The 108,946-nt window shown below is 44.0% G+C and overlaps 5 protein-coding genes, 1 long non-coding RNA gene and 1 pseudogene across 16 annotated transcripts; 3 read left to right on the plus strand and 4 right to left on the minus strand.

The window, feature by feature from the left end:
- Positions 1–17,779: 17,779 nt before the first annotated feature.
- On the minus strand, positions 17,780–42,463 carry Fbxw27 (F-box and WD-40 domain protein 27). 4 transcript variants are annotated; one of them, XM_003084806.4, is made up of 10 exons: positions 42,333–42,463; positions 41,482–41,519; positions 41,128–41,291; positions 39,824–39,942; positions 31,367–31,576; positions 24,927–25,085; positions 23,863–24,073; positions 22,276–22,454; positions 21,856–21,980; positions 17,780–17,846 (listed from the first exon to the last, which is right to left on the minus strand). In XM_003084806.4, exons 1-10 carry the CDS (start codon positions 42,420–42,422, stop codon positions 17,780–17,782), a joined length of 1,362 nt encoding a protein of 453 aa, XP_003084854.1. In that variant the 5' UTR covers positions 42,423–42,463. The 4 variants fall into 4 exon arrangements, with proteins under 4 accessions (XP_003084854.1, NP_001289932.1, XP_001481072.1 ...); NM_001303003.1 differs by lacking the exon at positions 17,780–17,846 and adding an exon at positions 17,848–18,013 and having other exon boundaries at positions 42,333–42,453; XM_001481022.5 differs by lacking the exons at positions 17,780–17,846; positions 22,276–22,454; positions 23,863–24,073; positions 24,927–25,085 and adding an exon at positions 17,848–18,013 and having other exon boundaries at positions 42,333–42,461.
- On the plus strand, positions 24,816–28,214 carry Gm40579. Of its 2 annotated transcripts, XR_003948250.1 has the most exons (4): positions 24,816–25,276; positions 26,443–26,547; positions 26,776–27,100; positions 27,562–28,214. It is a non-coding gene; the product is annotated as a predicted gene, 40579 (long non-coding RNA). The 2 variants fall into 2 exon arrangements; XR_003948249.1 differs by lacking the exon at positions 24,816–25,276 and having other exon boundaries at positions 26,403–26,547.
- Positions 42,464–63,605: 21,142 nt separating the features above from the next.
- Gm51691 (predicted gene, 51691) lies at positions 63,606–71,628 on the minus strand. The gene has a single exon (XM_030244768.1). It carries the CDS (start codon positions 66,975–66,977, stop codon positions 66,039–66,041), a length of 939 nt encoding a protein of 312 aa, XP_030100628.1. The 5' UTR covers positions 66,978–71,628; the 3' UTR covers positions 63,606–66,038.
- Spink8 (serine peptidase inhibitor, Kazal type 8) lies at positions 64,006–78,431 on the plus strand. Of its 2 annotated transcripts, XM_006512398.4 has the most exons (6): positions 64,006–64,135; positions 68,555–68,631; positions 71,017–71,072; positions 72,378–72,499; positions 76,312–76,354; positions 78,175–78,415. In XM_006512398.4, the coding sequence occupies exons 2-6, from the start codon at positions 68,565–68,567 to the stop codon at positions 78,202–78,204; spliced, it is 318 nt and encodes a 105-aa protein (XP_006512461.1). In that variant the 5' UTR covers positions 64,006–64,135; positions 68,555–68,564; the 3' UTR covers positions 78,205–78,415. The 2 variants fall into 2 exon arrangements, with proteins under 2 accessions (XP_006512461.1, NP_898959.2); NM_183136.2 differs by lacking the exon at positions 64,006–64,135 and having other exon boundaries at positions 68,430–68,631; positions 78,175–78,431.
- A 3,524-nt stretch (positions 78,432–81,955) lies between these two features.
- 3000002C10Rik (RIKEN cDNA 3000002C10 gene) lies at positions 81,956–83,234 on the minus strand (annotated as a pseudogene). The gene has a single exon (NR_033215.1). The product of NR_033215.1 is annotated as an RIKEN cDNA 3000002C10 gene (transcript).
- A 1,290-nt stretch (positions 83,235–84,524) lies between these two features.
- Nme6 (NME/NM23 nucleoside diphosphate kinase 6) lies at positions 84,525–94,777 on the plus strand. Of its 5 annotated transcripts, none has more exons than XM_006512198.4 (7): positions 84,525–84,610; positions 84,999–85,098; positions 87,063–87,217; positions 91,411–91,513; positions 93,279–93,318; positions 93,730–93,890; positions 94,255–94,777. In XM_006512198.4, the coding sequence occupies exons 3-7, from the start codon at positions 87,128–87,130 to the stop codon at positions 94,428–94,430; spliced, it is 570 nt and encodes a 189-aa protein (XP_006512261.1). In that variant the 5' UTR covers positions 84,525–84,610; positions 84,999–85,098; positions 87,063–87,127; the 3' UTR covers positions 94,431–94,777. The 5 variants fall into 5 exon arrangements, with proteins under 5 accessions (XP_006512261.1, XP_006512263.1, XP_006512260.1 ...); XM_006512197.1 differs by having other exon boundaries at positions 84,570–84,691; positions 87,121–87,217; NM_018757.1 differs by having other exon boundaries at positions 84,597–84,610; positions 87,121–87,217; positions 94,255–94,764.
- A 4,402-nt stretch (positions 94,778–99,179) lies between these two features.
- On the minus strand, positions 99,180–101,259 carry Camp (cathelicidin antimicrobial peptide). The gene is made up of 4 exons (NM_009921.2): positions 101,046–101,259; positions 100,404–100,511; positions 100,195–100,266; positions 99,180–99,384 (listed from the first exon to the last, which is right to left on the minus strand). The coding sequence occupies exons 1-4, from the start codon at positions 101,235–101,237 to the stop codon at positions 99,238–99,240; spliced, it is 519 nt and encodes a 172-aa protein (NP_034051.2). The 5' UTR covers positions 101,238–101,259; the 3' UTR covers positions 99,180–99,237.
- Positions 101,260–108,946: the final 7,687 nt, after the last annotated feature.

Genomic DNA, 108,946 nt, shown 5'->3' on the forward strand with positions numbered 1-108,946 from the left:
AGTGTTCCTCTTTTTCCACATCCTCACCAGCATCTGCTGTCACCTGAATTTTTGATCTTAGCCATTCTGACTGGTGTGAGGTGGAATCTCAGGGTTGTTTTGAGTTGCATTTCCCTGATGATTAAGGATGTTGAACATTTTTTCAGATGCTTCTCTGCCATTCGGTATTCCTCAGGTGAGAATTCTTTGTTCAGTTCTGAGTCCCATTTTTTAATGGGGTTATTTGATTTTCTGGAGTCCCCCTTCTTGAGTTCTATATATACATTGGATATTAGTCCCCTATCTGATTTAGGATAGGTAAAGATCCTTTCCCAATCTGTTGGTGGTCTTTTTGTCTTATTGATGGTGTCTTTTGCCTTGCAGAAGCTTTGCAACTTTATGAGGTCCCATTTATCGATTCTCGATCTTACAGCACAAGCCATTGCTGTTCTATTCAGGAATTTTTCCCCCTAGATTCTTAAGTGACCAGCAAAACCAAAAGCAGCCTGCAGAGGGGACTCAGGCCACAGTACAGGTCCTGAGAGGAGCCAGAGACCTTGCTGTGCTTCACTTTCTCAGTTTTCTTCATCTCTTTTCCATGTCCTCTTCTTTATTTAGTTTTGAGACAGGGTCTCCCTCTCTAGACCTGACTGACTAGCCTGGATCTTGATATATAGTCTAGGTCTCAAACTTAGAGATCTGTCTGCCTCTGCCTCCCAAGTTCTGGGATGAAAGATGGGTGCCACAAAGCCTGGCTTTGACTTTTCTGTTTGCTGAGCCAGATGATGGCCCTGGCTTCTTTCTCTGAGTGACTGATTTAGATGTTCAAATGCAGAGCTGTTGTAACTCCATAGAACAGACATGAGGCTTTGCTACCCCAGACACCTAAACAACGGATATTTTCCATTCATGATGAAGATCTGATTATTTTTACAATGGGTAATGATACAGGCTGGCCTAGAATTCACTGAGGATTTTATGCAATCACAACCCCATCACAATCTTCAACTTCCAGTAAGACATTTGGCTACTGTGAGGTTCCATGAAGAGACAGCAAAGGCTCAAGTCACCCTTACAGAGATGGAGGAAGAAGGATGAAGGAGAAGCTCAGATCCTGCAGCCCAGGGAGTGGACAGAATACAGAAGGCTCTGAAGATGACTGAGTCCAGGAACACCATCTGACTGCAACCACATTAGACCTTGTCCTGCCTAGATTTATGTCAACTTGACACAAGCTAGAGTCATCTGAGAGAAGGGAATCTGGATGGAGAAAATGTCTCCAAGTGATTAGACTGTAAGCAATCCTGTAGGGCATTTCCTTAATTAGTGATTGATGTGTGAGGGCCCAGCCCACTGTGGGTCATGACATAAGGCAAATGGAAATAATAGCACACATGATTTCATTAAACCTAAGTATTTATACAGTTAAAAATAGGCAGGGAGCCAGGCAAACACCATTAAATTTCAACACTCAGGATGCAGAGGCAGGTGCATCTCTGACTTTGAGGCCAGCCTGGACTACAGCCAGTGCTCTTGACAGCCGAGTCATCTCTCCAGCCCTGGCCAGACTTTCAATTTTTCTGTAAGCTCCAGTGTAGGAAAGTCTTCCTGGCATTTCGGTCAGCTCTGCAATACTGAGCAGGCTGGAAAGCACCAGGAAGGGCAAATGGTACAACAACCTGAGCACCTACTATGCTCCCTCTCACACCAACCCATAGATGTCTAGCAAGATTTCTGTACAAGGCCATGCTTTCTGCCATAGCAAGAATTGGCTGCAGGCTTCCTGGCTCTCGGGACCCAGGATGACCTGCTGGCTCTCCATGCCCAGAGGCCAGTCCTGCTGGGTGATCCACTCCACATAGGGTTCTTGGAAGATGAGGAGAAGGGGAAGGGAAGAGAGCAGAAGCTATAAGTTCCACACTGGCCCCTCGTGATGTGGAAGGTGGTGATGGAAGAGCAGAAATTGGGAGGCAGAGGACCTGAGTCCTAGCTGGGACCCAGTTTCCCCATAACAAGCTACATAGGGAATCCATCTGCCATTAGGGCCTCTCTATTGTAAGCTGATTTTCTTTTTTTTTTTTTTTCTTTTTTTAATGTGTTGCAAATCTTTGTAAAGACAATTCATGCCATTTGATCAAGAAAAAGATAGTCATTCAGGACTTATATTTTAACCAATAAATCTTGGAGTGCATAAGTTCCAGTCTTCACAATATCACATGATGTATTCATGATAAAAAACATTGAGAGTCTTGCTACATATCTAAGTCTTCAATTTGACAATTTTCTTTCTTTTTTTTAGATTTATTTTTGTCACATATTTTCTTCATTTGCATTTCAAATGCTATCTCCTTTCCTAGTTTCCTGTCTGAATATCTCCTATACCCTACACCCCACTGCCAAACCAACCCACTCCCACTTCCTGGCCCTGGCATCACCCTGTACTGGGACATATTATCTTCACAATACCAAGGGCCTCTCGTTCCACTGAAGGCTGACTAGGCCATCCTCTACTACATGTGCAATTAGAGACACAAGCTGTGGGGCTATTGGTTAGTTCATATTGTTGCTTCTCCTATAGGGCTGCAGACGCCTTCAGCTCCATAGGTACTTCTCTAGCTCCTTCATTATGGACCCTGTGTTCCATCCAATAAATGACTGTGAGTATCCACTTCTGGATTTGTCAGGCATTGGCATAGACTCACAGGAGACAGCTATATCAGGGTCCTGTCAGTAAAATCTTGTTGGTCTATTCAATAGTGTCTGGGTTTGATGGTTGTTTATGGGATGGATCCCCAGGTGGGGCAGTCTCTGGATGGTCCTTCTTTCAGTCTCAGCTCCAAACTTTGTGTCTGTAACTCCTTCCATGGGTATTTTGTTCCCCCTTCTAAGAAGGAACAAAGTATCCACACTTTGGTCTTCCTTCTTCATGATATTCATGAGTTTTGCATATTGTATCTTGGGTATTCTAAGTTTCTGGGCTAATATCCACTTATCAGTGAGTGCATATCATGTGTGTTCCTTTGTAATTGGGTTACCTCACTCAGAATGAAATACTCAAGATCCATCAATTGGCCTAAGAAGTTCATAAATTCGTTGCATTTAATAGCTGAGTAGTACTCTATTGTATAAATGTACCACATTTTCTGTATCTATTCCTCTGTTGAGGGACATCTGGGTTCTTTTCAGCTTCTGGCTATTATAAATACGGGTGCTATGAATATAGTGGAGCATGTATGCTTATTAAAAGTTGGAACATCTTCTGGGTATTTGCCCAGGAGTGGTATTGCTGGATATTCTGGTAGTACTATGTCCAGTTTTCCAAACTGAACCCAAACTAATTTCCAGAGTGGTTGTACGAGCGTAAAATCCCACCAGCAATGGAGAAGTGTTCCTCTTTCTCCACATCCTCACCAGCATCTGCTGTCACCTGAGGTTTTGATCTTAGCCATTCTGACCGGTGTGAGGTGAGATCTCAGGGTTGTTTTGATTTGCATTTCCCTGATGATTAAGTATATTGAACATTTTTTCAGGTGCTTTTCAGCCGTTCAGTATTCCTCAGTTGATAATTCTGTTTAACTCTAAAACCCATTTTTTAATACAGTTATTAGGTTTTCTAGAATCCAATTTCTTGAGTTCTTTATATTTATTGGATATTAGTCTCCTATCAGATTTAGGATTGGTAAAGATCTTTTCCCAATCTGTTGGTGGCCTTTTTGTCTTATTGACAGTATCCTTTGCCTTACAAAAGCTTTGCAATTTTATGAGGTCTCATTTGTTGATTCTTGATCTTACAGCACAAGCCTTTGCTGTTCTGTTCAGGAATTTTTTTCCCCTGTGCCCATATGTTCGAGGATTTTCCCTACTTTCTCCTCTATTAATTTCAGTGTCTCTGGTTTTATGTGGAGTTCCTTGATCCACTTAGACTTAAGCTTTGATAAGGAGATAAGAATAGATAAATTTGAATTCTCCTACATGACAGCCACCAGTTGAGCCAGCACCATTTGTTGAAAATGTCTTTTTTTTCCACTGATGGCTTTAGCTCCTTTGTCAAAGATCAAGTGAGCATAGGTGGGTGGGTTCATTTCTGGATCTTCAATTCTATTCCATTGATCTACCTGTCTGTCACTATACCAGTACCATGCAGTTTTTATCACAATTGCTCTGGAGTACAACTTGAGGTCAGGGATAGTGATTCCACCAGAGGTTCTTTTATTATTGAGAATAGTTTTGATATCATAGGTTTTTTGTTATTCCAGAAGAATTTTCAAATTGCCCTTTCTAACTCTGTAAAAAATTGAGTTGAAATTTTGATGTGGATTGCATTGAATCTGTAGATATTTCAGCAAGATAGCCATTTTTACTATATTAATTCTGCCAATCCATGAGCATCAGAGTTCTTTCCATCTTCTGAGATCTTCTTCCATTTCTTTAGAGACTTGAAGTTCTTATCATACAGCTCTTTCACTTCCTTAGTTAGAGTCACACCAAGGTATTTTATATTATTTGTGACTATTGTGAAGGGTGTTGTTTCCCTAATTTCTTTCTCAGCCTGTTTATCCTTTGTGTAGAGAAAGACCACTGATTGTTTGAGTTAATTTTATATCCAGCTACTTCACTGAAGCTGTTTTTCAGGTTTAGGAGTTCTCTGGTGAAACTTTTAGGGTCACTTATATATTCTATCATACATCTGCAAATAGAGATATTTTGACTTTTTCCTTTCCAATTTCTATCCCCTTGATCTCCTTTTGTTGTCTAATTGCTCTGGTTAGGACTTCAAGTACCATATTGAGTAGGTAGGGAGAAAGTGGGCAGCCTTCTCTAGTTCCTGAGTTTAATGGTATTGCTTCAAGTTTCTCTCCATTTAGTTTGATGTTGGCTACTGGTTTGCTGTATATTGCTTTTATTATGGTTAGGTATGGGCCGTGAATTCCTGATTTTTCCAAGACTTTTATAATGAATGGGTGTTGGATTTTTTCAAATGCTTTCTCAGCATCTAACGAGATGATCATGTGGTTTTTGTCTTCGAGTTTGTTTATATAGTGGATTATGTTGATGGATTTCCATATATTAAACCATCCCTGCATCACTGTGATGAAGCCTACTTGATCATGATGGATGGTCGTTTTGATGTGTTCTTGGATTCAATTAGCGAGAATTTTCTTGAGTATTTTTGCATCGATATTGATAAGGGAAATTGGTCTGAAGTTCTCTAAAATTGTTGGGTCTTTATGTGGTTTAGGTATCAGCGTAATTGTGTCTTCATAGAATGAAATTGGTAGAGTACCTTCTGGTTCTATTTTGTGGAATAGTTTCAGGAGCATTGGAATTAGGTCTTTGAAGGTCTGATAGAACTCTGCACTAAACCCATCTGGTCCTGGGCTTCTTTTGGTTGGGAGACTATTAATGACTGCTTCTATTTCTTTAGGGGATGTAGGACTGATTAGATCATTAATCTGATCCTGATTTAACTTTGGTACCTGGTATCTGTCTAGATAATTGTCCATTTCATCCAGGTTCTCCAGGTTTGTTGTGTAGATGCTTTTGTAGTAGGGTCTGATGATGTATTCGATTTCCTCAGATTCTGTTGTTATGTCTCTCTTTTCATTTCTGATTTTGTAGTTTTGGATATTGTCCCTGTGCCTACTAGTTAGTTTGGCTAATGGCTCAGTTATCTTCTTGATTTTCTCAAAGATCCAGCTCCTGGTTTGGTTGATTCTTTGTATAGGTCTTTTTGTTTCCACTTGGCTGATTTCAGCCCTGAGTTTGATTATTTCCTGCTGTCTACTCCTCTTGGGTAAATTTGCTTCCTTCTGTTCTAGAGCTTTCAGGTGTGCTCTCAAACTGCTTGTATATGCTCTCTCAGTTTTCTTTTTGGAAGCACTCAGAACAATGAGTTTTCCTCTTAGGACTGATTTCATTGTGTCCCATAGGTTTCGGGTATGTTGTGTCTTCATTTTCATTAAACTCTAAAAAGTCTTTAATTTCTTTTTTTTATTTCTTCCTTGAACCAAGTTATCATTGAGTAGAGTGTTGTTCAGCTTCTATGTGTATGTGGGCTTTCTATTATTTATGTTGTTATTGAAGATCAGCCTTAGTCCATGGTGATTTGATAGGATGCACGGGATTATTTCAATATTTTTTTATCTGTTGAGGCCTGTTTTGTGACCAATTATATGGCCAGTTTTGGAGAAGGTACCAGGAGGTGCTTGAGAAGAAGTTATATCCTTTTATTTTAGGATAAAATGTTCTATTGATATCTGTTAAAACCATTTCTTTCATAACTTCTGTCAGTTTCACTGTGTCCCAGTTTAGTTTCTGTTGCCAGGATCTGTTCTAGAGGAGAGTGTGGTGTTGAAGTCTCCCACTATTATTTTGTGTGGTGCAATGTGTGCTTTGAGCTATACTATAGTTTCTTTAATGAATGGGGATACCTTTGCATTTGGAGCATAGATGTTCAGAATTCAGAGTTCATCTTGATAGATTTTACCTTTGATGAGTATCAAGTGCCCCTCTTTGTCTTTTTTGATTATTTTGGGTTGGAAGTTGGTTTTACTCGATATTAGAATGTTTACTCCAGATTGTTTCTTGGGACCATTGGCTTGGAAGATTGTTTTCCAGCCTTTTACTCTGAGGTAGTGTTTGTGTTTGTCCCTGGAGTGGGTTTGCTGTATACAGCAAAAAGTTGGGTCCTGTTTATGTAGCCAGTATGTTAATCTATGTATTTTTACTGGGGAATAGAGTCCATTGATATTAAGAAATATTAAGGAAAAGTAATTGTTGCTTCCTGTTATTTTTTGTTGTCAGAGTTGGGATTTTGTTCTTACGGCTGTCTTTTTTTAGGTTTTTTGAAGGATTACTTTCTTGCTTTTTCTAGGGTGTAGTTTCCATCCTTGTGTTGGAGTTTTCCCTTTATTATCCTTGAAGGGCTGGGTTTGTAGAAAGATATTGTGTGAATTTGGTTTTGTCATGGAATACTTTGGTTTCTCCATCTATGCTAATTGAGAGTTTTGCTGAGTATAGTAGCCTGGGCTGGCATTTGTGTTCTCTAAGGGTCTGTATAACATCTGTCCAGGATCTTCTGGCTTTCATAGTCTCTGCTGAGAAGTCTGGTGTAATTCTATTAGGTCTGCCTCTTTCAGCAGTCCTGGGAATCCCTCTCTCTCCTGAGTCTCAGTGGTCAGAGCACTCCCTGCAGCTCCCCTCCTACAGGGAAGGTGCACAGAGGTCTGGCACTCAGATCTGCCTCCTGGCTGAAGATGAAGGCCCGAAATGGGGCCTGTCCCAGAAGCTGTGTTGCTTCTGCAGTCTGCGCGCTCACCTGTGCAGACTGGTCTCTGAGGGACCTGGGACACAGGATGACTCACTCAACTGCTCCAGTGGTCAGAGCCCTCCAAGGCAGCCACCTCTCCTCTGGTGGGGAAGGTGTGTGGATCAGAAAAGCCATCTTTAATCACCACCCATGGACTTGTGTCAAAAACACTTTGGGACAAATCTAGATCTGCAAGATATCTTCTGACTTCAGTATGTGTATTGTAACTCTTCCTTGACCCCAAAATAACTGTAATAATTTATTTTTAAAATGTAGAGTAAAAGAGGGGAAAACGAACATGGATCTTGGGCCTCTATGTGTACATTCACATGTGAGTGTACTCAGATCGATAACTTTAAATCACTTACTATGTTTTAAAAATTAAGTTCATAAAAATAAATGAAAGTAAAAATTAATTTTATGTGTATGAGGTTTTGAAATTTTTTAAATCAAAATGTGTGTTCTGTCTAGATGTATGTATCTGCACCATGTACAAGCCTTGTACCAGAGGGACCAGAGAGTGTGTTGGATCTCTTAGAAGTAGAGTTACAGATGATTGTGAATTGCCTTGTGGGTACTAGGAAGTAAAGTTGTGTCCTCTGTTGATCTTCAAATGCTCTTAGCCACTGAGCCATCTCCCCAGTGCCTCCCTATGGTGCTTTAAATGTCATCAATGCAATGGTATCTGGAAAAAGAGTCCTAATAATGGGAATGATCTTGATTAGTTCTCTATGATCAACAGTTTGCTCTATGAGTAACACTTTGAAGGCCCAGAATATTCTGGAGGAACTGAAGAAATAGGAGGGCTCCTCATCCCTCCTGAGATTAGTGAGCTACAACTGCCTGATACCCATTCGTGTTGTTCCTTTGAGGTTTTCTACCCAAGCAGGGAAGGGTAAGGTTTGATTAATTGCCACTGAAATGGACCTACTGACAGGGCTTCTGTGACAGGAAAAATGTGACTCAGGACTTGGCTAGTGAGGACAGATCAGAATTAGACTGAATTGCCATGTTAGTATACATAGATGTGAAGATCACCATATGCTCGAGCATGTGGGTGCACACATGTGTGCTCATGCAGTGAGAGTGTGCAAGTGCTCACACTCATGCCATAACATGCAGGTCGAGTTAGGAGACCAACTTTGAGAATTAGATTTCTTTCTGCTGTGTAGGTTCCACAGACTGAACATGAGGGCTATCAGGCTTGCCCAAAAGTTCCCTCAGCCACTGAGCCATCTGATGGGCACAGCTTTTGCTTTTAACACCTTGCTTCAAAACTATCTTGTTCATAAAACCTTCCCCAAATTAACCGGTGAAACCTTATATCATGCTAGGACCTCAGGTGAGAGGAAGCCCAGGGCCAAGAGTGGGCAGTACTACCATTTGGACCTTCTGGAAGGTTATTTCTGGTTTTGTTCTGTCTCAGAGCCCACCATCACCCTGATCCTTCCCCAGTGGATACAATCCCTTCTGTTTATCTCCAAGACCATTACTTTTCTGAGGGTCAGGGTGCTGATTTCTAGTAAGTTCTCAAGTTTTATAGAAACAATGTAGCCATCCAGTGGCCATTGGAAAACTGGGATTACTAGAAGGGGGCCTGAAAATGAAAACGGATGGGGTTCAAGAGAAGGATGAAGCCAAGACAAGGTTCTGATCAACGCTCAAAGTTTAACTCTGCAGCTCCAGCTTATAAAGGGAAGACCACAAAACACATCCTTTGTTTCATCTGGATAATGTTGCAAATCAAGCTCAGAAGGCAGTTTATTCCTCTAAGTTCCTGTAGGAAATTGCAGGTGTAATGAGGCAGAGGATTCCAACTCGGTTGTAAAACCCACTGTGGCAAGCACTCAAGGTCTGTTTGCCTGCTCAAGACTTGGGGAAGGGCACAATTTCACCACCACCAGCAGCCTTTTTTTTTTTTTTTTTTTTTTTTTAAGATGAGCTGGACTGGGGCACAAGATTTACTTTTTTTCCCATAATTTCCTCTAGGGTAGAGAGTAGCCAGGTGCCTGTCTTAGGCTGGTGTCTATATTGATCCCTCTTACCCATCATGGAGGACAAACAGGTTCTTAATTTATGTCTCTGTCTTAGATCGATAGGAGCTCAAGAACACTCTCTTCTCTGTCTCTGACTATTGGTCTTCTCTAGCACATTCCTTCCCATTCAGACCAAAGCCATGAAAGACATATGAATATGCATTAAATATGCATTTCGTCAGAGCGGTGAATAACTGCCATGGTGAATAGCTGAGCTTGCTGAAAGCAATCCTCTGTGAAGGCAACCTATCTGTTTAAGATACAAGGTCCAAAAGTTAAAGGCAACAAGATTATAATTAAGCATCCAAGCAGTGTAAAAATTAAAGTTTTAAGCTATGGAGAAGTGGAGAATCAGGATTCAAACCATCCCTGATTCGGTCCTTTTTCTCTTTTACTTTGGCTAGACTTCTAGAACTTTGACCATAGAATCCTTTACTATTCCTGAATGATCGGTGTAAAAGTAACATTCTTTATGGAGAGCTGTACATAGTCCTCCCTGTTGAAGGAATGAAAGATCAAGCCCTCTCCTGATTTGAAGCACTAACTCAGACAAGGAGGTTAGAGATTCTTGCATATGGGATATAGAGGTTTCTATTCTTTCTATATCTCTATCTATTCCCATTCTGAGGAGCTCATTTTTTTTCCTTGCAAAACCAGGGCAGAAGCACCAGGTACTGCTCCTCCCAAACTCAGAGAGTACCTTGGCATACACATTTTAAATTTTTAAAATAAAAGCATGATTTAAATAATTTTGTGGTATACAGGAATACAATTCCCCCATCTTTTTGTTTTTTTTTTTTAATGAAGATATTGTTTTAAAGATCACTGGACCCGTTCCACAATACCTTGTCCTTTAGGATAACAAGGATATATGAGTAACATCCATTTGCCATAATTGATTAGGTACAAGTCATTGAGAATTAACAACAATATATGTTACATGAAGAAACTGAGGACAATGAGAACAAGTCTTTACAATTTGGTGTGCATATTTTCTAGACATAGCAAAATATTCTCTCAAGGCATTACTATTTGGTAATGTAAAGAATGAGTTTTATGGCCAGTTGTTCCTGTGCAAGTCCTATAATTTGCCTGATATACAAATCTCTGTGACATTGCCCTAAGGAGTCTGCCCAAGAAATCCAGTATGTTATGCTCTTAAATGTCCTATAAAGTTAAGTAACAGTATGTTCTCTTAAATTGACTTGTATTTACAAAAATAATTGCAAAAATTGAGAATTAGCAATATCTAAAAAAGGAAATTTTTCAAGCAATTGTAAACCATGGGCTATATATTGGCTATCAGTATAATAATTGAAAGCTTGATTTTTTTCAACATTTCCTAAGCAGTGGCTACAACACATAATTCAAATATTTGTGAAGCAGTGGGGAAACCAAAGAGAATAAACATGTGATCCAATTACATATGCTGCTTTCCAATTAGATGAGCCATCTATAAATACTGTAAGCAATTTCTTTATTGGCTATATATGCAAGCTTGTAGGAAATACAAAAGCATGCATGCAGGCAAATTGTAATAACTTGTCAATTTTGCCTGAAAAAATTGCACATGGAATAGGCCAAATATCAGTATTCACTAATAACCAATTTAATTGCTGTTTGCAATAAGGCATAAACACTTCAATAGGTTCATAAGACATTCTTTCAAAAATACTTTCATGATTCTATCCTACAATTCTGTATTAACACAGCAACAGCTTCATATAGAGTATCCAAATTTTACTTGGAGATAAAGAAAGATGAATCTACATTAATTATCCCCTTACCAAAGAAATGCTGTGAGAACATGAGTAGTAATAACTCAAACAGCCAACAATTGATCATAGTCTGTATAATGTATCCATTGTTGGCTAATACGATAGTCCACTTTCTGAAAAGCAACTTGTCCATCATCAGTTAATTGTCCAGGGGAATTAGAATTTGCATACCCATTGAGAATATCACACGGAGGTTTAATTTTTCCTGGGGTAAGTTTGAGATGAAGTCTTAACTACTTAACATCTCCTAGAAGCTTTTTAAAGTAAGTAAACTATCTTTTCTTATTTGAATTTTCTGTGCCACAATTTGTTTAGGAAAGAACTGATGTCCCAAATATTGAAAAAGATATTGTCTTTGAATCTTTTTGGGAGCAACAACTACTCCCCAAAACTTTAATGATCATTGTATAAGAAAAAGTCTTGTAGTAAAAAGCCTTCAGCAACATCAGCTAATAAAAACACTGTCCAGATAATGAATAATATACCTGGAAAGATTCAAACCACTAAGTTCTTGTATTGAAGCAGAAACAAGATTTTTTACATAATATAGGGCTATTAGCCATTCCCTGAGGCAAAACTTTCCAAATATATATATTTTTCCCCCATTGGTTCTTTAAAATTACAAGCTCTCTAAAAGCAAGCTCTTTACAACCATCAGGATGCAAAGGAATGGCATAAAAACATTCTTTTGAATTTATAATAATCTTATCTGTATATTTTAGAAAGGCAGCTGGAGTAGGTAAGCCAGGTTGTAATGCCTTCATAAGTCCACAGCTTCATTAACCTTTCCTAAATCTTAACTATGATTTGTATTATTAGAATAACCAATCCCTTGGCAGTGAGTGAGCACATTAGCTCCAGTGTCTATTAATCCTTCAAAGCTCTTTTCTTCAATTATTAATTTAAGGTTAGATCTCTTACTAGTAATAGATTGAACCCAGTACACCTCAGAGGAAACAAAGCCACCTTGTCCTCTCTTACTCTTAACGAATTTGGAAGGGAGGGTTTCTTAGTTAAGGTTTTACTGCTGTAAACAGACACCATGACCAAGGCAAGTCTTATAAAAAACAACATTTAATTGGGGCTGGCTTACAGGTCCAGAAGTTCAGTCCATTATCATCAAGGTAGGAGCATGGCAGTATCCAGGCAGGCATGGCGCAGGCAGAGCTGAGAGGTCTACATCTTCATCCAAAGGCTGCTAGTAGAAGACTGACTTCCAGGCAACTAGGGTGAGGATCTTAAGCCCACACCCACAGTGACATACCTACTCCAACCAGGTCACACCTATTCCAACCAGGTCACACCTCCAAATGGTGCCACTCCCTGACCCAAAAATATACAAACCATCACAGAAGGGGTACAAGGGAAGTCAAGCAAGTTAAGTAATTCCTCTGTCAGCAGGTCTGGTAAACACCTTTCTAGGGGCTAGTCAGGATGACAAAGACAAAAGGAATGCCACATAAGCCTCCATTGAGCCCACCATGAGCTTTGTCTTAACTCAAATGTAAATGTTTCTTAATCTGAGCCTATTTCCTGAGGACTGGGCCAATGATTATCCTTCCTGCACTGAGGGCAGATTCCAGAGGAGTGATTCTGCTGCCTGTCTATGACTCTAGTTGTTGGACAGTCTTTTCTAAAATGACCTATTCCCCCATACTTAAAACATTCCTTATTCCCTCAGCACTGTGAAAGCAATGTATGTACTGTAGTCCTCTGCAAGGCAGCAGCCATAGCCAGACACTGATTGTATGAGGATCCAATTTCTATACAAAGATGAACGTATGCAGATAAGTTTGTCTCTTCTTTGTATGGCCAGATGGCCATGTGGCAGACTGCATTGGCATTCTCATAAGCCAATTATGTAACAAAAGGAACTCCTGCCTGAAGGTCTCCAAAAATTCTGCCAGCTGCTTTTAGCAGTCTCTCCACAAATTCCTGAACTGGTTCTTGGGGAACTTATGTGATCCCAGATAAACTCCCACTGAGATCTCCTACTTATCATGAGGAGTTAAATGTATTCCTTCTGCCACTGTATCCAATAAAGCTTGTGTAAAGGGTCAGCAGGACGGTGCTGTGCTACAGCTCTTTTTAACTCTTTATTACTCTTGAAGGCATCTCCACTTGCTTGATTTTTTTTCTTCATTACAAACATGGGTAAGTTAAAAATCCTGAGCCTATGATCAAACTGCAAACTGCAGCCAATGGAACACTGGCAGTTTAAATGGAATCATTAAGATTCATTTGCAATATTAGAGCATAACTATAATTTTGGAAAACAAAACCAAATTTTTGACAGTGTAAACAATCCATTCTCTTTAAAATACATACCAAGAGCATTACTTTCACATTGCAAAGTTTGACAATTCTTATATATGACTACATAACAGAGCAGCTTTTAATACCTCATTAAAGAGACATTATATTAAATGCTATCCTTTATAAGTCTAGTTTCTAAAATAGGAATTACATAAAATATTATCCCAATTTAGAAGTATCTTTAGAGAGACTGGAGCGATGGCTCAGTGGTTAAGAGCACTGACTGCTCTTCCAGGGGTCCTGAGTTCAATTTCCTGCAACAACATGGTGGCTCACAACCATCTGTAATGGGATCCAGTGCCCTCTCCTGGTGTGTCTGAAAAGAGCAATTGTGTACTCATATACATAAAATAAAGAAGTATCTTTAGAAACCTGTTTGCCTGGGTTGGCTCATGCCACGTGTTGTTGCTTAGAATGACTCCAACACTGAGTTATCAGGTTTAAGATAACTTACTGTTACCAATGTTACAAATTTCTAATCATACCCAAAAACCTATAAGCCAATACTCTATAATCAAGACATGCAGAACATATTTATACCTTTAAAACCACTCAGAAACAAAAATGAAGTGGTTACACACACATCTTATATATTTAGACCAAACAAAATTTTCTTCTCCTTTCTAGCTGTAATTTCAAGGGGAAAAGCACCTTGTCTACAGCTGTCCTTGATGCCCAGCTACAGTGCAGGGTAATTATCAGTTTCTGCTGTGCAAATTGAGACTGTGTTCTAAACAAGTTAAACTAAATCAAGGGGTATATGGCTAGCAGATAAAGTTTTAACCATTTTTTATTTTCAACGTGAAACACAGAACAACAATCATTCAAACAATTAACAAAAACAGACATAAATTGAAACACATAGACAAATTGGTGCACCAAGAACAGACAATAGACAGAGATGGAAGAGAACTTTTTGTCCCAAAGGGACCTAAATTTAACCAGAACTAAGGATAGCTCTAGTAGGAGCCAGAGAGGAAGCAAGACATCTCCCAATTTCCAACTGTCCCTAAGAGAGCTCTGAAATAGCTTATGTTCATTTTTTGGCTAACACATCCTAGACAGGGGACAACTGCTTTTCTGAAACCTATTCTCTGTCTCTGTCTCTGTCTCTCCCTCTCTCTCTCTCTCTCTCCCTCTCTCTCTCTCTCTTTCTCTTTCTCTCTCTCTCCCTCCCTACTTCTGGGAACCATGCACAGCATAAATCTTCTTGAGCTAAGAATTGTTCTATGATCTGTTTTTTAAACCCTGCTCCTCTCACCCAATGGAGCTCTTGACTGCAGATATATCCCTATATAGAATTCCCCTGTTGCAATGCGCTGTCACCCCTAGGTGAAATCAGCATCTAGTCAACATCACTTCAGCCTAGCTGTATCCTGCTTAAATTCACCTCCTGCAACAACAGCCTCCAAAATAATGAACTTTATACTGAGCGTTAGCATTAATGCTGTTCATTGTTTACCATGCAGGATACTGTTACTTTTCCTCTGATTTCTATAGAACGCCACCCAAGACAGTGTTTCTCATTGGTTCCCCCCCCCCATCCCAGTTTTCAGACCCTTTGTTTGGGTGCTACCTATAGCTGTTCAGAAGCCATGGAAATCTGGGTTTACATGAAAGGGGGGCTGGAAATGAAAAAGAATGTGGTGGGAGAGAAGCATAAAGCCAAGACAAAGTTCTGATCAAGCCTCAAAGTTTAATTCTGCAGCTCTACCTTATAAAGACCACAAAACCCATCCTTTGTTTCAGCTGGATTATGTTGCAAAGCAAATTCAGCATGCAATCTATTCCAAGTTCCTGTAGGAAACTGCAGGTGCAGCAAGAAAGACAACTCCACCTAGTTCATAAAACCCAATTTGGCAAGTCCTCACAATCTGTTTAACCTGTGCAAGGATGGGGGAAAGGCAAAAAAAACACTGAATTTCATTATGAAATTCCTTAAAATTCTATGAAGAAATTGTCTCTGTTTTGCCTGCTTTTTTCAGTTGGTAGTATTTTCATTCTCCAACTCAGAAAATTCTCTTCTGTTTAGCCATATAGCCTCATTTACTTACTTGAAAAAGGGTTTTGTCACACAGTCTAAGCTACCTTGAGCTCCCTGTGGTCAGGCTCAGCCTCCTGAGTGCTGGGACTCCAGGCATACACATCCCTTACCTAGACAGTCAGGGAGCTTGTTTTACGTGTGTGTGTGTGTTGGTTTGTTTTGCCTGAATGTGTACCAGAAGCATGAGGCCAGAAGAGGGTGTTGGATCGCTGGAACTGTATTGTCAGTTGTGAACTGCCCTGTGGGTGCTGGGAATTGAACCTGGGTCCTCTGAAAGAGAAGCTCTAGTCTTCACTGGCAAGCCTTGTCCTTAGGTTTTATTTCTTCTGAGAGGTGGTGTCATGTAACCCAGGTTAGCCTTGAACTCACCATATGGTTGAGGATTCCTTTGCTTTTGCCTCTCAAGTGGCTGAGCTATGGGGTTTGTTTGCATGATTCTGTGTGATTTGCATGCGTACACATGTGTGGTAAGCTGAATGAGTATGGCTCCCATGAACTTGGCCACTAGTTAGTGGAACTATGTTGGAAGGATTAGGAGGTGTGGCTCTTCTGGAGTGGTTGTGTCACTGTGGACAATATTTGAGGTTTAAAAAGACTTGTCATTCTCATGGTGTCTCTTTGGTTCCTATGTGCAGATCAAGATGTGCACTCTTCACTGTTCCTGCCTCCATGTCTTTGCTCCACCCTATTGACTCTAATCCTTTTAGGCTATAAGCTCAATTAACTTTAATTTTCTATGTTACAGTTTTTCAAGACAGGGTTTCTGTGCGTACATATATGACCATTAAACACATGTGCTGTGCCTGTCACTGGAACTATCATAATAAAATGGCTATAACCTACTGACTGCCTGCTACAACAGACTCTGTAGTTTATGGACAACAAAAATACATTTCTCACAGTCTAGAGGCTAGGAAGTAAAAAATTTGGGTGTACATAGCCCTGACTGTCCTGGAACTCCCTCTGAAAACCAGGCTGGCATGTATCCAGTTCTAGCTGACTCTGTCTCCCAAGAGGTGGGATTAAAGGTGTACTCTGCCACCACGTCTATTAACAATTATTTTTCTCTTTGCTTTTCTTTTTTTAAAAAAGATTTTTATGTGTGTTCCTGTTTTGCCTATATGTATATCTGTGTGAAAGGTAACATATCCTCTGGAATGGATTACAAACAATTATTAGCTGCTGTCAGTGTGCCAGCAATTGAATCCAGGCCCTCTGGAGGAGCAGCCAGTTGTCTTCACTACTAAGCCATCTCCCCAGCCCATATGCCCTTGACATAAAAAGTGCTTTGAGAGAAAAAAAGAAGTCAAAAATTCAAAAGAGAACAGTGAGAAGTGTATGTGAAGGTTTAAAAGATGAAGGGGGAAGGGGAAAGTTTTTTTTATATTTTCTTTATTTACATTTCAAATGTTAACCCCTTTCCTAGTTTTCCTCTCTAAAATCCCTTATACCCTCCCCCATCCCCCTGATCCCCAACCCACCCATTTCCACTTCCTGGTCCTGGCATTTCCCCTATACTGGGGCATAGAACCTTCACAGGACCAAGGGCCTCTCCTTCCATTGATGACCAACTAGGCCATCCTCAGCTACATATGCAGCTAGAGACATGAGTCCCACAGTGTGTTTTCTTTGGTTGCTGGTTTAGTCCCAGGGAGCTCTGGGGATATTGGTTAGTTCATATTGTTGTTCTTCCTATGGGGCTGCAAACCCCTTCAGCTCCTTGGATCCTTTCTCTAAGTCCTTCATTGGGGATCCTGTGCTCTGTCCAATGCATGACTATGTGCATCCATTTCTGTATTTGTCAGGCACTGGCAGAGCCTCTTAGCAGACAGCTTTATCAGGCTCCTGTCAGCAAGCACTTGTTGGCATCCACAAGAGTGTCTGGGTTTGGTTGTTGTATGGATCTCCAGGTGGGACAGCCTCTGGATGGTCATTCCATCAGTCTCTGTTCCATACTTTGTAACTTCTTCCATGGGTATTTTGTTCCCCCTTCTAAGAATGATCAAAGTATCTACACTTTAGTCTTCCTCCTTTTTGAGTTTCATGTGTTTTGCAAATTGTATCTTGAATATTGAAAAGGAGAAATTTATATTCTCAAAAAAAGCCTATTTTTTAATTTGACACATAAATTCTGCAGTGATAAGCTGCCCACATGGCCTGCTCATCTGGTTCAACTCTATAGCAATGAAATGACAGATGTCACACCCAATTTCAGAAATAGGTTTTCATGATGTAGCCCTGGATGGCCTGGAACTAGCTCTGTAGACCAGGCTGCCATCAGAACTCAGATCTCCCACCTGCCTGTGCCTCCCCAGTGTCAGGATGAAAGGTGTGCACCATCACATTTGGCCTCTTCACTGCTTAGCAACACTGAAATCACCAGCCTGGGCTTGCAAATAGACCTTTATTATCATTGAGGAAGAGGACACACAAACTGCTAAGTTTTCAAGAGCAGATATTCAAGGCATATGCCATCAGAAACCAGGTGTCATGACCATCTATCATCAACTGAATTATGCTCACATCATCACATAGCGTTTTGTTAATGAAGCTGCCAACGATAAAAAAAAAAAACAACAACAAAACGTCAGTACTCAAACGGGTGTGCTTCTTATCAACTATAGTTAAAAAATGGTCTTTTCATCACAGTCCTGAGTCTGTTTAAAACTTTTAAATACTTATTTGTCACTAGCTAGAGAGATGGCTGATTGCACTTTCAGAGGTCCTGAGTTCAATTCCCAGCAACCACACATTGGCTCACAACCATCTGTAATGCCATCTGATGCCCACTGCAATGTACTCATATACATAAAATAAACAAATAAAAATATACTTAGTTGTCATGTATGTAAGTGTATGTGTGCACTCGTGTGTGTGTGTGTGTGTGTGTGTGTGTGTGTGTGTACTCAAGAATGTGTGTGCCTGTATGTGTAGGTATGTGCCTGTTTGTACCTGAGTGGGTACTTGCCTATGTACACTTGCCAGTGTGTGTACATATATGAAAATATACATATGTATGTGCCTGTTCACCTGACTACGTGGGTTTGTTTGCCTATGTGTGCCTGCACGTATGTTCCGTAGTACATGCATATGCTCCGATGCATGGAGTTCATAGACAATAACTTGTGGAAATCAGTTCTCTCCTTTCACCAAGCATATTCCAGAAACTGAAATTATCTGGCTTGGTGGCATTGCCTAAACTGCAGAGCCATCTCAGGTTAATTTTGAGTAACTGTGCACATTGGCAAAGGACAACTATCATCCATAGCATGAGTTCCAATCCCAGCCCCCTGCAATGGACCTCTGCCCCATTTCTCAATTCTCAGTTGTTCAGTACATTTCCTAGCTTAAGAACAGAGAGAGCAGCATGGTGTGATGCCAGGGACCTATAAATCACGTCAACTTGGGAGCTGAGGCCAGGGAATTGGCAGAGTATGAGGGAGTTTGAGGTTAGTCTAGGTTACATAGTGAGACCTTGTCTCAGAAAAAAATCCAAAGATTTTCTTTAAAATTTTTATTTTAAAATTGAAGTTTGTTTGCTTAGCCAAACTTGGTCCACTCAGAGTGAATATAGCAATGCATATTCACTAGGGAGTGTGGAGATGGTGGGGCACATGTCAGTCATTTCATTATTTACTACTGAGGGAAACATCTACTGGATCACTCAGGAGCTCATAACTGTCAGGCTGCCCTGGGCAATGACACATCCTCCTAACTGTGACCTAGCAAAAACCTGTCGTCCACGCCCTTATTCTGCTTTACACTGAGGTGGTAAAAATGGCATCTCCCTATCTCCCTCCACCTGGCATGCAGTGGACACAGCAAAACTCCCTGAATTTTTGGGGTAAAGTTCATTATCAGAGTTCATCCTTTACATGTGGAAGACCCTAGATTCACTCCCTGAGGACTAGAAAGACAAAATATCTCCCCAAATTGGTAATTGTACAATGAGTCAAAAGCAGTTCAAGCCCAAACACATTAAGCTCCAACCATTTACACTAGTTTCACCAAAAACAAGTTTCTAATAATTAAACAAGAAATGTGAAAGCAGATGGAAATTCCACCTGATCATCTATAGAATGATCAGGTGGCTACCCTATACAGTTTTGGCTACCCTTAACTGTATAGCAAGTTTCAGTCCAGTCTGGGGGTATACAAGATGTCTCAAAACAACAACATATATGCACATGCTCAAACACACACACACACACACACACACACACACACACACACATTTTATATAGCCATAACTTTTTGAGCAAAACAACAAAACTGAAGCTATCTCAGTATCAGAATTTAAAATATATCACAACAAGCTGATGTGATCAAAACCGAATGAATGATCATGTCATCAAACATATATATCAGATCCTAGGAGAAGAACTGCACTTTTATCATTTGTTCATTTTTTTTTAAGGACAAGTAATAGGCTCTCCAATAAATGTTGTCAGGAAGATTCAAAGACCACCACATTCTTATACCTCCCACTACTCAATAATTCAATAATCAACTCATAACACATTGAAGGAAAGACTAGATCTGAGACTAGAAAATCACTAAGAGAATCTGTAGAAAAAGCTCCATGACTTTGGTCTAGGCAGGAGTTCTTGGCCAGGAACTCCCAAGTACCAGCAACCAAAGCAAGAATTGATAAATGAGACTGAATCAAACTACAAAGTCTCCACAGCACAGTGGAGGAAACAAACAAACAAACACACCAAAATGTACCAAACAACCACCACCAATCAAGAAAACTAAGAGAATCCTCACAGAGTGTGAAAAAAATTGAAGTAAGTTTTCAATTGTGTAGCCCAGATTAGCATTAAATTTGAATGTAGCATGGGCTAGCCCCAAACTTGAGGTAATTCTTCTGCCTTAGTTTCCAGCAGGCTGGAATTATAGCTCTGTGCCACAATGTTCAGAGGAAGAAATATCTTTAAGTCATGCATGTAACTTAAATTATATTGCTAACTTTTCATGTGCTATTGACCCTTGTTAAAAAGGGATCCTGGGCAAACAACTTTAATCCCAGCACTCTGAGGGGAGAGACAGATGGATCTCAAAGGTAGAGTTCATAGCCAGCCTGATTCCAAGACTTCATATGCTACACAGAGCAATCCTGCAAGAGCGGAGACTCATATTTTTTCTCTTCTTTTGTGTTTTGTTTTGTTTGGTTTTGGTTTTGGTTTTGGTTTTGGTTTTGGTTTTGGTGTTTTGGTTTTGGTGTTTTGGTTTTGGTGTTTTGGTTTTGGTGTTTTGGTTTTGGTTTTTGTTTTGGTTTTGGTGTTTTGGTTTTGGGTTTGGGTTTGGGTTTGGGTTTGGGTTTGGGTTTGGTTTTGGGTTTGGTTTTGGGTTTGGTTTTGGGTTTGGTTTTGGGTTTTGTTTTGTTTTGTTTTGTTTTGTTTGGAGATGGGGTCAGGGTGTCTTGCTAACAGGCAATCAGCATTTGCTTCAGCATCCTGGATGCAGGGTTTGGGGCCTGTACCACCACACCATGATCACTGAAAATAACTCAGATGAAGGCAAGTAAACATCAAAGGAAAATTAGCCAAATGGAGATGATGACCGCTCACTGATGAAGGAACCCAAGAGGGGGCTGCTCTCAGGAGAACCCATCCTGCCATTAAAGACAAGATATGAGGAAGCAGTCCCCCACTTCTTCTGTGGGCCTGAGACTGTTGACATAACTGTTTGTGCCGAGATCCCAAGAACTAGCAATTCTTTCTTTTCCCTCCCTCCCTTCTTTCCTAATACATAATCTCTCTCTATAGCCCTGGCTGTCCTGGGACTCACTATGTAGACCAGGCTGGCCTCGAACTGACAAGATAGCCACATGACTCTGCTTCCTGGGTGCTGGGATGACAGGCCTGTGTTATGCTTAGCCATTTACTATTTTTGTTTGTTTATGATGGTTTTGCAATGAACCCAACCTGGCCAACAAACTTCCTAAATAGCAGAAGGTGACCTTGAACTCCTGGATCCTCCTGACTCTACTCCTTAAATATTAGACATTTACAGCACAATGTCTGTTCTGTGTGATGCTGGAGATCATAAATTTAGTCATATATTTTATAGAAAGTTCATTTCTTTTTTAAAAATTCAGTTTTACACAGAAGTATTTAACATGTTTAACTCTACTTTCTTTTTAAAATTTCAATTAGATATTTTCTTTATTTACATTTCAAACTTTACTTTCACTGCATTGGTGTGAAGGTGTCAGTCAGATCCCCTGGAACTGGAGTTACAAACAGGTGTGAGCTGCCATGTGGATGCTGGGGATGGAACCCAAGTCCACTGGAAGAGCAGCCAGTTCTCTTAACTGCTGAGCCATCTCTCCAGCCCCAAAAATATTTTACAATTAATGTCCAGTTTAAGTCAAGAAGCAGAGCTTACCCTCTCGGTGACAGATGTCTCCTGTTTTTCAGTCGATAACACTTCCTGAGCAGCAGGCTTCTCTCCTCCCATGCATATACATCCAAAGAGCCATCATTACAGGTGACGATGACATGAACGGGGTCCTTCAAAGAACACCCAAATGTAAGTAGACTGGAGTCAATGTCACATCAAAAGACAGGGAGAGGGCCTAGGAGGTGGCTCATCAGGTAAAGGCACTTGCTGAGCAAGTCTGTTGCTCTGAGCCCATGTAAAGAGAAAAAGAAAGAGACTGACACCAGGAAGTCGGCCTGTGAACTCTGCAAGTGCTCACACACAGACAAATGCATAAGTGCACATCCCAACAGTATGAAGTTTAAAAAATGTAAATCTATTTAAAAAAAAAAAAAACCCACTGGAGAGGAAAAATTCCAAACATACCACAGAGAGTCTCACGATCGTTTCTGAGAAGTACTGAAAGGTCTGCAGACGGTGACCATTATTGGTAAAGAGCAAGAGAGAGAATTCAGTTGAACAAACAATCGTGTCCTTATCACTGACTCCAAACCAGTTCAGGCTTTCCGTGTAATATGGCAACAAAAAGCCTGCTATCGAATTTCCTGCTCCAAACAAGCACAAAATACAAAAGCAATTTTTACACTCATTTAAGTAGGAGAAAAATCATTAATGCTTGCTGAAAAGCATATCCCTCATTCCTTGGCATGCTAGTCTAAAAGAGACAATGAAAACAGTCCACTGGCCTGACAATTCCATGTCCTGACAAGTCCATGACCATGGCCACAGAAAGGCAGGCTATGACACAGAGATAATGTGGACAGTCAGTAGCTCAAACATTGGAAAGACAACTGTACTGGGAAAGGAGAGTAGAACCCAGGCACTAGCCCATGACAGAAATGGAAACATGTCTGCCTGAGAAATCTGTAGTTTGCTAGAATGGTGACCATCAAACAGACACAAGTTCACATCTGGGCAAGCTTCCTGCTCCCTTTACAAAAACATCATGTGGAGCATCATCATACGGTGATCCACAATCCAGCACAGTCCCGTGCATCTCCAAGTTCAACTCAAGTCCGGCCTGGTCTACAGAACAAGTTCCAGGTTAGCCATGGCTACATAGAGAGACCCTGTCTTCAAATACTGAAAATACAAAACAACAAGCATTTATAGCTTACACTTAGGGGAGACAGAGAAATTGTAATTTCTTTTAAAAATTGTTTTACATTATTATATTTGTGTAGGTATTCATGCCAGAGGCACACATGTAGGGATCAGGGAACAACTTGAGGGATTTTGATCTGTTCTCCATCATGTGGTACCCCAGGAATTGAACTAGGTTGTCTGGCTTGGTAGGTAAGTGTTTCTATCTTCTAAGCCAGTCCTTCTCAACATTTCTAAGGCTTTTTATTGAACTGTAATACAGATCTCATGTGGCATTGGGGGGGGGGGGAGGCTCCTGCCCAACCATAAAGTTACTTTCATGGCTATTTCATAATAGTAATATTGCTATGGTTATCAATTGTGATTTAAGTATTTTTGAAAATAGAAGTTTGTCATAGAGGTCATGACCCATAGGTACAAAACAAGTGGTATAAGCCATTTTTCCACTCCATCTTATAATTATTTATTGCTTGTCATGTGGGTTTTTTTTTCCTTTTGAAATAAAATCTCACTATGCATAATGAGCTAACCGAGTACTCACTAAATATATCAGGCTGGCCTGGAACCCAGAGAGATCTGCCTGTGTCTCCTCTGAATGCTGGGATTAAAGGTGTGCACTACCATGCTTGGCCTTTTATAAATTTATCAGTGTGTGTGTGTGTGTGTGTGTGTATACACGTGTACATGTCTGTGTCAGTGTATGTTTGCATGTGCACATGCTAAACCATCTTCGCAGCTCCATCTTTCCGTTTGTGAGACTGCAGCCTCTAGGACTCAGTTTTCCTGACTCAGTCTCCTGATTTGGGGCATGTGCCATCATGTCTGGCTTGAGAACTTTCTAAGGTTTACCTTTAACAATAATTTTGTTCCCAAACTCTTCCAGCTTCATATCATATGTTTCAAACTTTGTGATTTTGGAGCAACCACTTCTGGACATCAGGGTTAGCCTGTCTTCCCTTCTTGGGGTCCAGAAGGCTTCTTGACATAAGGAAATTTCCAGAAGGGTAGACACAGGGGCAGAGAATTCTGATGTCCTCAGTAGGCTGCTCATGTAAAACACCTGCAGAGAGTATTGCTCAGGGGAGTCAATGAAGAGTAAATCTCTGCAGCCTGGTACATGCACACTCCACATGAGGGGCTTTCAAAATAAACCCCAGAATGGCCGCATCTGTTCTTCACCCAGGACAGGGTGGAGCAGTCATTGTTCCCACTCAGGGTCCGAATAACTCACCCTCTTCCTGCCCCTCCCATCACATTCAGAGACAGAATGGAGTGCCTGACTCAGGTCAAAAGGCACATCGGTCATCCTACTGCAATGGACACATCCAGCAGAGCTTGGTTAAGTACATTTTCCCTGTGCAGAGGACCAGTCCAGGGTTATCCTGGACATTTTCTTTAAATGAGGAATTGAGACTGTTATATTGTAACCTAGACTGCTTTGAAAGTATGTCAACCTATAAAACCAAATAAATATGCTTGGGCCCTAAGAAGTACCTGGCCTCTGAGCAGACCATCGCTCTCACAGTACCTGGGAACCAGGCATCAGAGAGCTGGCAGTTAAGAGAGAAGGCAGTATATAAAGCATTGGGTAGGGTAGCACTTATCTGAAATGCATGTCAGCCAGTGATCTAAAATTGCTTTGCGTTCAGGGCCAGTGAAGGTGTCTGGGAACTGTTATTTCACCTCATCCTTTGGCTGAGCCACATTTCAAGGACACTTCACTAATAGACATCTGCCATTGTGACTTGTCAGGTTACTACTCCCAAGCACATTATTATTATTTTCTGACTCTCAGATGACTTTTCTTATGATGGAGCTTAGAGGGGGCGGGGGTGGTATGCCCGGATATCCCTGAAGGCTCAACCTTCCCACTGTCTCCCATCTTCACCCTGGAGTTGCTAAAACAGACCTACCTTTGGCAAAATATATGGCTGTTTCTTACTCAGTAAGACCCATTTCTTCTGAGGAGAGCAGTAGATTTCATCAATATCACATGGCAATACATTGACTGTGGAAATGAGGTGTAAATCTGGAATTCTAAAGATGTACAGGTTACCCAAGATATCGCCTGCCTGAAATCAGAGCAGTGGCACCTGGTCAGTGAGGAAAAGTTAAGTATGGAGGAAGCAGTGTTATCTGCTCAGAGATACACCACTGTGTCTTCAAGTCCTGTAACAAGACTGAAAGCTGTGACCAGCCTGCCTCACAGAGTGTCTACACTGATCCATGGAATAAGATTCTCTAGACCTGGGGGGATGACTCAGTAAGTAACTATGGGGGGAGAGAGAGAGAGAGAGAGAGAGAGAGAGAGAGAGAGAGAGAGAGAAGAGACACAGAAAGAGACAGAATGAGACAGAGACACAGAGAGAGAGACAGAGGGTGAGAAAGTGTGTTCGTGTGGTCTGTGTGTGTTTGTGTTGTAGAGCATTGGGCTATACACAGACAGCCTGGTTTCCAGGCTAGCTGAGAAATCCATCTAGGTTTCCATCTAGCTGAGGCTAGATGTTGAACCCCAGGACCCAATGGTAATAATTCACCTACATAGGATGGAAGGAGTTCTCTCATGCTCCTGGAACTCTGGCTCCTGTTGAAGTTACCGACCCCTCAGCCCCCACAAGAGTAGCATGGTTAGTAGTCACATAGGCAATGTCCCAAGCTTCTGACCTTCAGGCTAGACTCCTCCCCAGTTACCTAGCAACAGTAAAGATAACAGCATACCATAAGAGGGGCTGCTTGGCCCCACCTTGCTCTCTTACTCCTTTTACTCCCCTTACACTCTTTTTTTTTTTTTTTTTTTTTTTTTTTGGTTTTGGTTTTGGTTTTGGGTTTGGGTTTTTTTTTTTTCCGAAACAGGGTTTCTCTGTGTAACTGGAACTCACTCTGTAGATCAGGCTGGCTTCAAACTCAGAAATCCACCTGCCTCTGCCTCCCAAGTGCTGGGATTAAAGGCGTGCACCACCACACCAGGCTTCCTTACACTCTCCTTACTTTCTCCTCTTCTCTCCTCACCTCTCTCCTCACTCCTCTCACTTTCTTCCCCTCTCTCCCTCTTACTCTCTAGCCTTTCTTCTCTCTCTCCCTTTCCCCTTTCTCTCCTCTTGGCCATGGCCGGTTTCTCTCTCCATTTCCACCTTTTCTCTTTCCCCCTGCGTGATAACACTAAAGCTCTAAAACCATAGACTGTCTCTGTTCATCAAGGCCTGCTGCACTTACTCTTGCCTGTGTGGGAACCTCTCTCCGGAGCCCCTGGTATTGGGGGCTGCCCCTTGTCCATACCTCCTCGAGTGGGGTCAGTGGCTTAAATCCCACCTAGGACTGAGTGGAAAGCCTCCGGCATTCTTCCCACATCTGCCTGCCCAGAGCACAGGAGGAACTCTGGCCGGATGTGGGCTATCCTCCCTCCCCTCTTCTTCCCCATACCCCTTTTAGTTCCCACAGATGGTAGCAAGAAGATGGTTCCATCCATGTAAGACAGAACCAGCTAAAAAAGACGCACACACAGACACACATCAGAACTCCAAATTTCTGGATACCGTGAGTAATCTAGTTCAAAACTAGGCTTCTCTCTCTCTCTCTCTCTCTCTCTCTCTCTCTCTCTCTCTCTCTATCTCTCTCTCTCAATCTCTCTCTCTCAATCTCTCTCTCTCAATCTCTCTCTCTCAATCTCTCTCTCTCAATCTCTCTCTCTCAATCTCTCTCTCTCAATCTCCCCCCCCCCCCACCACAGTGTTCCTGGTCAGCTTCCTCCTGTCTCTCTCACAGGTTTCAGCTGCAAGTAGCCTGCTCTCCAGGCTCTGCAGCCCCTTGGCTTTGATCTGTGAATATACAAATATCTCTGCTCTGCAGCTGCACCTGCCCTAACTCTCTGCCTCCTCAAACAGCAGTGTTGCTCTGAGCTCTGTCCCTCCCTCCTCACCACAGCATCCCAAGAGTGCGGCCCACACCAAGGGAGCGACCGCTGGCCCCCGCCCCAGGGAAAGGAGTCCCAGAATGGACTGCGGACCAACGGACAAAGCGCCAGGGTGGGCTGTGGGCGGGCAGACAAGGCGGGCTGCCAGAACGGGCAGGTGGAGGCAAAAGAGCCACGGTGGGCAGTGGGCAGCAATGTAATGGCGGGCGGAGGTGATGGCACCACCCTGGTGGCCGGACAGCCAACTTGGCTAAAAAGCCTTCCACTCAACCCTCTATGTTAAACTTTCACCTTCTGCTTAACAAAAACAAAAACAAAAGGGGAAGTTAACCACAGGGTACAATGTACCCCCCCCCCATCCAACTAAGCCCAGGAAAACTGCACCCAAAGCTGTGCTCCCCCTACAGAAACACCTAAATCGTGCTTTTCAACCCAAAACTTTCTTGCTTCTTTATCTAAATGTTTATTTTCTCTCTAGTATTCATGATACATGCCCAAAAAATTCTTTCAACTTGTTTAAACTTTCCTTTGAGGTTCAAAAGTCATCCAATCCTTAATTAACACCCAGTTTCCTTTTACAAACAAACTGTTAACTGCCTACCCCAGATACACAATCAACATGATATTTTCTTCCTCAGCCATCAAAACAGACCATGGTGTGCTCTTATGCAAACCATTACAGGTATAACTTTTGCTATTCACCCTATGCAGATATCCCCTGCGGTGTTCTTCTCCTCTGTTACAATTACTCTACAGGTCTATCTCCACACAGTGCCTGCTGTCACAAGTCCACCTGAGACAGCTCCATCTCCTGAGACCTACAGACAAAAGCTGCCTTCCTCCAAGAACCTCATCTGACTGAAGACTCCCAAGACACACACTAAATCCTACAAAAGACAGACTTGGGACCTTCCAGCTACAGATGAACTCTCTTGCCAAAGCCAAATGGCTGCTGAACTTGGGGAAAATTACATGATAGTGAGGAAAACATAATGTCTATCTAGATTAATTAATTGATGTTCAAAACTGATGTTATTAGCCTCAAATTGTACTACCCATGGAAAAATTAATTGATCGTACAATCTCTTACCTTCTCAACACTTACCTTAACTCTTACTACTGTGGCTTTGTTGTGCTACTTCTCTAGGCTATATGTTTTCTTCTGATACTTCCACTCCACCCTAAATTTTCACAACTAATGACACAGTCACACAGTGTCACACACACCCCGTTTTCTTATAAAAACAGACGGGATACTTGTGGGGCATTGGGCTATGCACAGACGGCCTGGTTTCCAGTTGAAGCTAGATGTTAAGCCCCAGGACCCGGTGGTGATAATTCACCTACATAGGATGGAAGGAGTTCTCTCATACTCCTGGAACTCTGGCTCCTGTTGAAGTTACCACCCCTCAGCCCCTACAAGAGAAGCATGGTTGGTAGTCACATAGTCACATAGGCAATGTCCCAAGCTTCTAACCTTCAGGCTAGACTCCTCCCCAGTTACCTAGCAACAGCAAAGATAACAGCATACCATAAGAGGGGCTGCTTAGCCCTACCTCACTCTTACTCCTCTTACTCCCCTTACACTCTTACTTTCTCCTCTCCTCTCCTCTCATCTCACTCTCTTCCATTCTCTCCCTCTTACTCTCTAGCCTTTCTTCTCTCTCTCTCTCTCTCTCTCTCTCTCTCTCTCTCTCTCTCTCTCTCTCTCTCTCCCACTTCTCTCCTCTTGGCCATAACCGGTCTCTCTCTCTTTCTACTTTCTCTCTTTCCCCCTGCCTCTCTACACTTAAGCTCTAAAATCATAGACTGTCTCTGCTCATCAAGGCCCACTGCACATACTCTTGCCTGAGTGGGAACCTCTTTCCCTCAGCTCTCTCTCCTATAACCCCTGGGCAACAGGGTATCACCCCTGGGCCCCTGGTCTGGAGCTGCCCCTGGTCCACCCCCTGTCGAATGGGGTCAGAGCCTTAGATGCCCACCCAGGGTCGAATGGAAAGCATCTGGCAGCCCTCCCACACCTGCCTGCCCAGAGCATAAGAGGAACTCTGGCTGGACATGGGCAATTCTCCCTCCCCCTTATTTCCTCTAACCCCCCCCCCGTTAGTTCCCACATTGTATGTGTGTGTGTGTGTGTGTGTTGTTTTGGGGGGGTTGTGGGTGTGCATGCGTGTGTGTGCTTGTGCACTTGTGTATTTGTGTGTATGTGTGTAGTTTCAATCCCAGGGGCTCCAATGGCTTTTTTTGGCCTCCAAGCCTGCTCATGATACATAGACATACATGCAGGCAAAATATTCAAACACAAATAATTTTTTCCTTTTGAGTTTTTTTCAGATAGGATTTCTCTGTGTAGCCCTAGCTATCCTGGAACTTACTCTGTAGACCAAGCTGGCCTTAAACTCAAGAGAGTCACCTGCCTCTGTGACATTCACCACCATGCCATGCAGGTTTAAGTAACTTTTGTAGGGCATGGTAGCATATGTCTTTAATTCCTACACTCAGAAGGCAGATGTAGTCTAATCTTGGTGAGTTAGACTAACCTAGTCTACACAGTGAGTTCTAGGCCAGCCAGGAGTACATAATGAGACTCTGTCGCAAACACATGTGGTAGAGTATACGCAAAGATTTTCCAAGCCCTAAATCACTCCTCCCCAGGACTCACTGGGACATCAACATTATCCTTTTTTTCTTAATATGTGATAAAATTTTCAATTTTCTCTCTATTGTCCCTACCCAAATTTACAGATTCAGAAATAACAATTCAAAGACAAGATGTAAAATCACTAAAAAAAAAATTGTGTGTATTTGTGTGCATGTTATATGTATATTTATGCATGTGTATGTAGATTACATATCTGGGCATACACTGAAACCAGTCAAGAATGCCAGGAAAAAAAAAAAAAGAATGCCAGGTACCCTGTTAGATCACTCTTCTCCTGATTTCCTGCGAGAATCTCTTATTGAACCTGGAGCTAGGCTGGCTTGGCTACCAGCAGTCTAGTCCCAGTGACCCTTGTGTTCCCTTCCCCAACAACCAGGGTTAAAGGCACATTTAGCCACATCCCACTTTTTATGTGAGTGTCAGGGATTTGAACTCAGTTCTCTGTGCTTGCACAGAAAACACTGCTACCCACTGAGGCGTCTCTCCCCAGATCCCAGGAAAGAATTTTAAAATGATATTTTTAAGAGAATGGCTTAAGGAAATGTACATGAAATAGGTCAAAGGATAAAGGATAGCCATATTTATGGTATATTGTGATGGACTCTCAGTGTTTGCAGAGACAAACTCCAAGATGGCAAGTTAAGATTCTGGAAATCAGTCTGGCGGTTCCTCAGAAAATTGGACATAGTACTACCGGAGGATCCAGCAATACCTCTCCTGGGCATATATCCAGAAGAAGCCCCAACTGGTAAGAAGGACACATGCTCCACTATGTTCATAGCAGCCTTATTTATAATAGCCAGAAACTGGAAAGAACCCAGATGCCCCTCAACAGAGGAATGGATACAGAAAATGTGGTACATCTACACAATGGAGTACTACTCAGCTATTAAAAAGAATGAATTTATGAAATTCCTAGCCAAATGGATGGACCTGGAGAGCATCATCCTGAGTGAGGTAACACAATCACAAAGGAACTCACACAATATGTACTCACTGATAAGTGGATACTAGCCCAAAACCTAGGATACCCACGATATAAGATACAATTTCCTAAACACATGAAACTCAAGAAAAATGAAGACTGAAGTGTGGACACTATGCCCCTCCTTAGAAGTGGGAACAAAACACCCATGGAAGGAGTTACAGAAACAAAGTTTGGAGCTGAGATGAAAGGATGGACCATGTAGAGACTTCCATATCCAGGGATCCACCCCATAATCAGCATCCAAACGCTGACACCATTGCATATACTAGCAAGATTTTATCGAAAGGACCCAGATGTAGCTGTCTCTTGTGAGACTATGCCGGGGCCTAGCAAACACAGAAGTGGATGCTCACAGTCAGCTAATGGATGGATCACAGGGCTCCCAATGGAGGAGCTAGAGAAAGTACCCAAGGAGCTAAAGGGATCTTCAACCCTATAGGTGGAACAACATTATGAACTAACCAGTACCCCTGAGCTCTTGACTCTAGCTGCATATGTATCAAAAGATGGCCTAGTCGGCCATCACTGGAAAGAGAGGCCCATTGGACACGCAGACTTTGTGTGCCCCGGTACAGGGGAACGCCAGGGCCAAAGGGGGGGAGTGGGTGGGTAGGGGAGTGGGGGTGGGTGGGTAAGGGGGACTTTTGGTATAGCATTGGAAATGTAAATGAGCTAAATACCTAATAAAAAATGGAAAAAAAAAAAAAAAAAAAAAAAGATTTGACAGTAATGGGACCTCAAATTGGCAAGTGTTTTGCTCTGTGTGAGTATTCCAGATGAGGTGGTCACTTACCAAGACAATCGGGTCATCCTTGGTAATGACAGCTTTCAGTGATTTGCATGGAGATTCCAGGATGTTAGTCGCCAGAGCTTCCCTGTTGTGACAGTCCCACAGTTTGATAGTTGATTGAATATCTACAGTGACTGCAATGTGCATCTCAGGGAGGGTAGTCAACAGCTTGATACTTGCCGGCTGTTCTGGGCTTACCCAGGTTATAACGCTCTGGGGAACAAGAGCATCATCATGTCTCACCAACTCCAGCTCAGCTGCTTTCACCCACCAGCTTTATTTGGAAGCCTCGTCCAGACTGGAACCCTTTCTTACTTACAAGGAAAGAATATGAATGTTTGAGCTGGAGAGATGGCTCAGCGGGTAAGAGCACTGACTGCTCTTCCAAAGGTCATCAGTTCAAATCCCAGCAACCACATAGTGGTTCACAAGCACAAGCAATATTTGACAACCTCTTCTTGCGAGTCTGAAGACAGCTACACTGTACTTATATGTAATAATAAGTAAATCTTTGGGCCACAGCAAGCAGCAAGCAGGGTTTGATGGAGCAGAGATGACCAGAGTGAGCAGGGCTGACTAGAGCGAGCAGGGTTGACTATAGAGAGCAAAGGCCCTAAAATTCAATTACCAACAACCACATGAAGGCTCACAACCATCTATATACCTACAGTGTACTTATATACAAAATAAATAAATCTTTAAACAAAAATATGGAAGTTCTAAGCATCCCTCCCTGGGCATGGTAGCACAGGCCTAGAATCCCAGCCCAGAGAGGGAGAGGCAGAAAAGTCACTAGCAGCTTGAGGCCAGTTGGGACTACATTACAAGACTATCTCAAAAAGAAAAAGAAACCCAGGGCTGGAGAGATGGCTCTGCAGTTAAGACCACCAGATGTTCTTAACCAAAGGATCTGGGTTCAGTTCCCAGCACACACATGGTAGCTCACGGTTGTCTGTAACTCCCATTCCAGGGGATCTGATTCCTTCACATGGACATACATGCAGACCCAATACCTATGTACATAAAAATAAAAAGAAACACAAAGAAGAAAACAAACATCTAGATGATTTGGGACAGGAGTGGACAGGAAAATAGGACACATGCATTATGCTCAGAGGTGATCACACAGTTACTATACAGACAAGAAAGAAGCAGATGGCTGCTAAGATGGCTCAGCAGGCAAGGGCACCTGTCACTAAACCTGATGACAGAAGTTCAATACCCAAGAACCACATGGAAGTGAAGACAACTCCCACAAACACGCATGAAGAACAATCAGCAGCCCTGTGCTCAAACCCATTTCACCTTTTCCTAACATGCAAGCAGGGAGGATGTCCCTATGGTCACTTCTTGTCAGGCTAGGTTTGGTTTTGGGTTTTGTTTTGGTTTGGTTTTGGTTGGCTGGTTTTTGGTTTTTGAGACAGGGTCACTCGGTCACTCTATACTCCTAGCTCTCCTGGAACTTACTATGTAAACCAGGCTGGCTTCAAACTCACCTGCCCCTGGCTCCTGAGTGCTGGAGTTAAAAGCTTGAGCCACCACTTCTAGCAGTATTAAGTTTTACAACACATGAAACAAAGATGTTCACAATGAATCAATTCCAAAACTGGTTACTGTATCATCCGTTCTTACACACTGCAAATGAGAAAAACAGGTTTCTCTTCCAGGCTTTCCTTTTGCTTAAAAAAAAATTCAAGAAGCAGGAGAGATGGCTCAGTGTTTGAGAACACTGGCCGCTCTTCCAAAGGTCCTGAGCTCAATTCCCAGTAACCACATGCTGATTCACAACCATCTATAATGGGATTTGATCCCATCTTTAGGCATGCAGGTGTACATGCAGACAGAGCAAATAAAATAAATAAGTCTTTTTAAAAACAATCACACACACACACACACACACACACACACACACACACACTCCACCAGCAGCACAATTGATGACAAAAAGCGAAAAGCATAATTAATTACACTAAAATATCTGAGGCAGCAATCAATATAGATTTTTAAAACTCTATCCTCATTTGCATGAAAATTATCAATAACATCTCCTTGCCTCTAAATGTAATCTTCCCTTTGAGTCAATCTCTCACTAAAATGTGACTCCTGCATTGACTCCCTTGAAAGGCAACCTGTTGAAGACCTTATTACCATGTAGCACATGACTCAGTCTCATGAGGTTGAGGTCCTGCTCCACTCCTGGCTCCCTCTGCCAGGTAGGATGATGATGCACCACTGGATCCTGCCTAGCACTTAGGAGGCAGAGGTAGGAGGATCCCCATGAGTCCACAGCCAGCCTGAACTCTAGGATAGCCTGATATCATCCAAAACAGCCTCCTCCCACCCACCTGCCAAAAACAAACAAAAACCAAAAACTCCCCCAAAACCTCCAACAACAGAATCATCCTGTTCACTGTGTTACGTTTCCAGTTTGCTTGTGGGAGGCAATGTTTATAAACATTGAGACCCTAACAAAATAAAAGCCCTTTTCTTGGGTTTGTTGGGTCAATCCTTCAGTTCCAGCACTCAGGAGGCAGAGGCAGACAGATCTGTTAAGATGGAGTTTAGCCTGGACTACATAGTTCCAGGCCAAATAGGAATAAAGGGGTAAGACCTTCTCCCAGACAAACAGAACCAAGCAACCTCAAGAATGGATTTATGTTCACTCCATTAGGCTCTTTGACGCTTTCCACTCTGGAAATCAGTCTGGCGGTTCTTCAGAAAAGTGGACATAGTACTACCAGGAGATCCAGCAATTTCTCTCCTGGGAATATACCCAGACGATGTTCCAACATGTAATAAGGACACATGCTCCATTATGTTCATAGCAGCCTTATTTATCATAGCCAGAAGCTGAAAAAAACCCAGATGTCCCTCAACAGAGGAATGGATACAGAAAATGTGATACATTTACACAATGGAGTACTACTCAGCTATTACAAACAACGAGCTCATGAAATTCTTAGGCAAATGGATACATCTGGAGGATATCATCCTGAGTGAGGTAACCCAGTCACAAAAGAACACACATGGTATGTACTCACTGATAAGTGCATATTAGCCCAGAAACTTAGAATTTCCAGGATACAATTTGCAAAACACATAAAACTCAATAATAAGGAAGACCAAAGTATGGCTGCTTCATCCCTCCTTAGAATAGGGAACAAAATACCCATGGAAGGAGTTACAGAGACAAAGTTCAGAGCTAAGACAGAAGGAAAGACCATCTGGGGACTGCCCCACCCGGGGATCTATCCCATATACAACCACCAAACTCAGACATTATTGCATATGCCAGAAAGATTTTACTGACAGGACCCTGACATAGCTCTCTCTTATGAGGCTATGCCAATGCCTGGCAAATATAGAAGTGGATGCTCACAGTCATCTATTGGATGGAATGCAGGGCCCCTAATGAAGGAGCTAGAGAAAGTACCCAAGGAGCTAAAGGGGACTTTAACCCTATAGGAGGAACAACGATATGAACTAACCAGTACCCCCAGAGCTGTGTCTCTAGTTGCATATGTAGCAGAGGATGGCCTAGTCGGCCATCAATGGGAGGAGAGGCCCTTGGTATTGTGAAGATCATATGCCCCAGTAGAGTGGAATGCCAGGGCCAGGAAGCAGGAGTGGGTGGGTTGGGGAGCAGGGCAGGGGGAGGGTATAGGGGGCTTTCGGGATAGTATTTGAAATGTAAATGAAGAAAACATCTAATAAAAAAAAGACCTTCTCCCACACGAACAGAACCAACCAATATCAAGAATGGATTACTGTTCCCAAATTAGGCTCTATTACATTTTTTTTTAAAGTTGAGAGAACGATAGATAATCAAGACACACATTGAGGTTCCAGCATTCACCCGGATCTTTCCTACAATGGCTCAGCAGCTGGCCATCTCAGGAGTCAGAGTACACAGGAGAAAAAAACTCTTGCATAAACCAGCAGGGAGTGCACAGTGGTTATCTGGTATCATAACGCTGAGACAGCCAGGAGTAATGTCTTCAAGAACCACAAACATGGCCAATCCTGTGTTCTTTCCCACTGGTATTAGGGCCCCCAACATCCCTCTCCCAGGGCATCATATGGGCTCCTAGCACTCAGAAAACCATAGAGAACAGAGATTATCTACCTGCAACCAGATCAAGCAATGCTGCCACAGCTCTAGCCATAATTCCTACCCTAAATCAAACAGCTCAGGAAGGTTCCAGGAGAACTATGCTCAGTGTAAGACACACCCATTATGTTTAGCTCCTGGAGTAGGTACCCCAAATCCTGGTAGACACTATCAAAGAAAGAAGAGTTCAGGGCACACTCTCCCTACTACCACATGTGGTGAATTGAGGGAGGGCATCACCCCCACATCCATGGCAGCAGATTGTCTCTTAGCACATCTGTAGAATCTTTCCCTAATCAATATTCAATAGGGGAGGATTAAGTCCACTCTAGGTAATGCTGCAGCCAGGCTAGTGGTCCTGGGTGGTATAAGAAAGCTAACTGAGCAAGTCATGGAGAGCGAGCCATAAAGAATTATCAACCCTCCATGGACTCTGCTTCAATTTCTGCCTCAGCCTCCTCTGATGGATTTTAACTTGTGAGTCCTTCCCTCCAACTTACTTTTTTGGCCATAGCCTTTCAACATAGCAACAGAGAGCCCACTAACACACAAATTTGTAACCAACCTGTATTATGTGGTAATTGTTAGTTCTCAAGACTCTCCAAATATCCAGAAATGAGATCAAGCTGGGTTATGAGATTTCTGACAGAGAAAAGTCATTATTCCTCAGGAACTTCTGAAACCATTTCCCATCTGCCAAAAGATAACTTTAACCGTGTTTTTGCTACTGTCATAGTGTTACAATGTACTCTCTTTATTTACTAGATCCTAGATACATTCTTCAACAAAGGAACACAGATTGTCTAACTCAGATATACTTAATACATACTGGCTTTCAATCTGACAGAAATCTGCTAAATGTAATGTTAAATGTTTTAGCTTACTATAATAGACAGAGACTCCCAAATCCTGACAGTGAACCCCTCACCACCCAAGGTCTCTGAGTGATATGGAACAGTGACAAGACTGCCTAGATTGTGGTATGACAACAACTGAGAATCACTGCTCCATTGCCGGCCTGATGCCAGGGCTTGGCCTACACTGTGGACAAACAGAGGATACCCAGATAGTTAAATGTCTAATATTGACTACAACAAGTGAGTCACTTCTCCCATGCCCCTCCCCCACAGGAAAAAGCCTCTCATCTTCTGGGCCTGATGGCCAGACTACCTCTGCCAGAGTCAAGATGGAACTGTCCACTGCAGGTCCCACCAGATGGATGACTCTATTGTCTCCAAGGGAAACAACTGAACTGACAAGGTAACTAAAGTTGTGGCCCTTAGGGGCCTAGACTTGTCTCGCCCACCACAGAACATTCTTACCCTCCTCCAAGATCATTACTTCCTGGACATCCCCCCCTCATAAATAACACTAACTTGCAATTTCTTTTTTCTTCTGCTTCAGATCCTGACCTCGGCCTACCAACTCCTTAATGTCACACAACCTGGCCACTTTAAAGATTGCTGGCTATGTGTACCCCCTGGAATTAACTCACAATTGCCAGTTACATCTTTTCTGATGACTCTGTCAAGTAAACTTACATCACCTTGTACCAGCTGCCCCTACTATGATGTTGCTACAAAGCCATACCTTTTCTCTATCATTCTTATCTATAGACTTAAGGTGCTTTTCATGATAAACTATATAATCAACTATCATATTCACATGGTTAAATCTTCAAGGTTCCTTTACTTGTCTTTTAAATGTAAAGTTAAAATGTGTTTCATCATGCTAAATTCATATATATATATATATATATATATATATATACATGAATATATATATATATATATATATATATATATATATATTCAGTCTCCCAGATAAAAGGAAAAAGCCCTTAATACTTCTGTTCCATGAAAGGATTTTGTCTTCCCTAAATTCATCTTAAAGTGTGTTCCTGCTGTTAACAGATTTGTCTCATTTGTAAACTTATGAACTCCAGAAAAACCCACTCAGATTCAACTCTCATGGCCCACACAGACTCTATCTAGAAAAATACACCTGCCAATCAATAGCCTACGTTCCTACCTGTTGTCTATTCCAGAGGTTGGGATTCCTCTCTGTTCCCTGGGATTGGGACTCCTCTCACCCCAACCACCAAGACCTAAAGGTTTCTAATGTACACCTGAGAACATTCCTTTTTCTCCCAAAAGCTCTTGACTTTATTCTCTTCCTTAAATATACATAAGTGTTCCAGCACCTTGCTATGTCCAGGTGTTTACTCAAAATCTACATCCAGGACAGCTCCAGAGAAGCAACCCAGATGTGTCAGCAGCTGCTCTCACAGACACGGATGCTCCTACTGGACCTGCTCCTTCCTACCCACAGATGGTCCCACAGATCCTGCACAGGAAGGAAAAAAAAAAAAAAAAAAACGACTCTCCTAAGACTGGATCAACACCACCTTCTTCAGTTTCCCAGACATGTTACCCCAAAGTCAGCAGGAAGCAGCTAAAGATCACAAGGACTCTATTCCTGCTTCACCATCGCAGGAATACTTTCTACTTTCTCCTTTTTAAAATTAAACCAAAATGGACAAATGTTAGCATTCGTTCTGGGCACCACCCAACAGTTACCTGGCAACAGCCAGGTAGGCCTGGCTTGCTATAAAAGGGGCTGTTTGGTCCATGCTCCCTGTCTCTGACCTTTCTGTCTGAATCTTTTCTCTCCCTAACCCATTTTTCCCTCTTTCCCCTTACCTCTCCCTCTCCACATTTTCTAATCTGCATCTCCTTTACTCTCAGCATTTCTCCCTTTCCATCTTTCTCTGCTCTACTCCCTTCTCAACTCTACTTCCAATGCCCTAAAAAAACTCTATTCTACACTATACCCATCATATGTCTGGTACCTCAGGGGAAGAGATGCCTCACCATGGACCTTTCAACTGAAGCCCCGTACAACCTCACAATACTCTACTCTACAAAACATTTCCTGGTCTTAAACATACAACACAGTCTACTTTCTCTGTTTGCTTTGGACACTTCTCGACCTCTCTGGTCATTCTCTCATATCTGCAATAAAAATCTTAATCATATTAAGGAACAGTAATGTCAGCAGTTTCTTTACTGTACATCCACAAATAGGGTGAGAAAAATCAAAGCATTTCCAACAAAATCAGGAACAAGACAAGTATATCCACACTTTCTACTCTCATTCAATTCGGTTTTGTTTTAGCTAAAACAATGAAACAAGAGAAGCAAAGAAAAGTGGCCAAGAGGAAAGAGAAGCCAGCATTTCCTCATTTGCAGGCACTATGAGCCTGTATTAGAGATCCTAAGACTCCTCTGAAAACTCTTAGAACTGATAAACTTCCAGAAAATTGACAGGCTGCAACGTTAACATGGAAAAAATCACCACCCTTCCTATAGAGTAATAAACAAAGTAAAGAAGGATCAGGGAAGCCTTCTGATTCAAAGTAGCCTCGACCACCACCCTGAAGGGGCCTGGTGAACAGGGTATATGCTTTTGATTCCAAGCAGGCATAGTTTGGCAGATCACAAATTTCAAGGCCAGCCTGATCTACAGAGCAAGTTTCTACCAAGGCTCTTACACAGTGAAACACTGTTCCAAACCAAAAAATAAAACAAAACAAAACAAAACAAAAACAAACAAAACACCACCAACAAACAAACCCTGGAGTAAGGGGCCAGAGAGATTGTTCAGCAGTTCAGAGAAATAACGTTCTTGCAGAGAACCCTAGTTGGGTTACCTAAGCCTACACAACACCTCACAGCCTCTGGCTTTTGCCAGCTGGCACCAACCATAAACTAACACAGGCACGCACACACACACACACACACACACACACACACACACACACACACATATATATATATATATATATATATATATATATAATCAAAAATATATCTTTAAAAAGAATACCTAGGAGAAAATCCAACCTTGGATGAAAATCTCTATGATGAAAACTTTGAAACGCTGACAGGCCCTGCACAGATGGCTTAGCAGAGGACCCGAGTTCAGTGCCCGCAGCCCCAGTGCCCACAGCTTATAATCATCTGAAACTACACTTTTTAAGGGACCTGACACCCTCTTGTGACCTCAACAAACAGCAGATACAGATGGATTACATATACATATATGCACAGAAAACATACATATACAATAAACCTTTTTTAAAAAAAAAGTAAGAAGAGGGAAAATCGGGTGTGGTAGTGCAAATCTTTGGCCAAAGCACATGGGAAGCCAGGGTAGGTGGATCTATCAGGGGACTTCGGGACAACCAGTTCTGTACAGGGGGATCCTGTCTCATCACCACCAGCAACAAAAAGATGAAATTAGAATTCATATGAGGGTAACATTTGCAACTCATCGACCAGACTCACCTTGTGAACATCCCAGGTGGAAATCGTGTTCTTGGAATTCACCATACAGACAACAGACTTGTCTTGTCCCTTTCTTGTTATGCCACACCCTGAGATATAACATGCATAGCCACAAGGTCCTGCAAGGAAACCCCAACAATATATGGGCAGCAGACAGTTGAGGGACAACTCAACCTGAAGGAGGTATGGTTCATTTCCCTCTACTTTGTAGAAGGCTTGGGAAAAGCTGTGGAAAGGATGAAGTGAGAGGCAATCAAGCACACTGCAGGCTGGACATTAGTTCAGAAACATTTACTCTTTAATATGTTTTTATAGATACAAAATGGGTCTGGGGCCTGGAGCTGTGACTCCTGGGCAGAGTTCTCGGTTGTATTCTGAAAGGCCAATAAGCTGGAACTCACTACTAATTTGGAGGCAGAAAAGTCCGAAGTGCATTGGTGTGTGTTACATGAAGGGTTTGAGGTCTACTGGTAGTACATGAGATCCTGTCGAAAGAAAGAAAGAAAGAAAGAGAGAGAGAGAGAGAGAGAGAGAGAGAGAGAGAGAGGAAGGAAGGAAGGAAGGAAGGAAGGAAGGAAGGAAAGAAAGAAAGAAAGAAAGAAAGAAAGAAAGAAAGAAAGAAAGAAAGAAAGAAAGAAAGAAAGGGAGAGAGAGAGAGAGAGAGAGAGAGAGAAAAGAAAACAAAAAGAAGGACAAATCATGTATCATTCCTACTGAAGGCAAGCAGAAGATCTTGAATTTGCTGCCAGCCTAGTCTACAGATGAAGTTCCAGGCTAGCCATGGCTATAGAGTGAGGCCTTATCTCAAAACAAATGGAAAAGGTAAGATTCTTCCCTTCAAGAAAACAGATTCCACAAAGTCATCTTCTCTCTCTCTCTCTCTCTCTCTCTCACACACACACACACACACACACACACACACACACAAACACACTCCCATGTATACACATCATATACAGACATACTGAAAATAATAAATGTAAAAAACTTAAAAGAACCTCTCCATCAGAAAACAGTTTAGAGGAAGTTATTTGAAAAAGATAAACACTAAAGCCTATTTGGTAATTTCCCAGTAAATCCACTCTATACTGTGGGAAGAGTATGAAGCACTCAGGGAAAGGGAATGATAGGGCTGGTTTTAAGATATTGACCACTCAGCAGATCACAGATTGGCTCCATAGCTAGGCTAGCACAGCAGCCCTATTAAACTACAATTCCCTTCCTCTTATTAAATGAGAATATAGGACTGCACAGACTGGGAAAAACCAAGTGGGGAGTCTCTTCTAAAGTATCCAAGCCCATACCATATTGCAAAGGAATTTCCTTGTAAGTGAAATCTCGTGGATTTGCCCGGGTCTTGGAGTGTTCTTGCCACGTTCGGTAAACGAAGAACTGCTTCCATGTCTCTTTGTCCTGGAGCTGTAGGGTGACCATGTCACAGAAAAGCCATCTCTTCTGACACAACTTCCTGCAATACACAGTTGCAATCCCATCAGACTGACCCCAGTCACCTCCCTTAGAGCCACTGTTACAGTGAGCAAACTTTTATTCACTAACCATCCTCACGCAGCAGAGGTCCAGGCCCAGAATCAGAGGCCTCTTCTTCCCTCAGCCCCATCTTGTCCCCTCTTCCCATCCCACCCTGCCCCTCTCCTTACCTCCACAGGACATCACTGCTTGCAAGTGCATTCCAGTTCTATGGGAGAGAAAAGAATCCTTAAACCAACAACTCCCTCCCTCTCCTGTTCTCAATTTGTTCTGGGCTGGGCCTACACAGGTTAATCAAACAGTCCTAGCCCTGCAGGCTGAGCCAGCCTGGGTAGACCTACCCCAGCAAACACAAGTCACCTTCTGAGGGCTCAGAGGACGGAGGGCCAGGCTCAAAAGTCTGACAAGGAATATCAAGGATGTCACATATTAGCAACACATCTCCACGGGGCAGCCTGTTCCATTCATTTAGTAGAATTTTGTTATCACTGTTACTGTTCTGAGATAGGGTGTCTAGTCGCCTGGGCTGGTTTTAAATTCTTGTGATTGAGTCTGACCCTAACTCATGATCACCTTGCTTCCACCTCACAAGTGCTTCAAATCCAGTCCTGCACCACCACTCCTGCCTTATTTACTTGGATTTGAGGTCTTCAGAGTGGATAATGCTAACCCATGAGCCCTAGATGTATCTGTTTGCTATTCTGTAGGATGGAGCTCCTGTTGGTCAAGAGAAGCAGCTGAGTCTCCAAGACACTAATGTGTCAGAGCTGAGTAGACAGGTCTGAATAAGGTAAGTTTAAGGAGAAAGGAAGGGAAGGATTGAAAAAAGGATTGAAGGAAGGAAGGAAGGAAGGAAGGAAGGAAGGAAGGAAGGAAGGAAGGAAGGAAGGAAGGACAGAAGGAAGCCAGGCTGTGTGAGTGTGGTGCTGGGGTAGCCGAGACTCCAAGACTGAGTGGGAAAGGCCAAAGGGGCCTTATGTAGAATGCACAGAATGGAGGAGTTCAGCCATGGAGCTTTTACCTTGTTCACTTGGGCAACCTGTAGCAAACTGTAGGCATCCAGATAGGAGAAGATTTTCATCAACGGCAAACTAGGCAAATGGGTCTCCATATTCAGTGGCCTAAGTCCACACTGACTCTTCTTTCTCCTCCCAGCTTGCTCTGATTTTAAAGACTCGGCCAAAGATTTCACAGGATTGCCAACCACAGCTCATCAGGATTTGACTGGAGCAAGCTGCAGCTGTGTAGACGCTCAGCCTGACTCCCCTTCCCCTCTCACTGGTGCCAGATGCACTCAGCTGAGAGTGCTCACACCTTAAAACTGCACAGTGATTTTCATTGTGTAGATGAGCTCAACAACCCCTTCTTTGCACTGTGGAGACCAAAAGCACATGATCTGGGGCGGCCCTGATTGATGATGTACTTGTCAGAACTTTCTAGAAAATACCAAATGACACACTAATTGTCAACAGGTTCAATTGCTTATGTGAAGTCCATTAGGTTTCTCCAAATTCCTGGTGTAGGGAAACTGGTTTCCATGTTCATGTCTACCTTGAGAACTGAGTTAGATCTGCAAGACCCACCTCTCTGTGCCTGCACAGCCTCTGAGATCATGTGCTTGTGTACTTAGCTTTCTAGTAGAAAGAGACAATCAGAGAAGACACCTGACGTTTGCTGCTGGTCTCTGTGCACACACAGGCATGTGCACTCGTGCATATAAGCACTTTTACATGTACAGCACATGATTTCCAGGCCAGCCTAGGCTAAAGAATGAGACTTAGTTTCAAAAAGGAGTTAAAGTGTCATGCTGATTGTATTCGTGCTGATTATATTAATAACTAGAAATCAGGATGAATTTTCATTCTAAAATTACCTTCTCCTGGGCATCCACAGGTAGAGCTTATGTCCTGGACCTTTGGTAACTCTGCTACTTTGTCCTTTAAGACAATAATTCAAGGAACCCAGCACAACAATAGAGTGCACTCAGACATACACCATGGACATATGCACGTATACATACTTAGACATACACACATACAAAATGGTTATATAAGACATAGTTTAAAATATGCTCTCTACTGATTCAGATTGAAAATAATTTTGAGGACTGCAGACGCCACCATTGGATTTGTTACTACAAAATTGGATGTTAGAACGTGAAACAACCAGCAAAACAAAAGCAGCCTGAAGAGGGGACTACAGGCCACAGCACAGACCCTGAAAGGAGCCAGAGACTTCGTTGTGCTTCACTTTCTCAGTTTTCACCTTTCTCTTTCTTCCTTCCTTTCTTTCTTTATCTTTTTTCTCTTCTTTATTTGATTTTGAGACATGTTCTCACTGTCTACCGCTGACTAACCAGCCTGGATCTTGATATAAAGTCCAGGCCTCAAAGTTAGAGATCTGTCTGCCTCTGCCTCCCAAGTGGATGGGATGAAAGATGTGTGCCACAATGCCTGGCTTTGACCTTTCTGTTTGCATGTTTGGTGAGCCAGAGGCTGGCCCTGGCTTCTTTCTCTGAGTGACTGATTTAGATGTTCAAATGCAGAGCTGTTGTAACTCCTTATAACAGACATGAGGCTTTGCTACCCCAGACACCGAAACAATGGATATTATTCATTCATGATGACTATCTGATTATTTTTACAATGTGTAATTGTTTAAGGTGTGTGTGTGTGTGTGTGTGTCTGTTTGTGTGTGATTGAATGAGAGAGGATATCATCTTATGATTCAGGCTGTCGTAGAGTTCACTGAGGAGTTTAGATTGGCCTCAAACATGAAATTTCTTGCTTGCAGAAGCCAGGATAGGGCATTTGACCTCCTGGTACTTAGAGTACAGACAGTTGTGAACCCCCATGTGGGTACTGAAAATCAAACCCAGGTCCTCTGGAAAAGCAGGCAGTACTCTTAACCATGGATCCGTCTCTCCAGCCCCTAAACAGATACTTCTCCATGTATTTAAGCCAGTATTTCAATAATCGCCATCTGGGAAAGGGCCCATCAATTGAGCAGTAGAGAGATGAGCTGAAATACATTTCCTGAGGCTCTGATATTCACTGCATGGTGTGAACTCAAGATGGTTGTTGAAGTAGATTCCTTAAACCCATTAACAAGGGAGTGTAAATGAAATGGGGTAGGTGGGAAAAACACTCTCTGTCCCAGGTTTAGACATTGCTTATCTAACATTGGCAGGGCCCTGTTCTCTGCAGAGACACTAGAAGACAATCCACCCCTTGTCTCTGCCAGTTCCCAGCAGCTGCCCTGGCATCCCTGGACTTGAGAAGCATCACTCTATTCTCTGTCCCTGCCACCAGTCATGTTCTCATACCGGTATACATCCTTCTCTGCTTTGTTGTATCTCACTTACGTAGCTCTGGTGATCTAGGCTCACTATGTAGACAAGGCTGGACTTGAACTCACGGGGATCCACCTGCCTCTGCCTGCTACTGAGAGCTGGGATTAAAGGTTCGTACCATCATGCTAAAAAGACTTTTGTTTTGTTTTGTTTTGTTTTGTTTTGTTTTGTTTTGTTTCTACACATGGTTTCTTTGTGTAGCCCTGGCTGTCATGGAACTCACTCTGTAGGCCAGGCTGACCCCCACCTAAGAGATCTGATGCTTCTACCTCCAGAGTGCTGATATTAAAGGCAAACACTGCCACTATCACCCAGTTGGGATGTCTTTCTTTTTTCAGGTCACCTGTAAATGTAGTCAGAGCACATCTGGAAAAATTAAGATAAGCTCCTCATTTGAGATTGATAACCCCTCCCTTTGATTTTTTCTTATTATGTGAATGAGCGTGTGTGTTTGTGAACTTGAACGCAGGTACCCACAAAAGTCTGGGTGTCAGATCTTCCTGGTGCTAGAGTTGCAGGCAGTTGTGAGCTGCCCCAATAGGTTTGGGAACAGTACCTGAGTCTTTTGTAGAAGCTATATGTGCTCTTAATTAGTTACCCGTGTCTGAGATCCCACCCAGTCATATATTTTATCATATTAAATGACATTCACAGCTTTGTCGATTAAGGCAATACACATTCCAGAGATTGGGACATAGATGTATCTTTTTGAAGGGGCCACCATCACTGGCCACTGCGGGTATTGAATAAAGACATATTTGCATGTTCACGATGGTGCAAAACCTATAATACCACCTTAACAACATTAACAAGAGACAGAGCGAGAGTTCACCCAGGTTCTTAACCAGTGTCTTCTGCAAACAGTTGGGACCTTGCAGGGTATGGCAAGATGTCTGTAGCTCTTAATAACAGGCTTCAGTGAATCACCAAGGTGGTTTGAGAAACTTGCCATCACCATCTTCAACTTCCAGTAAGACACTTTGCTACTCTGAGGCTCCATAAAGAGACAGCAAAGGCTGAAGACACCTTATAGAGAGATGGGAAAGGAAAGAGGAAGGAGAAGCTCAGAACCTGCAGCCCAGGCAGTGGACAGAATACAGAAGGCTCTGAAGATGACTGCAGCCAGGAACGCCATCTGACTGTAACCACATTAGACCTTGTCCTGCATAGATTTATATCAACATGACACAAGCTAGAGTCATCTGAGAGAAGGGAATCTGGATGGAGAAAATGTCTCCAAGTGATCAGGCTGTAGGCAAACTTGTAGGTGCTTCCTTAATTAGTGATTGATGTAGGAGGGCCCAGCCCACTGTGGGTCATGGCATAAGGCACATGGCTATCCTGGCATGGATGATTTCATTGAACCTAAGTATTTATACAGTCAAAAGTAGGCAGGGAGCCAGGCACACACCATTAAATTCCAGCACTCAGGAGGCAGAGGCAGGTGGATCTCTGAGTTTGTGGCCAGTCTCGTCTACAGCCAGTGCCCTTAACTGCTGTGTCATCTCTTCATCTCTGCATTTTTTAGTTAAAATTTTATGTATTTATTTACTTATATGTGTGTGTCTACATGTGTGCATATGTTAGATGTGAGTGGGTATCAAACAATCGATGGAACAGGATGTTGGCTGACTTGGAGCTGGAGACACAGGTTAGCCCTGCATTTTGATGTTAAGAGGTAAATCAGTGGCTAAGAGCATTTGTTCTTGTAGAAGACCCAGGTTAGAGTCTCAGCACCCACATAGCAGCTCCAGTTCCAGGGGATCGGATGCCGTCTTCTGATCTCCATGGGTAGCAGGCACACAGGAGGTACATAGACATACATGCAAGCAAAACAGGCATACACGCATGTGAGACACTTGTTACAATAATAGGGAAAAGAATTGTTGTTTTGGACTTTTCAGAGGCATCTCCAGAGCTGCACGGATGGATGTGTAGTTAGGAGTACCCAACACCCTACCAGGGGACCGAGGTCATTTCCCAGCGCCTACATCAAGCAGCTGACAACTGCCTGCAACACCAACTCCAACGGCTCCAATACCGTTTCTTCTGGGTTCATTGGGTGCCCACACACACAATTTAAATAAAAATAGTAATAATTAAACAAACATTTTAAAAAGAGAAAGCTCAAACTTCCCATATTTTAAAGAGGAATTCTCTCTGGCCCCAAAGACCACATTTCTACATTCCTAGTCACAGCAAAACGCCCCATGCAACTGTTCTCTTCCTCCAACCAAACATCCACTTTCTTTGCTGTGACACCAACTGGCTTCATCTTGGGTGACCTCCTCACAGTTCAAACTCCAGTCCTCCTTACAATATCTGCCCAGTTCAAGCCTTCAGGCTGGGTTACTGTCCTCATTACACTTGTGGGCAGACTGGAAATAAATTATTAAGTACATTTATTTATGTTTGTTATGTTTCCTTTTTATGCAATACAATTTCCTTAATGAAAGGAGTCTGCCTCTGACTCACTACTGAATCTACAGTCCAGACTTGTCTCTGGTACACAAGATTTAATTATGACCTGACAGATGAGCAACTGGATTAATAAATCCTAAACTAATGAGAACATAAGCGAGCTAACTCCCATGGTTACTAATGACCTCGGCTGACCCAGAGGGGCTCTGCTCAAGGTAAGCATGAACACAGATCAGAAATGGAGTTCCACTCTCCCTCTGAAGAATAAGGGAAAGATTTCCCTCTTTTACTTTAAGCATTCTCCTTCAGAAAAAAAAAAATTAAGTTATTTCTGTCTCAAAATGTGTGTGTGTGTTTCTTTAAGTATTCTGTCTACTCAAATTTAGTTGCCTAGGTAGTTCTCTGATGAGGTCAGTCAAACTTTTGAAATCTTATTATTTCTGAGATCTTATTATACAGCTTGTATAAACTGATTACATACTTATATATGGATTTATTGTTTTCTATTAAATGTCTCCTTAATATAAATATATTATTATATTATAAAATGTTTCATTACATATGTACAGAAGGGGATGTAATTTGATGAACTGTAATAGGTCCCTGACTCTCAGTTTCTGGGATGATTAGGAGCCTGACTTCGGGGAAATCTTGGCTCCCAATTGCAAATCTACCTCTTTCATAAAGAAAGTCTATTTTTCCATTGTGTAAAACCAATTAACTGATGCAGGTGGTGACCTAATTATCAAGTGGATTTAGGATAAACAAATGGTGCTGTCAAATTCTCTTCCTTGGGGGCTGGAGAGATGGCTCAGCGATTAAGAGCACTGACTGCTCTTCTGAAGTTCAAATCCCAGCAACCACATGATGGCTCACAGCCATCTGTAATGAGATCTAATGCCCTCTTCTGGTGAGTCTGAAGACAGCTACAGTGTACTTAGATATAATAATAAACAAATCTTTTTTAAAAAATTCTCTTACTGGAAGAACTAATTAAGGACTAATTACTGTGATCCTTGCGACCATCTGTGTAATAGGTTGTGCAACATACAGCAACATAGTAGGGTGAGTGTGTCTTTGAAGTCTCCCTGTGATGTGTTACACTCTGGCTTAAGGCTTAAAAAGGTATCTGGGGGGAGAAAATGTCTTATTTTAAGCTGGGAGCTGAGAAGATGGTTCCACATGTAAAGGACTTACTCCCAAACCGGAGGACCTAGATCAGTCTCCAAGAGCTAGCTACTCAGGAGAAGGAGGGGACAAACTCCCCAGTTATCCTTTGATCTTTACACAAAGGCTGTGACATGTGTATGTGTATCACATATACATAGGGGAGGTCCCTACCCATAATCCCAGCAGAAAGCTGAATTTGAGGCCAGTTTCTATGCCCTCAGACTCTGTCTCAGAAAACAAACAAGACAACACTATTTCCCCTACACTGGCCATAGTAGGAAAATTTGTTTTTCTTGAGGACAAAGTAAATATGAAGCAGACCAGCAGAAATAAAGATGAAATAACAGTCAGAGATATGTTCGTAAATTGGAGCTGTCTGGTGGTGGTTTGTATTTTCTCATCATCTCATGGGGGAGGGGGTGCAGGTAGGGCTGAGAACTACAGAACTAATAGGCTTACTCAGTGTGTGAAAACATTTTTAAAATGTACAAGTCCATCAAATCTGCCTCTGGTCTTTTTCTTCCTGGAAAGATCTACATTTGGGGGCTGGAGAGATGGCTCAGTGGTTAAGAGCACTGATTGTTCTTCCAGAGGTCCTGAGTTCAACTCCCAACAACCACATGGTGGCTCATGACCATCTGTAATGGGATCAGATGCCCTCTTTTGGTGTGTCTGAAGAAAGCAACAGTGTACTGATTACATAAAATAAGTAAATAAATCTTTTTTCTTTAAATCTATATTAAGTAAATCTGTTCAAATTATTTAATATGTGTGTATATGGAATGAGTATGAGGGAAAGCAGCCACAGTCTGTGTGTGTGGAGGTCAGAAAACAAGTTTAAGGAGTCAATTCTCTCCTTTTGCAAGTTCTAGGGATTGAACTGGGGTTGCCAGGTCTGTACAGCAAGCCCCTCTAAGCCACTTTGTTAGTCCTAGGTAAATATTTTTGATAAGCCTGTAATGTTGGAGAGGAGGCTCCCTGGGTGCTTTCTAAAGTGACTGTGGATGGTTGCCAGATAGAAAGGGTGTTGACTCTTGGTTATTGGAAGGGCACATAAGAAAGTTAGGGAAGGGTTGAATGACAGGCACAAGATACAAAATGAAGTTGTTCCAAGTGAGAGAAAGAAGATCGTTTTGGAAGAGGTCATAAAAATGGTTGCAAGCATCCGTGCCTCTTTGTAAGTGTTCCTCTTTTTTCTGTGCTCCTCTTGAGCATAGGTGTGTGTGTGAGTATGGAGTCCGGAAGGCAGCCTCGGGTGTTGTTCCTCAGGTGCTGTCTACCTTATGTTGAGACAGTCTCTCATTCTTATCGGTCTGGTGTTCAATGACTGGGTTAGACCAGCCAATCAGCAAGCATCAGGAATCCACAAATCTCCCGTGCAGAGATTACAAGCGAGCACCTATAAATGTGCCTGGCATTTTTTGGTTTGGGTTTTTTTTTTTTTTTTTTAGGAGGGCACCTCTTTATAGTGAGACCCTGTAGCCCCTCCCATTCAGATTAGACCTGCTCCTCCTTCCTCCCTCCTTTCCAGCTCCGCATACCCTGAACACTCTACTTTCTGGGCTAGTGACTGGACTTAAGCATGCTAAGCACTCACACCAGTACGGAACTGCACCCCAGTCCATTTATGTCTTTAGTCAGGTCTGCTCCTGTGACTCTTCTTGGGCTAATGCAAAGCAGCAAATGTGGTCCTGCCATCTTAGAACATATGCTTCCTGCCTCTGGGGACTGTGTTCAGGCAAGTGGACCATCCTAGGCTAGTTTGATGACAGGCACACAAGGGAGTAGCTCCTGAGTGACCTGCCACCTGGTGGCAGATACAGGCATTAAACACAGCTGAGATGGAGCTAAATCTGAAACAGAACAGCTGAGCCAGGGCCAAAAACACCAACCTCCCAAAACATGAGGTAAAGGGTTTCTTTAAAGCTGTGAGGTTTTGCAGGGTAGTTTAAAGCAGTCATGTGTAACTGACAAATTATCATGAAATCAACCAATCTCTGATTTTTGTTTTGTTTTGTTTGTTTTTTGGCACAGGGTCTCATGTAGCTCAGGCTGGACTTGAACTTGCTAAGTAGCCAAAGGTAACCTTGAGCTCCTGATCCTCCTGCCTTTGCTGGGATTACAGGCACAAGCTACCTATCACATCTGCGTATCAGACGCTTTCAAACTCGATATGCCCCCTTCAGAAATTTTGTGTTCAAAAACACAGCTAAGTCTTCTTAGTTTTTCCATAGTTTTGAAAGAACTGTTTCAGAAATATATTCTGCTTATGTGGAAAGTGAAAACTCTGCCGAGAGTTTGTAGGGTCATAATTAAGAAAAAGAAAAAATAATGATGCCTCAGAACATAAAGCTCTTGCTGTTCAAGCGTAAGGACCTTTCTGATTTCAATAACCAGCGTCTACTGAGGGAAACAACAGCATGTCCACTCATCTACTGAGGGAAACAACAGCATGTCCACTCTAGCCCTGAGGAGGTCAAGGAGGAGGGGGAAGATCCCTGGCCTGTCAGTCTGCTCAGACAAGCTGAATCCGACTTAGGTTAGCTGAGAGTTCAGTGAGATCCTGTGTCCAAAGGTAAGGCAGGGAATGACTAAAGAAGATACTCAGTATTGACCTCTGGCTTCCTCATGTACATGCATGCATGACACACAGGCACATGTGAACATACACAAACACAAACACACACTAAAAAAATAATGCTGGCTAGATTATAACAATCACTACAAATGCATGAAACGAAAGCGCGTTTAGATCCTACCTAAGGTATACTTACTAGAGCCTGTTAGAAGGGATTTGATAGCCGGGCGTGGTGGCATACGCCTTTAATCCCAGCACTCGGGAGGCAGAGGCAGGTGGATTTCTGATTTCGAGGCCAGCCTGGTCTACAGAGCTGACCCGTCCAGCAGGTCCAGTTATTCGAGGGTCTCAAGGGGACCTTCTCCTAAGAACCAAATGGGGGGATAGAGAGAGACGAGGACCAAGTGCAAGAACGACACGGAAACATTCTGAGTGGCATCAAGGTCCTGCTGTATTAGCAAGGCTCAAGGTTTAAATGCACAAGCAAAAGGGGAAGTACTTCTCAGCAGGAGGGATGGGGCAGCGGAAATTTTTCTTTTGGCGACTACACGGGGAAGCAGGAACTTGGCAGTATCAGGGTACATCTTGAAGTCAGGACATCCGGCGCTGACTTAGGGCTGGAACAATCTGTGGTTGTTCTCGGAGCAGTGCGTCAGTGGCCTGCTTTTGACCCCCTTTTCTTCTCGGGGGGAGAGGCCCAATTCAGAGATCAAGAGTTGTCGTAATAGCTCCCAACATCTCCCCCGTTTTAATATTTTTATAAAGGCATATTGTATAATAAATTTGTAGCCACGTTTTTAACGACCGCCTAAAAGTCTGTTTGCTCACCGGGTGATTCTCTAAAACCACGAAGGACACAAGGACAAGTCATCTATGAGGCTTGAATTAATGGTCCCAGTCTGTTGGATATAACCTGGTTCGGCCAAGGGATTTAGGAACGAAGCAAGCTCCATGGGTAGAGGTAGAGGTCTGATCCCCAGTATGCAATGTTAGGGGCCATGTACAGGATTGACTCTCAGACCCACAGATTTTTACCCAGAGTAACCCTGTCCTGCTCCCATGCCTTTTTTCCTGGGGGAAGGACCCTAGGGCACTCAACCTTCATGCAATCAGACATGCCTCTCAGAGACTGTCTAACAGCTTCCAGACTAATCTCTGTACAGTGCTTTAGCCTAACAACTCTCACGGGTGACTGCTTCAAGTTCCAATTTTATGATGTGTCTAGCCTGGGCTGACTGTTTAGTTTCCAATGTGGCAAGAATGTATATTACCATGTCGGAAGCACAGACTACGGCAATCTATAAATGATTCGTGGCATGAGACTGATGGCCGAATTTAGGGGGAGGAGAATGATCTTACTTAAGCATTTTATGGAAATTGAGTCTCTCTCTCCGAGACGAGGGTGATGAAGCAGTATCCACGTCTGACTCTTCTCCAGTAACCTGCTTGTTATCGCCAACGTCCAGCCGATGGTAATGAACTGAAACAGATGCACTTGAAAGAGATGAATCAATTTGAGATTTAACAAATCGGGTCAATTTCTGAAATGCCCAAGGACCGAAGGAAATCGATAATAGGAGTCCCAATAGGGGCCCCAAAAGGGAGGGCAACAAGGTCAAAAGCCAGGGGGAGGTTGAAACCAATTTTGATACCATGACTCTTGTTGTTCTCTCTCTCTTTTTCTTTTTTCTAAACTGGTAGTAACCTTGGCAATGCTATCTTTAACTAATCCAGTTTTATCAACATATACGCAGCATTCTTCCTTAAGTGCAGTGCATAAGCCTCCTTGTTGTAGAAAGAGCAAATCTAATCCCCTTCTATTTTGAAGGGCAACTTCTAAAAGGGAGACCAAGGAATCAGTAAGATCATCTAGGCCCCTTTTTATATTCTCTATATCTTGGCTAATAGCCTCATTTAGCAGATGGTAATTTGTGTGCATTCCGTTGAGACGACACAAGGTCTGTGATTCTGGTCCCAGTCCCAGCAGCACCCAGGTCAAGAAGGACAGCAAGGGTCACCACCGAGATAGGTTCTCTTTTGTGGCGGGATGGCAAGGAGGCACCTCGATCCCAAAACTTTAGTAAGTCATCTGACTCATGAATACTAAAATTTGGAAAAAGCTGAACCAAGACACAATAATCTCTATTATTTATAAAATCTTGTATACTAATGTACCGTGTAAGGCCTGTGGAACATGCCAAAAAGGTATCATTTGGGGCAGGAAGTTAAGAAAACCCATTTTTATTTACTCTAAATGTGTTATTGCAAATCTCTAGCAAGGGCTGTGGCGGAAGCATGCCTGGGCCCAGCACACAACTTCCTACCCCAGAGAGTTCTGTCAAGGTAAGCTGAACTGACTCGAAGGGAAGCTCCCTAGCATCTGAAAGCAGGGTAAAATTTCCAAATAAGGCTATGCCCTCATAAATGGGCGGGGAAGCAGAAAAGCACATCTAACAATCTTCAAATTCTGACGCATTATCTCTTTGTGTCTTATCCAGCAAGGCTAAAGCAGAAACATTCAATATAGACCACAGTAAATCATTAGAAGAGGGGGGCCCCCGCAGGGAGAGTGGACTGAAATAGGGTTGTAGCACGCCCTGGGGCAGGAACATTGGGGTGGGTACCTGGAAGTCGGGGATTGTTTGGGGGTTTAGGGTGATGTAATTGAGGATTAGGTCCTATGGATGCTTTATGATTATTAGGGATGGTTTTAAGAAGCTAAACCTTAAAGGTCAGGCCATTATCATAGTTATCTTGATACAATCTTAGGCCCCAGTCGAGAGGGCGAGAACTTTTCCAAGCCTCTAAGTTCTTCCCCATAGATTCACAGGAAGACCTTTAACCACAAAGGGTTGAACAGTTCCAATATTTTCTTTGTCTGACCATGTTAGCAGTTTGGAGCTTTGTAAAGTGTCCTGGGTTTGACCTATGCTTTTTAAATGAGTGGCAGTGGGCTGTAAGGGCCAGGCTGCAGGCCAATGTGTTGAGGAAATTACTGTTGCATCTGCCCCAGTATCCAGGAGCCCTTGACACTGTTTGCCTTCTAAAAGCAAAGTCAGCATGGGCAGTGAATCGGTTATTTTCTGTGCCCAGTAGACTTCTGAGGATCCCGGGGAGATGGTCCTCACTCCTCTTTCATATAAGGGAAATGGCCGAATAGTGGGAGTGGTAGGGCTTGGGCTATGGGCTCTCCAGCCCTAAGGGTAAGTGGTCCCTGCATGGCGGTGACTAAGATTTTTATCTCCCCATGGTAGTCGGTGTCAACCACTGTAGGAGTCACCGTTAGGCCTTGTAAAAGTCTGGACACTCGGCTGATGATGAGAAAAAACGTCTTTTGGGGAGGGGGCCCAAATTCACCTGTATCGATGACCACTGTTCCCTCCTCAGGAGTTATTATCCTGGTGGTGGAGGAACACAGGTCCAACCCTGAGCTCCCTGCCATGGCCCTGCACAATCTCCCGTGGGGGATAGGGGGTTGTCTGCAGTTGTCATCAGGGGAGACAGGCCCCGCAGGGGGGCCCTCTGGCCGTTTCCCTGGACCACAGGGAGTGGGTGGCCATTGATGTCAGTCTTAGATCGGCAATCTCATGCCCACTGGCGGCCTCTCTTGCACTTAGGGCAAAGACGGGGGGGGGGGGAGTTTTTGTTGGGTAACAGGCATGGTTGAGACTAGGGTGCTCTGTTTTTGTGTAGGGCATCCTCTAGAAAATGTCTAGGTTGGTTGCATCTATAGCAAGTTTTTTCTCCTTTATTTAGTTGTAAGGCAGCCCCAATAGCCAGGTTGATAGACTTAGAAACTTGTTGAGAAAACACATCTACCTCATTACAAAGCTTAATCATACCATTTATATCTAAACTCTTGGTTTTACCTCTCAGGGCAGCCCTACATGCTGAATTGGCGTTTTCAAGAGCAAGTTGTCGGACTAACAGACCCTCACTTTTCTCAGGTCCCAAAATTCTCTCAGCTGCTTCCTGCAATCTGGCAACGAACTGCGATTAGGACTCTTGGGGCCCTTGTATAATCTTGGTTAGGGGCATAGTCAGTGCCCCTGCAGCAGGGACAGCGCGCCAAGCTCCCAGGGCCGCCTGTGCTGTCTGGGCGAGGACACTAGGGGAGAGCCCTAATTGTTTTATGTCTGCAGCGAAATTGCCTTTACCGAAGATTTTATCAGCAGTCCAGGAGGCTGTCTTACTAGTAGGATTCTTTCTATTATTTGCAGCCAAATTTTCTCCTCTGTCCACAAACTCTGACTTCCAAGTTAAATATTGGCCTCTAGTGAGGACAGACTGAACAACTTTATTCCATTCATTGGGTATCAAGTAAACCTTCTAATATAGATACTGTGAACGGGGCATCAATAATCGATGACAGCCGAGACTGACGATTCGCTGGCAGCTTAGTTTCGCTTTTGCAAGACGGCGATCAGGAGTCTTCTAAAAAATCTTCAGCAAGGGCTAAGAGGCAAGTGCCTTCTCCGCCCTTTTCTGCCTGTTTAAGGAGATCTCTGATGATTCCCCAATAGCTAAAAAAGGAATCAGGGACATCTTCTCCTTGTTCTATCAAAGCATTGATATCTTTGCCTACTTATTCCAAGTTAAAGGGTGTATTTCAGGACCATTCAATACCAGCCATGGACATCTCTCATCCACAAAACAAAAAATCCTTTTTCTTAACTCTTATCCCTCTCTCCTTAAGAGACCCCTTCATCTCGTGAATAAAAACTGCCTCTTTGGACAGAACCTTCCCCATGGTAAATGGGACAACAACAGAATGCCTAGGCTTACCTCTCCACGTCCGTGACACTCGAGCGAAGTGGCACGGTACCTCTTGAATCTGTTGTCCGTAGGGCGGTCGTACCTTGTGCCCCACGTCTGGCGCCACTTGACCCTCCAGCAGGTCCAGTTATTCGAGGGTCTCAAGGAGACCTTCTCCTAAGAACCAAATGGGGGGATAGAGAGAGACGAGGACCAAGTGCAAGAACGACACGGAAACATTCTGAGTGGCATCAAGGTCCTGCTGTATTATTAGCAAGGCTCAAGGTTTAAATGCACAAGCAAAAGGGGAAGTACTTCTCAGCAGGAGGAATGGGGCAGCGGAAATGCACCTCAGCAGGAGGGATGGGGCAGCGGAAAATTTTCTTTTGGCGACTACACGGGGAAGCAGGAACTTGGCGGTATCAGGGTACATCTTGAGGTCAGGACATCCGGCACTGACTTAGGGCTGGAACAATCTGTGGTTGTTCTCGGAGCAGTGCATCTGTGGCCTGCTTTTGACCCCCTTTTCTTCTCGGGGGGAGAGGCCCAATTCAGAGATCAAGAGTTGTCTTAATAGCTCCCAACACAGAGTGAGTTCCAGAACAGCCAGGGCTACACAGAGAAACCCTGTCTCGAAAAACCAAAAATAAAAATAAAAAGAGAAGGGATTTGATGTTCTGCTTGCTGACCTCTCAACATGAAGGCCATGTGTTAGAAACTGAGATCTATTATCCTGAGTTGCCATTTTCCGTGTCCATGGACTTGGGGGAGGGCTACTCCTGATCAGAAGTAACCACTAACTTCTCTAGGGAACCAACACTGTGCATCTGTCTCCCACTGACGCAGAAGCCTACTGTGGTCTCAGAGCTCACCATGTGGGATGGAAAACAATAATGGAGATACAGCCACTCCATAAACGCCTCAGTGCCAGAGGCACATGTACAGGAAGTGGCAGCCCATGGGTAATGGCACTCAGTTTGATCCAACCTAGATACAGAGGAAATTGATGTCACTCTAATGTGGAAGGAAGCCATGATACTCTTTCCATATCCTCATGTAGCGTCCACTCATCTGTTGAGTTTTACTTTATTTATTTGTTTGTTTATTTATTTATTTTTGGTATTCAACACATGTTTTCTTTGTGTTGTCCTGGTTATCTTGGAACTCACTCTGTAGTCCAAGCTGGCCTCATACTCTGAGATCTGCCTGCCTCTGTCTCCGGAGTGCTGGGATTAAAGGTGTGCACCTCCATATCCAATTGGTGTGATTCACTCTTTTTTTTTTTTTTTTTTTTTTTTTGGTTTTTTGAGATAGGGTTTCTCTGTATATCCCTGGCTGTCCTGGAACTCACTTTGTAGACCAGACTGGCCTCGAACTCAGAAATCTGCCTGCCTCTGCCTCTGCCTCTGCCTCCCAAGTGCTGGGACTAAAGACGTGCGTCACCAACGCCCAGCTCGGTGTGATTCACTCTTAATGTGACCGGAGCACCCTTGAGAGAGTTCTGTATTCTGAAGTGTCTTCAGGTGAGGGCAAGAGAGCTACTAAGAAGTTGGGCTCCCTGGGTACCAATGAGATGACAGGATTCCATCTAACAGGACCCCAGAAGTAACATTTTGCCACGGACCACCCCAGTCGGGTATGGGGGTCCCTGGAATGAGGAGCCTCGAAGCTAGGTGGGTAAGGTTTTGGGGGCAGTGACAAACAGAAACAAACACTGAGGCAGTTTGAATCTGACTATATTTTGCAGCTCTAAAGCAGGGGATTTTATACATCAAAAAACCAAATCTCTTAGAAACTATATCCAGTGAAACAATCACAAATACCAACAAAAATCATTTGACACAGTAAAGCACAAAAATCATCCAAGCATTACAACTCTGAAACTATGTATTCAGTGAATCACAAACAGAACAAGTAACATCATTATAAATCATCAAAATATAACAATTCTAAAAAGGTGTGTTCAGTGGGGGCTGACGTCCAAGGCTAGTGGCATATTTCCAGGAGCAGGATAATAAATTTTTAACAGCCAGTGCTCTTAACCACTGAACTAACTCTCTAGCCCCAAGGTCAATTATTATTTAACATCTAGTGCCTGATTTTTTTAAATAAATCTTTAATATGTAAATTTAAACTATTTTAACTCTTTCTAATTAAAGCTTTCTTTACCATATACCAAAACCCACCTCGGATGACACACATGTAGCCATATGAAATTTTATTGTTGGGAAAGTTTTTATCATAATAGTTTTGTAAATGATTTAGAAAGTAAAGCGTTGGTTTCCATGGGGATAAGGTCATGTTAGTGACCCCATCTCTAGGGATGGTTTCTTATCCATTATTCTCACTTAAAATCTTGGCCTAGGCTACCAGGAACATGTAAATAAGAAAAGGAATAAGAGAAAACAAAACAGATAGATTGCCATGAGAACTATGGCTCAATATTTTTTCTCCAGCAAAGAGTTCCACAACCGGTTCCAGGAGGCCTCCCCCTTTTGAGGTCAATCATCTCAGTCTGTGGAACTTGTCACACAGATCCTATTGGAGGTGGTGTGGCAACATTTCATGGTCAGAAGCAAGTGAGGTGCACTTGCTGAAACCAGAAACAAGGCTGGCTTTGCAACCCAGGAGTCTTGAACCACAAGATTTATGTCAGTGGCAAGCATGCCTTGCTGTTCCTAGGAGTGGGGCTCTACAGGTGGTGATGATGGCATTCATAACCTACAGCCAGAAGCAACAGAGTGCAGAAAACTCGTGTCAGAGTGCAGAAAATCATGATCCCCTGCTCAATTTTGCTATGGATCAGGTCTTACACACAGAGCCCATTATTTGAACAGGATTTGGATGTTCTTGAGAATGGACCTTTGCATGTAAGAAAACATTTCTCTCCTAGTCTTCTCCTAGTGGGACTTATGGGGAAGGAATAATCCTAGGTCTACTGAGTGCAGTTGGATGAACTCCCGCTGACACCATGGTGATTTAAAAAAAAAAAAAAAAAAAAAGCACTTATAACTTTCACAATAACCTGGGAAACACTGAAACCTAAGGGTAAATGGCCCATGTTTATCTTGTGTGGATCAGTGGTTCTGTGAATTTCCTGATCTGTGATATAAAGTTACAGCAGGCATACAGTGCAGTGGCAGAGACAGATTCTGGTAAATGACTCGTGAAGTAAAATTCATCATGGTGAGTAGGTCAAAGATTGCCTTGAAGGATCAAAGCATTATAAAGCAGCCATGCTTCATTCTGGAAAAATTGTAGCCTTTGAAGAAAGGGGCAATTAGGTCCATTGCATCCTATGTCTAACTACTGTAAAAGCAACTTAGGTCATGGCAGGGGAAAGTCAGCCAGCAAATTGGCCTGTGGCTATTCTCTGGTGGCTCTGTGCACCTGTGTTTGCCTTCAGGCACAGGCTGGCAGCCTCTGAGCAGTTACCTATTGGAAGAATGTGTTCTTTCCCACCTGATCAGAAGGAAAGCAATTCACACTGACCCTCTACAGCTAGCTAGGATGACTTCTTGCTGTGGCAAATCTCAACTTTGACTTTTCATACTGAAAACAAAGTATAAGTTAGATACCAGAAATAGGATACAGGGAGCTGTCTGGTGATCTGGTCAGGACAAATGTGAGCCAGAAGGCATAATAAAAATTTGAACTCTTCTTTTTTAACTTTTAAAATATTATTAGTGGGGGCTGAGGAGCTGGCTCAGCAGTTAAGAGCACTGACTATTCTTCCAGGGGACCTGAGTTTGACTCCCAGCAACCTCATGGTGACTGTCTGCAACTCCAGCTCTAGGAAATCCAACACCCACAAACATGCAGGCCAAACACTAAAGCACATAAAATAAAAATTTAGAACATAACACAAACATTTTAAAAATATCATTAGCGGCTGTTGAAATGGCTCACTGGTAAAGGTACTTGGCGCCAAGCCTGACAACATAATAAACATTTTGTGTTTTAGTTTTGGTTTTGTTTGGGTTTTTTTTTTTTTTTTTTTGAGACAGGGTTTCTCTGTGTAGCCTTGGCTGCCCACCCACCTCTGCCTCCCAATTGGTGGTTAAAGGAGTGTGCCACCAATGCCCAGCTTCATTTTCTCTCCACGTTAACAGGCATTGGTAGAAAAAAGATCTTTACTAACTTCTTGTCGACTCTATTATATACTATTAGAATGTTTTCTTTGGGGGGATGGGAGGAGGACTGAGGAGAGGAAGGAAGGCTGCAATCAGGATGTAATGTAAATAAGCCAATTTTAAAAAGACTAAAGGTCTCTGCTGAATATACTCTATATACACAAGCTTACAACATACTTTATTGGGACATATTAGTTATACACAGCGGTGAGTTAGCACATCTTGTGCTTCAAACCTGGTCACCCTCCTCTCTCTCTCTCTCACCCTCCCCCACATGCCCCTTAGTCTCCTTCCCTCTTTCTAATAAGCCCCGTCTACTTTCATGTCTTTTTTTCTTTGTGACCCAGTAAGCTTCATTAGGGTTCAGAGGGACATGGGTGGGGGTTTGTTTACTAGTAGCTACACCACTGAATGAGCTCAGCCAGGTGACACATGACTTTTGTGCACGTTTCTAATTCGTGTTCTATCTCAAAAGCCTGAGTATCTAAGATCTGTAAGAAAATACAAGGAATCACACTTCCAGGAAAAGTTATCCCTCAGTGGAACCATAATTCTATCCAGAAGACTGTCGGGAGCTGGCTCTTAGCAGAAGGCAGCTGTCACCTCTGCAGCCGTCTTGGGCTAGTCACTTACAGGTGGTACTTTTCCACCCTGACAAGAGACTTGTTTTCCTAAGATATTTTTGCAAGAAGCCCACCACAGCTAAACACACTCTGATAATATCTTGTTTTTCTCTTATACATCCTGGACTTGTGGTTAAGTGTCTCCAGCTGCACTCCTCATCGAGTACATATATACCCATAGTTGCCTTCCAATAAACTCGAGACTTGAGACTTGAGCCTTGATCAGACAGACTGTCTTTTTTTTTTTTTTTCTCCCTGTGGTTTGTGGTTTTTGGTGTTTTTGGTTTTTGGTTTTTCAAGACAGGGTTTCTCTGTATAGCCCTGGCTGTCCTGGAACTCACTTTGTAGACCAGGCTGGCCTCAAACTCAGAAATCCTCCTGCCTCTGCCTCCTAAGAGCTGGGATTAAAAGCCTGTATTGCCACTGCCCAGCAGTTTCCTTGATTCTTGATAAGTGTATAACCTAAATATTTGGATGACTTTTTTTAAAAGATTTATTTATTTTATGTATGTGAGTACACTGTCACTCTCTTCAGACACCAGAAGAGGGCATCAGATCCCATTACCAATGGTGGTGAGCCACCATGTGGTTGCTGGGAATTGAATTCATGACCTCTGGAAGAGCAGTCAATGCTCTTAACTGCTGGGGCTTCTCTCCAGCCCTAGTAAAACTTGAGTAATAGTTTCATAGTCACACAAAATGTTATTTTTTAAATATTTCTTTTTAAAAATAATTTATTTATTATTATACATAAGTACACTGTAGCTGACTTAGACGCACCAGAAGAGGGCATCAGATCTCATTATGGATGGTTGTGAGCCACCATGTGGTTGCTGGGATTTGAACTCAGGACCTTCAGAAGTCAGTGCTCTTACCTGCTGAGTCATCTCACCAGTCCTTAAATATTTCTAGAATATACACCATAAATATTTATGATAACATGCCCATTCCAGAACAAAGTTTTTCATCAATTCTCTTTACACTGCCCTTGTTAAGAGTTTACTTGCAGTGCAGTAAGCTAAGCAAGTTTCTTATTGTTGCATTCTTATGAAAACTCGTGAGGTGGCAGTGGGTAAGTTCCCTGTAGCCTGAGCCCCCAGGCATGCACGGCCTTTCTCCTTGGCCTCTACCTGCCTATTGCCTGAACACACAGATAAAGAGGAAACTGATGAGAATGGGAAATGGTCTAACATTACTTTTTTTTCATTGTTACATTTATTGATTGATTGATTGATTGATTGATTGATTGATTTGCTATTAGATGAGTGGAGGATGTGTGCACCAGGATGCACCTGTGGAGGCAGTTCTCTTCCACCATGGCTCTTCTCCTTGGGTACTGAACTCAGGTTATCAGGCTTGGTATCAAGCCTGGTTTGTCCAATGAGCCACCTTGCCAGACTTAGCTTTTTGTTTTAATTGTGTAAGAGGAGGCAGTATGTGGGGTTTTTTGGGGGGGGGAGGAGGTGGAGGTACAAAGACAGCCTTGTAGAGTTGGTTCTGTCCCACTTCGTGGACTGCGGAGATCGGAGACAAGTCATCAGGTTTACAAGATAAACACCTTCAATCTCTGAGCCATCCTGACAGCCAGAGCTAGCTTTAAAAAAAATTGTTTTTTCCTTTATGAGTACTTGTTCACATGTATGTCTGTGTACCACATGCAGTCCAGGTGCCCTCTTAGAGGCAGAGGAGGGCAGAGGAGTTCCTAGAGCTAGAGTAAGGAGAGCTGTGAGCTCACGTGGGTACTGGGAACTGAAGACAGGTTCTCTACAAGAGCAGCGAGTGCTCTTAAAAACGGAATCATCAGCAGGGCCATGATGGCGTGTGCCTTTGACCTCACCACTTGGGAGGCAGAGGCAGGTAGACCTCTGAGTTTAAGGCCAGCCTGGTCAACAAAGCAAGTCTAGGACAGCCAGGGCTACACAGAGAAATCTCTGCCAGGAAAACAAAACAAACTGAAGCATCCTGTTCTAACACCTGGGAAGGCAGGCAGTAGAATCACAAGTTCAAGGTCATCCCGATCCTCAGCCAGGCGCGACCCTTTCTCAGCAAGCCAACCAATAAGAAAGAGGGCTGAGGAGTTAGCTCAGTCAGGAAAGTGCTTGCTGATTAAGGATACAGAACCTGCAGGTGTAGAGAGTGTGAATTTGCAATCCTGGCACTGGGGGAGGCAGACTTCTGGCTCTGGATGCCTAGCCAGCCTATTCTACTTGGCAGTACCAGGCCAGTGAAGAAAGAGTGTCTCAAAAAATGTGATGGAGGTAGGGTGAGGTGGGTGAAGGGATGAATATCTCAGTAATCAAGAACACTCATTGTTCTTGCAGAGGACCTAGGATGGTGCCTCAAACCCACATGGCAGCTCACATCAGGTTTTAAGTCAGCTCTGAGGAATCCAATACCCTTTTCTAGTATCCATGGGTACAGTACGCATGTAGTGAATATACATACATGCAGACAGTTCACTCATACACACACATAAAATAAAAACACATCGGTCTTTAAAACAAAGCAAGATGGATAGTGTCTGAGAAATAACAACTGAATTTGACCCTCAGATATCCTTTTACACACCTACCCACATACATGCATACACACACACACACACACACACACACACACACACACACACACACTGATTCTATTAGTCAATTATAGAAATGTTATAAGTAAATGCTTCAATAAGGCAAATATACAAGCTCCAGTCTTGCCTGGGCTGAATCAGACCCTGTCTCAAAACCTCCTCCCCAGAAGATGAATAGCTAGTTTTGACTCTGGATAAAATAATTAACCACACATGCATATATGTTAATTAATATGGTATGCCAGTATCTGAAACTATCCTGAACATAATTGTTGGGCAAGACATGGTAGCTCATGCCTGTAATCCCAGTACTTGGGAGGCAGAAGAAGGACAGAATTTTAGCTACACAATGCAGCTTGGGTTACAGAGTGAGACCTTGTCTCAAAAACCTGAAACCAGAAAGATGGCTCATCAGATGGGGCGCTTCCTGTTCTTCCAGAGGATACAAGTTCAGTTTCTCACCCCAGTTCCTAGCTCACAAGCACCTGTAACTACAGCTCCAGGGGATCCAATGCCTTCTTTTGGCCTCCGTAGTTACCCATAAAATAAAATTAAATTAATTGTTGTTGTTGTTGTTGTTGTTGTTTTGGCTTTTTAAGAGAGGGTTTCTCTGTGTAGCCCTGACTGTCCTGGAACTCACTCTGTAGACCAGGCTGGCCTCAAACTCACAGAAATCCACCTGCTTTTACAGGAAACCTTGTTTTTAAAAAACAAACAAAAATAAGTATATGCCCTATTTGATGGCAAATAGCAAATGGTGGCAAATTTGGCAAGAGGAGGTAGATTTCCAAATGGCAGTGGACAATATACTCCATCCCCAGAAAGCTGGGCTGTGAACTCACAGATGTAGGAAGCATGGAATTTGTAATCTGAACTGTATTTCCTTTTCTTTTTTTTTTTTTTCTTTTTTTTTTTCCCTTTTGAGATGAAGTCTCAGTGTGGAATATGTAGCCTTGGAATTTACTGTGTAGACCAGGCTGGCTGCCCCTCAAATTCCCAAAGATCTACCTGCCTCTTCCTTGAGTCCTGAGACCAAAGGCATGCATCACTACAGCCCTGGCTTGTATTTATTCTTTTGAACTTCAAAGCTCACTGCTTCCAGGGCCAGACACTGTCCTGAGATGGCACTGCCTCCTGTCAGTCTTCCTATTTCTTCACCAGCTAAGGACTTCCAGCCAGCCAGTTTCTCGGAGCAACTGTGGAAGTCACAGCAGGTAACATGCATAACCAATTTGTAATTTTCTGAGAATGAAGGGGAGTTTTATTATTTATTTTTATTCAGGGAAAGTCATGGGCTGAAGTTACCCAGACAGATCATTTTCCAGAAACCGAGGATGGATTGCACCGTAGCCGTTTCAGTTTTGCCAGTGAGCTCTTGCTACCAACTCTCTGGCTGTCATTTTGGAAATTTCATTGGTTGCTATTAACACAAAAGTGATTTGTTACCAAAGCTTAAGAGTGTGCCAATGAGTATCTGGGATTCTGTCCCTTTCTGCTTCTTACTATCTGTTGACTTTCAGGCCCCACCCCAGAAGTGACTGCAACTTTAAAACATACTGAAAAACTCTGGCATCTATTCCTTCATTTCACAAATAGTATTAACCTTTTCTAGTATCTTTATTAATTTTGCTTTAAAAATAATTTTCTTTTGTTGTTGTTAAACAATGAGACATATATAGCCTTAATAATCTATAATGACTGGACTGTAAAAAAAAAGATTAAAGAATAATTTTTAAAAATCTATAAAAAGTCACAGCTATGCCGGCACAATGGCACATTCCTTATTCAGCCAGAGGCAATGAGTCTGAAAGTCTCTTCCCGAGATCAGGAGCTGTGCCTGAGTCCTTGTTGTCAGCTCCAGATAGCTGGGCCTTCGCTGTGAGGCCGCTGCCTCGGCAGTTCTTTCCCTCTGGGGACTGTATGTGGGGACTGAATGTAGGGACTGAAAACAGTTTTCAGTCTCTTCTTCTCTGCTACAAAAGGGGCTTCAGGCCACTAAGAATTTTCCTCAGAAATTAGTTCCATAAAAAATCAACTTAGCTGGGCAGTGGTGCCTCATGTCTTTAATCCCAGCACTTGGGAGGCAGAGGCAGGCAGATTTCTGAGTTCCAGGCCAGCCTGGTCCACGGACTGAGTTCTAGGACAGCCAGGGCTACACAGAGAAACCCTGTCTTTAAAAAAAAAAAAATTTCAACTTAACAAATGAACAAACAAAAGGCTTGTAATTTAGCTTCCATGGAGTCGGCTGCAAGCCCGTTCTCCTTCCTCCATATGACACTGGACAGGGATCACTGTCTCTACTCCATCTCTCTTATCCGCACTGTTGGTGGGATTTCGGCCCCTTTCTCCCTTTTGGAAGGATTGAGGAGTGGGGACCCTGTTGATGTGTTCCAAAGACAGTGGCTCTGCTTTGCAGTGTCAGCACGCACATTCCCTAACAAAGCCACTGCTCTGTACAGAACGCCATGCTGTTAGCACGACATTGTTCACAGGCTCCCAGCAGGAAATGGCTATTTATAGAATGGAGTATATGAATCAATCCGTTTGGGTAGGAGGAGGTGGCTGTCCCCTGTGCGCCTCTCAGTGCTTTTGCTACTGCTTACCATCAGCCAGTGCTGAGCACTAGTAAGTCTTCCCTATTCTTTAGCAGTCCTCCTCCCTAAAGTTATGTCATTCATTTTAGCCAATGTGGCATCAGCAGAGAAACTAGGCTGCTCCTCTAAGGTACCTATCCTGCACACGTCCTTAAAGCACCATTGAGAACAGAAAAACAAAAAAGCTGTCTGCTGTATTGTTGCTTTTACAGATCACTATAGAAAGCATGTCTAAAACCACAGAAAGCATAAAACATAGATCTGTGCTCACACACAGAATCAGGCTTAAAGATTTGATCAGATAAATTTCTGGGGAGACATAGGAAAAAGCTGGCATGAGATCTGGAGATTGGATGCACGCCTCTAATGCTACACTGACAGGACTGACAGCCTGAAATACAAAGTGAATCTAAGGTTAGCCTGGGCTAGAGTGAGACCCTGTCTCAAAGCAAACAAATGAGCGCAAAAGCTGCAGTAGTGGTTTGGATGTGATTTAGGGCACATAAAAAAAGTGGGTGAGTGACTAGGAAGAATGGGAAAATGAAGCTAAAGTGGCACTCAGTAGCCATACACTGGAGTAGCCATACACTGGAGCAGCCATACACTGGAACAGCCATACACTGGAGTAGCCATACACTGGAGTAGCCATACACTGGAGTAGCCATACACTGGAGTAGCCATACACTGGGGTAGTCATACACTGAAGTAGCCATACACTGGGGTAGCCATACACTGGAGTAGCTATACACTGGAGTAGCCATACACTGGGGTAGCCATACACTGGGGTAGCCATACACTGGAATAGCCATACACTGGAGTAGCCATACACTGGAGTAGTCATACACTGGAATAGCCATACACTGGAGTAGCCATACATTGGAGTGAGTAGCCATACACTGGAGTGAGTAGCCATACACTGGGGTAGCCATACACTGGAGTAGCCATACACTGGAGTAGCCATACACTGGGGTAGCCATACACTGGGTAGCCATACACTGGGGTAGCCATACACTGGGGTAGCCATACACTGGAGTAGCCATACACTGGGGTAGCCATACACTGGAGTAGCCATACACTGGAGTAGCCATACATTGGAGTGAGTAGCCATACACTGGAGTGAGTAGCCATACACTGGGGTAGCCATACACTGGAGTAGCCATACACTGGAGTAGCCATACACTGGAGTAGCCATACACTGGGGTAGCCATACACTGGGGTAGCCATACACTGGGGTAGCCATACACTGGAGTAGCCATACACTGGAGTAGGCTACCTGGAGTAGCCATAAACTGGAGTAGACATACACTGGAGTAGCCATACACTGGAGTAGCCATACACTGGGGTAGCCATACACTGGGGTAGCCATACACTGGGGTAGCCATACACTGGAGTAGCCATACACTGGAGTAGCCATACACTGGGGTAGCCATACACTGGAATAGCCATACACTGGAGTAGCCATACACTGGAGTAGTCATACACTGGAGTAGCCATACACTGGAGTAGCCATACATTGGAGTGAGTAGCCGTACACTGGAGTGAGTAGCCATACACTGGGGTAGCCATACACTGGAGTAGCTATACACTGGAGTAGCCATACACTGGGGTAGCCATACACTGGGGTAGCCATACACTGGGGTAGCCCTACACTGGGGTAGCCATACACTGGGGTAGCCATACACTGGGGTAGCCATACACTGGGTAGCCATACACTGGGGTAGCCATACACTGGGGTAGCCATACACTGGAGTAGCCATACACTGGAGTAGCCATACACTGGAGTAGCCATACATTGGAGTGAGTAGCCATACACTGGAGTGAGTAGCCATACACTGGAGTAGCCATAAACTGGAGTAGACATACACTGGAGTAGCCATAAACTGGAGTAGCCATACACTGGAGTAGCCATACACTGGGGTAGCCATACACTGGGGTAGCCATACACTGGAGTAGCCATACACTGGAGTAGCCATACACTGGAGTAGCCATACACTGGAGTAGCCATACACTGGAGTAGCCATACACTGGGGTAGCCATACACTGGGTTAGCCATACACTGGGGTAGCCATACACTGGAGTAGCCATACACTGGAGTGAGTAGCCATACACTGGAGTAGCCATACACTGGAGTAGCCATACACTGGGGTGAGCTACTGAATCAGTTATGCTGTCCCATGAAAGTATTCTCAAGAATATTGGCCTGCTCACTGTTCTGCTGCTGTGAAAAGACAGGGTGGCCAAGGCAACTCTTAGAAGAGAAAACATTTAGTCAGGCTTGCCTACAGATCAGTTCATTTTCATCATGGTGGGAAACATGGTAGCATGCAGGAAGACACGGTGCTGAAGAAGTAGCTAAGAACTCTACACTGGCTTCTAGCAGCAGAAAGAATGCAACACTGGACCTGACTTGGACTCTTGAAACCCCAAAACCCATTCCCTTCCTCCAACAAGGCCACAGCTCTTCATCTTTCTCAAGTAATGCCACTCACTGATGACAGCGCATTCAAATATATGAGCCTATGGGTGCCATTCCTATTCAAACCACTGCAAGAGGACCCCAGACTTAGTCGGCCCTGAGACCTAAGCACAGCTGAGCCCATGATGGCAATCCCATCCAAGCTGTAAAACTCAGCACACAGACAGCACCACCTGTGGAACTAAGACAAAGACCTAATCCATTAAATCCAGAATTCTGGGAAAGTGTCTAAATGTACTAACCTTGCTTCTTAGCTTCTGTGGTTTGCTCTTACGTAGGAGTAAGAGAAATTACTGAAGAGAACAGCATGTGACTCGTGTCTGTTGCAGGAACACTGATTCTGCAGATGGTTATCACAGAAGGAATTTCTCCCCCAGAGAACGGAGAGGGTAGGGGAGAACAGGAAAGACTACTTTTCTCTACACTGCGGGGGCCAGCAGAGATAGAGACGCTGCTGTCCTTCTGACGTCTTTAACACTGAGCTGAGGCTCCTTCAGTCAGGAGTGTCTTCCACAGGTGAAAGCAAGCAAAGCCAGAGGGCAAATAACTGCTTCCTTCCACAGGTCTGTCACCATGAAGGTGATCTTCTCAGTTGCAGTCCTTGTTCTGGCCAGCTCAGTGTGGACTTCCCTTGCAGTTGGTGAGTTACAACTTCTTGCTCTATCCACATTTTCTGCAATATATCTAATCGATGGGGATATTAGTGGTATAAATGCCATGCCATTAGATTCATTCGTTTGTTCACTCATTCATAGTGCTAGAGATTGAATACCTTGTGCATATTGCCTAAGCATTGTACCATTTAGCCATATCCCCAGTCACCACTTTGATTTATTTGATCCTTAACTCATTTTACAAATGAAGCAGAAATCCAGAGAAAGAAAAGATTCACATATTGTCACTGGTATCAAAACTGGGAGCTGGATTCCAGCCTTTCCAATCCAGAACCACTGGTTTTCCAAAAGACCAGTTTATCAAGACACCTAGGAAGCACTCATTCCTACACTTCATATCTGTACATATCTCAAGCACAAAAAGAACTTCAGTAGGCTCTGTAGGAGACTCTTATTCTTCTGGCTAATGAATGACAGTGTTTAGCAAATGCAGCATCCACAGTTAACTGTAGAGGCTGTCGGGCCCTGCCCCACACATTCTTTCCCATTTAGACTTTCTTCTCAGCATTTGCCACATCAGTGGCAGCTACCTGTGTGGCCCATTTGCCAGATGCCTTGTCTGAAACAGAACATTAGTCATCAATAGGAATTATTTTTCTCAATTCTGAGAGAACGTTTGCTTAGTAACAGCTTAAATTACTGTAAGACGTCATCTATATTGCTCCCAAGATTTTTAATACCATAATGGGTTTCCCAGGGCACAGAATTAGCTTATTACATATCCAAGAAATATTTACTGTGTGCTGCAAACTAAGCTAGATAACTTATATGGCAGTAATGTCCCCAGACTCACAGTAGGACACACCAATGGTAGGAGATACAGTGATAGCATGACCCATGCCAAATATCAATAGATATTTTCATAAATGACTCAAGAAGAAAGTACATTAAGAGTGTGTAGATGTCAGACATGGTTGTCCACACCTTTAATCCCAACATTTCAGAGGCAGGGGCAGGTGGATCTCTGTGAATTTGAGCTTGAGACCAGCCTGATCTACAGAGTGAATTCCAGGACAGCCAGGGCTATGTAGAGAGATCCTGTTGTTCTATGACTTGAAGTTATATGACTGAACTATAATTAATTATGTATGATTCTTCTATAATTACTTACATGTAGAATAGTGAAACTCAACATCCTTTAAGGTATCTCAATATTAGTATTACAGATAATTTACAACCTAAAATATATTTTCTTAACCAACTAATACAAATACAAGTGGCAGGGATGGTTGAGGGTGGCTCAGAAGAGTGCTTGCCTAGCATGCACAAAGCCCTGGGCTCCATCCCTAGCACCACATAACTGGACACAAGCACACATCTGTAATACTAGCACATTATTAGAAGCCAGCGGGAGGTAGAGGAAGCAGGCTCAGAAGTTCAAGGTCACCCTGGACTTATACAGTAATCCCAAAGTCAGCCCAGACTACACAGACCCTAAAGAAAGACGGGCAGGGGGGCTGGAGAGATGGCTCAGTGGTTAAGAACACTGACTGCTCTTCCAGAAGTCCCAAGTTTGATTTCCAGCAACCACATGTTGGCTCACAACCATCTGTAATGGGATCTGATGCCTTCTTCTGGTGTGTCTGACACACCAGTGTACTCATATACATACAACAAATAAAATCTTTAAAAAAAAAAAAAAAGAAAGGAAGGAAGGAAGATAGATAGATAGATAGATAGATAGATAGATAGATAGATAGATAGATAGATAGATAGATAGGGGCCAGCTGTCTAGCAGAATAAAATGGACTAGTTGTAGGGGAGAGAAGAAAAGGGATATGTGCAGGGTACAGGGAGGATTGCCAAAGAACTTTCCTTTAAGGCTTATCTCGTGCACGAGAGCTTTGCTGGCATGCACACATGTGGACCATGTTTGTGATTCACTGCTCCCAGAGCAAGAAAAAAGACTCTGGAGTTATGGGTGGTTCTGAGCCAATGTTTGGGTGCTGGGAACTGAACCTGGGTCTTCTACAAGAGCAGTAAGTACTCTTAACTGCTGAGCCACCTCTGCAGCATCAAAAAAAATAGTTCATACTTATATAAAAATGTCTTTATGAAACCCAGTACCACATAAAACAATATATACTAATTTTTAAAACAGAACTTTTAAAATGACAAAAAGTTAAAACCTATGAATTTTCTAAGTTATTTCCCCAAGACGTGGATGGACCAGATTTCTGTATCACTCCTGACTGTTCCTGTAGAGGTCAGCTTGTGCTAAAAAGGAACCCCTGGGCTCTAATGATGGGATGGGATGCTCCTGAATGACAAGCAGGGCCCCCCTTCACCTACTCTTTTCCATGAGGTCATAGGCAGGGCAGTAACTCTTCTGTGTATGCTCCATCTTCCAGATTTCATCCTTCCTATGAACTTTCACATGACCGGGGAGCTTCTACAAAAGACAAAGGTGAGCTCTGCTTCCTAGGTTCCCAGAGCAGGAGCAGAGAGAAAGCCAGCTTCTCTCCCAGGTCCTTCTGAAGGTGGTGAACAGGAGTGACTTGCCTGGGAACACCATAATCATAAGAGAGCCTAAGTGAGTGAGGCTCATTTAGTTGCCCCCTGGAGCTCTTCCTACACATTACTCCAGTCTGCAAGCGACCTGTGAGATCCACCATTAAATGCATGAGAAGATTGTGGCTCAAATTCAGGTTGGTCCCATGCTGGTGTGAATATTATTTCCACAGTGATAACCAGGATATTTATACATCACTCTCACACCCAAACCCCAAGATGCATTCTGTCAACCCTTCCTCTTAACTGTGTTGTGGTAAATGTGAGTATACTGGTATTTAAGACATTACAGATTGTAAGTCACTCACCAATGCTTATAAGAAATTCCAGTTTTTACCAGGCATGCTGTCTCGTGTTAGTTCTAGCACTAGGGAGACACAGATAGAAAGTTCTATGTGAGTCTAAGCCCAGCCTCATCTACATAGTAAGTTCCAGGACAGCTAGGGCTACATAAAGAGACTCTGTCTCAAAAAAAAAAAATCAAGTAACAAATCAAAACAAAAAAGTAGAAATATTAAAAGGTAGAAAACAAGCTGAGTGGTGGTACCCATTCCTTTAATCCCAACACAGGAGAGGCCTCTGAGTTTGAGGCCAGCCTGGTCTACAGAGTGTGTTCCAGGACAACCAGGGCTACACAGAGAAAAAAAAAGTAGAAGAGGAAACAACAAAAAGAAAATTAAAGGAAGAAATTCCCTCCATTTTCTAGAAATTCCTTTCCTTTTTTCTTAAAACTTTGTCTTAACTTATGTGAGTCTATATGAGTGCACACCACATGTACACAGGCACGCATAGAAGCCAGAAGATCCCCCGGAACTAGAGTTACGGGCAGTCGTGAGCCACCTGGTACAGGAGCTGGAAACCAAACTCCATTCCTCTGGAAGAGCAACAAGTGCTGAGCCATCCCTCAGCTCCAGAAGTGCCTGTCTGGAAAGACATTTCCCAGCTTTTACTTTCTATACTATAACAATGACACCTTGTGATTTGTGGAACAGAGGTTTTCATTCTGATGAGAGGTGGGAGGCTAGGAAATGCACATAGTTATATAGGTAACAATGGTAAAAACCAGGATAGACGTGGAGGGTCTGAAGCCTGTCTTCTGAACTCCTGCTCTAGTGTTCCTTACTCCATCCCCATTCCTGCTACCACCAGGCCAATGGGCCTGGAGGGGATGAATGAACCCGTGTTCTCTGTCTCATTTCAGGCCTTGTGCATCAAGAATATACAGTTATGTTGGATACTTAGCTACTTCAAGGTCAGTGAGCCTATATGTGGCAGCAACCAAGTGACCTACGAGGGCGAGTGCCATCTCTGCTCCGGAATTCTGTGAGTCTGCATTTTATTATTCCTTCCCTCAGCCAACTCCCATTAGAGTGTCCCTCACACACCCCTCCATTACCTGCTTTTCCATTCCTCCCCTCTCTATTCTTGCTCCCCAAAGTTGAATGGGATCCTGTTCTAACAATGCAGAAACAGAAAGTCACAGAGGTCAGAGTGCAGTGTCTGGCATGGACAGTGACCAAATGGAGGGAACTCAGTAGCAAGGAGGCACAGCATTCAGACCATGTGACCACAGCCCTGTTGGTTCACTGGGCTCTAGAACAGCCTAATGAAGCAAAGATGGGCTGGTGAGATGGCTCTGGATGTAAAGGCGCTGGACACCAAGCCTGATGACGTGGTGTTTGATCCTAGGGACTCACGTGGTAGAAGGACAGCCCTAAATTCCTGACCTCCACACACAAACCACACTACGCACATGTACACAAACACATGCTCACACATGCATACAATATATGTCATTAAAACACGCCTTGAAGAGGGGGGGGATGGGCATAAACGGAGGAATGAGAGAAGTGGAGGAGGAGGATGGGGAAGAGGAAGAAGCTGGGTGACAGGTTTACTCAACTAATGGTTTATTGGTCTTTAAATCAAGATTTTTTCCCCCACATAGTTTTGTCTTTTTAATGTTCATCCTGTTAGCAGTTTAGTTTGGGGCCTGTGACATTTAGCTTTCGGAAACACCTGCAAAACACCCAACTCTTTGACCCAAGGCACAGAAGTCTGCACATCACATATGGCTAGTTCAAACATCTCTCCCTCCTTGTCTTCATCTTTTTTAAGAAAAAAGAATAATCTTCTTGGTTAGTATGAGAGATGTTTGGTCAAGTAGGAAAATGAACTTTGTTTGACGCCCTTGGTTGTAAAATACTAAAACTTACACGAGAGCCCATAAGAGCTGTGAGGTGATTTTGTTTTGTTTTTTGAGACAGGATTTCTCAATGTAACCAACCTTGGATGTCTTGGAGTCACTCTGTAGACCAGGCTAGCCTTGAACGCAGAGATCCACCTGCTTCTGCCTCCTGAGTGCTGGGATTGAAGGCAAATACTACCATGTCCAGCTGTGAGGTAAAGTTTTTATATCAGCCTCAGTGACTGGCATACATAACTGCCTTCAGTAGCAGCTGATACTCATAGCACAATAGACCAAGAGGCACTATTATATACAAACTCACTTTTACTATATTTTAAAAATTAGGGATTGGGGAGATGGCTCAGTGGGACCATGTTTGTGACACCAGTATGAAGGACAGAGTTCAAATTCCCAATAGCCACCTGAGAAAGGCATCCACGGCTGCTTGCCTGTAACCCCAGTGCTGAGGGGCAGAGGCAGGAGGACCACTGTGGCTTGTCAGCACCAGCCTAGCTCTGGGATCAGTGAGAGACCTTATCTCAAGAAAATAAAGTAAAAGAAGATACAGCAGGCTATCCACATGTACACATTGAAGCAGGCACCTGCATGCACATGAGAAGACAGCACACGCATACATCACACACACGTATAAATACTAAATGAACATAGAATTGTTTTCTTGAGCTGTAGATATAGCTCAGTAGTAGAACTCTTTCCTGTTATATGTGAGGCCCTGTGTTCAGTATCTTCAACAATTCAAAAATAATTATGGTGTATATGTGTGATCCTGGTACTCAGGAGACAGACACAGACAGATGTCTGTGAGCTAGAGGCCAGCCTGGTATACACAGCAAGGTTAGGCCTGCCAAAGCTGAACAGTACACCAATATAAGACAAAAAAAATAATTATAATAAAGTATATTCACCTGGTGGTGGTGGTGGTGGTGGTGGTGGTGGTGGTGATGCACACCTTTAATCCCAGCATTTGGGAGGCAGAGGCAGGCAGATCTCTGAATTTAAAGCCAGCCTGGTCTACATACTAAGTTGTATGACAACTAGGACTGCACAAAGAAACCCTATCTAGAAAAAATGAAAATAAATTAATTAAAGAAATTAAATATTCTCTTAACAGTTTCCCTGAGATCACAAATAAACTTTACAGTAGAACAGTAATTTTTATGGAGGGCAGTCTACCCAACTCTATCCTTTAACTCCCGAGTAAAAGACTTAAAATTTTATTCACAAACTTCTGGCTCCATGCTGGACAGGTTCTGAGCTATTCTAACCCAATTATTAATAACCAGATAAATGCACCATTATTTATTATCTCAGGGTTTTACTGAAATGAAGAGATATCATGACCAAGGCAACTCTTATAACGACAACATTTAATTAGGGCTAGCTTATAGGTTCAGAGGTTCAGTCCACTATCATCAAGTCAGGAACATGGCAGCATCCAAGAACGCATGGTGCAGAGGGACCTGAGAGTTCTACATCTTCATCTGAAGGCTGGTTTCCAGGCAGCTAGGATGATTAAAGCCCATGCTCACAGTGACACACCGACTCCAACAAAGCCACACTTCCAAATATTGCCACTCCCTAGGCCAAGCACATACAAACCATCACACTTGCTAACTGAGTCTTGCTCTGCTCTATGTGTGTCCTCAGAGCAAGCTTCTTTTGGTCATGTGTTCATGGTCCATCCTCATGGTCTATCCTTCTTCTCCCTACCCAAAATCCCCTCACGTGATCTGAAGTCCCCCCTTCCTCTTTCCCCTGCCCAGTCACAAGCTCTAGCTTTTTATTATCGAATCAGAGATCATTGGGGAGCATTTGTACAGCACACTGGTCAATACAATGCCCATGTCCAGACTGCAACCTGACCTTGGGGTACAGAAGTCAGCATCTGACTACACAGTGCACAAGACCAACCCCTACATTAAAGCAATCTAATCTGGATTCACGGCAATTACAAATGAAGGTGTTTCTTTGAGCTGTCACTGCCATACAAACTATGCCTTTACCTGTTATATACCAGTTAACACAGGCACAAATATTGTTGTCTTTTAAATCTGGAGAAAAATATACACAAATAAAATATATATTTCATTGTTTTTTCTAGCTTCATATAAGCTGCCCAATACTGGTTGTTTCCTTACATGGATTCCAGTCTGTCTGTTTTAGTTGAGACAGGGTCTCATTTAAAATAAATAAACAAACAAACAAGCAAACACACACACACACACACATATATATATGTATATAGGCTGTGGTAGCATACACCTTTAATCCCAGCACTTGGGAGGCAGAGACTGGTGGATCTCTGAGTTCGAGGCCAAGCCTGGTCTACAAAGTGAGTTCCAGGACAGCCAGGGATACAGACCTGTCTCAAAAAAACAACAACAAAAGAAACTGTTTTTTTTTTTTAAGGGTGTGTATATGTGTACATGCATAGCACATGTAAATAGCATAGCACATGTAAATACAGGAGCCTATGGAAGCCAGAAAAGGTCATTGGATCCCCTGGAGCTAGAATCACAGGCTGTTGTAAGCTGCCCAAACTCACCCACTTCTAACCTCCATGGGTACACAGACACACATGCAGGCAAACCACATATACACATAAAATAAATGCATCATATATATTCAGTGTTATTAACAACATATTTCTCTCTTTACTTTGTTGAATACTACCAAGAAAGAATTGGTGGGTTATAGTTTATGGCATACCACAAAACAAAAATAATCATTTCAAGCCAGCTAGTGGTAGTGCACACCTTTGGTCCCAGCACTCAGGAGGCAGAAGCAGGCTAACTCTGAGTTCCAGGACAGCCTGGTCTACAGACTGAGTTTCAGGACAGCCTGGACAGTTAGACACAGTAACTTTGTCTCAACAAATAAAAATCAATCAATCAAAAAACAAACAATGATTTCATAATTTTTCCAGATATGAAGACAGAACTGTAATTAAAGTGCATGATGGGCCATGTGTAAGTAAAGTCTCTTTTCCTTTTTCATTTATAAGAGTAAAGCAAGAGGAGCTAGAGAGATGGCTCAGCCTGTAAGAGCACTGACTGCTCTTCCAAAGGTCCTGAGTTCAATTCTCTGCAACCACATGGTGGCTCACAACCACCAGTGATGAGATCTGACGCCCTCTTCTGGTGCATGAAAGACAGCTACAGTGTACTTATATATAGTAATTAATAAATAAATCTTTTTTAAAAAAAAGAGTAAAGCAAGAAATTAAAATTTTATGACTCAACAGGGTAACAATCCATTCTCCTAAATTTTTTGTTAAACATTAAGACTATGTTAGTTTTCTCTAAAACTGTGTTAGAAAATATTTTACTCCTATGATTATCCCAGCTGATGTCAGATCTCTGGTACGTGAAGAACACTGCGGGTGAGTTAGTAGATAGCTGGCAGAACCTGGAAGGAAATGTTATCATCCCAACTTCCCATACTCAGGCAGAAAACAAGAATAGGTATCTCTTCTTCCTTCCTTTTAACAACCCTCTATTCCCTTGGGGTGTTTGCTTGCTTGCTTTTTTTTTTTTTTTTTGAGACAAGAGTCTCACTAAGTAGCCCTGGCTGTCCTGGAACTCTCTATGTAGACCAGGTTGACCTTGAACTCATAGAGAACCACCTGCCTCTGCCTCTAGAATGCTGGGACTAAAGCCATGCCCTTGTATCTTAATATTCAGAAAAACTGACAGAAAAATAGGCAAAGACTAGTTTTACTGAAAAAACGAGAAAAGTCAGATCTACATGCTAGCACCTGGGAGGCTACAGCAGAAGGATTGTAATTTTGGGGCTGGCCTTGCCTCCACTGTAAGACCTTATTTCTAAAACAAAAATCAGGGACAGGATGTGCTCTTGGTTGACTGTGAGCTAATTAACATGTAAAGCTGGTCCAAATGCTCTTAAATAACTGGACAAATTCAAATTGAAACAATAATGACATTCCAATTTACCAGCTACACTGGGAAAGGCTGGGATTTATCCAGTACTGGTGGAGACAAGAGGACAGTAGTCTCACAATGGCTAAGAGCAGGGAGGACTTAAAAGTCATTGTGGAGAACAATCAGGTTTTAGACAGTGCAACAAATTAAGTTCATATGTATCTTATGGACGTATTTCCAAACCTGGAAAACTACAAAGATAGTTCTCAGCTTTGCAAAGTAACATACATGTCTATGACAGTGCTTATCACATTGTGAAGCAAAGAAGACTAAATAAATGACTGGTCCTTCCTCCTCACAGCCTTGCACAGGTTCTCTGTATCATATAACAGGGGGAGGGCTGGTCCTTATCGCTTATCCCCAACCCTGTTTCCTGCCTGGTATCACCCCCTTTACTGCTATCTCCTTTCCCAGATCCCTCACGGGATCTTTAAAGCCATAGCTCTTAGCTACATCTCATAGTCAAAGAAGCAGATGTCTGGAGAGGCCATGTGACTTACTTCACACCCTGAGCTGGAAATGGCTAGGGCTGACCTTTGAATGTGGACATCAGTTTCCCATTCCATACTTCACAAAGCCCTTGTTCTATCCCGGTGTGTCACACGCCTCTAATTTAATGCTTCTACTTCCCCTCTACTGGAGTGGACCCACATCCTTTGCTTTCCTCTCTGCTCACATCTACTCGGCTTTCTTTTTATTCTACAATGAGATCAGAATGTCTCTAGTTGGCCTCAGTCTGGTGTTCAGCACCTTCCTGCTGGACTGTGGATATGTGTGGTTACCAATGCATTGGCTTTTCTCTTAATCTCACTGACCTCAGTTCCTCTAAGCAATCATTTCTTTTACAGGAACACTCCTCGGATGAGTCTGAACACTGATAAAAGTTACTGAGTTCTCAGAGAGGCACGTGGAGCACGACTGACTCTTCAAAGATACCCAGTTTGGGAGACAGGGTCTGGAGTTCAATGGTAGTGTGCACTAGGGTGTACGAAGCCTTAGGGAGTGTTAAAAGAGAACAGCACCTTGAGAAAAACATCTTGATATTAGAAGATACTTGGATCAAATTCATTGATTTCTTTCTTCAATAAATGATTCTCAGCATAAACTTGACTGGTAAACATTTTCTCCATCAATAAGAACCTTTTCTTTTTTGGGAGAGTTGGTAGGGTTTGTTTGTTTGTTTGTTTGTTTGTTTGAGACAGGGCTTCTCACTGTGTAGACCAGGTTGGACTTGAACTCAGAGATCCAACTACCCCTGACTCCTGAATGCTGGGATTAAAGGTGTGCACTACCACCACCACCACTTGGCAAGAACCTTTTCAATACATCAGATATTCAATGTTCTCATTACTCTATATTTTCACATAAATTGTGACCAAATAACCAATGAAATGTAAAATGTAGGAATAATCTCAGTAGCAGCAATGTTTACAAGCTGAGGGCTTTGGTCATAATTGAGTTTAATATGTGTCCTGTGAGCAGTATAGCTCGCAGCATGTCTCCTAACAACTACAACATAATAGGGTACTGTGTACTATGTATCTGTGTACCACAAGCATTTGTGATACTGCAGAAGCCAGAAGGAGTCAAATTCTCAGGAGTGGAACTATACATGGTGTGAGCCACCATATGGATGCTAAGAATCAAACCTCAGTCCTTTGTAAGAACAGCAAGTGCTCATAATTGCTAAGCCACCTCTCTAGCTCCAAAGATTTGTTTTTAAAAATTTATTTATTATAATTATATGAGTACACTATAACTGTTTTCAGACATACCAGAAGAGGGCATCAGATCCTATTACAGATGGTTGTGAGCCACCATGTGGTTGCTGGGAATTGAACTCAGGACCTCTGGAAGAGCAGTCAGTGCTCTTAACCATGGAGCCATCTCTCCAGTCCAATGATTTTTTTTATTTTTAGATCATGTATATGTGTCCAAGTGTGAGTATGTTCAGGTGCCCACAAAAACCAGAGGTGTGGGTCCTTCTGGAGCTTGAAAACCACACATGGAGGCTGGGCCTCAAATTTGGATCCTCTGCAAGAGCAGTACGGACGTGTTCCTAACCTGGGCCATGTTTCCAGCTTGGAATTCAGAGTTTTATTGAAAGAAATTTTGTTAAGTATAATACTGGGGTAACTCCTGGTGATAACAGTGTTTCTAAATACTTCCCATTAAGGTATCTAAGACTCAAAAAAAAAAAAAAAACAAAACAAACTTACACTGCACTGGATGAAGCAGGTCTGAAATCCCAGGTACATGAGAGACTGGGTCAGGCGGAGGAATTACAAATTCATGGCTTACCTAGGCTACCGTGAGTTCAGAAACAGCCTGGACATACTGTTCTCTGGTAGAGCAATTGCCTAGCATGTAGAGGGCTCCCCAAACAGCACAGAAGCAACAATCCAACAACAACAAAAATGCTTGAGAAGTACATTCCCATTATATTTAAAAAAACAAAAAACACCTTTTGCAAGGTAGCCTTCATAGTAGCAGAAGGCTGCTAAGGGGGAAGGGGTCGTCAACACTCTTCCTCAGCCATGAACCCTGTGAACTGTAGTAATGACTGGCATGGCAAGAGATGCCCCAGGGGTGCAATAGTGGCACAAGCAGATGGGAGTTACCATCTGTGTTCTGATTGGATTTGAGGCCTGCTTCCTAGGAGGAAACACATGTCTGGGACTGTAAATCAGGTCAAGGGAATGCAAATATTATTAAGAGCCAAAGGACCAGGATGTGTGCTGCAAGATAATGTCTCTAGCTAGCCATATCAGAGAAATTGTGCCCCATAAAATAAGATTTCCTAAACAAGACCTGCATAATGACATCAATTGACATGCCGACATAGATGGAAAAAATGTTTTAAGCTCCCACCAGCCCACCCACCTGCCAAGATTAACAGCTACAGATAATCAATGCCTGCTGAGAGAAATCAGTTTTCTCTGATAGCTTATTTAATCCCAAGTGTTTAGCCCTATACATTTACATATAAGCAATAAGTAGGTTTTATATAAACTTACAGGGGCAGTCGTGAGCTGCCATGTGGGCAATGGGAACAAAGCCCAGGTCTTCTGCAAGAGCAGGAAATTCTCTTAACCACTGAGCCATCTCTCCAGCCCCCACTTTTATTTTTTAATTACATCAATTAGTATGTGTGTGCACATGAGCACCACAGCATTCATGTGGAGGTCAGAGGACAACCTGGGGGTGAGGGATAATGCTCTCCTTATACGGAGTGGATCCTGAGGACTACACTCAGGTTATCAAGATTGGTGGCACATGTTTTTATCTACCGAACCGTCTTGCCAACTCACAACCTAGATTCTCAAGATGGAGACTAGCTACCATGGGACTCTGAGTCCCAGGGAAATTCAACTGAAACCTTCCCAGGCCTTTAAGTTTTTCATAATTATCATCAAATCTGTTGGGGTCTTGACAACATTAAGAACTGAAAACCAGGACAAAATTTTGCCTATGAGCCACCAGAATCTGGACATTGAGTTGTTTTCTAAATGTGTGGATATAAGGTGATGCCCCAATAGTCTCAAGTGCTTTGGTAATGATGCATATGCTTACTGTTGCTGTTATTTCAAGTGAAGTTCACACATCTTAGTATTTGTAATGGCTATTCCTGGTTGTCAGTTTGACTATATCTGGAATAAACTACAATCCACAATTGGAAGGCTCACCTGTGGTCCAAATCTTGAGGCTGGGAGATACAAGTTTCTCACCAGGATCTTGGCCCAGAGATGTTGAGGCATAGTGGCTATGAATCCCAGGAGACTAAGGCAGGGAGATCTCTTGAGTTCAAGATCAGCCTGGGACAAAATAAATCCCAGATCCAGCCAGGCGTGCGATACCACGCCCTTGATCCCAGCACTTGGGAGGCAGAGGCAGGTGGTTTTCTGAGTTTGAGGCCAGCCTGGTCTACAAAGTGAGTTCCAGGACAGAAAAGGCTACACAGAGAAACCCTGTCTTGGGGGGAAAAAATCGCAGATCCAGGTGTGATGGTACACACCTCTAATCTTGACCATACCTTCTGCTGGAGACCTACATAAGGCCATTAGAAGAAGGAAGATTCACTCCCTTTTGCCTGATTGCATTTACTTGCCAGCACATCTATTGGAATCTATTAGCCTTGTGGAACTGAGCAACTACTAGATCCTTGGACTTCCCATTCAAGGCTGACCATTGTTGGGGAGTTGGACTACAGACTGTAAGTCACCATAACAAATTCCTTTACTATACTGAGACTATCCGTAAGTTCTGTAACTCTAGAGAACCCTGACTAATGCAGTATTGAAGTAACAGAATTAGAAGGCAGGTATATTTGGTTACCACATTAAGCTACAGTTTCTAGTAGCACCTTAGATTATCGATAGACCTAACTATTTGACCTCCACCTACTGGCCACTCCTTTTTGTTTTTTGTTGTTGTTGTTGGGGGTGGGTGAGGGTGTTTGTTTTGACAGGGTCTTATTATGTAGATCTGGCTGACCTGGAACTCACACTGTAGACCAAGCTGGCCTCAAACTCACAGAGAGCCACCTGCCTCTGCCTCTGGAGTCCTGGGATTAACAGTGAGTGACTCTATTGTGCCTGGTTCTTCGTTAGTTTTTTGTTTGTTTGTTTGTTTGTTTGTTTTTGGTTTTTTGTGGATGCAGCAAACTTTATTGATGGTATTCAAGAGAGTAGGGAGGGCTCCCTAGGCCCCTCCTGTTATGGGGGGCTGGGGTGGAAATCATGAGGGAGATGCTCAGTGTTGGGGGCCGAGTTGGTATAGGGACTCCTCAGCAACCGAGGGCCTCTCTCTTGCTCTCAGTGTCCTTGCTGGGGTGGGTGGTCCAGGGTTTCTTACTCCTTGGAGGTCATGTAGGCCATGAGGTCCACCACCCTGTTGCTGTAGCCATATTCATTGTCATACCAGGAAATAAGCTTGACAAATTTGTCATTGAAAGCAATGCCAGCCCTGGCATCGAAGGTGGAGAGTGGGAGTTGCTGTTGAAGTCGCAGGAGACAACCTGGTCCTCAGTGTAGCCCAAGATGCCCTTCAGTGGGCCCTCAGATGTCTGCTTCACCACCTTCTTGATGTCATCATACTTGGCAGGTTTCTCCAGGTGGCACATCATATCCACAACGGACACACTGGGGGTAGGAACACAGAAGGCCATGCCAGTGAGCTTCCCGTTCAGCTCTGGGATGACCTTGCCCACAGCTTTGGCAGCACCAGTGGATGCAGGAATGATGTTCTGGGCAGCCCCACGGCCATCATGCCACAGCTTTCCAGAAGGGCCATCCACGGTCTTCTGAGTGGCAGTGATGGCACAGACCGTGGTCATGAGTCCTTCCACGATGCCAAAGTTGTCATGGATGACTTTGGCCAGGGGGGCTAAGCAGTTGGTGGTACAGGATGCATTGCTGACAATCTTGAGTGAGTTGTCATATTTCTCGTGGTTCACACCCATCATAAACATGGGGGTATCGGCAGAAGGGGCGGAGATGATGACCCTTTTGGCTCCACCCTTCAAGTGGGCCCCGGCCTTCTCCATGGTGGTGAAGACACCAGTAGACTCCACTACATACTCAGCACCGGCCTCACCCCATTTGATGTTAGCGGGGTCTCACTCCTAGAAGATGATGATGGGCTTCCCCGTTGATGACAAGCTTCCCATTCTCGGCCTTGACTGTGCCGTTGAATTTGCCGTGGGTGGAGTCAGGCTGGAACATGTAGACCATGTAGTTGAGGTCAATGAAGGGGTTGTTGATGGCAACAACCTCTACTTTGCCATGTGGAGAGCAGAAGGCAGCCGTGGTGACCAGGCGCCCAATATAGCTAAATCCGTTCACACAAACCTTCACCATTTTGTCTACCGGATGAGGCTGGCACTGCCCAAGAAGATGCAGCTGTCTCTGGAACAGGGAGGAGCAGAGAGCCTCTTCGTTAGTTCTTAACAACAGTTCCAAATAAACCTCTACATCCTCCTTTACATCTGCCCTTTGATTATGCTGGCTTGTTGTTGAGAATGGTTGAAACACATGTAAACTATGCAACCAGTCTTCCACTGTGTGTGTTGTATGTGCATGCAGAAGCCACATAGGCAGAAGGAAAACTGAGCTCATGGGAGGTCTCTTATACTCCAGAGGTATGTTAATGAGGATGAACTATAGAAAGTAAACTTGGGGGGCTGGTGAGATGGCTCAGTGGGTAAGAGCACTGACTGCTCTTCCAAAGGTCCTGAGTTCAAATCCCAGCAACCACATGGTGGCTCACAACCATCCGTAATGAGATCTGACACCCTCTTCTGGTACGTCTGAAGACAGCTACAGTGTACCTGAGCGAGCGAAGTGGACCAGAGCAAGTGGGGCTGATCAGAGTGAGCAAAGGTCCTAAAAATTCAGTTCCCAACAACCACATGAAGGCTCACAACCATCTGTACAGCTACAGTGCACCCATATACATAAAATAAATAATAATATTATTAAAAAAAAAAAAAAAAAGAAAGTAAGTAAACTTGGGCATGGCCGGCCTGGGAAGTAAAATTAAAACAAGATGCCTGACTGCAGGTATATAGTAAGGTTATTCTCATCCCGTGAAAGCAGAAATGAACTCATGCCTTCACCAGCAGGACAGGCAGACAGACAAAAAATGAACTTTCAGACTGGAGAGATGGCTCAGTGTTTAAGAGCACTCACTGATCTTGCAGAGAAGGTGGGTTCGATACCAGAACCCACACAATGGTTCAAAACATCTGTAACTTCAGTTCCAGCTGACAGCCCTTTCTGGCCTCTACTGGCACCAGTCACCCTGGTGCTGTACCCAGACATACCTACAGGCAAAACATCATAATAAATGGATTTTCACACTAGAGAGATAGCTCAGTGGTTAAGGGTACGGCACAGACTGCTCTTCATGGGAACCTGGGTTATATTCCCAATACCCAGGTCTAAGCTCACAGCCATCAGGTTCCAGAGGATCCAGCGCCCTCTCCTGGTTTCATAGGCACAAGGAACGCACGTGAAACATACATGCGCAGGCAGAATACGCTTACACGTAAAAAATTTTTAAATTAAAGCCTTTAAAAAAAATAAAGAAATGGACTTTCCTGAGGAAGATACGCTGTGTAAACAAGCTGCCGGCGCCGCAACAGATCTCTCTAGCCCACCAGGCGTGCAGCGCCAGACTGCAGGATCCGGAGGGCTGCCCTGCCGCGTGCCTGAAGGACCCCAAAGGACCCGTGGGCTATCTTGCTCAGTGCCTGGTGACCAGGAGGATTGGCGGGAGTACCAGGTGAACCCAGAACCCGGGCTCGCTTTGGAGACCGAATAACTGAGTCTGGTGTGGGCTTCGGCCTGTAGTAGAGAAGCCCAGGTTGTTCGGTTGTGTCCTAGAATACGAGGGCAATAGGAGGGTTGGGAGCCAAGACTTAGGGGGCGGCTGGGGAGGGAGGGAGACGAGTAGGAGGTGTGGCTGCAGAAGTGGAGTTGACGGGCCAGCGACCACGTGACTAGCGTGGGCGCTAAAGTAGTGGCTTCCTCAGTTGGCCAGGCAACTTGTAAAACGTGTAAATGTCTGATCGGTTGACAAAGTCAAGCCAGTTTCTTTGCTTGGCAGCACTTTCTTGTAAACCAATAACTAAGACAGCCCTAACCTAACTGGAACCACACCCTCTCTACAGATCGCCGGTCCTCCCAGGAGACCCCTTAGCAGCCTGGCCTTGGAATGGCTAGATCAGGTTCATGCACTGATTCATCCAGCTAAGATCTGTGGAAATCCAGGTATGTACTAGGCACCCTGCGGAGGGACTGAGGTGAAGATGGTGAGCAAAGCGGACTTGTGCTTTCATGAAGCTGTCCTTTATGTGGACTATGTAACCGAAGGAAGCATTGAGAAAGTATGACTGCAGACGTGAGCCGAGTGCAAATGGGCAAGTGGGAGATAAGCAGGGAGTGGAACTTGGGGGCTGGGGGGAGAGGATGGGAACACGTCCTTACACGAAGATAGTCAGGCCAGAAAGGCATGGGACTGAAAACACCTATGACACTGGAGCAGAAGAAGTAAGGTGCACCACATGAACCCAGAGGAGTGCCCAGGGACAGAAGTGCCAAAAAGGGCAGGTTAACGTCCCAGAGTCTGTGTGAGGACCTTTGTCTTCAAAAATCAGAATATCCTTTGGAGGGTTAAAGAGGAGTCTATATGATTAGCTTTCATTCCAGTAGCTGTAATGTTCTTTAGCACAGATTTGCAGAGTGGCGAGAGTAAAGTTTAGACACCATCACAGAGGGTGTCACAGAAGTCCAAGACAAAGGGGTAATGGTAATTATAAGGAAAAGATTTGTATGGACTTTTTTTTTCTGGTTTTGGTTTTTCGAGACAGGGTTTCTCTGTGTAGCCCTGGCTGTCCTGGAACTCACTCTGTAGACCAGGCTGGCCTCGAACTTAGAAGTCCACCTGCCTCTGCCTCCCAAGTGCTGGGATTAAAGGCGTGCTCCACCACTGCCCAACTTGTATGGACGTTTTTGTCCTTACAAATTTGTAGAGGTGAGATTCTCAGAACTTGGTAATAGTGTGGAGAGTGAGGAACTGGGAGTCTCAAGGACATCCCCATGGCCACTGTGCCATGTGACCATCTAGAATATTATTAGGTTAAATGGGTGTGCTGTTCCCGTACTGGTTAGGTGAGGCTTGGCTCCATAGTTAAAATGGAACATCCAGTGTAAGCTGTAAAGAAGATTTGAGCAGAAGAAACATTAGCATAGTTTCTTTGTTTTGCTCTTAACCCTGGTACAACTACCATGGCTGCTAAGCTATATTCAGGCTAAAAATAATGAGAATGTTACCTGATTGTGCCCAGTGTGTGGCCCTGGACACCTTCTCTGTATTTGTAGACAGATAGAAATGATAAATACATATGCATGACATATAATGGTAGATAAGAAGTGGTGTGTGGCCATGAAGCTTTATTATTATCCTTCCAATTCTACAGTGGATAGAAGATGGCTAGAAAATAGGACCTCACAAGTAGAGGCAGTCAAGTCCACCGGTGGTGGCACAGCCTTTAATCCTAGTGCTCAAAGGAGACAGAAGCAAGCAGATTTCTGAGTTCGAGGCCAGCCTGGTCTACAGAGTGAGTCCCAGGGCAGCCAGGGCTACACAGAGAAACCCTCTCTTGAAAAACCAAGGGAGGTGCTGGTGAGATGGCTCAGTGGATAAGAGCACTGACTGTTCTTCAAAAGGTCCTGAGTTCAAATCCCAGCAACCATATGGTGGCTCCAAACCATCTGTAATGAGATCCGACGTCCTCTTCTGATGTGTCTGAAGACAGCCATAGTATACCTACATGTAACAATAAATAAAATCTTTTTAAAAAAGAAAAAAAGAAAACCCAAGGGGAAAAAAAGTAGAGCCAGTCATTGCAGTCTTATGGCTAGACTGTTCAAAAGTGTAGACATCATAAACCTTGCTTAAAACACAGAAGAGTTTAGAAGATAAGGGAAGTATTGACCAAGTCAGTGCCTGTGCTCAGCTTAATTCCTCTTCAGTGGAAAGCTCCCTAGTGCCTTTATACTTGTGTAACCCGAACGTGTGTCTCACAGGGTAACCTGGGTGTCCCCTCCACGATCTCATGAGTGCAAATAGGAAAGTGAATGAGTGTCATACAGCCTTACAGTATAACACAGAGTATAGCTCTGTGAGTGTCGGGTGAAAGCCCTACTGGGCTTGCAAGGCTACCTCTTTCCAGGTAGAAGGTGCTGAGAGCTCAATGCTGCGTAGTCCTTAACCCAGCTCTCTGATGCCAGGGCAGAGATGACCTCCATCTTGCGAAGTCCCCAAGCTCTTCAGCTCACACTAGCCCTGATCAAGCCTGATGCAGTTGCCCACCCACTGATCCTGGAGGTAAGAATGAACCCGAAGTCTCCACTGCACTGCTCAGGTGACTCAGGGCCACTTGTGGCAACAAACACTTCAGTCATGTGGTAGATGCTGAGGTTGAAAACCTAGATGGACCAGCTTGATTGCTCAGCCTGTTAAAGCCTGAGTCTGACCTCTACATCCCAGATAGTGGAAGGGGAGAACAACTCTTATAAGTTGTCATCTAACCTCTACACACACACACACACGCACACACACACACACAAATACACACAAATGCAGTTAATAATAATAGCAGTTACGAGGAAAAGCCCTAGCTAATAAGATGGCTCAGTGGGTAAGAGCACTGACTGCTCTTCTGAAGGTCCTGAGTTCAAATCTCAGCAACCACATGGTGGCTCACAACCACCTATAATGAGATGTGACGCCCTCTTCTAGTGCACTTGAAGACAGCTACAGTGTATTATTTATAATAATAAATAAATCTTTGGGCTGGAGCGAGCAGGGACTGAGCAAGTGGGGTTGACCAGAGCAAGCAGAGGTCCTAAATTCAATTCTCAACAACCAGATGAAGGCGCACAACTATCTGTCCAGCTACAAGTGTGTACTCATTTACATAATTTTTTTTAAAAAAAGAAAGGAGAGCCGGGTGGTGGTGGCGCACACCTTTGATCCCAGCACTTGGGAGGCAGAGGCAGGCGGATTTCTGAGTTCGAGGCCAGCCTGGTCTACAAAGTGAGTTCCAGGACAGCCAGGGCTACACAGAGAAACCCTGTCTCAAAAAAAATAAAAAAAAAAAATAAAATAAAAATAAAAAATAAAAAAAATAAAAAAAGAAAGGAAGGAAGGGAGAGAGAGAGGGGGAGAGAAAGAAAAGAAAAGAAAAGAAAAGAAAAGAAAAGAAAAGAAAAGAAAAGAAAAGAAAAGAGAAAAGAGCAAAGCTAGCTGAGCATGGTGACGCATGCCTTTGGTCCTCCCAGCACCTGGGAGGCAGAGGCAGGCCTGGTCTACAGAGCAAGCTCTATGATATCCACAGCTACACAGAGAAACCCTGTCTCAGAAAAAGAAAAGAAAAGAAGAAAAAAAAAAGCTAAGAGCCACAGAGTCTGACCCTAGAAGGCTATAGAAAGTTAGAGCATATCTAAAATACAGGAAATAGAGGGTTTTGCATTATTTTCTATTTATTTTATATTCTTTTTTCTTTGTTTAGAAACAAGGTTATTGTGTAGCTACAGCTGGCCTGGAACTTGCTCTGTAGACCAGTTTGACCTAAAGCTCACAAGTACTAGGATTAAAGATGTATTCCATGGTGCCCAACCCCAATTGTAAACAAACAAACAAACAAAAAAAAAAACCTAGTATTAGTCTCTCTCTTTGTGTATGTGTGTGTTATATTAGTTTAACATATATTTTTTTTAACTGATTATTTAGCCAGGCGGTGGTGGCGCACGCCTTTAATCCCAGCACTTGGGAGGCAGAGGCAGGTGGATTTCTGAGTTCGAGGCCAGCCTGGTCTACAGAGTGAGTTCCAGGACAGCCAGGGCTACACAGAGAAACCCTGTCTCGAAAAAACAAAAAAAAAAAAGCCTGATTATTTAGTTTTACATACTATATATGTATACGTTTGTATATACATATTAGTTACAAGCTGCTATGTTCCAGACTTGATAGCTTAAACCACCACTCATTTCAGGCTAGAGAGACTCAGCACTTAAGAGCACCAGGTACTCTTCCAGAGGACCTGGGTTTGCTTCCCAGAACCTATATGTTGGCTCAGAACTATTAGTAACTCCAGCTCCAGGGAATCCAACCCCCTCTCTGGCTTCCTCAGATTCTGGGCATGTATGTGCTACATGGAAATACTTAAGGGTAAAACACCTCATAAAATAATAAAAACGGGTTTTTTAATCATATTGTTTATTGTCTCACAATTTCATAGTTTAGAGGTCCAGTACGTTTTCCTGGGGTATCTCATGCTTAGGGTATCCTGAGCCCAAAGACAAGATAGGTATTACCTAGGTGGTGGTGGCACACGCCTTTAGTCCCAGCACTCAGGAGGCAGAGACAGGCAGAGATCTGAGTTCGTGGCCAGCCTGGTCTACAGAATGAGTTCTAGGCCAGCCAGGACTACACAGAGAAACCCTGTCTCAGAAAATATAAAAATAAAAAAATGTCTAGGGAGTTTCCAGCTCCAGGATTGCTGAGCTCCTGGCAGAGTGTGGTTCATACGAGCTGTGTGCTTGTCAGCCGTCAGGCAGGAACAACTGTCTCCAGAGATAACTCACGGTCCTCACACGTGTCCTCACACGTGTCCGAGACACAGCAGTGGTGCAGCTACCCTAACTTTCAACCCTGGCCAGAGAAAACTGCTTTTAAAGGGCTGGGTGGCTTTTTATTACATGTATTTGTTTGTTTATTTTGTGTGTGTATAAGAGAGAGAATGACAGCCGTGTCATGTGTGTGTGATGATGTATGTGTGCAGGTCGGAGGACAGCTTAAGGAAAATTGGTTCTTCACTTCTACAATGTCGATCTTGGGGATTGAACTTGGGGCCCTCAGGGTTGACAGGAAGCACCTTTACCCACTGAACCGTCTTGCTGGCCCTTTGTGTGACTATTTAATCCAAGCAGGTAAACTGCCCTTTTAGCTACAGCATAATCAACTTATTAGTAACCTAAATTGTATCTTCAAAATCCCCTTACATAAAAACATTGTGTACTGGCTAGTTTTGTGTCAACTTGACACAGGCTGGAATTATCACAGAGAATGAAGCTTCAGTTGGGGAAGTGCCTCCATGAGATCCAACTGTAAGGCATTTTCTAGGTTGGTGATCAAGGGGGGAAGGCCCATGGAGGATGGTGCAATACCTGGCTGGTAGTCTTGGATTCTTTAAGAGAGCAGGCTGAGCAAGCTGGGGGAAGCAAGCCAGTAAGTAGCATCCCTCCATGGCCTCTGCATCAGCTTCTGCTTCCTGACCTGCTTGAGTTCCAGTCCTGACTTCCTTGGTGATGAACAGCAGTTTGGGAAGTGTAAGCTGAATAAACCCTTTCCTCCCCAACTTACTTCTTGGTCATGGTGTTTGTGCAGGAATAGAAACCCTGACTAAGATACATTGTCACACTCACAGACCTGAGGACAAGGGTGGAAGACCTGAGCTGATGATCAGTTTCTGGAAATCATTACAGCCATCTGAAATGGTAGAATGAATGGGATTGACAAGAAGGAGAGACTAAACAGCGTGAAACAGAATGACAAGAGATCAATGAATTCTAGTATTAGGAAAGGGTTCTCCTGAGAACTAGGCTGTGAGTTATCGTAAGGTTAGGAACTCAGTAGGCTCCCTGTAGTGCGTAGACCAGAGGAAACAGCAGGAAATACAGTATTCAGCACTCCAGAATGGTAGGACTCAGGCCTCGGAGGATGAGCAAACTGATCGTGCCAGGAGAGCAGAGGGAGACAGTGATGCGGGGCCAGCTCCCTGGGGTGGGAGAACCAGAGAGAAGAGGTAGACGGTAAGGAAAGTACAGCCGTGAACACTGAGCTAAGGTGCCCATGCTTTGTTCCACAGTAGAAGCCACTCAGACCTTTCTGATCAGAGCATGGCACATGAATAAGCTATGTAGTTTTTAATCAACTGTGACAGTGTAGAGAGAACGAGGAGAACGGGGAAGGGCCATTCAAAAGAATCACAGCTGTTCTGGCTGGTGGGGCCTAGGGACATTATTTCCTGTCTCCACATACCCCAGGTTCATGCTCTAGCAGTATAACTGCGACCTTGACCTTTGCCCCTCTTTTTCTTCTGACCCACTGTGTTAGTCAGCTTTCCGCCACTGGGCCACACCTAAACTTAGGGAAGATTCATTACCTAAAGGTTCACGGGTTTTAGTCCAGAGCTGCTTGGTCCTGTGTCTCTGAGCCTGTGTTTAGGATGAGCACCGTTGAGAAGTACTCGAGGCATGGGCTGGGGTGTGAAGTGTGTACAGGCTCAGTCCCAGGGTCCTCTTCAAGACCTCCCTCCTGATGATGCCTCCTTGAGGAAGGACACCTTCTCAAGTTAACACGGCCCTGCGAAAGTGTGGTCAGCTGCCCTTAACACATGAGCGTAGGTGGCGGGGTACTCAACATCTGGACCCTAACACTCCTCAGCAGCACCGACACTTCAGCGATCCTTTGGATAGCTTGATTGATTCTCATCTCTGGGGTGGTTGGTTCTCCAGGCTGTTCATCAGCAGATTCTGAGCAACAAGTTCCTCATTGTACGAACGAGGGAACTGCAGTGGAAGCTGGAGGACTGCCGGAGGTTTTACCGAGAGCATGAAGGTGAGGCTGGTGGTCTTCGTTACGGTGTAGACATGAGCACACACGTGTGCATGGTGTGCATATGTGTGGTGTGTGTGTGTGTGCGTGCGCATGTATGTGGTGCACATGCATATATATGTGAAGTGTACAGGTGTACATGTACAGGCAAGAGGACAACCTTAGATGTCAGTCACAGACACCGTCTACTCCCCCTCCACCCCCCCGACCGGGGTCTCATCTATGGCCTAAAACTTGACAAATAGATGAGGCTGGATGGTCCCTGAGCCCCAAGCATCCATCTGCCTCAAGCTTTGGTTTGCCAATATGTGGCCCATGCCTGGCCTGTGTATGTGTTCTGGGATTCCAGCTCTGGTCCTCACTCCTGTAATGCAGGCCTTTTACTGCCCGAGCCATCTCCCGGACTCTTCTTGTTTGTTTCACACAGACTTCTCCTTATAATCGGAACTTTCTATTCCCAGAAGAGATTTCCTGTAGAGTCCCAATCAGAAATGTGCTTTAATGTCTTGGTAATATCAGTAATTAACACTGAGTGAACATTTATCGTTGTCAAGTGTTTCCCTTATGCTTAGCATTTCACTTAGTTTTCTCAAACTTAGAAAAGGAGGTGGCAGGTGGTATTCTAGGTACTGCCCCACTGCTTTTTGCAGGCAGTGTATTCAATAAACCTTTTCCTTCATCAATTTTTTTGTTTTGTTTTCTTTTGGTTTTTTGAGACAGAGTTTCTCTGTGTAGCCTTGGCTGCCCTGGAACTCACTCTGTAAACCAGGCTGGCTTCGAACTCACAGAGTTCCACCTGCCTCTGCCTCCCAAGTATTGGGATTAAAGGCCTATGCCATCATTACCCAAACATTTGGGGTTTTTTTGTTTGGTTGGTTGGGGGTTTGTTTGTTTGTTTGCTTGGTTTTGTTTTGGTTTTGGGTTTTTTTTTTTTTTTTGGTTTTTTTATTTTTTTTCAAGACAGGGTTTCTCTGTATAGCCCTGACTGTCCTGGAACTCACTCTGTAGACCAGGCTGGCCTCAAATTCAGAAATCTACCTGCCTCTGCCTCCCAAGTGCTGGGATTAAAGGCGTGCACCACCGCCGCCCGGCTGTTCTTCTGTTTGTTTGTTTGTTTTTTGTTTTTTTAAATCAGGGTCTCACTGTGTAGCCTTGGAACTCACTCTGTAGACCAGGCTAACCTCAAACTCACAGAGTTCTGCCTCTTAAATGCCAAGGTTAAAGGTATGCACAACACAGGTGGTCTCAAGAAAAACAGTTTTGCTTTGGTTTGTTGTTGTTGTTGTTTTTCAGAAAAAAATATACAGCAGGTGGATCTCTGTGAGTTCAAGGCCAGCCTGGTGTACATTTGAGTTCCATGCCAGCTAGAGTTATGTAGAGAGACCATCCCCCCCACCCCTCTCTCTCTCTCTTATCCTCCCATCTCTCTCTCTCTCTCCCTCTCTCTCTCTTTCTCTCTCTCTCTCTCTCACACACACACACAGACACACACACACACACAGAGAGAAAGGTAAAAATTTTTCCCAAATCATAGCTAGTTGCTGTTATATCCTCAGGACACAGAATTGGAAAGACTTTCAGAGAAGGTGATAACTCAATCAAAACCATACAGACTGTGAGTGGCAGTCTAGTTCCACACTCAGAAATGCCAGGCTCCAAGCTTCCTGTTATTTCTCTGTAAACTAAATGGTGTGGCATTACAGGGAGTGAAAAGTGAGAACCTTCTCTTGGGCACCAGGGTCTCCATGCAGGTACTCTCTCTTCGCAGGGCGTTTTTTCTATCAGCGGCTGGTGGAGTTCATGACAAGGTACTTCTAATTTTGGCCCAATCTATTTAAATGCTATGAGATACCTCCTCCTCCCCGTGAATAGAACTGTCGATTCCACTTACCACTGTCAAGCCTAAAGAAACATGACTGCGCTACACTAACCCACTGGGCACCTCTTCTGTGGTTACTGGACCAGCGGCTGGGGTGGGGCTCTGCTGGGTGCTGCTTAGCTGCTGGACCAGCAGCTGGGGTAGAGCACTGCTGGGTGCTGCCTAGCAATCCTGCTGATCACTTCAGCAGTCACCTCTGCCCGTCACTTTCTTCTTATGCCAGCACCAGTACTCACTAGAAAGGGAAAGTAACTCTCAGAATGTACAGTTCGCTTTTATTCTTGCCCTGCTCACAAACATGTCCTAGACTAGGTAGTCACATCCCTTCTTTTATTCTCAGTGGGCCAATCCGAGCCTATATCCTTGCCCACAAAGATGCCATCCAACTTTGGAGGACACTGATGGGACCCACCAGAGTATTTCGAGCACGCTATATAGCCCCAGATTCAATTCGTGGAAGTTTGGGCCTCACTGACACCCGAAATACTACCCATGGCTCAGGTGAGTCTAAAGCTCTCGTCCACAGCCACAGGTGAGGAAGGACGTCTTGGGGCCAGTGAGTTATCCACATGGAGAGATTGACAGCCAGGGCTCCCTCCGTTGAGCGTTGTTCCATATATTTCTGGCCCTTTGTAGATGTCATGGTGTCAGCCATGTGGCCTGTGAGCTCCCTTTATATACCCCAGGACTGAGTGGCTCAGTTTTCTGAGCCTGACTACGACTGTGTCATGCTTGCCTCCACCCTACATTCCCTATGATAGTCCCTTCTCTTGTCTGTCTTATTCTCTGAGCCATGGTCCCAATCTTACAGTCCTCCTGCCTCAACCTCCTAAGTAGTTCTTCTCTACCTCTCCTCTTCTCATAGACTCCGTGGTTTCCGCCAGCAGAGAGATTGCAGCCTTCTTCCCTGACTTCAGTGAACAGCGCTGGTATGAGGAGGAGGAACCCCAGCTGCGGTGTGGTCCTGTGCACTACAGTCCAGAGGAAGGTATCCACTGTGCAGCTGAAACAGGAGGCCACAAACAACCTAACAAAACCTAGGAGACCCAGCCAAGTAAAGTCCCGAGGACTGGTCGCAGTGTTCAGCCCTTCCTCCTAGGGTCAGGGAAGGTGGTCTGAAGGCACTGTCCCTGTTGGACCCCTCCATGAGCTGGCAGGTCTAGCCGACCACAGCTCAGCTGCTGCAGTCCAGTTCTATCTACCTCTCCTGTGGAGTACTCATGGGTGTTCAGGAAGGATGGTGACGCCTCTTTTTACAAAGGACTATCCTCCTTCCTCAAGAAAGAGCCTGCCTGTTGACTAGTCAGGAAAATGCAGTGCCTGGGTAACCAGCATCCGACCTGGCTTCCTTAATAAATTCTGCTTCCGAATGCTCCAGGCTGGCAGTACTCCTGTGCAAGCTTTCTCTCTGTCCCTCGTGGGAGTCCCTGCATCTGCCCTGAAGCAGGGTTTCTGTCTGTGCTAAGTAAAGAGCGACTCATGTGAGTCTCTCTCGGCAGGTTGATTGTGTAGCACATAAGTGCATTCACTCACCAAAGTTCAGTGTAGACCCAGACCATGCTGTGTGTCTAAGCATGGGGCTTTGTCCTAGAAAAAGGCACCTCTTTGAAGCAAGCTGCCTCTGCCTCTGCCTCTCTGCCTCTGCCTCTCTGCCTCTCTGCCTCTGCCTCTCTGCCTCTGCCTCTGCCTCTCTGCCTCTCTGCCTCTCTGCCTCTGCCTCTGCCTCTCTGCCTCTCTGCCTCTGCCTCTCTGCCTCTCTGCCTCTGCCTCTCTGCCTCTCTGCCTCTCTGCCTCTGCCTCTGCCTCTCTGCCTCTCTGCCTCTGCCTCTCTGCCTCTGCCTCTGCCTCTCTGCCTCTCTGCCTCTCTGCCTCTGCCTCTGCCTCTCTGCCTCTGCCTCTCTGCCTCTCTGCCTCTCTGCCTCTCTGCCTCTGCCTCTCTGCCTCTCTGCCTCTGCCTCTCTGCCTCTGCCTCTGCCTCTCTGCCTCTCTGCCTCTCTGCCTCTGCCTCTCTGCCTCTCTGCCTCTCTGCCTCTGCCTCTCTGCCTCTGCCACTCTGCCTCTCTGCCTCTCTGCCTCTCTGCCTCTGCCTCTCTGCCTCTGCCTCTGCCTCTCTGCCTCTGCCTCTGCCTCTCTGCCTCTCTGCCTCTGCCTCTCTGCCTCTCTGCCTCTCTGCCTCTGCCTCTGCCTCTCTGCCTCTGCCTCTGCCTCTCTGCCTCTCTGCCTCTCTGCCTCTCTGCCTCTCTGCCTCTCTGCCTCTCTGCCTCTCTGCCTCTCTGCCTCTGCCTCTGCCTCTCTGTCTCTCTGCCTCTCTGCCTCTGCCTCTGCCCAGTGAAGGTGTGTTTTCATGAGACTGGTTAATAAGGCAGGATTTCTGATTTCCACAAAGGTACTAAAGGTAGTTAAACCTCCATTACATCAACATGACCGTTAAGGCTTTGTGGCATTACATCGAATGTCGACGGTCTGAAACGCCAGAGATTATTCCTGGAGATCTGTCAGCTGACTGTGATTCTGTTACTTTCACCCAGGCTCACTTGCACGTCTGTAGTCATTGGGTGAATGAATCAGTTATGGCCAGTCATCCTGAGCTGGTCGACACATTGTGTTTCAGGTGCCCAGAGGACAGGCCCATATTACAGTTCAGGAAGCTTTTGCTTCTGTCTGAGTTAGAGGGTAAAGATTCTAGGATGTGGTGGCACATACCTTTAATGCCAGCACTCAGAAGGTAGGTGGGTTTCTGTGTGTTCAAAGCCAGCCTTTGTTCTGCAGTGACATTCAGCTCTAAGACTTGAAGTCCATATCTTAGGTGCAAATCCACAACCAAAGCCATCTACCAAGCAATACATCCAGGTGTGAGATCTGAGCACACTGCTAAAAGCTAAGCTCTAGATCTAACATCAAACCCACTGATCTAGATCATCCCATTTCAGCATGCATGTACAGCTCCAAGCCCAAGTTCCTAGTCGATACATGCTCTTACAGGTCAGTATCTCAAAGATGTGACTGCACAACACTGGTGGCCTGAATTGTATACTCCCTACCTGTTTATAAGCTGAATTCCTAATTCCAAATATTTCAGAATGTGAGTCTATTTGGAAGTAGTCATTGCAGACATAATTAGTTATACATACCCCCAGTCATCCTGAGCTGCTCCACACATAATAATTAATAAATAAAATTAAATAAATAAAACAACAGATGAAACAAGATAAAAGTTAAGACCACATCAGATTTCCCTATTAGAAGCAAATTCAAGTGATGAATTTACACTGAAAGAGATGAAGAAAGCAGGATGGAACTCAAATGGAATCAGGCCAGTTCAATGAGGTGAAAGCAGTTCCAGATAGGCACAACCAGATACAGGGAACAGATCAAAACTATTGGATTCAGAGTTGTGTCCTGAAGACAGATCTTGAAAGAGCTTTCTGACACACTGAGGATAAAACCCTTAGTCAAGAACCAAGCTGTCTGTAAGTCTCAACTCCCTTACAGGGAGTGTTTTGGTTGGTACCAGGCCATAAGTGATGGTTTGTGTCATGTCTTTATGTTGAATTTTTCTGTTGGGCTGTGGTTGTCATGACTTCTTTTTCTGAGCTTACTGGGATATTGTTTTCTGTGACTTCCTAGAGGAATATCTGCATGAAGTTCAGCTCTGAGAACTGGTAGTTCCTGGTGTTGACTATGGGAAGAGTTGCAGAAATGGTCCCTTCTTGGCTGTATGCCAACAGGACCACAGGCGAGGCTGAACACTCCAGGAGTCAAAACCTTGGTCACCCGTGGATTCTTTTTTTTTTTTAAAGATTTATTTATTAATATATTTAAGTACACTGTAGCTGTCTTCAGATGCACCAGAAGAGAGCATCAGATCTCATCATGGATGGTTGTGAGCCACCATGTGGTTGCTGGGATTTGAACTCAGGACCTTAGGAAGAGCAGTCGGTGCTCTTAACCACTGAGCCATCTCTCCAGCCCCACCCATGGATTCTATGAGCCTTCTGGAAACCAAGCTTCAGACCCAGGGAAGTGTGGAGGCTGTAGTTAGAGCCACAGACCTAAAGTAATCTGTGAGCCCATTCCAGTCTTACAATGACCAAGGGAACCTGAGGACCATAACCTCATACCCTTAATGCCCTTAGAGACCTCTGGAGCCAAAGCTGCAGTTTCTTCAGTTGGCTTACTGGAGCAGTAGCTCAGGCCCAGCACTGACCTCTAAGGCCACTCACTGCAGTCCTGAAGACAGGATGCTGTCTGGTGATGCAGAAGCCAGAGGGCTGGTCTTCCTAGTCCCCTTGGTCCCACAAAACTGACTCCCACAGTGTCCTCTGACATCCATACACATGCTGTAGTATGCAAGTATGTGCAGCCATGCTCATACACACACACAAGAACTGAAAAACAATCCATAAAAAAGAAAAATAAATAAATAAGGGTTGTGGCTGACAAGATGGCTCAGAGGTTAGGACCACTGACTGCTCTTCCAGATGACCTGGATTTGATTTCCAGCACCCACATGGCAGCTCACAACAGTCAATCTGACACCCTCTTCTGACCACAGGCACATGTATGGTGCACGACATACAAGAAGATAAAACAGATAGATAGATAGATAGATAGATAGATAGATAGATAGATAGATAGATAGATAGATAGATAGAATAACATTTAAAGTGTTTAAAGTACATTGATGGAATTGATCATGGTGGCACCTTTAATCTCAGCTCTGGGGAAGAACAGGCAGGAGAATTATAAGTTCAAAGCCAGCTGTGTCTGCATAGTGAGGCTCTGTTTCAAAACAAAAACAACAAAATCCTCAGGAGAGTGTACAAAGAGCTGATGACACCAGCTTTGGAAACTAGGGACCTTTTTGAATATATATATATATATATATTTGGTTTCCTTTTGTTTTTTTGAGACAATGTTTCTCTGTAGCCTTGGCTTTCCTGGGACTATCTCTGTAGACCAGGCTGGCCTCTACCTCTCCAGTGCTGGGACTGAAAGTGTGCACCACCACCAGCATTCCTAAAAATATTTTACCTGACAGTCGTACAGATGTTAGGTCAAACATAGGTAAGCAATAAATGGATGTTTTTGGGACTGGAGAGATGGATCAGTGGTTAAGGCACCCGCTATTCTTGCAGAAGACCCTGGGTTTCGTTCCCAGCACCTACATCTGGCAAGGGGACTTGAGGGCTTCACAACTGCCTGAAACTCTAGATCCAGAGGATCTGATATCTCTTCTAGCCTCTGCAGGGAGCAGCATGTGTGCAAACACATAAATCATTTTTCTTTTTCTTTCTCCCCCCCCCCCTTTGGTTTTTTAAGACAGGGTTTCTCTGGTTGGCTCTGGCTGTCCTGGAACTCACTCTATAGGCCAGACTAGCCTTGAACCCAGAGATCCACCTGCTTCTGACTTCCAAGTTCTGGAATTAAAGGTGTGGACTACCCAGCTAATAGATTTTTTGCAGGGGTCGGGATGGGGAATGGGTTTCAAAACAGGGTTTTTCTGTGTATCCTTGGCTATCTTACAACTTGCTCTGTAGACCAGGCTGACCTCAGACTCAGAGATCCACCTGCCTTTACCCCCCAAGGTCTGGGATTAAAGATGAGCACTCCCACTGCCCAGCTATAAATGTAAGTGGAAGACTTGCTGTGTGCCTTACATACACCTCCTGAATGGACAGCTTTCTTCCTCTTTCTCTCACACATAGAGCACATAAGATTATAGCATGTACATGGGCTCAGAAAGCCTCCACAGTTAAAGACTAGATGAATACAAAAGCCACTGAGAGAAGTTTCTTTTACCAAGTTTATTATTTTAGGAATCCAGAAACAGGCCAAGGCAGGCCTACTACTCTGGCTGAGGTACAAGTTTCTGAAAAAAATTCTTAATTTTCTGGCCAATTTTCTTAAGCTTTTCACCAATCTTCTCCCCACCTTTGCGGAGAAGTCCAGCCAGCCGGGAAATTTTCTTGAACCGAAAGGGCTGTGCACCAGGCTGTGTACCAAGAAGAAGTGGGTTTCTTGTGAGGCTGGTCCCAGGGCCACCCAAGTTCCTTCCCCACCTAGACCACACTTCTGGGATACTCCAAGAGCCTCTAGACCCTTTTCAGCCTTTGGGACACGCAGTTGGATCCTTAACCTCAATAAAAGATGAGAACTCGGGGTCTGGGAATAGCAAGGGGCTCCCAAGGATCTGAGAAAACATACTTTTTTCTTTCTTCTTTTTTTTTTTTTTTTTTTTTTGGTTTTTCGAGACAGGGTTTCTCTGTGTAGCCCTGGCTATCCTGGAACTCACTTTATAGACCAGGTTGGCCTCGAACTCAGAAATCCGCCTGCCTCTGCCTCCCGAGTGCTGGGATTTAAGGCGTGCGCCACCGCGCCCGGCTGAGAAGATACTCTTAAGAGAGTGCTCTGTGCTTCAGCGGAATTCGGAATATCCAGCAGGTTGTGTTTGATCCCGGTGAAAAAGTCCTCACCCTGGAGTCCTAACAGTCTTAGCGAGGCCTAAGAATCTGCATCCCTAACTATCTGAGTTCCTATGTAGCCATGTCTGGCCTGGAATTCATTATGTAGATAAGGCTACCCATAGGGATCCTCCCACCTCTGCCTCCCAAGTAAGAGCCAAACTTTTGAGAATCGCTACTTTAAGGGATGACAGAACCAGTCTTAAAGTTCAGGCTCAAGGGAGGAGCCAAGGGGGTTGGGGGGGGGGGCTCTTCTTTCTGCTCTAGGTAGGAATAGGAACTAACTGGTCCGCAGGATAACCCGTGTTCCATCCCCTCACCGTGCCCTGCATCCTACTCACCTCGTTACAGCTGATGTCAAAAGAATCAGCGGCCGGGTTCAGGGTGACTGCCCCCATACACTGCTTCACCACCTTAGAAGGGAAAGCCCATGGTCAAACTAGAATTCATTTGCCATAAGCCCTAAACCCTAGTCTACTGGATGGAAGTCCCTGGGGACTCCTTGACTAGTTCCACAAGAGGGACCCCCACCCCCAGCCCTCTGCCTTACCCCCTGTTCCTTGAAGGCACATTGCTCAGGTAGCTGCCGCTCTGCCTTGCCACATACAGTCTCCTTCACTCGGAACCTCACAGACTTGGGAGTATCTGGATCCTCGTCCTGGTCAGGAGAGAAAGTAAGGAGACTCGTCTCAGGCCCAGTCTCAACTTCAAGGATCGGTTTCTTGACGCGTACCAACATGGTGACCCTCCATCACCACGTGCTGAGTGCTGAGACAGGATCGAGTGCTGAAGTACAGAGGGAAGAGAAAAGGAGCCCCCTCCTTTCTCCCCCCACACACAGTGAATGGGAACAGCCCTCAGCCAGCTATAACGCAGAGCAGCTCCCCTTCTGGAAAAGGACAGGGTCTTAGAGGATCAGGCACGTCCTTGGGAACCTCAAGGCTAGGTAGGGTTCCTCAATGGATATGGAAAAACGAAGAGCAAAGGGAGCCAATCCCAGAGCTAGTGATTCTGCCCCCGACGCCCCTACCCCCGTCCCTGGAATGGAAGCCCCAGGCATCTTGTGCCACAGCAAGTATCCCAAAGGCTGAAAGCCGACAGCCTGGAAAGAGGCACAGATTTATGGAGTTTCTCCTGAGAAAAGGAGAGACGACGCTAAAAGGATTAGATCTTGGCTCTTCCTCTGCCTCACCCCTTGGGGCTCAGGATCCAGGTCCAGGAGACGGTAGAGATTGGTGTCTAGGGACTGCTGGTTGAAGTCATCCACAGCTCGGAGCACAGCATCCCTGTAGCTGGGGGTCTGGGAGAACCCCAGGCCCAGTAGCAGCAGCAGTGATAGTGACCGCCACAGCCACAGGGAGGGGACGTCCCTCTGGAACTGCATGGTTCCCAAGACTGCCTCCTCCAGGCCAGGAGAGCCTCATTTATTCTCATCCTGAACCTGATCCAGCAAAGTTTCAAACAGAAGCCTTCCTGGCCCACCCTGCCCCTGGCTGCCGGCCAGGGTGTGGGGGGGCTAGCGCTTGCTTCAGACTCTCATTGCCTCATGAGACTCTGGGCAGTGAGTGAAGTCAGCTAGCCTGCCAAATGAAGAAATAATTTCCCCATCTTCCTGAGATGGCCTTGGCTTCTCCTGGGCCCCAGAGGGACTATCATATCCAGTATTGCTCAACGGGGTAAAACCCCAAGAAAGGAAGAGAGCCAGTGACTGTCTATTCCTTAGGAGTGAGCCTAGATTTAGTGTTCACTATTTGACTCTCTGGACATTTGAGTAAGTGACAGTGGCCAACCCAACCAGAGACCCTGCCCCACCCCACCCCACCCCCATCCCTCAAGAAAGAAGTTGTCCCTGCCATTCAAGGCCTGTTCTCTGGCTCCGATCCTCAGGGCAGTTGAAGGGTCTGGAAGCACAGGGTCAAGAGGAGGTTGAGACTGGTAACCAAGCATTACCACGTCCTAAGTGATGTGCTAACCAGCCTGTACCAATGTGAACAGTTTGTATGGTGCTGGGACTTGAACCTGGGGCTATGCTTCATCATGGAAGCATGACGGCATCCATGGTACCAATCATGGCTTTCTAGACACATCACCTAGTCCAGCAGCAGCAACCACACCTCTCCTGGATCCTTCTCAGCTGCCTTTCTCAAGACAAAAATGTCCCTATCCTCCTGTAAATGTGGCCTTTAGCCAAAGCCCGGACTACACTGACTCAGTATTTCTGACTTGTTCTTTCCCTTAAAACCCCTGCTGGCCAGGCTTTTCTGGATCCAGTGACTACCCTCAAACTTTGTCTTACTCCATGAGAGCTTAGATTACTCCTCTGTCTCAGGGACCTGTCCCTGCCCTGTCGCCCTCGCTTTGCCTCCAAGGGCTGTTTTCTTAACATTAGAGCTTGAGGGTTACATCTTGGGCCAGTTCTGTCCCTAGGAGTCAGGTCTTCCGAGGCACAGCACCTCTCAGAACATAAGTTACAGTGAGTCGGCTCACAATTGACTGTGAACTTTAGCTCTAGGGGCCCCATTGCCTATGTGACCTGACTCTCTGAGTTCACGGTTCCTATAAATGCAGGAATGGTGGCTCATGCCTATTATGTCAACTGCCAGAAGCCTGAGGCAGGAAGACAACTGTGAGCTCAAAGCCTTACTGGGCTACCAAGTGAGACCCTATTCCAACCCCCCCCCCAAAAAAAGAAATGGGCCTGGGAATATAATCAGTCATAGAGTGATTGACTACAACATACACAGCCCCAGGTTCAAATCCCAGCACCACATAAACTGTTCACGTTGGTACAGGCTGGTAATCGCATCGCTTAGGAAGCGTAGACAGGAAGACCAGAACTTCAAGGTCATCTCTAGCTACATCAAGTTTGAGGCCAACTTGGACTGCAATGAAAGCCTGCCTCAGAAGTAAATAGATACATAGGTAGATAGATAGATAAATTAACATTTAAAGAAATACGTGTCTATGTGAGTGTGTGCCATGTAAATGTGGGTGCCTGGAGCCAGAAGAAGGCAATGGGGCCCCTAGAGCTAAAGTTCACAGTCAATTGTGAGCCTCTCGATGCTGTTAATAGAAACCTACTTGAAATAATATCAAGTGCTGCTTAGCACTGAGCAACCCTCCAATCCAACTTTTTTTTTTTTTTAAGCCATAAGAAAAAAAAAAAGATTCCCATGGGGCCTCGTACCTGATTGCTTAGTACCCACTGCCTGAGTCCAGATCTCAAGGCCAGAAGAGCGACCTAATGATTCCTTCTTCCTCTGGGGACACTCCCCCCTCCTCTCCCACACCCCCACCTGGCTTCGCCCCAGCTTTCCCTCACCTGAGTTGTTATCAAAATCTCTGGATTTCATCTCCCCCAATCATAGAAATCCTCGACACAGCTGGCCAGGGGCTCCCTGACGTCACTGGCGTGGCCATTGGAGCTCCTACTGTCAGCAGCACATACGCCTTCTAGCTCACATCAGGACCTGCGTCCTTCTTTTTTTAATTTTTGTTTTGTTTTGGGTTTTTTTTTTTTTTTTTGGTTTTTGGGTTTTTTTTTCGAGACAGGGTTTCTCTGTGTAGCCCTGGCTGTCCTGGCACTGACTCTGTAGACCAGGCTGGCCTCGAACTCAGAAATCCGCCTGCCTCTGCCTCCTGAGTCCTGGGATTAAAGGCGTGCACCACCAACGCCTGGCGACCTTCTTACCATGACCCTCTTACCTGGAGTCCTTCTTACCATGACCCTCTGCACTTTCAGGTGCCAGAATGCCACACACACCAGCCACTCAACTCACTGCTCTGTTCACTCAGCTTCTGGGTTCCAGGTTTCATGTGGTGGCTATTTCTGTTTATTTGAACTACTGATGCTAAAGTATGTAAGACTGCACTATTTCAATTAAAGTTTTCAGTTTATATTTGGCCTCAATGTAGTTGTAACATTAGGTTGGTCATTTTATTTTATTATTTTGAGACAGGATCTTATGTAGCCCAGGTTAACCTGAAAGTCAATTTTGCTATCACACTAGCTTTTTGTTGGTTTGTCGTGTTTTGTTTAGTGTAAGTGTGTATGTGTTTATGTTGGTGTGTTCGCGCGCGCATGCCGTGTGTGTATGTGTGTGTGTGTGTGTGTGTGTGTAGATTGTTTACATGTGACTCTATGCCCATGAGTACAGCCAATGCTGCCCCCGAGGCTGGAGTTAGAAGTGGTTGTGAGCCACATGGGTGCTGGAAATCAAACTTGGGTCCTGTGCAAGAGCAGCTTATGCTCTACCATTGAGCAATTCCTCCAGCACCTATTGAATCATTTTTTTTAACTGTTTGAGACTATAAATTTCTTGTAGACCTCCACTATCCACACAACCATAAACATCACTTTCCTGAACAAAGGAAGAAAGTAAACATAAGGAATCCAAGGGACTGGAGAGATGGCTCAGTGGTTAAGAGCACCAACTGCTCTTCCAGAGGTCCTGAGTTCAATTCCCAGCAACCACATGGTGGCTCACAACCATCTGTAATGGGATCTTATGCCCTTTTCTGGTATGTCTAAAAGAGAGCAACAGTGTACTCATATACATAAAGTAAAGAAATAAATCTTTTTTTAATTAAGGAAAGAAATTCAAAAAGTACAAGGCATTTATTTCTCAACTGAAATAAAAGGTCACACATTTTAAAAAATTATGAATTGTCCTGGAAAGTTGGGTCGTTAGCCTGAAACTTCTGGAAAATGAGGCCCTAAGCTGAACAATCAATCACTAGTGAAACAAGTCTGTGGCATTCTCATGATTGCCAATAATGTACAAGAGCCTAGCCCACCAAGGGCAATGCCATCCCTGGGCAGGTGGGCCTGGGCCACGTAAGAAAGGCGGATGAGGGCTAGTGAGATGGCTCAGTGGGTAAGAGCACCCGACTGCTCTTCCGAAGGTCCAGAGTTCAAATCCCAGCAACCACATGGTGGCTCACAACCATCCTTAACGAGATCTGACTCCCTCTTTTGGAGTGTCTGAAGACAGCTACAATGTACTTACAATAAATAAATAAATCTTTAAAAAAAAAAAAAAAAAAAGAAAGGCGGATGAACTTGAGCCTGGGAGTAAGCCAACGAAAGTCATTCCTCCATGGACTCTACTTCATGTCTCTGCATTGAATTAACCTTCTGTGGCAGAGGGTTAATTATAAAACGAAATAAAATTTCCTCCCTAATTGCTTGTGGTCATATTTATTAAGCAACAGAAAAATAAACTAGAACATCATTCATTTGATGGGGGTTTTGTTGTTGTTTGGTTTGTTTTTGTTTTTGGCTTGTTTTTTTTTTTGGAAAAGTTTAAAAAACTGATTTTTTTCCCTGGGTGGTAGTGGTGCACGCCTTTAATCCCAGCACTTGAGAGGCAGAGACAGGCAAATTTCTGAGTTCGAGGCCAGCCTGGACTACAGAGTGAGTTCCAGGACAGCCAGGGCTACACAGAGAAACCCTGTCTCAAAAAACAAAAAACAAAACAAAAAAAAAAAGAATTATTTATTTTTATGTGTGTGAGTGTTTGTTACCACACACACATTCTTGTAGTCCCACATGCATGCATATGTACTTTGAGATCTGCTGTGTGGGGTCTGCAAACTTATCTGGGTCCTCTGCAAGAAGAGTGTGCACTCTTCACTGATGACTCATCCCGACAGCCCCATAAGAGGTTTAAAAATCAATCAATCAATCAATCACAGGGAGCTATAAAGGCTCTGATGCTCTTCCAGAGGACTCAGGCTCAGCTTTCAGCACCCACATGGCAGCTCACCACTGTGTCTAAGTCAAGTCTCAGGAGATCGACTGACCTCTTTCCATGGGCATTGTATACACATGCTGTACTGACTGACATACATAGTGCATGGATATACGGACACACAGGCAAAACACCCATAAATGTAGCAAGATGCCTCAGCAGGTAAAGATACTTGCTCTGAAGCCTGATGGCGAGAGTCCAGTCCCTGAGAGCCTGATGGAAAGAGAGAAACAACTCCCAAAGGTTGGCCTCTGACCTCCACACTTGCATCATACCACACATAGACACATGGGGAGACATACACGCACATATATGTGCATTCTAATTAGTTAACTAATGTAGTTTTAAGTTTACAGTAAACTACAAATACCAGAGGAGCAGTTATCTGGAGCATCAAGACAGGAGCTCTTTGGGTAGTCTATAAAGCTACAGTGTCCATGCTGTTAGAATTGACAGTACTGTACTCTCCTATACAATGTACAGGGTGTGTCAAAATGTACAGAACACAGCCTGGCGAAAGGATGGGCCAAAGGAACAGAGGAGTCTAGAGTCTATGAGGCAGATTCTGGTCCCAGCTCCCCAGCAGACTGGCCATGTGCCTGTAAGGCCTGAAATAACTCTTGGCTTCAGATGCTGTGGGACCCTTAGGGACTGAGACAGGACACTTTGGAGGTGGCAGCTTAGGTGAATGTTGCTGATTGACACACTCAGGCCCAGGAGGAGGAAGGAGAAGTGGGCTCTGTGCAACCTGGTTTCATGGTGCAGGTATTGCTCCAGCGGCCTCTTGGTCAAGCAGGCCTTGCACATCAGGGCCTTTATAGCAGCAGAGAAAGGGACAATCCAAGGACACGAAGCCCAGTATTGTGTGGCTGGTTCCTTCACTTTCCTTTTGGTATTCCAGACTTCCATGTTGATCTCTCTTTTCTTTTGTCACCAACACAAAATGGCTGAGCAAAAAAAAAAAAAAAAAAATCTGAAGAAAGGAAAGGAAAGAATTGCTTTGTTCATATTTTCAGCCCATCTTGTAGGAAAGGCATGGCAGAGAGCAACTCACTTCAGGGCAGCCAGGAAGCAGAGAGGACAGGGAATGGGGGACAGGGAGGGAGGGAGGCAGGGAGCGAGAATACCTACACTTTTGCTTCCTCCTTTTGCAGTGTGTGTGTGTGTGTGTGTGTGTGTGTGTGTATGCATGCATGTATGTATGTGTGTATATATGTATGTATAGGTTTATGTGGACCTATATGGAGGGCTGAGGACAACTTGTTAGTTCTTTCCTTACACCATGTGGGTTCAGGAATCTAATTTAGCTCCTCCGCCTTGGCAAGAAGCATGCTTAACTGCTGAACCATCTCCCTAGCCTGGACCACTCAGCCTCCTGGCTAGGACATTACAGGGCTTCCCTCCTCAGTAACTCCTTCCTGGAAACCCTCTCACAAACATCCCCAGAGTTACTTTACTAACCTAGGGGCCTTTTTTTTTTTTTAAAGATGTATTTGTTTATATATTTGAATACACGATCACTCGCTTTAGACATGCCTGAAGAGGGCTTCAGAGCTCATTACAGATGGTTGTGAGCCACCATGTAGTTGCTGGGATTTGAACTCAGGACCTTCGGAAGAACAGTCAGTGCTCTTACCCGCTGAGCCATCTTGCCAGCCTGTTGTTTTGTTTTATTAAGACAGAATCTCGGGCTGGTGAGATGGCTCAGTGGGTAAGAGCACCCAACTGCTCTTCCGAAGGTCCAGAGTTCAAATCCCAGCAACCACATGGTGGCTCACAACCACCCGTAACGAGATCTGACTCCCTCTTCTGGAGTGTCTGAAGACAGCTACAATGTACTTACATATAATAAATCAATAAATCTTTAAAAAAAAAAAAGACAGAATCTCACCTAGGCTAGGCTGTTCTCAAATGTACAAGTACTAGCACTGTAGGCTTATGTCACCATGGCCAGCTCTGAAATCTTCACATTAGAGGACTGTGACTTCTCGAGTTTGTAAGAATGAAAACCCGAGGGGCTGGAGAGATGACTCAGCCCTCTTCTGGTGTGTCAGAAGACAGCTACTGTGTACTCACATACATAAGATAAATAGAGAGGGAGAGAGAGAGAGAGAGAGAGAGAGAGAGAGAGAGAGAGAGAGAGAGAGAGAAAACCTGATGACTTGTCTTCAGGAATGTTTCTAACCAGCTCAGGTTCAGCTACAAAGGAACTAAGAACACTAAGTCCCTGACAATGCTGTAGTCCAGCTGTGCCCTTCTAGCTGTGCCCTTCCCCCCACCTCTGCTCAGCTGTCCTCACCCACTCAGAGAAGTTTAGAGTGGAGATCAATAACAGCCAAGCCGGCCTGTAAGGCCACGCACCTGATACGCTTTAAAGTGCGCAGTCAGTATGTACAGAGCCAGAGTCCGGGACAGGAATCATTTCTAGATCCGTGCCAGGGCCCAGAGAGGGAAGGTGCATGTCTCAGACCAGATTTCTGGCCCTGAGCTAGCCTTTGTTAGCTGAGGAGGACCTTGAATTTTGGAACCTCCTGTGTCCACCTCCCCAGTGCTGGGATTCTGGTGCGTGCCACCACGCCTGGCTTGAGACAATTGCTCCTATTGGTCCAGTTAATTGCATAAAGAAGCCCCTAGGTGGGCTGGAGAGATGGCTCATGGTGGCTCTTCTGCTGCTGTCTGAAGACAGCTACAGTGTACTTATGTATAATAATAAATAAATCTTTGGACCTGAGCGAGTGGGGCAGACCAGAGCAAGCAGAGGTCCTAAAATTCAATTCCCAACAACCACATGAAGGTTCACAACCACCTGTACAGCTATAGTGTACTCATATGCATAAAATAAATAAATAAATCTTTTTAAACAAAAATAAAACAAAACAACAAACTAAATGATGTTTTAAGAAAGGCATGGTGCACAGTGTCTTTCAATAAAAGGCTCCTGTTTAAAACCTTTGCAGGAAGTACTACACCTTCTCTCTGGGATTCGGGAAAAGGGAAGAAAAATTGAAAACCCCAGGCTTTGTGTGAACTGCAAGAAATGGTAGGGCTCAAGGCTTCTCTAGTTTTTGGGGTTTTTTTTTTCTTTTTTTGGTTTTTCAAGACAGGGTTTCTCTGTATAGTCCTGGCTGTCCTGGAACTCACTTTGTAGACCAGGCTGGCCTAGAACTCAGAAATCCACCTGCCTCTGCCTCCCAAGTGCTGGGATTAAAGGCGTGAGCCACCACGCCCGGCTGGCTTCTCTAGTTTTATGAGAACTTGTACTACTGAATTTGTAAATTTTGTTTTTTTGTTTTTTTTTTTTTGAGCTGGACCGATCTCTGGGGGACTACATTGAGCTATG

The sequence above is a fragment of the Mus musculus genome, chromosome 9 (genome assembly GCF_000001635.26).
Source record: "Mus musculus strain C57BL/6J chromosome 9, GRCm38.p6 C57BL/6J".
Classification (NCBI taxonomy): Eukaryota; Metazoa; Chordata; class Mammalia; order Rodentia; family Muridae; genus Mus; species Mus musculus.

What these genes read in the sequence shown, in the direction of transcription:
- Fbxw27 (NM_001303003.1), bottom strand. Translation starts at nt 42,422, where the DNA reads ATGGAGACCCATTTGCCTAGTTTGCCGTTGATGAAAATCTTCTCCTAT. An exon ending in AGCAGTGATGTCCTGTGGAG is followed by an intron (nt 41,292 to 41,481) that starts GTAAGGAGAGGG and finishes TGTGTATTGCAG; the next exon opens with GAAGTTGTGTCAGAAGAGAT. An exon ending in CGATCGTGAGACTCTCTGTG is followed by an intron (nt 21,981 to 22,275) that starts GTATGTTTGGAA and finishes TGTTCTTTGAAG; the next exon opens with GACCCCGTTCATGTCATCGT.
- Camp (NM_009921.2), bottom strand. Translation starts at nt 101,237, where the DNA reads ATGCAGTTCCAGAGGGACGTCCCCTCCCTGTGGCTGTGGCGGTCACTA. An exon ending in TGGATCCTGAGCCCCAAGGG is followed by an intron (nt 100,512 to 101,045) that starts GTGAGGCAGAGG and finishes TCTCCTGACCAG; the next exon opens with GACGAGGATCCAGATACTCC. An exon ending in GTGCCTTCAAGGAACAGGGG is followed by an intron (nt 100,267 to 100,403) that starts GTAAGGCAGAGG and finishes TTCCCTTCTAAG; the next exon opens with GTGGTGAAGCAGTGTATGGG.
- Spink8 (XM_006512398.4), top strand. Translation starts at nt 68,565, where the DNA reads ATGAAGGTGATCTTCTCAGTTGCAGTCCTTGTTCTGGCCAGCTCAGTG. An exon ending in GTGGACTTCCCTTGCAGTTG is followed by an intron (nt 68,632 to 71,016) that starts GTGAGTTACAAC and finishes TCCATCTTCCAG; the next exon opens with ATTTCATCCTTCCTATGAAC. An exon ending in AAGTGCATGATGGGCCATGT is followed by an intron (nt 76,355 to 78,174) that starts GTAAGTAAAGTC and finishes TTTCTTTTACAG; the next exon opens with GAACACTCCTCGGATGAGTC.
- Nme6 (XM_006512198.4), top strand. Translation starts at nt 87,128, where the DNA reads ATGACCTCCATCTTGCGAAGTCCCCAAGCTCTTCAGCTCACACTAGCC. An exon ending in GTTTTACCGAGAGCATGAAG is followed by an intron (nt 91,514 to 93,278) that starts GTGAGGCTGGTG and finishes CTCTCTTCGCAG; the next exon opens with GGCGTTTTTTCTATCAGCGG. An exon ending in CTGGTGGAGTTCATGACAAG is followed by an intron (nt 93,319 to 93,729) that starts GTACTTCTAATT and finishes TTTTATTCTCAG; the next exon opens with TGGGCCAATCCGAGCCTATA.
- Gm51691 (XM_030244768.1), bottom strand. Translation starts at nt 66,977, where the DNA reads ATGGCTACTCCAGTGTATGGCTATTCCAGTGTATGGCTACCCCAGTGT.